The 111,658-nt window shown below is 35.6% G+C and overlaps 6 protein-coding genes, 1 long non-coding RNA gene and 2 pseudogenes across 7 annotated transcripts; 6 read left to right on the top strand and 3 right to left on the bottom strand.

Annotated features, from left to right (window-relative positions):
- The first annotated feature begins 27,775 nt into the window (after positions 1–27,775).
- LOC120123200 (eukaryotic translation initiation factor 3 subunit B-like) lies at positions 27,776–29,472 on the top strand. The gene is made up of 5 exons (XM_039142139.1): positions 27,776–27,959; positions 28,050–28,287; positions 28,371–28,517; positions 29,047–29,182; positions 29,387–29,472. Exons 1-5 carry the CDS (start codon positions 27,838–27,840, stop codon positions 29,395–29,397), a joined length of 654 nt encoding a protein of 217 aa, XP_038998070.1. The 5' UTR covers positions 27,776–27,837; the 3' UTR covers positions 29,398–29,472.
- An 829-nt stretch (positions 29,473–30,301) lies between these two features.
- On the top strand, positions 30,302–31,743 carry LOC120123136 (annotated as a pseudogene).
- A 6,486-nt stretch (positions 31,744–38,229) lies between these two features.
- Positions 38,230–42,594, top strand: LOC120123178 (protein kinase PINOID-like). The gene is made up of 4 exons (XM_039142127.1): positions 38,230–38,376; positions 38,436–38,578; positions 40,927–41,412; positions 41,633–42,594. Exons 1-4 carry the CDS (start codon positions 38,230–38,232, stop codon positions 42,414–42,416), a joined length of 1,560 nt encoding a protein of 519 aa, XP_038998058.1. The 3' UTR covers positions 42,417–42,594.
- A 21,917-nt stretch (positions 42,595–64,511) lies between these two features.
- On the top strand, positions 64,512–65,892 carry LOC120123142. The gene is made up of 3 exons (XR_005516167.1): positions 64,512–64,736; positions 64,825–65,152; positions 65,690–65,892. It is a non-coding gene; the product is annotated as an uncharacterized LOC120123142 (long non-coding RNA).
- Positions 65,893–66,367: 475 nt separating this feature from the next.
- LOC120123177 (probable arabinosyltransferase ARAD1) lies at positions 66,368–71,096 on the bottom strand. Its single transcript, XM_039142126.1, is given in 5 exon segments — positions 66,368–66,593; positions 67,233–67,598; positions 68,661–68,793; positions 68,795–69,152; positions 71,057–71,096. Coding segments are annotated over 5 exon segments (1,086 nt in total). The 3' UTR covers positions 66,368–66,404.
- A 2,545-nt stretch (positions 71,097–73,641) lies between these two features.
- On the top strand, positions 73,642–74,972 carry LOC120123135. The gene has a single exon (XM_039142100.1). The coding sequence runs from the start codon at positions 73,709–73,711 to the stop codon at positions 74,672–74,674; it is 966 nt and encodes a 321-aa protein (XP_038998031.1). The 5' UTR covers positions 73,642–73,708; the 3' UTR covers positions 74,675–74,972.
- Positions 74,973–84,298: 9,326 nt separating this feature from the next.
- Positions 84,299–85,122, bottom strand: LOC120123139. Its single transcript, XM_039142102.1, has 2 exons — positions 84,747–85,122; positions 84,299–84,389 (listed from the first exon to the last, which is right to left on the bottom strand). The coding sequence occupies exons 1-2, from the start codon at positions 85,082–85,084 to the stop codon at positions 84,359–84,361; spliced, it is 369 nt and encodes a 122-aa protein (XP_038998033.1). The 5' UTR covers positions 85,085–85,122; the 3' UTR covers positions 84,299–84,358.
- Positions 85,123–96,177: 11,055 nt separating this feature from the next.
- Positions 96,178–100,555, top strand: LOC120123141 (annotated as a pseudogene).
- Positions 100,556–102,227: 1,672 nt separating this feature from the next.
- On the bottom strand, positions 102,228–103,099 carry LOC120123137 (50S ribosomal protein L7/L12). Its single transcript, XM_039142101.1, has one exon. It carries the CDS (start codon positions 103,050–103,052, stop codon positions 102,402–102,404), a length of 651 nt encoding a protein of 216 aa, XP_038998032.1. The 5' UTR covers positions 103,053–103,099; the 3' UTR covers positions 102,228–102,401.
- Between the last annotated feature and the right edge of the window lie 8,559 nt (positions 103,100–111,658).

Genomic DNA, 111,658 nt, shown 5'->3' with positions numbered 1-111,658 from the left:
CGTTGAGATAGCCGCAGTTTCCTTGAGTCTCTGTCCCTGTAAATTTCCATTCCAAGAATTTTCTTTGCAGCACCTAAATCTTTCATATCAAATTCCTGACTCAATAAAGTTTTCAAACCGATAACATCATCCATGTTCTTCGCAATAATCAACATATCATCAACATACAGTAATAGAAAAATAAAAGAACCATCATCAAGGCTCTTAACATAGACACAACAATCATACTCACATCGGTTGTAGCCAATCTTGATCATATAGGAGTCAAACCGTTTATACCACTGTCTCGGAGACTGTTTCAACCCGTACAAAGATTTCTTCAATCTGCAAACTAAATGCTCGTTTCCAGGTTGAGTGAAACCTTCAGGTTGCCGCATGTAGATCTGCTCCTCTAAATCACCATGCAAAAAAGCAGTTTTAACATCCATCTGCTCTAAATGCAAATCCCAACTAGCCACCAATGCAAGCACTGCTCGGATTGAAGTGTGCCTGACCACAGGAGAAAAGATTTCATCATAATCAACTCCTTTCTGCTGTGAAAAACCCTTCGCTACCAAACGAGCCTTAAACTTCTCCCCCTCTTTTTCTGTTACTACTGGTTTCTTCTTATACACCCATTTTCAACCAATCGCCTTCTTACCCTCAGGAAGGGGAACTAACTCCCATGTGCGATTGTGATTCAAAGACTCCATCTCCTCAACCATGGCTGCCATCCACTTGTCGTTTTCCTGACTAGTAACGGCATCATGAAAAGTAACCGGATCATCACTGCTAACAATAAGTGCAAAAATACCAAGTCTTCAAAACCCAATCTGTTCGGAGGCTTTATATTCGTCCGTCTCACCCTGTCTCTGGCGAGACTATAATCCTGCAAATCATCCGTAGTGGAACCACCAGAAGTCGGTTGAGAAGTTTCTGGTTTCTCAACTGGAAACTGCTCGAAATCCACCACTGTCGTGTCTTGCTTCTGCTGCAACATGGATTGTTCATCAAAAACGACATCTCTACTAATCACAACTTTCTTCGCAACTGGATCCCAGAACTTGAATCCTTTGACACCTTTCTTGTAACCCAGAAAAATGCACTCCTTCGATTTTGCATCAAGTTTGGATCTCTCATCAGCAGGTACATGCACATAAGCAGGACAACCAAAAATCCGTAAGTTATCAAAACTAACATCATGACCAGTCCATACCTCTTCTGCAACTTTCCCAGCCAGCGATGCCCTTGGCGATCTGTTGATAAGGTAACACGCCATGTTAACAGCCTCAGCCCAGAAGTGTTTGGGAAGCCCCGCATTCAACCGCAAACATCTGGCTCTTTCATTCAACGACCTGTTCATTCGTTCCGCAACACCATTCTGTTGTGGTGTCTTGCGCACTGTAAAATGCCTCTGAATCCCATGCTCCTTACAGAATTGTAGGAACTGTGAATCTGTGTACTCCGTACCATTGTCAGACCGCAAACACTTGATTTTTCGTCCTGTTTGGTTTTCTACCTCAGCTTTCCACAGCTTGAACTTCTCAAAAACTTCAGATTTCTGTTTCAAAAAATACACCCAAACTTTCCGTGAAAAATCATCAATAAAAGTAACATAGTACCTAGATCCACCCAAAGACGATGTCGTGGAAGGCCCCCATACATCAGAATGCACATAATCAAGAATCCCTTGAGTTGTGTGCTTCGCAGTCTTGAAACGGAATTTAGTCTGTTTACCAAGAACACAATACTTGCAAAAGTCGAGCTTACAGCTTTTGACACCATGCAACAAGTTTCTCTTGTGTAATTCTGCCATACCACATTCACTAAGATGAGCAAGGCGCATATGCCACAATTTTGTCGTATCATCACAGGACTCAACAGAGTGAACTCCACCTGCAACGGTACTCCCTAACAATCTGTAGATATTCCCTGCAGTCATCTTGCCTTTCATCACAGTCAATGCTCCTTTAAATTTCCGAATGGTTTCCCTATCCTCGTCAGCCTTAGGGATAAAACCATTCTTGTGCAAAGTGCCCAAGGAAATCAAATTCTTCTTCAAGTCTGGGATATGTCGAACACCACTCAACGTCCGAACGGAGCCATCGTGCATCTTAATTCTGACATCACCAATACCAACAATATTGCAACATCGATCAACACCCAAATAAACCGAACCAGAATTAACCGGCCTGTATGTCGAAAACCATTCCCTATTTGGCGTGATGTGATAAGAACATCCAGAATCAAGAATCCAAGCATCCGTCAATTGTGTCGTTGAAATAGAAAGCATATCACCCTCACTGCAATCAGAATTATCATCCTCGACCACGTTCACAGACTTGGATGAGCCATCACGCTTCTCATCAGTCTGCTTTTTCAACTTCGGACAGTCTCGCTTCATATGTCCCGCCTCCTTGCACTTGTAACAGTGAATCGTCTTCTTATCCCTGGATTTGGATCTGGAATTCCGCTTCCCGGACCCTGCCTTCTCTGGCTTCCGTCCACGATCTCGATTACCCTTGACATATAAGTTATCGGCTTGAGAGCTTTCCCCTGCATTCTGCTTCCGCTGGTTGTGAGCCAACAAGGCTGCAGTAATCTCCTCAACATTGATAGTCTCTTTCTCATATGTAAGAGTAGTCACCATGTGTTCGTAAGAGGGAGGCAACGAACACAACAGAATCATCGCTCTGTCTTCATCCTCAATTTTCACATCAAGCCGAGCCAGATCAGAAACGATTTGATTAAAGACATTCACGTGTTGCGCCAAATCGTGATCATCCTGCATCTTCAGCCCATACAGCCGCTGCTTCAGATACAGTTTTGTCGTTAAGGATTTGGACATAAACTGACTTTCCAACTTTCTCCAAATTTCGTCTGGAGACGATAGATGCATGACGTGATACATGACCTCGTCCGCCAAGCATAATCGTATGGTTCCTGCCGCTCGCTGCTGCAATTCTTCCCAATCTTCCTCATCCATCGACGCCGGCTTTGTAGATCGCAAAGCCTTCAAGATCCCTTGATGCGCCAATAGATCCTTCACCCTCGTTTGCCATAATCCGAAGTTACCCTGACCATCGAATTTCGCGACTTCGAATTTTGCTCCTGACATCTGATACCAATTGTTGACGAAAACGGGTAAAGAAAACAAAAGAACACGAGAATTTTACGAGGTTCGGCAATGTGCTTACGTTCTCGGTGCCTAGGCGGCGCTAGATGTTTTTATTCAATGATATTTTAGGTCTAGGTTACATCTCTATTTATAATAGAAAACCCTGGTACATAATTACAAAATTAACCCTGTACCGTACCGCGGGGGCTGCGCCCCCGCACCCCCAACCCACATAATTCGTAACCCCACAACGAGACTTTCTTTGTAAGGACAGTTGATGTTCACTCACTCTGCTCCATCTCCTGTCCTCTTTACTGGTATATTTATGAGCCATACCTAACACATCCATATCAAAGGATCGTCCATGGAGTTAAGATAGATACGAGTAGGAATGTTAGCAAGGAGAATAACCTCTTATGTCCTTAGACAACTATGAAAAGCATACACCATCATTTCCTCTAAAGATGAGCACACCATACACACTCCATCAGATAAACCATCATGCACCAGTGACTTCCCCACATGTAAGGCTTTCCTAACTACTCACCGGGAAAACACACGGATCTTCAAAAGTAACATAATCTTGGCAATAATCGACCACACCTTAAACTTGCGCTCACTATCATGGGTTCTTCGTTGCAACCACCAATATCACGATCGCACAGAGTAAATGTCGAAGTTATGGTTGCACATCCTCAACACAAAGGCACAATGGGAATATTAAACACCTGCATAGCATCCTCAAAAGTGAATATCCTGCGAATCAAAGGTTTATTCCATAAATTAGTACCAGAAAGTATAAACTCATAACAATAAATAAGAATATCATGAACATATAACTCCTAATTAAAGAGACAACTTTGTTGCCACCCCATTTATCACAATGAACATGTGTATGACTACCAACTCAAATTCTCCAAGAGAGACTCCCGCGCAACTCTTGCAAAGTACGATGCAAACCTTTCCAAGAAAAATAATTTTTATCTTTCAAAATGGAATTTAAGATGTCCCCGTTTGGAAAATATCTGGCACGAAAAACACGTGTAATCAAACTCTCTAGCTCTGATAAACCACCACAACTGTTTACCCAATAGGCTCATGTTGAAACTATGCAAATCCCAAAAACCAAAACCCCATTCACATTTAAGTTTACATATTATCTTCCATGCAACCAAAGGTCAACCTCGTTTGCAACATCTTAGTACCACCAATAATGTCTCATGGTACTGACCATATCTTAAATTAGACACTCATGCAACAAGTAGCATGGTATCATATATTGTGGGAGAGCCTATGCCACAGCTTTAAGGAATATCTCCTGACCACCATAAGAGAGATTGTGCTTTGTCTAACCATCCATTCTAGCAAGCACCTTATCTTTGAGATAACAAAATGTGTTGGTTTTATTTTTCCCAATATGTGAAGGCATACCTAGGTAATGTCCCAAATCAATCACCTCCCCATTTCCCAAGATAAATGATATCCACTGGCGATAAGATATAATTGTATTAGAACTGAAATATAACACAAACTTCTCAAGTTTACCTTATGACCAGATTAGGACTCATAAACCCTCAAAATATCTCTGATATGAGAATCTTCATGAGTAGAATTTTTAAAGAAGATAATGTTGTCATTTGCAAAAAGCCAATTAGTAACCTTTGGACCATTTTGACAACACTAATATCATGAATCTTCCTCTGACCCTGCAAATGATAATGCATAGTAAAAAGACCCTGAATGTAGAAAAAATAAAGTGGATAAATTATTCCCTTGTCTTAACCTTCTACTTAGCTGAAACTAATGGGATAATTCACCATTCACACAATCTGAGAAAGAGACAGTTTCCACACATCACATGATGAGACTAACCCAATCAGAGCATAAACCTAACTGTTAGGATTCAATGAAGCTCAAATTGATCAACCGAATAATTTGCCAAGAGGGGGTGAATTGACTTTTTGAGTTTAGGGAGTAAGGAGTATAAAGATGAAATAATTTGCACAAAGATTTATAGTGGTTCAACTTCTCAACCAAGTCTACATCCACTACCTAAGCTCCTTACTTATGATTTTCTAACAAATCCACTAATTTGTTCTTTCTTTTTCTAGGACAAAGAGATAACCTTTACAAGTCCCTAGCTTTTCAAAGGCTAAGTTATAACCAATCCCCTTTACAAAGGTTAAAAGAAAGAAAACCTCACAAAGGAAGGTGTTTACAAAATTTAAGCTCACAAGAAAAATAATTAAAAGATTTGAAATAAGCTCAAACACATATGTACAAGATAAAAGGAAAAATAAAGAGTGAAGGAGTTTTTCTCTTGATCTCTATTGCTTGGATAGGTGTTATAACCTTCTTCAAGTGTCTTCAACTTGTTTTTATATATTGGAATGAGTTTATGGTTGTTTCTAGCCGTTGGGGATATTTTGGAGCCGTTGGGGATTAATTTTCTACAAAATAAAACTGCCTAGAACAGGGAGTATGTTTTGGAGCCGTTGAGGATTAATTTTCTAAAAAATAAAACTGCCTAGAACAGGGAGTATCGGTATTCTTTTAATGAGTATCAGTATTACCTTTGTAATATTTAAATAAACTACCCGTTGATGACCGTTGGGCTTGACTAGTATCAATAACATGATTCATGGTATCGATGCCACTATGTAAAGTCGTATCGGTACCCCTTGAGTATCGGTTCCTATTTTGCATTCTGGAATTTAAGCAATTTGAAAAACAACTGGTAGTATCGATACTACCTAGAGAGTATCGATACTTCTCTTACCTTTGGTATCGGTACCACATGAACAGTATCCAGAGTTTTAATGTTGGGAACTTTGTGCTTAATTTCAAAATTAGTTAAAAGTTCAGGGATTTAAGTAAAGAATTTTAATGTTGGATTGAATAGCAAAGATGGATGAATTAAAGGGGTAAAATGGTCTTTTTATAGGAAATATTTTATCTTCCCTTTTTGAGTAATATAAAAACGTGGAAAATGTGACAAAGTATCCAGAGTTTTCTTCTTCAGCTTTCTTCTTCCTCTCCACCGTGGGTTCATAGCAAAAGGTGAGTTTGTTTACTAGTTGATTATTTATTGAACTTAAGCTTAATTTATGTTCTTTGGGTAATAATTAAGCTTAAGGAAAGCTTAAGTCATCTTAAAATCAAGGAATGAAGAAGTTAGGAGAGATTAAAGTTAAGGAGATTTTAAGTGAAATCTTGAATATGAGTTGATAAGTTAATTTTGAAACTAAATTTGACTGGTCAATGGTTGAATTAAGAGATATGAAGTGATAGAATCGAATTTAGAATATGTTAAAATTTGAGTTTAATTCTTGAATTCCATGTGGTTGATAGGATTTTGAGGTTTAAGATGTGATAAATGAGTATTAATGGGTTTAAGCATGTGTATGTGAGTTAAGAATATGATAGGGAATGAAACATGAAGTGTTTAAGTGGATTTGGAGTGATTTTTGGGTCTTAAAGTGATTTTGGGCAATAGGGTATCGGTACCCATTCATCAGGTACCGATACCTCAAGAGTACAAATTCAAAAAGACATTCAAAGGGTACAGATACCTTAAATATGGTATTAATACCACCTTGAAATGAAATTTTTTTAAATGTAATTTGGGTATCGATACCTAGGCAGTGTACCAATACCTCTATGAAGGGCTGTACCGATACCATATAGAGGTACCGATACCCTTACAAGAGAAAATTGAGATTTACTCTTTCTTATAGCTTAAGAAATTAAGGATTGAATTATAGTATTTGGAATGTTGATATGTATACATGATTATGTAGATATCGATCAAGAGCAACGTCCAACAAGTCGACAAGTAATAGTCATCGAGAAGAGATAAGAGAACGATATTGAATAGTGAGTGCATATTAGTTAGTATATGATAATAGATGGAAATTAGACTTATGATAAGTCTATTTCCTATGTTAGAATGCATGAATTTTTTTATTATAAGTATGTGAATGATATGATTTGTGTGAGTGCATGATTATATATGTTGACATGTTATTGTATGTAGTGATATGATGATAAGATATAAGATATGTGTAATACATGAAAAGGTGATATAAGTTGTGTAATAAACCATGTGAATTGATATAAATAAATAGGTGAATAAATCAAAAAGTGAGATAAAATAAGTAGTATTTACTTATAAAGTAAAATGAGATTATGTGAACAGATAGTATTGATAGGGCACATAAGACTACATGTCTATGTTTTAATGTAATAAAGTGAAATAAGTCCAAGGAAATTGAAGTATGTGAATATAGCATATGTGATATACAATATGTGACAATAAGATATGAACTATATGAAAAGATTATATGAGTTATATGAAAATATGTTTCAAAGTTATGTGATTTCATGATCACAAAAGATAAGCTATGCGATGTGAAAGATATGATAAAAGCTATGAGCATATGAGATATAACTATGTGAATATGTGAAATGATATCAAAGAGAATGCTCATGTTAAGTGTCAGGAGAGTTAGAGGTATAGTTGGCATGCCAAGAGTCGAGGGTTACCTATGTCTTTCGAGACATATGGATAGTTTACTTATATCCTTCGGGACATATAGATAGGATTACGTATGTTCTTCGGAACATATGGATAGGTCCTTCGGGACATATTTCACATGCCACTCAGTGGACCCTTATACGAGCTGTGGTGACAACATATGTGCACAACCTCAATGTACTCGCATATCTTTAGTTCTCACATGTGTACATGGGCTAATAAAGAGATAATAACAAATATATGTTTGTGATATGAAAAATGTTATAGAAATGATATGATTTTGTGTGTATAGTGATTGATTAATAACGTTAAGTATAAAAGTATGTGATTAAAAGATAAATTGTTAATGATGATTTATGTGTATGTATGTATTTCTTGATATGTGATCTGATATGATTTTATATAGTATGATCGAATGAAGTGATTTGGTATAATATGATAGAATAAAATATGCATGCATTGTTAAACATTATAAAGTGCATTATAAGTTTTATATGCCTCACTAAGTCATCGACTTAGAGTGTGAATGTTTCACACGTAGGTTGGAAAGCGAGAAGAGAAGCTAAGAGGAGCAAGACAGGTCAACATTTTCCTTACGAAGTTCGGATCAGAAAAAGTAATAATTAATATGTATTTGGTTCTTTTGAATATAGTTGTCATGTACTATTAGATTTAAATTGAATATGCTCTGATATGTTTTGTAAACCTAATTGATTATAATTAAAGTAAAGTATTCATTTTCATAAATGATGAATTTAAGATTTTGCTAAATTGTAAAGAAAAGAGTTTTGAAAAGTCAATATGGCACCTCGTACTCGGATCCAGGTCGGATACAGGTTGGGGGTGTTACATTTAATGGTATTAGAGCTAAGGTTTAGCCAATTCTAGGCTTAAACCGAAGTCAACGAGGTTTTAAAATGTGTACATGCCAACTCAAAGTGAAAATTTCTGATCTGATAGTGTAAGAAATATGATGTCTTGATAATAGAATAAGATTTGTATGATATAGTAGAAATTGATTATAAGAATTGTCGAAGTAGGTTGATAGATGATAAACCTGATGGTGGTAGTAATTCACATGCCCTGGCTAGGCAGGATGAAGAGCAGACACCTCAGGAAATGCTTTGGAAAAGCAAAGGTTGTTTTCATGAAGTTGAAAACATGTTAGAATAATGTTATACGGTCTTCACTGTTTTGAAGTGGAGAAGTTAGATGAAATAGTTTAGTTACTATGCAGAGAAATTGAAGTATAGTGAACATATATTATCACGAGAATGATAGAAGATTCAGTAATGTGATTATTAGTTTAGAAAAGTTTGAGAATAATTATTCAGTGATAAGTTTATCAGATATATGAAGTCAGAGCTCATGAATTTGACACAAGGGAAATTGTAATATGTATATATAAGAGTGCAGTTTTATAAGTTGAATTAATTGTAGTTAAGCAAATTTGAATGAGAATGATGTAGGTATTCTTTGAAAGAATTTAAGAATGGGTACATCGGTGATTAGTTTACAAGACAAAGAAAGTTGAATGTTGAGATTGAGCAAAGGAAATTGCATGGTGTATGAGAAAGGATTGTGAATTTGTTAAGTTAAGTAAATTATTGATAGGTTAATTCCGACTGGAAATAATGTATATGAATGGTTCGATGAAGATTTACTGCTTTATATTGAAAGAACCGGTGTTGACTAACAGAGTTATGAGATAGTAATGTATTAAAGTTAAAGGATTAGAAGATAATGTCAGGGTGAGCTAACTAAGTATGATGTGGATCTGGATGTGGTTGTGTACTTTGATTATATAGATATGATGTACGCAAGAAAATAAGTATAAGCGATATGAAAGAGTATGAGAGTATGGATGAAAGATATGGCTTAGTTATGTTATAAGGAGATTTTGATTATGAAAGGATAAATAAAAAGATGGAGTTTAAAGGATTAAGTATGACAAAGGTTATATGAAAATGTAGATGATAAGTTTGATATAGAAGTAAGAAATGTGTGCAAGGTGATATGAAACGATTGTTTGATTTCGTAAAGTATATGTTTAATCACATTTGAAGAAGATTTAAGGTTGTGTTCTTGGTCACATGATGATGAAATAAGAGTTTGGTTATTGTTATAAGGTAATTAGAGATGGATTTATGATGTTGAGTGATGAGAATGGATGTTATTGTCTACATGATGAGTGACATTATATGGATTTTAAAAAGGTCAAAGGAAAATGTAGAATCGAAAGAGAGAAAAGACAAAAATGGATTGGGTTCTTTGGAAATTGAAGACAAATCATTGATTATAAATTGCGAAGGGATAAAGTAGATAAAGAAATATGAGAATATTAAAAGATATGTTCTTATCGGTATGTGCAATGAAAATTCGAGGTCAAATTTTATTAAAAGGATGGGAGATTTGTAACATCCCAAAATCAGAGCTAGTGGCAAAAAATGTAAATTTTGGGAATTTTGTGCTCAATTTCGAAATAAGTTAAAAGTTCAGAGACTTAAGTAAAGAATTTTAATGTTGGATTGAATAGCAAGGATAGATGAATTAAATGGGTAAAATGGTCTTTTCATAGGAAAGATTTTATCTTCCCTTTTTTAGTAATATAAAAATGTGAAAAATGTGAGAAAGTATCCAGAGTTTTCTTCTTCAGTTTTCTTCTTCCTATCCACCGTGGGTTCATAGCAAAAGGTGAGTTTGTTTACTAGTTGATTATTTCTTGAATTTAAGCTTAATTTATGTTCTTTGGGTAATAATTAAGCTTAAGAAAAGCTTAAGTCATCTTAAAATCAAGGAATGAAGAAGTTAGAAGAGATTTAAGTTAAGGAGTTTTTAAGTGAAATCTTGAAGATGAGTTGATGAGTTAAATTTGAAACTAAATTTGACTTGTCAATTGTTGAATTAAGAGATATGAAGTAATAGAATTGAATTTAGAACATGTTAAAAATTGAGTTTAATTCTTGATTTCCATGTAGTGGATAGGATTTTGAGGTTTAAGATGTGATAAATGGGTATTAATAGGTTTAAGCACGTGTATGTGAGTTAAGAATATGATAGGGAATGAAACATGAAGTGTTTAAGTGGATTTGGAGTGATTTTCAGGTTTTAAAGTGAATTCTGGGCAAGGGGGTATCGGTACCCATTCATCAGGTACCGATACCTCAAGAGTAAAAATTCAGAAAGACATTCAAAGGGTACATATACCTTAAATATGGTATCGATACCCCCTTGAAATGAAAAATTTTCGAATGTAATTTGGGCATCATACCTAGTCAGTGTACCGATACCCAATAGAGGTACCGATACCCTTGCAAGAGAAAATTGAGATTTACTCTTACTTATAGCTTAAGAAATTAAGGATTGAATTATAGTATTTGGAATGTTGATATATATACATGATTGTGTATATATCCATCAATAGCAACGTCCGGACAAGTCGACAAATAATAGTCATCGAGAAGATAGAAGGGAACAATATTGAATAGTGAGACCAGGTGAGTGCATATTAGTTAGTATATGATGATATGTGGAAATAAGACTTTCGATAAGTCTATTTCCTATGTTAGAATGCATGAATTTTTTTTATTATAAGTATGTGAATGATATGATTTGTGTGAATGCATGATTATATGTGTTGACATGTTCTTGTATGTAATGATATGATGATAAGATATAAGATATGTGACAAGATATGTGTAATACATGAAAAGGTGATATAAGTTGTGTAATAAACCATGTGAATTGATATAAATAAGTAGTTGAATAAATCGAAAAGTGAGATAAAATAAGTAGTATTTACTTATAAGGTAAAATGAGATTATATGAACAGATAGTATTGATAGGGCACATAAGACTACATGTCTATGTTTTAATGTAATAAAGTGAAATAAGTCCAAGAATAATGAAGTTTGTGAATATAGTATATGTGATATGCAATATGTGATAATAAGATATGAAATATATGAAAGGATTATATGAGTTATATGAAAATATGATTCAAAGTTATGTGATTTCATGATCACCAAAGATAAGCTATGTGATGTGAACGATATGATAAAAGCTATGAGCATATGAGATACGACTATGTGAATATGTGAAATGATATAAAAGAGAATACCCATGTTAAGTGTCAGGAGAGCTAGAGGTATAGTTGGCATGCCAAGAGTCGAGGGTTACCTATGTCTTTCGAGACATATGTATAGTTTACTTCGGAACATATGGACAGGATTACCTATGTTCTTCGGAACATATGGATAGGTCATTCGGGACATATTTCACATGCCACTCAGTGGACCCTTATACGAGATGTGGTGACAGCATATATGCACAACCTCATTGTACTCGCATATCTTTAGTTCTCACATGTGTACTGGGCTAATAAAGAGATAATAACAAATATATGTTTGTGATATGAAAAATGTTATAGAAATGATATGATTTTGTGTGTATAGTGCTTGATTAAGAATGTTAAGTATAAAAGTATGTAATTAAAAGATAAACTATTAACGATGATTTATGTGTATGTATGTATTTCTTGATATGTGATCCGATATGATTTTATATAGTATGATCAAATGAAGTGATTTGGTATAATATGATAGAATAAAACATGCATGCATTGTTAAACGTTATAAAGTGCATTATAAGTTTTATATGCATCACTAAGTTATCGATTTAGCGTGTGAATGCTTCACACGTAGGTTGGAAAGCGAGAAGAGAAGCTAAGAAGAGCAAGACAGGTCAGCATTTTCCTTACGAAGTTCAGATCAGAAAAATAATAATTAATATGTATTTTGTTCTTTTGAATATAGTTGGCATGTACTATTAGATTTAAATTCAATATGCTCTGATATATTTTATAAACCTAATTGATTATAATTAAAGTAAAGTATTCATTTTCATAAATGATGAATTTAAGATTTTGTTGAATTGTAAAGAAAAGTGTTTTGAAAAGATCAATGTGACACCTAGTACTCGGATACGGGTTAGGGGTGTTACAGTACCGATACCCTATAGAGGAGTACTGATACTTCCTATTCTGGACAGCCTTATTTTGCAGGAAATTAATCCCCAACGACTGTATACGACTTCAAACTCATTCCAACCTATAAAAACAAGTTGAGAACACTTGAAGAAGGAAGAGAACAACTATCCAAGCAATAAAACACAAGAGAAGATTTTTTCAATCTTATTCCATCTTTCTTAATTCTTGTAAACATCTACCTTAGAGAGGTTTTCTTGTTTACATTTCCTTTCATTGTAAAGGGGTTTTGGTTCTAGCTTAGCCCATCAAAAGTTAGGGAAATATTCTAGTTTAGCCCGTGAAAAATTAGTGAGTTTGTAAAGTTTATCTCTTTGTCCTGTAAAAAGAAAGAACAAATTAGTGAATATGTTGGAAAATCCTTGGTGAGGAGCTAAGTGTTAGGTATGGCTCATAAATATACCAGTAAAGAGGACAGGAGATGGAGCGGAGTGAGCGAAGCGAACATCAACTGTCCTTACAAAGAAAGTCTCGTTGTGGGGTTACGAATTATGTGGGTTGGGGGTGTGGGGGCGCAGCCCCCGCGGTACGGTACAGGGTTGATTTTGTAATTATGTACCAGGGTTTTCTATTATAAATAGAGATGTAACCTAGACCTAAAATATTATTGAATAAAAACTTCTAGCGCCGCCTAGGCACCGAGGACGTAAGCACATTGCCGAACCTCGTAAAATTCTCGTGTTCTTTTGTTTTCTTTACCCGTTTTCGTCAACAATTGGTATCAGATGTCAGGAGCAAAATTCGAAGTCGCGAAATTCGATGGTCAGGGTAACTTTGGATTATGGCAAACGAGGGTGAAGGATCTATTGGCGCAGCAAGGGATCTTGAAGGCTTTGCGATCTACAAAGCCGGCGTCGATGGATGAGGAAGATTGGGAAGAATTGCAGCAGCGAGCGGCAGGAACCATACGATTATGCTTGGCGGACGAGGTCATGTATCACGTCATGCATCTATCGTCTCCAGACGAAATTTGGAGGAAGTTGGAAAGTCAGTTTATGTCCAAATCCTTAACGACAAAACTGTATCTGAAGCAGCGGCTGTATGGGCTGAAGATGCAGGACGATCACGATTTGGCGCAACACGTGAATGTCTTCAATCAAATCGTTTCTGATCTGGCTCGGCTTGATGTGAAAATTGAGGATGAAGATAGAGCGATGATTCTATTGTGTTCGTTGCCTCCCTCTTACGAACACATGGTGACTACTCTTACATATGGGAAAGAGACTATCAATGTTGAGGAGATTACTGCAGCCTTGTTGGCTCACAACCAGCGGAAGCAGAATGCAGGGGAAAGCTCTCAAGCCGATAGCTTATATGTCAAGGGTAATCGAGATCGTGGACGGAAGCCAGAGAAGGCAGGGTCCGGGAAGCGGAATTCCAAATCCAAATCCAGGGATAAGAAGACGATTCACTGTTACAAGTGCAAGGAGGCGGGACATATGAAGCGAGACTGTCCGAAGTTGAAAAAGCAGACAGATGAGAAGCGTGATGGCTCATCCAAGTCTGTGAACGTGGTCGAGGATGATAATTCTGATTGCAGTGAGGGTGATATGCTTTCTATTTCAACGACACAATTGACGGATGCTTGGATTCTTGATTCTGGATGTTCTTATCACATCACGCCAAATAGAGAATGGTTTTCGACATACAAGCCGGTTAATTCTGGTTCGGTTTATTTGGGTGATGATCGATGTTGCAATATTTTTGGTATTGGTGATGTCAGAATTAAGATGCACGATGGCTTCGTTCGGACGTTGAGTGGTGTTCGACATATCCCAGACTTGAAGAAGAATTTGATTTCCTTGGGCACTTTGCACAAGAATGGTTTTATCCCTAAGGCTGACGAGGATAGGGAAACCATTCGGATTGTTAAAGGAGCATTGACTGTGATGAAAGGCAAGATGACTGCAGGGAATATCTACAGATTGTTAGGGAGTACCATTGCAGGTGGAGTTCACTCTGTTGAGTCCTGTGATGATACGACAAAATTGTGGCATATGCGCCTTGCTCATCTTAGTGAACGTGGTATGGCAGAATTACACAAGAGAAACTTGTTGCATGGTGTCAAAAGCTGTAAGCTCGACTTTTGCAAGTATTGTGTTCTTGGTAAACAGACTAAAGTCCGTTTCAAGACTGCGAAGAACACAACTCAAGGGATTCTTGATTATGTGCATTCTGATGTATGGGGGCCTTCCACGACATCGTCTTTGGGTGGATCTAGGTACTATGTTACTTTTATTGATGATTTTTCACGGAAAGTTTGGGTGTATTTTTTGAAACAGAAATCTGAAGTTTTTGAGAAGTTCAAGCTGTGGAAAGCTGAGGTAGAAAACCAAACAGGACGAAAAATCAAGTGTTTGCGGTCTGACAATGGTACGGAGTACACAGATTCACAGTTCCTACAATTCTGTAAGGAGCATGGGATTCAGAGGCATTTTACAGTGCGCAAGACACCACAATAGAATGGTGTTGCGGAACGAATGAACAAGTTGTTGAATGAAAGAGCCAGATGCTTGCGGTTGAATGCGGGGCTTCCCAAACACTTCTGGGCTGAGGCTGTTAACATGGCGTGTTACCTTATCAACAGATCGCCAAGGGCATCGCTGGCTGGGAAAGTTGCAGAAGAGGTATGGACTGGTCATGATGTTAGTTTTGATAACTTACGGATTTTTGGTTGTCCTGCTTATGTGCATGTACCTGCTGATGAGAGATCCAAACTTGATGCAAAATCGAAGGAGTGCATTTTTCTGGGTTACAAGAAAGGTGTCAAAGGATTCAAGTTCTGGGATCCAGTTGCGAAGAAAGTTGTGATTAGTAGAGATGTCGTTTTTGATGAACAATCCATGTTGCAGCAGAAGCAAGACACGACAGTGGTGGATTTCGAGCAGTTTCCAGTTGAGAAACCAGAAACTTCTCAACCGACTTCTGGTGGTTCCACTACGGATGATTTGCAGGATTATAGTCTCGCCAGAGACAGGGTGAGACGGACGAATATAAAGCCTCCGAACAGATTGGGTTTTGAAGACTTGGTATTTTTTGCACTTATTGTTAGCAGTGATGATCCGGTTACTTTTCATGATGCCGTTACTAGTCAGGAAAACGACAAGTGGATGGCAGCCATGGTTGAGGAGATGGAGTCTTTGAATCACAATCGCACATGGGAGTTAGTTCCCCTTCCTGAGGGTAAGAAGGCGATTGGTTGAAAATGGGTGTATAAGAAGAAACCAGTAGTAACAGAAAAAGAGGGGGAGAAGTTTAAGGCTCGTTTGGTAGCGAAGGGTTTTTCACAGCAGAAAGGAGTTGATTATGATGAAATCTTTTCTCCTGTGGTCAGGCACACTTCAATTCGAGCAGTACTTGCATTGGTGGCTAGTTGGGATTTGCATTTAGAGCAGATGGATGTTAAAACTGCTTTTTTGCATGGTGATTTAGAGGAGCAGGTCTACATGCGGCAACCTGAAGGTTTCACTCAACCTGGAAACGAGCATTTAGTTTGCAGATTGAAGAAATCTTTGTACGGGTTGAAACAGTCTCCGAGACAGTGGTATAAACGGTTTGACTCCTATATGATCAAGATTGGCTACAACCGATGTGAGTATGATTGTTGTGTCTATGTTAAGAGCCTTGATGATGGTTCTTTTATTTTTCTATTACTGTATGTTGATGATATGCTGATTGCTGCGAAGAACATGGATGATGTTATCGGTTTGAAAACTTTATTGAGTCAGGAATTTGATATGAAAGATTTAGGTGCTGCAAAGAAAATTCTTGGAATGGAAATTTGCAGGGATAGAGACTCAAGGAAACTGCGGCTATCTCAACGGGGTTATGTTGAGAAAATGCTAGAAAGGTTTGCGATGAGCAGCGCGAAACCAGTTAGCACTCCATTGGCGAATCACTTTAAGCTCTCATCAGAACAGTGCCCCAAGACAGATAAGGAAGCTGAAGATATGGCAAAGGTTCCGTATTCTAATGCTGTTGGCTGCTTGATGTATGCGATGGTATGTACTCGTCCTGATTTAGCTCATGCTGTTAGTCAAGTTTGTAAGTACATGTCTAAACCTGGTAAGCAACATTGGGAAGCAGTCAAGTGGATCTTTCGGTACTTAAAGGGTACTGTGGGACATGGAATTGTTTTTGGGAGTCAGCGGGATAATCCTTTGGTTGTAGGATATGTGGATTCAGACTATGCAGGTGACTTGGATAATAGAAGATCTACGACAGGGTATGTCTTTACTCTTGGTGGAGGGCCTATTTGTTGGAAGTCTACTGTTCAATCTATTGTGGCTCTATCTACAACTGAAGCTGAGTACATGGCAGCGGCTGAAGCTGCAAAAGAAGCTTTATGGCTTACTGGTTTAGTGAAGGAGTTGGGTGTTCAACAAGGTGGAGTTCAGTTGCTTTGTGATAATCAAAGTGCTATTCACTTGGCTAAGAATCAGGTGTATCGTGCTAGAACTAAACATATTGATGTAAGGTTCCACAAGATCAGAGAGTTGGTTGCATCTGGAGAGGTTTTGTTTCAGAAGGTACATACTGATGAAAATGCCGCTGATATATTCACTAAGCCAGTTACGACAGACAAGTTCAAGCATTGCTTGGACTTGTTGAATGTTTCGAGTTGTTAAAGAATCAAGGTAACCCAACCCACATTGAATTTTCAAAAGGCAGGATATTCGCCAAGGTGGAGATTTGTTAGGTATGGCTCATAAATATACCAGTAAAGAGGACAGGAGATGGAGCGGAGTGAGCGAAGCGAACATCAACTGTCCTTACAAAGAAAGTCTCGTTGTGGGGTTACGAATTATGTGGGTTGGGGGTGTGGGGGCGCAGCCCCCGCGGTACGGTACAGGGTTGATTTTGTAATTATGTACCATGGTTTTCTATTATAAATAGAGATGTAACCTAGACCTAAAATATTATTGAATAAAAACTTCTAGCGCCGCCTAGGCACCGAGGACGTAAGCACATTGCCGAACCTCGTAAAATTCTCGTGTTCTTTTGTTTTCTTTACCCGTTTTCGTCAACACTAAGGTAATGGATGCAAACTTGGTTGATAAGTTGAACCACTATAAATCGATGTGCAATTTTCTATCTTTAAATCTCCTTACTCCCTAAACACAAAACCATACCCGACTCCTCTTGGCGAACACTTTCGGTTGTTGATTCGAGCTTCCGCAAATCCCAACACTTTCCATCGAAGTCCACTCTACAACAAACCACGTGTACTCCAAATGTTTCGCCAAATATACAAAGGTTGACTACCCAGTCGAGCACTAAGAAAATTCCCATGGGATAGTACTTTGCTTTGAAAATTCGACTAATCAAAGAAGCCATATTAGTTAGGAGCTGCCACCCTTGTTTAGCTAGAAGGGCTACATTAAATTTTTTAAGAGCTCAAAATCCAAGCCCTTTAGATTCCTTCAAAGTGCATAAGAATTGCCACGTACACCAATGAATTCGCCACTTTTGTTCTGATTTATGCCACCATAATCTTACCTTTATTCCTTCGAGATCCGAGCATAAGCTTTTAGGTAATAAAAAGACACTCATTGCATACAATGGAATCGCTTGAAGATTCGATTTAATGAACACCTCTTTTCCACCTTGCGATAATGTACACACAAACCAGTTATGGATCCTTGCCAAAAATTTACTTCTTAGTTGGATAAAAGCACATTTCTTATTTCTTCCTACAATCGTTTGCAACCTTAGATATCTTTCTAGATTCGAAATACTTTCAAGTTCTAGTATACGTCGAACATCCACTCTATTTTCATCAAATACATTAGAGCTGAAAAAGAGATCAGACTAATCAAAATTTATCACCTGGATAAAATTAGCCCCATAGATTTGTAATAGATCCTTGAATCTGGTGGCCATTTTAGCCAAAGCTTTCAACTGAAAAACAAATATGCGCTTAATTGGTCACCCTGTCGAAGACCTCATTGAGGAAATAACTTTTGCCCTGTCGCATCATTTACAAAATATTGAATAAGAAACTGTGTGTACACATCTTTTAATCACCTCAATCCAACTGACTTAAAAATCCATTCGCATCATGACAGCCACAAAAAAGCTCCGGGAAGTATTATCTCGCCTCTCCCTTTATACCCATTTCATTATCTATGTGGATGCTATCACTTGTCTTAAAAAATTTGACATGATTTTTTCGCTTGCATTGGAAGAAAAACGATGGAAAAACGTTGTATTATTGTCCCTATTTTTCAACCAGTTTGCTCGGGCTCTTTGTTCCTAGTATAGTTTTGTCTTGTCATACTCTAATTACTTCAACTGAAGTCTAGTATTTACTATCTTACCGAGAGTATCATATGTAGGAGTACACTCCATCAAATAATCTAATCAATTCTGAAGGTCATGTCTTGTGATACGTTTTTTTGCGACAGACTTCTTTAAACCAGTTATCTAACCCATGACAAACCCAGCTGAGTTTTGTTGGCACTGAACCTTCCACTTCTTGCTACAATCGACATACCTTCTTCTTACAAGAATCTTCATGCAACCAGGATACTTCAAATTTAAAGTGTCATCTCCAGTTAACAGTGCCCATAGAATATGTTTCTACCAACAGAGAACAATGGTCTGAGAATGAATGTTGAAGATGCGATAGAATGAAATTAGGAAACATAGTGCCCAGGCCAAATTCATCAAACCTGTATCAAGTCTTTCACGAATATTTGTCTCCGCTCGCCTTGCACGCTCCCAAGTAAACCAAACACCTTCATAATCCGTATCAGACAAGCCCAAATTATCTATAACTCTTCGTAAAGCCTCCATCTGACATTCACTTCAAATTAGACCACCCTCATTTTTAAAAGCGTAAAGAATTTCATTGAAGTCTCCAAGTACTAACCATGGCATATCTGGTTCATAATTTAAACTTTTTAGAAGATTCCAAGATTTCTGCCGAGTGATTCTTTTGGAGCTCCGTAGAAACTTGTGCACTCCATCATATATCATTGTTATCACTTTCAATAAATACATCAATATGACATTGAGAAAAATAACGCAAAATAACTTTGCAAGTAGCTCTCCAGGCCATGCATAAACCACCTCTAGAACTAACTGCATCAACATCAATATCTGCCTAAAAACCCCAACTCTTACGAATACTCTTCATCCTTGAACTTGTAGTTTTGTCTCCATCATGAAACCTACAGTGGGGTTGATGTCTCTCAGTAATTACCGAGGATGATAAACTATTTGAGGTTGCCCCCAACCCCGAACATTCTAGCTCAAGAGTTTCATGGCGACTGACAAACCTGATCTTTTAGGTCAGCCGATACATTCAAATTAACAGTAGTAGATACATTCTCCTTATTATGAGCAAATGTTGATGGAATACTTCGTTATTGTTTCACTCCATCTTGCTTGAAAATTGGCTCATTTTCCTCCATACCCACCATAATCACATTACTAGAAGAATTTTCACCAACAACATCCATAATCATTGACCTTGCTCCAACAGCCAATATGGAACCCCAATGATCGTTTGCCCCTCCCCCTCCTATCAGATTATCATTCCAACCTCCTCTTCTCGTAACCAAGGGCTTAGGGTGAAGTTTCATCATCTCTGTAGAGCTCTTAGAGATGAATCCCACCAAAAATAAAGTTCTTGGTTCACTCATACGATACGCAATGGGTAAAAGCCCTTTCATGTCCCATCTTACCACACAAAAAACAGAAAATCTTCAGTTTCTCGTATTAAAATGTTGCATAAATTTCCCATCCTGAATCACCAACTTCTTCTTCCCCATCTTCAATGGTTTATTAACATCTAGATGAATCTGAAATTTAATATTACCTCTGTACCCAAGAGATAAAACAACAGAATCATATTCTAGGTAAGTCCTCACAAAATTCCCCAACTGTTTTACAACCTGCTCTGATACAAAACCAACCATTAAGTATTCGCTAAAACCCAGAAATCAACCGATTGCATTTTCACTCCCACTACAGTAAAATTGTTCTATAACGGCGTTTTTAGCGGCGTTTTGAGAGTAAACGCACTAACTTTAAACATATAGCGGCGTTTACATCACAAACGCCGCAAAATTGTAACTTTAGCGGCGTTTTTATACAAACGCCTCAGTAGGGTTCATCTATAGTGGCGTTGTTTTAACAAACGCCGCAACATAGTAGTACTTTAGCGGCGTTTTTACACAAACGACGCAATAGGGTTCATCTATAGTGGCGTTTTATCAACAAACGCCGCAACACAGTATTACTTTAATGGCGTTTTTATAAAAACGCCGCAATAGATTCCATCTTTAGTGGCATTTTTTAATAAACGTCGTAATAAAGTAGTACTTTAGCGGCGTTTTCAAAGATAAACGCCGTAACAGAGTTTTACTTTAGCGGCGTTTTTATAAAAATGATGTAATATATTCCATCTTTAGTGGTGTTTTTAATAAACGCCGCAATAGAGTAGTAGTTTAGCAGCGTTTTCAAAGACAAACATCGCAATAGGAAAATTTAAAAGTTTTATTCCGAAAAGGAGATTTAAGTAGGAGCCAACATTCCCTACTTTCCCATTTATTTTTATTTCCCTTGTCGCATACATGTTACCAGAGTGCTTCAGCCCCTTTTTTTTTGTTCTACGATGAGGTAGAAGAAAAGCAACCCCACGATCACCGTAAATCGACGCCGATGACGAGGTAACCTCCAAAACTCTCCCTTTTTAACGCAACATAACCCCTAAACCTAGAAGCTCATATACAACCTTTACATCTAAAGGGTTTTTTTTTTAAAGAAAATGCCTTCAAATCTCAAGGCTTTGGCTTCGGTCCAAGCGGAACGATGGTGGCTTCGACGAAAGGTAGGTTCTTTTTAGGTTTTCTCCCTGATTCGTTTCTAGAACTGAATGCTCCTTTTCGAACTGATCTCCCTGCTTAAATCTCTCTGCTTAAAATTTTAAAATTTTAAGATCACTGTCTTGGATGTTCACTTCTTTGTTTTGTTTCTCATTAAATTTAAAATTTTATGAGTTTGCTTAAAACTCTTCAAAGGTGATCTTGCTTCGATACCCGTTTCCCAACTGTAAGCTTATAACTTTTTCTTATTTTTTCCTTTTACTTTTATTTGAATTTGTTTCCCCCTTTTCAATCAGATGTTAGTTTAAATTGGGTGTTTGATTTTTGGTTGATTTGATGGAAAATGAAATCTGGGTTAATTATAGCTTTTGATTATGTGCTTTCTTTTGTTGCTGCGATTCCGATTTATAAAGTAGTTTTCCTGACATGGGTCATCATTAATTTTCCATGTATTAGTTGATTATGTGTTTAATGTTTAGGGTTTTTGGTTATTTAGTTTATGATTGCTTCAATTATATGGAATTTCGTGGACTGTGATGTTGGATTTGTGCTTATCAAAGTTCTTTTAGGGAGGAATGTCATGTTGGTTTGATTTGTTGAAACCGAGTACTATTGAAATGGAATCCATCCACGACAGTGATCAGCTTGATCAGATCCTGGCTGCTGCTCAACAGCTTTCCCAACCTGTTCTTATTGACTGGTTCATTCTATCTTCTTCTAACTCTTTCGTTGACTGGTTTTTTCCAAAGTGAAAATGATGGGTTTTGTTTAATTGTTGATAGGATAGCTGCTTGGTGCCGGAAATGCATCTATTTAAAGCCAAAGTTGGAGAAATTGGCAGCTGAATTCCATACCAAGTATATATATTTCCCCTCCTTTCTCTTCATCAATATGCTTAAATTCTAATACAATATTTCTTTTACTTTCTTTGGCTTTAATAAAAGGTTACCCATTAATAGATTTGGCATGAAAGTGGAAATAAAAAAATATAAAGAAGTAAATGCGAGAAGGGGAAAAGATAGTATAGATAGATGGATGGATGGATCATGCTACATTTTTAAATTTCCAATCGGCTCCCATATGTACAAAAAAGATTTATATTCACCACTCTAATCTTTGCTTGGGATATAAAAACAAAGGACATTAGATTCTAAGTTGCTTGATATTTGTTTTGTTTGGCTTTAATTTATTTTCCACTACTATTTGATCTTTTCTTCTTTTATGGTAATCGGATGTAATGAAGGTTTTTTCATTCAAAGGCATGTGCTAATTTGCTATATTATTGAAAGCCTTGCAAAATGCTTTTTTCTGAACATAGCTGCTTTCTGGTTTGCAGAATGTTATTGACTTTCAGTGAGCAAACAAAAGGTAAAGAATTCCCAAAGAATGCATCAGATCAGGAAATGCTTGAGATTGTTATGTCAAGGTGCAACTTTCTTTCTAATATTAATGTAATTCTAATCATGTTTGCACTTAATGACTTATGATGCACGGCTTATGGGTGAAATTTGAACCTGTTCTTGTGTTTGGTATTTTACATGTATAAAAGCTTTAAGTTCAAAAATTGCTCGACCTAAATGATAAGTAATACCAGTAAATGTTATAAATGCCAATACATCTGAAATAGTCTTGCATTCTCAATTTTCATGTTGTCCTGTTCATACTTTGACATGATTCCAGAATAAATATGTTCCTTTTTTCAAGTTCATACTTCAACATAATTCCCGAATAAATATGTTCCTTTGATTGCTAATATGATATATTGCTTTAACTGAACTCCCATGCAGTGGTTTTTATTTCTTAGTGTGGAAAATTTCTTCTTCGAGTGAAACTCTAATTCATTGGGATTAATAATATAGATATGAAAAGGAACTTATCAACCCTATCCAGAATCTTCTCCATGGAGAGCTCACTCGTGCTCTGCTCATCCAGGTAATGCACGTTATTTTTACCTTGCAATTACCACATTTTATTCTGGTAGCATAGTCTCATGCCTTTTCCTTTGCAGGTTCAAAAATTGAAACTGGATATTGAGAAGTGAGTTCAACACCAGCGTTTGCTCTGTCTCTTAGTCTGATTGTAGCCGTGCGTGCATGGTTTAGACAGGTCTGAACACTTTTAAAACTATACGACATGTTATTAATTTTTTTAAGTAAATTCCATTTGTTGATCACTATAAGAAGGGACAAGATACTAGGTTAGTGATGCCACTGTTTAGATGGTTATACAAATTTATGTTGCCACACTATCTATTCAACCTTGAACTTCCAGCTTACGTGTTCCTTTCTGTCTCTTGATCTTTTAGTGGTCATGCGCTATGGCTTAGGCAGGTCTGCACACTTTAAAGCTATACAATATATTATCTAATTAATTTTCTCAAGTAAATACCATTTAGGAGGGGACAAGATGCTAGGTTAGTGATGATACTGTTCAGATGGATATTCAAATTTATAGTGCCGCTCTATCTTTTCAACCTTAGCTCATGCTACATTTTTAAATTAACAAGCCTTGTGAAGAGCATAGTATCGTATTATGTGTCTTTGGATCTTGTTTTTTGTTACCCTTATTGTTGTGTATTTTCAATGTATTGTGCATTGTTCTAACAAAAACATCCAACTAAACTGCAGAAAGCATTGTGTACAGAGCTACAATGTATTTGAATATATGAGGGACATTGTTAGTCGGGTTCCTGATTATGGTCATGGCCATTCTGAGGCTGCTGCTACTGATGATATTTTCCCATATCATTCTGCCAGAAAAGCTGCCGGAGATGATGCCAATGCTAGTGATGAAGAATCTAAGAGAAGCATAATGGTAAGATGATTTCTTACTTCAGGCTGCTTAAAACTTTGGGGGCTCGAATGAGTGCAAAGATATTCTTTAAAGCTATGAAAGTTTAGTTTGGTAGAAGTTTCCTTTACTTGGTAGAACTATAAGTAGAATGTCTGCTCAATAAATTCCATTATTTATGTTTCTAGTATATGTAACATATATGTATACATTTGTATGTATTTTTGTTATATTAATGTTTTCCACCCTTTTAATTTCAAGTGACTTGTTTTTATTTAATATATGCAATATATGCTTTGATTTGTAGAATTGATTATTATTGTGGGTGTAAAGAATGTCTTTAATGGAATTTTATGCAACTCATGTAGCTACTCCTAATAGCGTCATTTGCGGCATTTTTAGATGAAAATGCCACTAATATTGGGCTTATTTGCGGCGTTTTTAATTACAAATGCACTAAATACACAGTTAATAGCGGTGTTTATTTATAAACGCCGCTAAATACACAGTCAATAGAGGCATTTTCAAAGACAAACGCCGCTAAATACACAGTCAATAACGGCGTTTATAAAGTCAAACGACGCTAAATACACAGTCAATAGCGGCATTTTCAAAGACAAACGCCGCTAAATACACAGTCAATAGCAGCGTTTGTCTTTACAAACGCCGCTATATGTCTCGACCTATTATGACATTTTTTTAAAAACGCCGCTAACAATTGTGGCGCTTGTTATAGCGGCACTTCTTGCGGCGTTTTTGCAAGCGCCGGGAAAGTTTTTAGCAGCACTTATAAACGCCGCTATAGGGTTAAAAAAACGCCGCCAAATGCCTTTTTTGCTGTGTGAATTGAAAAACTAGGGCCATCGGATCCTCCCCTTTTAACCGATGCAAGATTAACATGTGTGAATTGAAAAACTAGGGCCATCATTTTCAATTATGTTGACATCAATTTCATGATACACCGAAACAAATATCGACTTCCCCCAATTTCGTTATTGATATGCCCCTATTAGATGCCAAAATCATTTTCATTGCTTGGAAATCTATATTCCTCGTGGTCAGTAATCGACCCACCAAGCAATTATCAAATAATACAAGAGATTCAATGTTCGTCTAATCAAACGATAAAATTTTCTCCTCTTAATCCCCTAATTTTAAATCCTCCATCTTTCACCAACAAAGCACAAAATAAATAAACTATGTCACACCCCAAATTATGGCTTTTTTTTAATTTTAATTTCAATAACTAAATTGAAATTCGATTAAATTCAGGGATCAAAATGAATTTTATTTAAAATTCAGGTCCAATTTATGAAGCAACCAAAATTGGAGACCTATGACATGATTTTGCCATTTTTTTCATTTTTGAGAGTTTAAAAACACCCTAAAGCAGTAAGTTTTTATTTCTGTAAATTTTTTCTTTCTCTTCCACATTCATTTTTTAGTATTTTCTCTCTCTGAAAACTTCAAACATTGTTTCGTAACCAACTGTAGATCTGTTTGCTACACCGACTTCACCATTGGATTCTCTGCATCATCTCGGGTCCACCGATATTGACCTCGTCGTTAAAGTCGTCGGCGTGTGGAGGGGTGAGCGATAACAAGTTTTTGACATTTTCAAATCGAGCTCTTCGTCATTCACCGTTATGAATCGAACTAGGCAAGTGTCTCAAAATCCCTTAAAATAATGTTTAAAAATTTTCTGTAATTTTTTCGTCGCCAAACATCGTCGTACGCGCCCCCATGCACCGCTATTGCGTGTTTATTGTTGACCGACGTTGACGTTGACTTTGACTGTTGATTTTTTTTCAAAAAACCTCTATTTTGACATTTTTTGACGTCCTGAGTTTGATTTTGTGGTCTATTTCACCAAATTCTAACCCTAAATCCCCTTAAACCAAAAATGTTTTGTATTTTTTTAGCATTTTTACTTATTTATCTAGGATTTGATTATAGAATTGATCTGAATTTATATTTTCATGAAGGTACTCATGAGTCCCATGATCGAGGGTCGACTAGATCCAGTGTTTCCCGCTCAATTGATCACTCCAGTTCATATTCTTTGAGAGCTACTCGTAGGTTTCTATAAATAGTTGAATTAAAGCTTATTACTTATTTTATTAGGATTATGATTTCTGTTATTTCAACTCGTATGATCTAGCACTGTCGCTGACCGTGATAGGTAGACCCGAGAGTAGGCTACCGTCCCAGACTTCTCATATCACTACATGTGTGTTCCTATTGGTGTTACAATATTGTTTTGAAATATCTATCTGAACAGTTTTAAATTTCTGATTTTATTAAACACTGTGACTGCATGATATCAGATTATTGTATTCTTCTGACATGATCTTTGCTTATCGTATTTCTGCATCTAATTCTAAAATATGGCATGTTTTAATACTTTAATAAATTAAACTACTATTTTCACTCAAATACATGCACATTTACTATTATTGGGGGAGGTATGATTGGAGGAGGTATCTCATGCTTAGTCTGTGACTTGTAAGACCTTACTGCAGACTCCTCTATTTTATGCACATGGTAAGTCCTTACCGTAGGCCCTTATACTATTAGTAGAAGGTCCTTACGGGTGTACATGTAAGTGTATGGTTTAGGGGAACCTACACATTCTGGTGTTCGGATGAGGGTAGTGTTCATTCTTCAGTTCTTTTAACTTTTCAGATACTACTCGATAGTAGGCTAACAAATTTGGCATCATGAGGATCGCATATTTTTTGTTTTGTATCACTGTATATTTCTATACACCTTTTTTGTTATATGTTGGTGACACTTGTTTTACTATCGCTTACGTATCGATATTACTGATATTTTGTATCCCGACGTCATTATCTCTATATATTTACCGCATGAACTTTTATATATGATTATTATTTTCATTATTTTACCTTTACTTAGTTCTTATTCACTAAAATGAATTTGGATTGCATTTTAAATATGAAAAGAACTACAAAATACGACATGTGATCGTCTAAATTCGATCGTAACTCCCAGGCCGATCAAACTCCCAAGGAATTCAAACCCCCAAAAACCTAAAAGATGGGTAAAAGACCTAAAGATGGGTAGAGAGAAAACCCTAAAGATTACTTTATTCGTTGAAATATGTTAAGTTTGTTTTAGTGAAATAAATTTGTGTTTAATATAGATATTTTTTCATTTGAGTTTTGGGTCTTAAAAGTTTAATGAGTCTAGTGTGGTTAAAAATAATCAAGTCTTAATTCTTAGAGAGTCTAACTTAAAACATATGTAATATGTATTTAATATTTTTGGTTTTTAATTAAATTAATTAATTGATTTTAAATCGAATTAGCATAATCAAATTTTAAAAGATTGATTAATAATTAATCTATCCAACATCTAATTGTCTGATCGATTAATAAAATTAAATATTAATTTAATTGATTAATTTGATTAAAACCCAACAATAAACACACATGGTGATTTGTGTTTTAGGAACCCTAAAAAATCAGATAATCCAAAGAAATGCAGAGAAGCGATCAAACATCAGCTCACCATGGCTGCCGAGGTGATGCTAATGAACGAGATTGAGGCGACGGCTGCACAAATGGGCATCGATATGAACATAGATTTCAGCTCCATCCAACTTCCTCCTGGTGAAAACTTTGGCATCATCAGGTGCCGCACCTAATTTCTTTCTAAATGCTTTACACTGAATTTGTGTGTGTTTTTATTTTATCTTATTTTTCTAACGTTCGCTTTGGACAGTGACGACGATGATGTTTACCATGATGAGCAATTAGAGTTAGATTCCGGATTTGGAAACGTCATTGTTGTCGATAATCTTCCTGTTGTTCCTTGTGAAAAGTTTGAGAATCTCGAAGGTGTTCTTCGAAAAATCTATAGTCGGATCGGGGTGATTAAGGAAGATGGTCTCTGGATGCCCGTAGATCCTGAGACGAAGAAAACCCTAGGTTACTGCTTTATAGAGTATAATACTCCTCAGGTTCGTTGTTTATTGCTTTGACTATTTTATGGCTTTATCTTTTGAAATCTGAGTTGTTTATCCTTTGTTCGTTATGGATTTAGGAAGCTGAGCTTGCTAGGGAGAAGACTCATGGGTACAAGTTGGATAGAGCCCATATTTTTGTTGTGAACATGTTCGATGATTTTGACAAGTACATGAAGGTTCCTGATGAATGGGCTCCACCCGAGATTAAACCCTACACACCAGGGGTAATATTCATATATATTATTAAATATTGTTTCTCTCCATTGTTTTAGTTGTTAATGCATTTAATTTATGCGTTCTTCACAATTGCTATAAACCCCCGATGGGAGTACAATTGGTTATTTGTGTTGTTCTCATATATACACTATTTTTTGGCTCAAACATTGATGACAAGCTGCTTATAATGCATGGTTATGGAGTTCGTATAAAAGGTTTTATACTTTATTTAAGCTTTTTGAATATGTAAAAGGCATTTCTCCTTTGACTGAGACCAGGGTTAGTGCTTAGTATTTAAATTTTTTTGTATATCAATTTACTTGCATTAAGATTGTAGAGAAGTTGATCACAGGTTCTTCCTTGAGTAATATTATGTAGATTTTGTTGCTATTAGACTTGTTTCTAAGGAATATTTGAATTTCCTATCACAGAGAAAACCTCAAATCTCAACTCTTCTTATGACACAAACACCGCTTTTCTATCCGTTGCTTCCTAGTGCTTTGTCTTTATTACATAAATACTTTGTTGTCTTTGCAGGAAAATCTTCAAAAATGGCTTGCTGATGAGAAGGCACGAGATCAATTTGTGATTCGTTCTGGCACAGATACTGAGGTTTTATGGAATGATGCAAGGCAGTCTAAAACTGAGCTTGTATACAAACGAACTGTAAGAGGTTTGCACTTCGTAAAACACTTCCTTTATATCTATCTGTTTTTATGCATGTTGGCTAGTTATTCATGCTGGTGTCTTTGACTGAGTGATATTGATAGATTTAGTTTAAGCAATTGCTTTTGTTGTATACATATGCTGGTTGTTGTTGTCATTATTCTATTGTTAATGCACTATATATAACGTTCTTAACTGGTTTTGTTTACAGTATTGGACTGAGAGCTTTGTTCAGTGGTATCCCATGGGTACATACTTGGCAACAGTTCACAGGCAAGGAGCAGCAGTTTGGGGAGGTTCCAATACCTTCAACCGTCTAATGCGTTATGCCCATCTGCTTAACTTCAACTCTTTTCGTTTAAATTAAGGAAGCTAATTAGATCCTTTACCAGTTTTTTTTCTTATCTAATATAAACTTCGGTAATGAAACAAATGGGTAAATGGAAAACAACTACGTCCTAAAGACATGAGAAAAAAATCATAAACTGAATCTAACAGAAGTCTGAGAGGTTCGGAAACTTCATCGATGTAGTGGTGGGGATTAAAACAGAAAGAGTATATAGAAAACCATAAATAATATAAACAAAAGAAGCACCCGGTAAATTGTGTCACATAAGTAAAAATAGGCAGGACTGCTGGAGGTGTTTTGAGCGAGAAGACACTAAGAAAGTTGTTGTCTTCGTGAAGGCGTATAGAAGATATGGGGTCTTTCTCATGCTTCCATGATCGATGCACGTCTATATTTTCCCCAACCATGTAGAAGACACCCATGACTTCATGTGTCTTTCCCGGAACATGCAGAAGATGCTCACCATTTCATGCGTCTTCATCGTGCTATTGTTGAAGTCATCCTATTTGGGAGAATAACCTCATGGGTGTAATATATTGGAAAAAGAAATCCACTGCCCTACTTAGTTGATTTTGTTAATAAAATGCATCCCTGTTTTTTTTTTAATAAATTTTAATTAAAATGTGTTATTTCGACAAGTAAAGAAAAAATTGATATATTTAAGTAAAAAAAAATGGAAGAAGGAAAAACCTCCAATGCCTCAACTGAGGAGGGAAAAGAAACGGTTTACCATTTCCTCGAAAAGCTTCTTTGCAAGAAAATCTCCCAAAACCAGAGATGAGTACCGCAGCCGATACCTGCAATTGGCTGAAACTGCCGTTGAACGTAACGGCCTCGATTCTCTCTCGGATAGGTGCAGTTGAGATCCTTAACGCCGCCCAAAAAGTGTGCTTTCAGTGGCGAAACATCTGCAAAGACCCATCAATGTGGAGATCCATTGACATGCGCAACTCGGGTGATTTATGGGACATGGACGACGACCTCGAGAAGATGTGCCTCCACGCTGTCGATCGCAGCTGCGGCCACTTGCTTGATATCAATGTTGAATATTTTTGTACCGATGAGCTTCTATCTTGTATCTCTGAAAGGTAAAGTTTCAGCCATTTCCCCCTTCTATTTTATAACTTCTAATTGTTTTTCAGGTTATTACTGATTATCAATTATCGGTGTTCGTTCTTTAATCTTAATGGATTGTTTTATAATTGTATAGGTTTGGTTTATTAATAGTCAAATTCTGAGCATTTCTTAGTTCTTCGGTTTCTTACTTCAAGCTTTAGTTTCTTACTTTAATAGTCAATTTCAGGGTACCTAGTCCAACACTCCAACTTATGTACATTTTTCAATTAAAATGATCACTTAAAGCATGAACATTCAATAGAAAGATGGTTGTATGTTTGCATTAATAATTTCATTCACCACTTATTTTTATTATGTTACAGTACCGAAATGGTTACTCGTTTGTTCGCGACTGCTGTTGTCTTTCATTGCTCTTATCTTTTTTGAAGTGATGATGCTTTTCACAGGTCCGTTCATCTTGAGCGTCTCTGACTAGTGTCGTGCCATAACATTTCGGATGAAGGGTAAAGCAAAGCAGCTTTAAAGCTTCCATTTCTGGAAGAGCTTGAAATTTCATACTGCTGCATTTAGAAAGATGCTCTGAAAACTATTGGCCGCAGTTGCCCTCTCTTGAAAACATTCAAATTCAATCTTCTGGGATGCAGACGCTTCCACTCAGAGTCTGATGACAAGGCACTAGCTATCGCACAAACTATGCCTGAATTACGCCATCTCCAACTTTTGGGAACAAGTTAATGAATGCAGGCTTGCAGGCCATTCTCAATGGTTGTCTGCACCTTGAATATCTCGACTTGAGGCAATGTTTCAATGTTATTCTGGGAGGGAACTTGGAGAAAAGTTGTGTCGAACGCATAAAAAACTTGTGGTGCCATATGATTCAATTCATTTTTACGAGTTTGATGTAGAAATTTATGATACTGGGTTGTTAGATGACGATTATCCATCTGGAATTTCAGACATCGACTTCATGTCCGATGACTATGATAGCTATTTTGTGTTCTTAGTTGGTAGTGACTTCTCGGATTATGATGAATACTGATGCCATGCAGTAGGGGGCTACTTTCCAGTGTCCAGAGGAAATCAGGTTATAAAATTGGACTGCCTTATCCCCTATGTGTTTGCACATTTTCTTTGTCAGTGTTTATTACTCATTTTTGTAGTTTTATCCTTAAAATATTTTTTCGTTTTTTAAAAAGGTTCTAGGATTTTCGTAGCCGTATTCGTGATCGATATAGTTAAACTTCAGTCTGTGTTGGTGTAGTGATGATTAATTTTGGGTGTTGTCGGTAAATAGCGTGAAGATACAATTGAGCTGCTGCATATTCAACGAGTATTGTTGCGGTTCATCGGGTTTCTCCGAGGTCGTCAAACGATGTTCTTTTGTTGCATTGCAGGTCGAGTTGTATTCATGTTGTCGTCATCGACGGTGTTGGTGATTCCTGGAGAATACATATCTTTTGATGGATCTTGGCTGTACTCTTTGTTTTTGCAAATTCTTCTATGTGCAAATATTATTACGAATGATACGATATAGAAATACAAGTTTATCAAGTTTTGTATAGTTGCTTTACTGCCCACGAGAAATGACAGCCATTTTGGTTTGGATTTCATACTATAAGAGTGTCAACAATACCTCACTTGCTTCAAGGTTATTGCATTCCTCGTCATTCTAGACATTGAGCCCTGTAACTTTTAACCATGATCATCACTTAATTACTTCAATCCTAGGGTATTTCTTCTAACTTTTGTTGGAAAAATTTACTCTTGTAAAACAAGACGTTAGCACTAATCGAAAAATATTAAATAAAATATTTAAACAAAGAACCGATTAACCGTGTCGTAGTATTAACCATTATGATGTATTAACCATTGTTTTCTCTTGAAGTGCAAATGAAATGGAAAATTAAACCTCCATTTATAGGCTTAACATAGGGGGTAAAATGGTAAAAGATCCAATAACAGTTACAAAATAATTAATTGTCATAAACATTATTCTAATGGCCATAAACTATATTAAATATTTTGTAACGACTACAAATGGTAAATTTACTTCGATAAATAATATTTTACCGAGAGGATCTTATTTAAAAAGAAACACATATGAACTGAATCGAACAACGTCTAACAGTTTATATCCAATTTGAAATTCTTTGTATAACCAACATTCCCTCACTAATACAAAACAATTCTTTTGTCAAAACACAAGAAGAACAATATCGAGATTAGTTGCTTAAGCACTAGTGAACATATCTGAAACTATTACATAGAGATGATGAGTAATTCTTCTCTTAGATAAGTGAATGAATGTTGAACTTTCTAATATAAGGGTAAACTCATAACACACAACTAACCCCTTCATTCACCAAAGTCATCGATGTGTCTACAAAATATGTATACGAATGTATATATAGCCATCTCTCCTCAGGATTCTAGTAAGTATACTAGAAAAATGACCCAACTTTTTTCATAGAAGGTGGCTAATCCTTCTCACTTACATAGGTTATTTCATCAGGTCTATCTCAACATAAACCACTCGAAACCAGACTATGAAATAATTAAGAGCTTTTATAACAGCTCAACCTCACAATAGGAATGGTGAAATTTTTCCAAGTTCATTTATAAATGAACTACTCAAACTATGAGATAAGAAATCATTAAAAATAAATATTCAACTTCATTTCGATGAATTCAACATGTCCTTCACATTAGGAACTCTCAAACTTTCGAGTTTGAATTCATTAATAGTTTTAATAAAACTCATACTTTTTAGATGTAAGTTCATCTAGTCCTCCACGATTAGGACTACCCACTTAACATTGGGTAATGAAATTATTAAGAATATATATTCAACAAAAAAATGGATAAATTCATCAATTCTTTCTCACTATGACCCCCCAAAGTCTAGGCTATGAATTTGTTAAGAGAAATTAAGCTCATCCTTTGCAATATACATTATTCTTCGTAGAGATATGGAAATAAAAATTTACACTATGAGTCTTTCCATGACTTCGTTTGACTACATTGAACTTAGATAACTAAGTTGTGTATCTACTATGAATTTCTCAACCAATGAGATTTAGACCCATCCCCTCGACGAATCAAGAACCAACTTTCGACTTTAACCTTTGGTAAGCAAATCAACTAGGTTCCTCTCTAACTTTGATCATCATTTAAGACATCCCCGCATTTCTAACATTTTTATAATATAAATAAATTTGTAAGTGTCTTGGATAACATGTAAACAAATTCTCTTAAATATTTACTTATTCATACTTAAGTAAAGTTTGTTATTAGTTTTAACCATAAAATTATACTCTAACAAACTCAAATTTTGTTTACACATTATTATATTCTCAAACGATCATGAAGTTTCTTACCTCATCAATAGTCATTCATGACTTATTTTTTTCATTCAAAAGAATTATTTTATCCTAGTTATTCGTAAGAAGTATTTAGGAATGTTATACAAATATTTATGAGGAGTTTTCAACTTTTCCTAACAACAGGAAAATTTTCTCAAGTATTTCACAAAGATATTTCAACAACTTCTTAGGATAGACAACTCCTCTATTTAAGAGTATACTCAATGCCTACAAATCAGCCTCTTAGTAGCACCAATGTCTATAACTTTTTCATTCATAATATTCAATATATTAGCATTAAAGAAATCATTACATATTTTATTTACTATGGCTAAATTTGGTATTCTACTCTACTAATTTAATATCTACTCTTTTAATTTCTGCACTAAGTTTAAAGAGAGTTTAACTTGTCATAGTATTTTATAAAATTGCAATAGTGAACATGGTAATAAACAGTGCACCATGTAGGTTTCTATGAAAGAGAGGTGGCGCATTATGCACGCTTAAATACTAGATATTCATATAACCAATCCAAGAAATACAATTTCATACTATCACACTACTTTTCAATAAATTATTTATGATTTTTCTCTTTCTTAAGGCTTCTTAAAGAATTATGCTTTATACTTTTACTCACAATAGTATCTTATTAAGCACACACATTTTGGACTCACTACTACTTTAGCCTTAACCTTAGTCTTAGTCCTTATACTAGTGGTTTATCTCAGTCTATAATATATACACTAAGTTTTATAAAGACTAACTTAAAGCGTTCATTTATCCATGTATTTATAAAACATGAATTAATATGCAACAAGTTTAATTAATCTGACCTTGTAGGTAGAATTATAACGCCCAAACAGACTTGTTCATTCTCACCATGCTTGCAACTTCAATCTTTGCATCACATCTTTAATCAGCATGACCCCAAAATCTACTGTGACAGTCACTTCATCTAAACCAATATCTCTTTGAATTTTCTAAATTAAAATGAAGATTATACATGATTAGTCATGAACATAATTTACTAAAAGTGATAAAATTAAAATAATTTACTAATTGTAAAGATTCTTATCTTTAGTAGATTGTGGAAATCAAATATGAATTTAACAATTATTCGGTTTGGAGATTCTCATTTCAACTTCATCAATTTCATACTTCTCTAAAATTACACATGTCATGTGTCTTTACATATTTTTCAAAATAAATTATTAGTACAGTAAAAAAGAATCGACAACTATTTTCACCTTAATTTTCAAGAGCTTTATAATCTTACCCCACATAAAGTAAATGATTTCATATCTCCTCATGAACCAACTATCATACCCCGAGGCATTCGGTATTAACTCACCACATTGTACGATTAATATACCAATAAATATCACTTATTAAAATGGTATTATTAGCCAGTCTACAAAATCATGCCTCCTCTAAAATAAAAAAAAATTGTTTAATTACTTTAAAAAGCTATTAAAAGCTGTAAACCCATTAGACCTTAATAAAGAAGTCATTAAAAACAAAAGCCTTTTTTGCAAATATAATATCAACGTATACTCGTTTAAATGCAAAATAGCTAATCAATCATTATAGTTATACATACATATATATGTATTTGTTCAAAAACAATAAATGTTAATCAAACGTTTAACAGAACAACAACTCAACTATTAAACGCATGCTTCAAGATATAATAATCAGCAATATATATCGACAGCAATAAAACACATTTATTCGGTTTTACTCCTATGAACCCCTCCAATGACAGTGCTATTCTTGGGTGTTCAAATACAGCATTAAAGATGCATTATTATGCATTATAATAATAAACGTATCCATTAATCCGTGCATTAAAAGTCCGCTTTCAAACATTTTAGTGAAAATGTGTTTAACCACATTTCTTAATTTCATGCATTTCTTTATATATAATAACAGAGGAATTTCAATAAGTTTAAACCTATAGTTAGAGAAAGACTATATATATAGCAAACCAAATTTAATAGAATGTATAACTCTATACCTTCGTTTCACCCTTAATAATGAAACATTGGTTAGAAAAAACAAACCCGAACTGCTATACCAAGCGTTATTAATGTTGATCATGTTTGAACAACGGTACGTGAATTCGCTTCTAAATTATTGACAAATTTTGACTGTTGTAAAATGAGAAGTTAGTTCTGACTGAAAAATATTATATAAAATATTTAAACAAAGAACCGATTAACCGTGTCGTGGCATTAACCACTGACTTAAAAGCGAATTTGCCCTGAGATATGTAATCGCTACAATGGACGTATAATCCTCCGAGATTAGCACGACTCTCTAACACCTGAAAGATGTAATGGTCTCTGGTGGTACTGCTCTTCTTCACTCAAGGCAACATTCTATAAGAGTGTTTCCAAAGCAAACAATTGCTTTTGGATGTTTTCTCTTAAAGTTCATATGAAATAAAAATCAAACATCCATTTATAGGTTCAACATAAGGGGGTGTTTGGTTCAAGGATTGTGGGATTCCCATGTTTGGTTGGCCGGGAATCTCATTCCCGGTAATATTTTATTACCAATAGTAGATTTTTTGGGGTTTATTATCGGAAATGTCATTACCTCCATTCCCTTAGGTATTGTAATATTACCGGCATTTTGGACTAAAATGCCCTTAATTTTTTATTTTTTTTTTCAAAAATATCCTTCTTCTGTCATTGAATAATAAAAATTCTACGAAGGTTAAATTACAAATTTATCCTTAAATTATTTTAGATTTACAAAAAAAAGTCTATAATTAAAATTTTATATGAAGTTCAGGGACTAAAAATTTTTTACCCTTTCATTAAACATTTTTTATATTTTTAAATTTTGTAAAAAAAATTATATAAATATTATGAATTTAATTTTTTAAAGAAAATATATAAATATTTTACAATTTGTAATATTATACAAATATATAATAAGGACAATTTGGTCAAATATACATTCCAAAAATCTTTTATTTCTTTAACCAAACACGTTAATCTTACATTCCTGCTAAACCAACCAAACACAAAATACAACATTCCCAGTAATCCTATTCCCTGGTAATCTTTTAGTCCCACTGGTAATCTTACATTCCGTGAACCAAACGCACCCTAAGAGTAAAATGGTAAAAGATTCAATAACAGATATAAAATAATTAATTGTCATAAGCGTTATTCTAATGACCATAAACTATATTAAATATTTTATAATGACTATAAACAGTAAAATTTCTCGGATAAATAATATTTTATCGAAAAAATATGATTTAAAAAGAAACATATATGAAATCTAATAACGCCAAGCAATTTATATCCAATATAAAATCCTTTGTATTACCAATAACTTTTAGATAGGACTGCGTAAATATGAAATACGATGAGAAATGATGTTTGGGTTGGGAGGCGAGGCGAGGCGAGCTAGGAGTCCCATCGACCAAACCTCTGCCCTAACTGTTGAAACAATTGAACCACACAACCTCGGCTCACATCACATCACATGTCATGCATGCACTGTTCGATTTGGCCATGTTGGCTACGGGTGTGCAAACCCGAAAATCTGGGTCAGTGATTTTTCGGCTAGGGTTCTAACCCGGATGTCTCGGGTATCCAGTTTTCGAATATCCGGATTTTGCGAGTACCCAAATACTTGGATTTTGCGGGTACCCGTATGTCGGGTACCCGAATACCTGGATTGTTTTTCTTCAAATTATTAAATAAAAAAACATACAAATTTAAATGTTCGAAACTTCGAATTACACATTCCAACATCGAAACACGAAATTTAAAATTTCGAAATACAAACATTTAACCTAAACACATACACTGAGTACAAACGTGGTGCAAAATCCATGGTGACAGCACACACTTTCACATGATCATTCCTTCTGCCTTTTTCAAATCCTTTTCTTTGATCTTAGTTTCTATTCCCAGTTTAACTAAACCCAGTTTTACATTTGCTGCTTTTTCCAGTGATTGGTTAGAATTTTGTACAGAGAGGGATGATGATGATGATGCCTTGGAGAAGAAGCTCAATGACGAGTGATGACAATTACTAAGTAGCTACCCAGCTAGCTCTTAACTATAGGGAGATGTTGTTGGTAAGGATGTAATTGTAGAGTTTAACAGAAATTTATAGTCATAAACTCATTTTAGTTTACCATTTTTATCTTCACTTTTTTTGTGTTTGCTTCTTCATGCACCTTAGTTGATATCAATGGTGATTTTAACTTCCAATTTTCAAGTTGTTGCAGAGATAAAAATGACAAATGATCTGGGAATAGCCTTTTACATCACCATTTGCTGCACAGTCTTCATCATATCGAAGATCGTTCTTATGATCCTTCTTTACAAGCGATGGAAAAGAAAGGACGCCATTTATGAGCAAGGCTTCTCAAGTGGGAAGATGGTGATGTTCATTTCAGATCCCCATTGTTGCAGTCACTAACATCTGATGTGTTCTTAAAGAGCACATTGAAATTAACCAACAACGACATCATCGGCGCCGGTGGGTACGGAACCGTTTACAGGTTAATGATAAACGAAACCATGGCCTTCGCTGTCAAAAGGCTTAACAGAGGAACTGCAGATCGTTGTCAAAACATGCGTCTGTTTTGAAACTTAACCGGGTACTCGGGTACCCGGAAAATTCATTTTTTTGACCCGGGCCCGACCCGGAAAGTGTCGGGCCGGATACCCGACCCGGCCGAGTATTTTTTTAAATAAAATTACCCGGTTTTTTATAATCTTGGTCGACGAGTCGAGTCAACCGGATCGAATAATTTTGCACAACCCTAATGTTGGCTTTTCTAATATACATCACACCTCATGCTTCTTGTTACTTTCTTCTAATTAATTACAAAACTATATATTTTACAACCCATATGTTTATCAATAACACGTGGAATGGTGGATGGGTTGTCGACATGGGAAGGACAGAAAAAGCGACCAGATATCTTCAGCACGTAGGAGCAGTGTTATTTTCAAAATCAATAATCTCAAGATAATTAGACTTCTTTAATGCGAAGGAACAATGTTGATTCCGTAGGCAAAATTATCCAAATACGACTAGAGGTCCTCAATACGAAAGAACAATATCATCCAGAGACTAGACCTCCTCAACACGAATGAGCAATGTAATCATTAGATTTGACATCGAGCAAATCACCCAAGCGACCAGATCTCTTCATCACGTAGGAGCAGTGTCGTTTCCAAAATTAAATTATCTTCAGGTAATCAGACTTTCTCAACGTGAAGGAAGAATGTTGTCTTCAGATGTAGTTTTTCAATATGAGTTATCCTCGACGCGAATGAACAATATCGTCAACAAACCCAACATTCTCAAATAAAATGTCAAATCATCAAACAACTATTAGACTTCCTTAACGTGAATGAACAAATCGCTTGTATCTTTAGAGATTGCTTCTCTTCAAGCAAAATTTAATATTGCTTATCACAATTTCCCTTGAAACACTCCTTGAAACACAAATTTTACTTCACTCGTAATTTTCTCTCAAAAGTAAATTTTTTATCTCACATGAAATAATTTTTTTGAAAACTAATTTTGTCTCACTTGAGATAGTTTCATTTGTAACCCAAATCATCGACATTGTTTCTCTTGAAACAAATTATGTCTTGCTTAAAAAAATTTCTCTTGAAAATGCAACTTCTTACATTATAAATTTCAACCTTTTTTTGAAATTATTTCCCTTGAAACATAACTTTGAAAAATCTCTCTTAAGTAGTGTTTTGAAAATCGGACCGGATCGGTCGGTTCAATCGGAAGCCGTTACCGGTCGAAACCGCTAAACCATTCAAACCGAACCGGCTGAAAACCGAAAAAAGGGAAAAAACCGCCAATTTTGTTTTAAAAAAATTAAACCAAACGACGTCGTTTGTTAAACGAGCCAAGTCGAACTCGAGTATTGTTGAGCTCGACTCGAACTTGAAAACTTTAAAAGTAAGCTCAACTCTACTCAGACTCATAAGCTAAAAATTATTAAGTTAAACTCGAACTCGGAATATAATATTGAAACTTGAACTCGAAAAGGCTTGAACTCAAAAAAAATTTAGAAGCTCGATTGAAGCCTAAAATTCGAGCTTGATTGAAGTGAAAGAATAGTTCACTCAATGCTCACCAAAAAGCTCTATGATTTTGAATGCCAAATTACTTCTATTATTTATAAAAGTTAGTTGGGATGATCTTTTATGTTTCTTAGCCATGTGAGATTGTTTTAAAAAAAATTAAACCAAACAATATCATTTTGTTATGATTTTTTTAGTCCCAAATTTATTTTTTAATTATAGTTATATAATTATATTTATTATTTAATATGTTTTACCTTAAATATCATGTTATAGTTAATTTGAATCATTTTGTTTCACTTGATTTTTATGGTTTTTAACTTATATATGTTATGACTTGCTTTAAATATGAATTATGATATAAAAAATTATGACGTCGTCCGGTTCTTTCAACCGATCGAACCGGTTCGACCGGTTGAACCAATGAACCGATAGCATGACCGATTCCCTAACCGATCCGATTCTAAAAACCATGCTCTTAAGATAATAATCATTTTCAATTTCGCTTGAGACAACATTGAATTTCAAAGCAAAATATGCGACCGAACGAAAATTATTGCCTTGTTGTCTTTATCCTATTTGTGTCTTCACACCATCGGAAAAAAGAGAAACAACTGTAGCAACCAATTTTATTCCGATCTATATTTTTATTATTATTGTTATTATTATTATGACACACTCAGTTCCATTTGCCTTTGTTTCCTGTCTTCTTCCCAAAGTTAACCAAAGAAAGTCCTAAAGGCTTCATATTTTTTTAAAAATTCAATTTTCAAAGTTCATTGCTTTCACCCATCTTTGACCGGTTCGGATTCTCAAGTGAGGGTGAGAAAACATAAAATGTTGGAATACAAACGTAACTCGGAAAGTGAGCGAGTTCAATGAGTAGTGAAAGGTGTAGCAACTTTAGTCATCTCTCTTTTGAGCTTCTCCCAACATCCAAGTCCTATCTTTCTCTCAAACCCCACCGATCTTCCGACTTCGCTTACTGCACTATCCGATCCGTTGTCAACTCCGCCGGAAAAACCGGCCTCAGTTTCCGTGATTTCCGACTGCTACGCAACATAGGTTCCGGCGACATTGGGACTGTCTACCTCTGTCGGCTGGCTAACGTGGATGAAAACTGTTTTTATGCGATGAAGGTGGTGGATAAGGAAGCGTTGGCGATGAAGAAAAAAGTGCAACGTGCTGAGATGGAGAAGAAGATCTTGAAGATGCTGGATCATCCATTTTTGCCTACTTTGTACGCTGAATTTGAAGCTTCTAATTTCTCATGTATAGTTATGGAGTATTGTTCAGGAGGTGATTTGCATTCTCTTAGACACAAACAACCTCGAAAATGCTTCTCTTTGAACTCCGCAAGGTACACTTTTTTCTCATCTTCTTCCATAAACAGGTTTTTGAAGCTCTAACGAGTAACTACATTGACTTTACCCTGATATTAGTTTCATGCTTTAATCTGGGCAGCTTTTTTTCATTAATTTCCATGCAGGCAACATTAAAAGAGTTGGCTTTGTCATTGATTTCCTTTCCCCGTGCTTGGTAGTTGAGAAAATTTAAGTTAATAATAATGTTTTTGACAGGTTTTATGCAGCTGAGGTTCTGGTAGCTCTTGAGTACCTTCACATGCTGGGTATTATTTACAGAGACCTAAAACCGGAAAACGTTTTAGTACGATCAGACGGTCACATCATGCTCTCGGATTTCGACCTTTCACTTTGCTCCGACGCTATCCCAGCCGTTGAATCACCGTCGTCTTCTCCGGACCCAATGCCGCCACGGAATCAGTCCGGCAACTGTCCCCAGCTAACCCGACTCTCCTGTCTCTTCCGTAGGATCCTGCGGTCGAAGAAGATCGAAACGCTCGCACCACCAAGCAAGCTGTTCTTCGTGGCGGAGCCTGTCGCTGCCCGATCGGAATCCTTCGTTGGGACCCACGAGTATGTCTCACCGGAGGTCGCCTCCGGTGGGTCTCACGGCAATGCGGTTGACTGGTGGGCTTTCGGTGTCTTCGTATACGAGATGATCTACGGGCTTACGCCTTTTGCGGCTCCATCGAACGAGCTTACGCTGCGGAACATCGTCGAAAGGCCTCTCGCTTTTCCAACCCAATCGCCTTCCTCCCTCCTTGAACACCACGCGCGTGACCTCATTTCCGCCTTGTTGAACAAGGACTCCAACGCTCGCTTGGGATCCAAACGCGGTGCTGCCGATATCAAAACGCACCCTTTCTTTAAATCGCTGAATTTCCCACTCATTCGGTCGGTGGCGCCGCCGGAGATACCGAGGATAAGGCGGCAATCGACATCGACGTGTAACCAGACAAATAGCGAGGAACAATCGACCGCGTTTGATTACTTCTTCTGAGAAAGCTCATCTGCAACGGCGTTGTTTGCGCCACGTATTCTGTCTGCTGCTGTCATACGTAGTTGCGTAAATATAACCAGAAAAGCAATGAATTACAGTTATTAGGGGTTGAAGAGTCAACTTTTTCCCTTTTATTAATTCAAAGTCTGAGCAAATCCTATATTAATTACTTTGACTTCTTTACTTGGACGACAATAAGATGACCAACAAGTAGTCGTAAAATAAATATTTCTATTACGAACGCATTAGTTCAGTAATATAAACATGTTTTAGGTTCTAGGTTTAAGTTTTATGTACATAGAAATTTTTTGTTGAGGAAATTTGTTCACTAAAATTAAATGTGCGATTTGAGTTAGTTTACGAATTAAGGTAAAACCTTGATTAGTGGTAGAAGGCAAGAGGGGTTAGTGGGGTCATGACCCCCTCAAAATTTGAAAAATTATAATATAATCCTTTAAAATTTTAAAAAAATTTAATTTGGCCCTCTCAAATTTTTTAAAATTTCATATTGAACTTTAACATTTTTTTATTAAACTCCTTCCCATAACTTTTAAAAAATCTCATTAAACCTATCAAAATTTTAAAAATTTTAGTTAGACAATAATATTTTTGGAAAAATGTAAAATAAAATCATAAAAATTTTAATTTAAACCTCTGAATTTTTTAAAATTTTAAATTAACCTTCTCAAACTCTGTCACTAAGTTCTGCTACTAACCTTGATTGTGACACCCTTATACCGATATTGGTGACTCGATTCGATCTAAGGTGTTACATTAGGGCCACCTGAGCGACCCATAATAAAAATCTAGAAAAAATTATTTTTTTGATAAAACATGTAAAATCATAAGACAATTTATAAATAAAATAAAAATTCACGAAGTCATTCATATAATACAATTATAATTAAAATCATACAAGTTTCAGACTCAATATAAAAAGCAAATGTGATCTACATGCCCCTGACTACGCTTGTACCATACTCTGCAAGTCAAGCTAAATGAACTCCCATTACTGAAGTCCATAACTGCACTAGATCGATTCTTTTTACCTGAAATAGTAAGTAAAAGAATGAGCTTTGGGGAGCTCAGTAATACAGAACTACCAGGTGATGATGAAAGACATGCAGATAAATGACAAGCATAAAATTTCCTTATTGATTCACGCATCTACAAGTTTTCTTGATGAGTTGGGGTTCCACTTATATTTCTTCAGGTAACAGATAGGAGGCTTATAGTTCATAGGGAACGTTGAGAGGACTAGGCTCAAGAGATTGAAAATAGACGTCTAGTGTGTTCCCTCAAAACCATAATAAAATGAAATCATAGTTTAAAAATAGTAGTAATTTATTTTAGTAAAACAGATTTTTAAAATGAGAAAATAACCTCAGTGACCGAAAATTCCTTATAATATACGATTTTGACCAACTTTTTTTCGATTTGCCAAAATGACCAACAAAATCGCAATGCGATCTCTAAATCGCAACACGATCTCCAGTATCGCAAATCAGTTTCCAGATTCGCAACGCGATTTTGACTATCGCAATACGAATATGTAAATCGCAACGCGATTCTGACTATCGCAAAGCGATAATACATAATCGCAATGCGATTTTCAAAGCGCCATTAGTATCGCAACGCGTATTTTATTTTCAAATTTCAAGCACGAATATTAATATATCCCGTAATCGCAACTCTTAACCTAAAACCCTAAATCACAACTCAGTCACATCTCCATCTCTCACTCTCTACGACGACATCCGTCCACATCTCCGACGAAATCCGTCCCCATCTCCGGTGAAATCCGTCTATCTCCATCTCTCAGAGCCACCCTCACAATCATTCACGATCAGAAATGGAAAATCAACCAAATCAACCACCGAGGGTTAGTTTTTTTAATTATTTTTATTTTGAAATTTTTGCATTATTATTAGGTTTTTCATATTGAAATTGATGATAAGTTTACTGGTAATTTCAATAATAGATTAACTATTTCACTTAGATTGCTTATTAAATTCATTCGATTGCTGCCAATACTGCTAAATTGTTTAGTCTTTAACCCTGTAAAGTTAGTATTTGTCTGTTTTTTATCTTTTGGTTGAAGTAATGCAATTCATTCAAGTTTCAATTTTAGACAACGACTATTTGAAACCGAGGATCGCAACGCGAAATGAAAATCGCAACGCGATTTTAGTTTCGCATTGCGATTTTCTCATTGCGATTTTCATTTCGCGTTGCGATTATCACGTTGCGATAGTCAAATTCGCGTTGTGATAGTTATTTTCGTGTTGCGATTTTAAGTTTCAGAAACTATTATTCTTCTGCAAATTGAAACTTGAATGAATTGCATTACTTCAACCAAAAAACAAAGACAAATACGAAATTCACAGTGTTGCAAATTTAAGTTTGAAGAATAAACTACTACTACTCTTTATTTTTATTATTGTTTTTGGTATATCTTCACAGTGTAGTTTTTGGTATATCTAACTTGGTATGTTTATTGTTTTTGTAGAACTTTTTTTTCGGCTCAATTGACCTTAAGGAATAAAATAAGCCTAGTCACTACAATTGCGTCGAAGCTTTCACCTGTACAAAGAAAATTGTTAGAGGATACTTGCTTCGGGCCATGGCTGAAAGTACAACATCCGGGTGGAGATGCTATGTTGACCCATTTGTGGCTTCAGACTATGACTAGCGATCTACCCGAGAGTATAAAACGTAGTAATGAAGAGATATGGTTTCATTTTCCACCGGCGTATACGTGTTTTGGGTTGGAGGAGTTTTGCTTAATCACTGGTCTACGCTTCGGACACGATGATGTAGGTCGATACACTAGTCATATTACCCGTCCATCATGGTTATCCCGGGTTTTTCCTGAGCTGTCAATAGAGAAGCCGAATTTACATGTCGACGACTTGACAAGATTATTGAATAAGAAAGATGGTTTTACTCAGATGGATGACGTCGTTGTTGTCCGAGTATGCCTTTTAGTACTTTTGCATTCCGGCTTTTTAGGCAGAGAGGCCAGACAACCTATTCCTAAGGACCTAATATTATTGGTAGAGGACCTAAATGCATGAAACCTGTTTCCGTGGGGTTCGTATCTATGGAAAGCTACCTGGAATAAGTTGTCGTCTGCCTTAGATGACCGCAAAAGTTTGCGTGGTGATGGTTCCAAATACACTTTGTCAGGCTTTATTTGGGCCTTTAAGGTAAGAATTTCTATTTAATGTTTCCAAAATTATAATTAATTATTTAACAATTACTAATGTTTGTGTATTATATTGTTTGTAGATTTAGATAATTGAGGCTTTTCCCGACATGTAGACATATGCATTAAAAACTTCAAATGATATTCCTAGAGCTATTTCCTGGAAGAGGAAACGGCGGCTGTTGATTTGGGAAGAGTTACTACGGTATACGACAATAAATGATGTAAGTTAACACAAATACTACCATATATAAACAAGTTATTACTAGTACACGTTTAACTTTGTTTGAGCTTTTATATTGTTAGGAGGCCAACACTCCATTACAGAGGCTGACACCTACGGAGGCTGAGCTTGCCACTGATTGGTGGCAAGCTAGTAAGCATTTTTTTGATGGCACGGATGATGAGCAGCCTCCACTTTGAGAGCCATCACCTCACCAGAACCATCACCTGATCGACCACACTATAAACCTCTACAACGAGAGCCATCACCTATTCCGTCACATCATCCAGCCTCTTCTCCACCATCACCTCATGATAGGCGATCGACAAAGATGCCACGACATTTATCTCCACATTTATCTCCATGTTCTCCACCTCCACCTCTACGGGATGAGTTAGGGGAGTTACGTGATGAGGTCAATGCCTTGCGTGAGGAGGTCGGTACTTTACGCGATAACAATGGTGCATGGCGTGATGAGGTATCTACTTTACGTGGTGAGGTAGCGGCTCTACGTGAGATGGTAGCATCATTGCAGAATGAGGTTCATACTCTACGCAACGAGGTAAGTTTAAGATTTTTCATATTTAACTTGATTTACTCGTAATTTCACTTAGATTTCGTAGTAAATTCATTCGGTTGCTACCAATACTGCTAAACAATTCTAAAATAACCCTGTGAAGTTAGTATTTGTCTTTGTTTTGTCTTTTGGTTGAAGTAATGCAATTCATTCAAGTTTCAATTTGTAGAAGAAGAATAATCGCAACACGAAACTTAAAATCGCAACGCGAAAATGACTATCGCAACAGGATAATCGCATTGCGAATTAAAAATCGCAATGAGAAAATTACAACGCGAAACCAAAATCTTAACGCGAAACTAAATTCGCGTTGCGATTTTTATTTTGTATTGTGATTATCATGTTGCGATAGTCATTTCCGCGTTGCGATAGTCATTTTCGCGTTACGATTTTAAGTTTCATGTTGCGATTTTAAGTTTCAGAAACTATTCTTCTTCTGCAAATTGAAACTTGAATGGATTGCATTACTTCAACCAAAAGACAAAGACAAATACTAACTTTACAGTGTTGCAAATTTAAGTTTCAAGAATAAACTACTACTCTTTATGTTGTCCTTGAACATGCACTAAACCTATATGTTGTCCTTTTAAATGTTTATATAAATGCTTACTTCTGGAATGTTATCTGATGCATTTTATGAACTATGATAGAATAATAACTTGGGTGAATACCGTGCAAGTTTGAAACATATTTGTCTTTGTTTTCACTGTTTAATATCATGTCTTTTTATTTACTGATTTATGTATTAATTTATTTTTAGCGGCCCGATAAGGTGGATGCTTTACGTCGGGTTTTTCTTGCACGACGGGGTTCACGCATCAGACGGCGTGCACGTACCATTACGTCTCCGTTCACCCCAATAGTGTGAAGACTCCGTAAGAAGAAGCCCGACTCACCTGTCATCGTTTAAGAGGCCTCTCCTATCATTCAAGAGGCCCCTATCATCCCTCAAGAGTCCCCTCCCATCGTTCAAGAGGCCCCTGTCATCGTTGAAGAGGTCCCTCCCACCATTCAAGAGCTCGATTCACACGGCGTAATATGTCGAATTATTAAGAAACCCTCTCACATGCCGGACATGATGGATGACTGTTGGCTTTCGTATGAGTTACCAGCCAGTACCATTCGGGCAGATGAAGTGGAGAGGAGAAAACTACCGGAAATAATTCTGGATAATACCCTTTGGGCTAAGACCGCAGTTGATTTTTATCTACATGAGCGGAGCCAGGGGTGTTACGCTGACATATACAAACTCAACGATGATATACATTTGTTGATTGATCGGTCTTGGTGGGGTGTGTTATTAGGGGTTGAAGACAAAGGCTATTTCGATGGGGGGTAAGTCTTATATTTTTCTTATATTTCATTTTGATTAATTTTTTTAAATTTATGTAATTCACTAATATATGTCTTTTTTTGTAAAACAGCATATTGATGCATGGGTATCACGTCTTCTAATGATAAGGAAAATCAGGAAAAATAAAAAAATACGCGATATACAATTATGCCGACGTCTTTTCACGTAGTTGACTTGAAGAATCAACGACAGGAATCATATGTGTTGGCTAATGGACAAGCTAAACTTTATCCTGCATGGTGGGAGGTCGATAAGGTTAGTATTTATTTTTTAAATATTTTAAAGGTGTTCATAAATAAGTGCGCAATTGAATTATTACTTATGATTGCAGGTATTTATCCCTGTTTTGGAACGTACTCATTGGCTTCTCATCGAGCTTCAGCTCCCATCCCTGAAGACAATAGTATATGACAACATCATAAATTACATATCATTGTCTGATTTGAGAGATATTATTAAGGGATGAGCCCTCATTTGGCTAAATTCTTGGATGCGATTAATTATTGGACTTATTCTGGAAACAAGAAGCAAAAGAAGTTCAATGTTACATTTATCAGAGACGAGACCGCGCCACAACGAACGAAGGAAGCCAGAGGGGATTGTGGTCCTCTCGTATGTATGTGCTTGGAGTGTTTGACGACAGGAAGTACACAGTTTCTACCTCTCACCGATAGAGATAGAGGTACAATAGCTTGTGGTTTCGGTATTTTATGGCTAGAGCGATATATGCGAGACACTGCCTACCTGCATCCGCGTTATGAAAGTGTCCATAAACAATTTATAAGTCAAATGCAAGTGTTGTTAAGTACCTAGAATTCAATAATAATTTGTTGTTTGTTAGTTTTAGATGTGTAGAAAGTGTTGTTTGAGCAAATGTTTGGTTTCTGCAGGTTAATCCTGAAGTGAGCTGTGTGAAATTGATGTATGGGTGCATAAACAACTGTCTGGGGTACACTTTTTTTGATTGTTTAATTGATTTGTAAAAGTTGATTTGTTTAATTAATGTATAAATAATTCTTATTTGTGCTTGTTTAATTGATTGAAATGTAAAAGTTGATTTGTTGATTTCAATCTGCATCATATTGAAGGCAAAAGACCTGTTGAAGGTACAATTTCGCAACGCTAAACTCAAAATCGCAATGCGAAAGTCAAAATCGCAATGCGAAAGCCAAAATCGCAACGCGAAAGTCAATTCGCGTTGCGATAGTCTAATACGCTTTGCGATTTTCTCGTTGCAATAGTCAAATTCCCGTTGCGATAATCAAATTCACATTGCGATAGTCAAATTCGCGTTGCGATAGTCAAATTCACGTTGCGATAGTCAAATTCGCGTTGCGATTTTTGCGTTGTGATAGTCATATTCGCGTTGTGATAGTCAAATTCGTGTTGCGATAGTCAAATTCGTGTTGCTATAGTCAAATTCGCGTTGCGATTTTTGAGTTGCGATAGTCAAATTCGCGGTTCGATAGTCAAATTCGCGTTGCTATATTCAAATGAATGTGTAATAAGTGATAACAACTGAACAGATCATAGCAATGTTCAAACTCAAGTTACTAATACATGCCCAACTGAAAATGTTAAAAGTTTACACATAAAATACACATAATAATCAAATTCGCGTTGCGATATTCAAATGAATGTGTAATAAGTGATAAAAACTGAACAGATCATAGTAAAGTTCAAACTCAAGTTACTAATACATGTCTAACTGAAAATGTTAAAAGTTTACACATAAAATACACATAATAGTCAAATTCGCGTTGCGATATTCAAATGAATGTGTAATAAGTGATAACAACTGAACAAATCATAGTAATGTTCAAACTCAAGTTACTAATACATGCCTAACTGAAAATGTTAAAAGTTTACACATAAAATACACATAATAGTCAAATTCGCGTTGCGATATTCAAATGAATGTGTAATAAGTGATAACAACTGAACATATCATAGCAATGTTCAAACTCAAGTTACTAATACATGCCTAACTGAAAATGTTAAAAGTTTACACATAAAATACACATAATACAACGTTTGCATTTAAAAATCACCTAAGTTAATAGTCCCAAAAGGTGAAGCCGGTTGTGATTGGGATTTTGATTTTGATTGCGATTTTGATTGCCTTTTTCTTGACAGCATATGAGCTTTGGATTTTGATGAGGATCCATATTTTGGTAGAGAAAAAGATGATTGTGATGGCACTGGTGATCCACATGTCAACCTTGTATGACCACTTTCCTTTCACCGACTACATGTCGATCTCTTCTTCTCTTCACCCTTGGACGGTATACGATCGTGACTTTTTGGTCGGCCAAGTAGCATTATGTCCATGGCTGGTAGCAAAATTGTTTGTAACTCATCTGGTATGTCCCACTCAGAAGGATGTGGAATAGGGTAGATAATCGCAGCATAAGTCTGCCGATATACTTCTGTAGTGTAGCAATCCATAGCTTATGCGCTTGAATCATCTTGGTTTAGATAAAGAGCAACTTTTATAACATGGCCACACGGATAACCAGATGTTTGCCATTTCATACAACTACACGTCTTTGCATTTAGATCGACAAGCTCATTTAAGTTATTATCCAGTACTTCAAACAAAGTGTTTGAACATGGTTTAACTTTCCATGACATTGACTTCACAACACGTTTCGTTATCTTTTTTTCAGTCCATGGTGTAACACGATGTTCCAATGTTCCTGTAAATTTAAATAAATAATACTTAGTAAAATATATGATAAGTTACGAATTTAAAGAAATAATACATGCATGATTTCTTTTCTTGTAGTACCACTGTTGAATAGAGGCTCGAAAAAACTCCATTAACATAGTAATGGGTAATTTACGGGAATGACGACTTAGAGCGTTGATTGATTCTGCACTATTAGACATCATGAAACCATATCTTGCTCCAAGTTGATATACTCTTGACCATCTTTCAAACCCGACATCTTCTAGTGTTTGAGCACACTAAGGCAAAACACATCTTAAACAATTTATATGCTTATTAAAATCCACTTCCCGATAAGCTTTTACAACCTTCCAGTATGTCCATTTGTGATTTTTTATACCAGCAGACCTTGATTTTAGATTTCTATACAAATGAACACCACAAAGTCCATGAAAAGCATATTGAAAACACCTTCTAACAACATTGTCAATTGAGTTTGCCCTATCGGATATGATTTTCATATTGCTAATAGGACCTATACAATCCCTAAGATACCCCATAAACCATGTCTATGAATCAGAGGTTTCAGATTTGCCAACCCCGTAAGCTATTGGCAGTATCCCATTGTTAGCATCCATGGCTACTGCTAATAAGTTTACTCCAAGGTATCGACCTTTTAAATGTGCTCTGTCAACTATAATAAATGGGTGCATGCAAGTAATAAACGAACGAATCTACAAAATCATATACACAAGAAATATAATCATTTAAATGTGAAATGCATGTAACTAACAAAAATGAGTCAACAAAATTATATTGATGTACTAACCGCAGCACCAATGGCGATAAACAGCAACTCAAATCGTCCATCTCTATCTGTTTTGATATGAGTTACCGACCCAGGATTTTTCAGCTTTAAATTGTGACAATAAGCCGGCAGTTGGGCAAACGATGCTTCTGCCGACCCCCTTAACAATTCCAAGGCATAAAATTTGGCTCTCCAAGCTTGAGAATATGAGATACTAATCTTGAACCGAGCATTCATTTCAGTCATAATTTCATATCCCCGATATACCCTACCATTCAAAAACATTAACTCAGCCAGAAAACCACCCAACACCTTTTTGTTTGCCTGTCTATGGTGAGGAAAAACTTGGGTTCTTGAACATGTATGTTTATCAATAAAAGTCTTAACTTGAAACATTTCGCAATCTTTTATCCTCTTTGCAATCATACGCCACGTACAGTTTTTGTCAATCATACGCCACGTACAGTTTTTGTCAATCATACACCTTGTTTTGAAACGATCTTTGCTTGATTTGCTAACTTTTAGTTGATAGCCATCTTCCACACATTTCGTATACAAAGCTATCTTCAAGTCTTCCTTTGTATCAAAACAATCATCTTTCTTGATACGAATAATTTTTGTGTAACAATCAACTGCTATCTTTACCAACTCTTCTTCCGGTATCTGCAGTAATTATGGCATATTCCAGTTATACTCCCGTGGTATTTTCTTCGGGGACTTTTTTTCGGGGATTTATTCTTATTCTTTTTCTTCTTCAGGGTTATATGAATTACAGAATGGATGTTCAACATGTTCATTTAAAGTCGTAACTTCCTCCTCATTATCATCAACAACATCTTCCTCGGTAGCGGCTGTTTCATCATCAAAATTCGGGTATTGACCAATATCAAAATTATTACACGCAGGGTCTATTTGTTCTTCTGAAACATCATCAAAATCCAAGTATTGACCAAGATCAAAGTCCGGGTATTGACCAAGATCAAATTTCGAATACTGACTAGTACTCACAATTTTTTCTGTTGGCTCATCATCGTCTAACTGGTCAATATGAAAACCGGAATTTGGTGCTGAAAGTTGATTGAGATTTAGATTAGAGAAATGTTGTGGGTTTTGTGATTGTGTTTGATATTGAAAATGTGGTGAAACAAAATTTGCTCGGTGATGATATTGCGGTGGAACCATTAAATTTTGAGCACCATAAACTGGGGTTGAAAAACTTAGTTGATTACTATCCGCTACTGACCCAACTTCACTACTTCTAGGTCCAACAACATACAATGTAACATCATCTTACGAAACACTAATGTAAGCAATGAATCGTTCAACATCTTCATTGTCGGTTAACAAATAAACTTTACCTTTTCTCTGATAAGATAACCTAAATCCACTTAAGGGCTCTAAATTCAATTTATTTACAACACGCAACATTAGAGTTTCATAAGTTAACTTTTTTAATGACAGTTTTAGTTGAAGATTCATGGGTAAAGGCATATATTGTAAAACACCATGAACATTCTCCCATGACCCTCCAAAACACAAATCTATCCAAACATGATCAACATTAGATGATTTCATTATTGTAAATTAATTTACTAAACAAACGAGCTGCGAAACTAAAACCTGTTACCGGATGGGGAAGGATGTCATTGGATATAGGAACGGATGTCGCCGGAGAGAGTGATAGATGGAGATGGAATGAGTTGCAATTTAGGGATTTAGGTTATGAGTTACTGCTGCTGCGTAGTTATATACCCAAAACATTTGTGTTGTGAAACTAAAACCTGTTGCGAATTTGAAATTCAGCGTTGCGACAGTCAGAATCGCGTTGCGTTAGTCAGAATCGCGTTGCGATAGTCAGAATTGAGTTGCGATAGTCAGAATCGCGTTGCGATTATGTATTATCACGTTGCGATAGTCAGAATCGCGTTGCGAATCTGGAAACTGATTTGTGATACTGGAGATCGCGTTGCGATTTAGAGATTACATTGCGATTTTGTTGGTCATTTTGGCAAATTGAAAAAAAGTTGGTCAAAATCGTATATTATAAGGAATTTTCGGTCACTGAGGTTATTTTCTCTTAAAGACTCTTAGGATATAGGAGTCTAATATGAATGATTAGAACAAAAAGTATTTACCAGCTATCTGAACCTCAAAGACTCCATAATCTTACTCAATTAATACCCCAATAAAACAGTTTCAGATAGAACCAATAATATCATAAAATAGAAATCAGAACTTGGATTTTTATTTAAAATACAGAGTTTCCCTTCAACCTTACACCAAATGCAGTACCCTAGAACAGACATCCATAAGGACTTACCCTAGACCCATAGGATATAGGAGTCCAATATGAATGATCAGAATATAAAGGATTTACCGGCTAGTTGAACCTCAGAGTCTTCAGACACCTACCCATACAGTACCCCAATAAAACATATCAGGTAGTAGACAGTAATATAATAAATCAGGAGCTAATTGTAACTCGTTTCAGAAATCATAAACCAAATATTAGAAATCGTATTTTATATAAACTAGAGAAAACATTTTTGTCAATAGGGAACACACTAGAGATCCATATATTTTTTAAGGCTCTTGGAAATTATCAGGAATAACAAATATGAACTTACCTAAAATTGATTGGATTTCAAGATCGAGGTCCCTATTAAAAGGGTTTAATTGCTAATAGATCTAAAAAGACATTCAGAGTTTGATACTTCAAGACCATTTAGGATTTCAGGTGTATCAGAAAGGTATTCGTGAACCTTACATCATAATAATTTAATATTCAAATATAACCAGAGTGATTCTATTATTCAGGCAATCAGGGGAATTTCAGATATTTTGATTCTTGTAGAATTCTTTTTAAGTTAACCTAATAAGGGTTAGGCGATGATTTGTAGTATTTAAGATTATCTCAAATTATCAGACTTAAGTCAAGTTGAATTAGTTAGATTCCAACACTGCGATACTTGTCAATCATTTGGGTCGAGATACTTCACAGATATTCACTCCTTAGGACTGATTGCACTAGTTGAACAAACCTTCTTTATAATTGACATCGAACAAATCTTCACAAGACGAACATATATTTAAGTGGTGTTTAATTTATTTATGTATTGTACAATATCCAGAATGACCGACGTATATGGGTCGTGCTTCACCTTAAATGGCTATACAACACTTAGGTTTATTGGTGTTTTCGAAATCTACCAAAGATATCCATTTATTTTAAGTCGTTAAGATATTAGGCCACCTCAACACTCGATGTTACTTCGGTTATCATAGAGTTCAATGTATTCCGGTTCTTTTAAGGTTTATGGGTATTTTGGTCATTTGAATACTGAAGATTATTTTAGTTATTTTGCAGCTCGGGGGCATTTCGATAATTTTGTTCAATCCAAACACATTGACATTTTCTGGTAATTTGGTCAGGTATGTCATTTCAAAGTTATTTTTCACTTTCAAGGGCAATCTTGGTCTTTTCAGAGTACAAGGGCATTTCCACAATTTTACTCCATAGGACTATTTTTGTAATTTTTTATCCAAGCATTCCTAACATTTAACCTTTAAAGAATATAATCAAAATTTTATGGATCCTGAGATTAATTTATTTACTAATTAATTACTGAACTTAGAATGATTTTTTATCGGTCTTCTAATTTCTTATACGAGTCATCTGGGTCTTATACAATGTTATGCTTTTATATCAACTTCAGTTCGAGTCCAACAATAATTAAATACACCTAATTGACCAATCATTTTCATTCATTCATTCACTAATTATCAATGAGTTCTGAAAAGCATACAATAGGCAGTAGTGTATTACCTCAGTTTTTGAGCTACACCAATCGATCATTTAGTCTCCAATCGATCACCCTTAACCTTGAATTCAATGTCCCACAATACATCAGAGTCATAGCGAAAGAAATTATGTTAGAAACAAAACTTAATCAAAAAATCAGATTTAATATTAAGATGAAACACCAAAAAACAACTTACCAAGTTTGAATTTGATGAAACGAACTTCGGATTCGAACCCAGGACGTCGAAAAACATAAAATATAACTTTTTTTAAAAAAAAAGTTGACTTTTTAGTCAAAGTCAAAGGTTAACGGTAAACGGTCAATTGGTTGACTTGGTCAAAGTTAACTCGATCAACTCAGTTTGAGTTGACTCAGATTTTGGAAGAATCAGTTGGAGAACGAAGCCCAAGCGCGCCACTAGTGTGTGGAGGCGCGCGTTATGGAAAAATGTACGAGGCAAGGTGGTCAATCACTCTGGAGGTAAACAAACACCATAATCAATCGAAAACAACACAAAAAATAGCCAAAATACGATTAAATAAATGAAAAGGGAAATCAGAGGTTACTCACGATGAACGAAGTATGTGAGACGGTGAGGTAACAAACCCAACTAGGTTTTGGTCAGAACAGAGCGAGGAACTTAATGACAGTGGCAGTGAGGTAATGCTCCTCGGGATCGGTAGAAACTGTGCAAAAAATATAGTCGGGTTTTAAAACTTTCGACTAGTCTTTCAAACGTTTTCTACGATGAAAAATGGCGAGGCTCGAAAATCAATCACCGGGGTTTTGATCAGGAAAAGATGGCGCAGCGACTGGTGTCGACGGTGACATTTACCGATGAACGGTAGTCGAGATCGGAAAATGGGTTTCAAAAGTTTTTTTTTGGTTATTTTACGATAAGCAGTGATGGGTTTAAAGGATTGGTGGTCGGTTCGGGGTCACAAATGGTCGTCGGAGCAATGGGTAGTGGCGGTGCACACCACTATTGGTCGAAGGCAGTTGAACGGCGAATGGGGCAATGGTTTGGGTCCAACTCTCAAGAAACTTTTTATTCATGAGGGTGGGGGAAAAGGCTCATCAGATCTAATAAGTTAAAATAATATTTTTTTTACAACCAATGAAGGGGTAAATCTCAAGTTAGGTCCCTGAACTTTCAGGTTTTTCAAAAATAGGCCTTAAGTTTCTAAAACTTGTAAAATAGTCCTAAAATTAATTAAAATTAAATTCAAATCAACTCTAATGAAAATTGGGTTGTGACAACTCTCATCTTTTTAAAAGAATTTTTTCCTCGAGAAACGAAAACTAAACTTCATACAATCCTTATTGTCCCAATCTTATGTAAGATTATGATTCCCTCACAGAACTTTAACAATCGAAAGTCATTTACTTCACAAACCTTCTCATCTTATTCTATAATATGATACTTCTCTAACAGGGGTAGTCAAACCTATATCAGAGACAAAAGGCAGATTTATCGGGGTCGTAGAATCCTGAGGAGTATAAAGATTTGTTAAAGGTGGGAAATTTGTATACGTATCATCTAATGGGTCAGCATTCTCGAATAAATAACTTTCATGGCGCTATATAAAATCTGGGTGAATATTGATGATATTCTTTCATGCTCAGGTCAAGCCCTACCGGACATAATACTTATGTTAGCTTAATTCAGAGAGGGGATTCAACCTTAGAGTTCTAGCTTAGAGAAGTACAATTATAATCTAAGGGCATGTACTAACCAGACATCCTATGACTGTCGACCGGTCGATCTACCTAGAAGACTTGACTCAACCTAAACTCTCACACCACTAAATGTGACACCCTCATATCGATACAGGTGAACCGATCTGAACTAATGAGTCACATTAGGGCCACTAGAACAACCCACAGTAAAAATTCAGGAAAAAATAATTTTTCTGTTAAAACATGTAAAATCATAAGACAATTTATAAATAAAATACAAGATCATAAAACCATTCATATATTACAAACAGAATTAAAATCATACAAGTTGCAGGCTAAATATAAAAATCAAATGTGGCCTACATGCCCCTAATTATGCTTGTATTGTACTCTGCAATCCAAACTAAATGAACTCCCACTACTGAAGTTGATAGTTATATTAAATTGATTCTTTAACCTAATATGGTGAGTAAAAAAGTGAGCTTTGGGGAGCTCAGTAATACAGTACTACCAGGTGATGCTGAAGGACATGCAGATAAATGACAAGCATATAATTTCCTTATTGATTCACGCATCAAGAGTTTTCATGATGAGTTGGGGTTCTACTTACATTTCTTCAGGTAACAGGTATGAGGCTAATAGTTCAGAGGGAACGTTCAGATGACCAAGTTTACAAGATTGAAAATAGACGTGTAGTGTATTCCCTCAAAATCATAATAAATAGAAATCATAGTTTAAAAACAATATTAATTTATTTATTAGTAAAATAGGTTTTTAAAATCACTATAGTACCCTCCATCCAAATACTCCATGTGAAATTTCCCGGGACATCATCCATAAGGACTTACCTTAGACACATAGGATCTAGGAGTCCAATATGAATGATTAGAGGAGAAAGGATTTACCAGCTAGCTAAACCTCAGAGACACCATGATTCTACCCAATCAATACCCCAATAAATAGTTTCAGATAGAACTAGTAATATCAGAAAAAAGAAATCAAAAGTTGGGTTTTATTTAAAATACAGAGTTTTCCTCCAACTGTACGCCAAATGCATTACCCCAACACAGTAACCTATAAGGACTTACCCTAGACCCTAGGATCTAGGAGTCCATTATGAATGATCAGAACATAAATGATTTACCAGCTAACTGAACCTCAGAGTCTCCAAAGACCTACCCAGATAGTATCCCAATAAAACAAATCAGATAACAGACAATAATATCATAAATCAATAGCTAATTGTACCTCATGCCAGAAATCAGAAACTAGATATTAGAAATTGTACTTTATATAAATCAGAGAAAAAAAATTTGTCAATAGGGAACACACTAGAGAATCCAAATATTTTTCGAAGGCGCTTAGAAATGATCAAGAATAGAAACAATGAACTTACACAAAATTGATCGGATTTCAGGATTAAGGTCTCTATTAAAAAGGTTTAATTTTTAACGGACAGATAGTCAGAGTTTGATACTTCAGGATCATTTAGGATTTCAAGTGTATCAGAAATATATTCATGAACCTTATGTCAGAATAATTTAAGATTTTGATTCCATTATTCAGGCAATCAGGGGCATTTCAGACATTTTGATTCTTGGAGAATTCTTATTAAGTTAACCTAATAAGGGTTAGGTGATGATTTATTGTATTTAATATTATCTCAAATTATCATACTTGAGTCAAATCAAACTAGTTAGATTTCAATATTGTGACACTTGCCAATCATTTGGGTCGAGATACTTCACAGATATTCACTCCTTAGTACTGATTGCACTAGCTGAATGAACCTCTTTTATAATCAACATTGAATAGATTTTCACAAGACGAACAAATATTTCAGTGATGTTTAATTTTTTTATGTATTGCAATAATATCCAGAATAATCGACGTACTTGGGTTGTGCTTCACCTTAAATGGCTATACAACACTTAGGTTTATTGGTGTTTCCAAAATCTACCAAAGATATCCACTTATTTTAATTCGTTAGGATATTAGGCCACCTCATCACTCGAGGTTACTTCGACCATCTTAGAGTTTAATGTGTTCCATTCCCTTTAAGGTTTATGGGTATTTTGGTCATTTGAATACTGAAGGTTATTTTAGTTATTTCGCAGCTCGGGGAAATTTTGGTAATTCTGTTTAATCGAAACACGTGTACATTTTTTTGGTAATTTGGTCAAATATGTCCTTTCAGTGTTATTTTTCACTTTCATGGGCAATCTTGGTCTTTTTATAATACAAGGGTATTTTCATAATTTTACTCCATAAGACTATTTTTGTAATTTCTTATCCAAGCATTTCACACATTTAACCTTTAAAGAATTTAATCAAAATTTTATGGATCCTGAGGTCAATTTATTTACTAATTAATTACTACAATTAGAATGGTTTCTGATTGGTCTTCTAATTTCTTATACGAGCCATCTGGGTCTTATACATTGTTATGCTTTTATACTGAATTTAGTAAGAGTCCAACAATATTAAATACATCTAATCGGCCAATCATTTTCATTCATGCATTAACTAATTATCAATGAGTTTCGAAAGCATACAATAAGTAGTAGTGTATTACCTTAGTTTTGTAGCTACATCGATCGATAATTTAATCTCCATTCGATCTCCATTAACCTTGAATTTAACGTCCCACAATACCTCAGAGTTATAGCGAAAGAAATAACGTCAAAAATGAAACTTAATCAAAAAATTAAATTGAATCTAAAGATGAAACACCGAAAAACAACTTATCGGGTTTGAATTTGACGAAATAGACTTCAAATTCAGACTCAGGACATCGAAAAACATAAAATATGACTTTTTTGAAAAAAATTAACTTTTTGGTCAAAGTTAACACAATCAAAGTCAAATGTCAACGGTCAACGGTCCAAGTCAATGGTCAATGAGTTGACTTGGTCTAAGTCAACTCAGTCAACTCAGTTTGAGTTGACTCAATCAATTCGATCTCAGTTGACTCATCTTCTGCAAGAATGAGCTGGAAAAAGAAGCCTAAGCGCGTCATAGGCGCGTGGAGGCGCGTGTGACGCAGAAATGGACGAGGCAAGGCGTCCGATCACTCAGGAGGTAAACAAACACCATAATCAACCCAAAACAACACAAAAATATTAGCCAAAATATGATTAAATACGGTGAAGTGACAAACCCGACTGGGTTTTGGTCAAACAGAGCAAGGAATCAGATGACGGTGGTTGTGAGGCGAACGATCGTCAGGATAGGCAGAAATCATTCAAAAATAGAGTCAGGTTTTAAAACTTCCGATAAAGCTTTCAAACGTTTCTAAGGTAGACAGCGGCGAGGCTCAAAAATCAATCATCGGGGTTTTGATATGGAAGAGATGGCGCATCGACTGGTGCCGACGGTGACACTTACTGACGAACAATAGCCGAGATCGAAAAATGGGTTTCAAAAGTTCTTTTGTTATTTCACGATAAATTGCGATGAGTTTAGGAGATTGGCGGTCGGTTCGAGGTCATAAAGGGTCACCGGAGTAGTGGGTGGTGGCGGTGCACACCACTGTTGGTCGGAGGCGGCTGAACGGTGAAGGGGGCGGTGGCTTGGTTCCAGCTCTCAGGAAATTTATTATTCATGGGGTGGGGAAAAAGGCTCATTAGATCTAATAAGTTAAAATAAGTTTTTTTTACAACCAAGGAAGGGGTAAGTCCCACATTGGGTTCCTAAACTTTTAGGTTTTTCGAAAATGGACCTTAATTTTCTAAAAAAAATTCAAGATAGTCCCAAAATTAATTAAAATTAAATTCAAATCAACTCCAATGAAAATCGGGTTGTGACATTGATAACCGAGAGGTCAACTAAAAGAAAATAATAATTCTATCTTGTGGTGAATGATTATCAAAATTATTATATTTTTAGAGAAGATAACGAGTTGGATTATTTTAATTTTTTGCCTATTTGATTTAAGAGTTCTAAATTGAATTTATTTAAGTTTAGAGGAGTTTCATTTAAAATAAATTAACTCAAATTATTTTTCATACGAAATAACTCAATCTTGACTAAATATATATTTTTATTCGATAAAATAAGAACCTAATTGAAAAATATAGAAAAAAAATAGAATTATATCAATTATCTTTAAATATAAAAATATATTTTAATCTCGAGTAAAATAATCACCGTAAACTCAAACTCGTCTCTATCTAATTTAATCTTATTTTTTAAAAAAAAAAATTTGACTTAATCTAATTTTTCTTAGAACAATATTTTTATTAGATATCATATTAAAACTTATCAAATTCAAGTTAAATGGGCATGCCTACATGTAATTCACATTTGACGTAATGATTATGATAACTACAAAAGGTAGAAAAAGACCAAGTATATATTGATTAAGATAATTTCCATTCTTTCTCGAAACAAGACTTCCATGAAACGTGGGAATAATTTGGCATGATAAGGACTGTTTAAGTTATTAATTAGAGGTTTAATTGGATGATTGTTTGCAAATTACAAGGTGGTTTGAGGATATTCAACGACGAATCTTTTACCACTAGGCCGGTGGAGTAGGGTCATAAAGTGAGTGGGTAATAATCTTCCAATAATTCACCACGACTTGACAAAACAAGTAACGGAGAGTTTTAAATACCAGTCGCTGTCTTGGGACGTCGACAAGTTCAGCGTTTTAATTTCGTATTTGTGTTAATATGTATGGAAGACATGTATAGTGCATAATAAATTAATCTATTTGAGTATTTAAATGTATGTGTGATGAATTCGAAAGAGCTTCTTAGAATTTTGTATCTTTCTTTAGGATACCTTATGTTTATACAAAATAGACTATTTTCTTAGTCTATTGACAATATATATATATATTATGATGATATGATTATTTGAACTTAAAATTTCTAAGAAAAATATTTTTTTTTATCATTGAGATATCATGTAGCACATAAAGATTTTCTCTATGACCCGACCCAACTATGATGAATGAATAAAATAAGCCTAACAAGCACAATCCTTTTTCTTTTTTAAAATCAGTTGTGATTTAAATTTTCTTTTATGTTTTCATTAAATATAGAAAAAATCATGGGATAATAATAGCATAGTTGAAACTTGAGACCCATAGCCAAAAAGTGTGTTTTGGGAGAATGGAGTTATTTATTTTTGCAAAAGCCGATGTTGTAGAAAATGGATTCTCAAACATTCTGTTCCCACGCGCCTCTCGTCTTCTGCATTTTCTTTCATGTTTATCTGTTTGTTTTGTGTGAGAGATCGCTATCATTCTCGAACGCATTTTAAGTTACCCGAGTATTGATGTTGAGAGGTGATATATAATATCATTTAATAAGATAGGAGTGCATCTCTCGTGACATTTTAACTTAATTGATTAACATAGATTACTGCATGTGATGATGGTGAGAAATTATAGTTTAGATATTATAAAGTACTAAATTAATATAGTATAAAGTTTAAAGATTAAATTAGAATTTTTTTTAATAACGTACCATAATATTATCAATGTAACTAAAGTTTATGTTTTAGTAATGGATTTAATAGTAATCGATAATGTAATTGATAAAGATGACAATTAAAAGTTTAGTTAAATTAGTGTGAAGTAACAATAGTCGGGAGGAGGCTTTTACCAGCACTGCAACACATGGGGTGTGTCCATGCCCACGAGGCAGGCAGCTCACCGGCTGGCTGAAAAGCCTTGTCTCCGCCTTTGTCTGTGAACATCATGCCCCACGTGGCATCTTCCTCGTCAGACACTGTGTAGCACCTGTTATTGTAATACTCTGCTTGCTGATTGGTTTAGCATCAGACACTGTGTAGCCCCCCCTCTCTCATTACTCGTCCCCTGACCCATCGGTTTTAAAAAAGGACTTTGAAAAGCATTGAAAATGAAATAATGTAACGAAAACGAGGACGACACTACATGAGAAAAATCATAAAATATGGGGAGAGGGATGTTGTGGCTACATTAATATTTCTGTTACGTGGCACCATGGGAATGGTATCGAGAGTGTCATAGTGAATAAATTAAAGCACAAACACGAACATGAGCCGGCATACACACAAGACGGCTTCCTCGCGACATTGAAAAAAAAAATTCAAATAGGGTTCTAACTAAATTATTTCTTGAACGGGGTGTTTGCTACAGTTACCTTATTAGTCGTCAAGTTTTCTATAGGCTCATTGCGACAAAGCCTTTTCTGTTACAGCAACTATTCTCTCTTCCCTCGCTGTTGCAACTCCATAGGTCGACGTGTGCTCCTGGAGATCTATAGAGGTCGCTGTATGCTCCTGGAGACCTATGGAGGTCGGCGTATGCTCCTGGAGACCTATGGAGGTCGTCGTGTGTTCCTGGAGACTTATGGAGGTCGTCGTGTGCTACTTAGCAATCACCCTACTTAAGCAAATAATTGTTCGATTGCATTATGTGACGATTGCATTATTCAACCACTTTTGTCCACATAAGACACATCCTACGATAAATACTTTTTATGTAATAATTTATGTCACGGAGAAAATATCAATCTAAAAAATAATTTAAGATAAGTATTTTATCGTATTTAATTTTTTTGGTGTATTAAAGTTTAAGTCAGGATCATGGTATACCTAAAATGTAATTAATATTTGTACAGAAATTTATAGATTACTCACCAAGAGTGACGATGGTAGGATTCGAACTTGACCTTATAAACTCAAAATTTTAAATCTCAATAACTTATAACAACGTTTTTTGACTTCGTTTTAAATCTTTTAATGATATTCGAGTGAAAAGAACCACCATTTCTTGTAAAACCTTTTCCCTTTTATTAATGGGTCAGTTGCAACCACCAGTCTTCTAGGGTTACCTAACTTGGTTAATTAAATAGAACAGTTTTCCGAAAGAAAGCTTTATAAAATCACTAAAACCCGATTTAATCCCGCAGGGTTTCACCTACTGAATCCATAGCTCATAAGCTTAGAACAGAGACCAACGGGTGGATCTTGGAAGAAGAGAGGGTGTCGTAGCATTTACCATTTGGTATAGCCTGATATGTGTACAATTACTAACAACACCTTAACTTAAGGCTAATGAATGACAAGAATATATATAATTTTTCATAATATTTTAGGTTTAATATTTTAGGTTACACCCCAAACCGAAAATATTGTGTTTTTTTCTAACATTTTTGGTTACTTTTTTTCAGTCTTAAATTATTATTTTAAATTAGTTTTTTTAATATTTTAATATTATTATTAAGCTACGTCTCTCATTCAAAATCAATCTTTATACTTTTAAATATTTTAATTTCATGTTCAAACTATGACATTCATCTCAAACTTTTGAATATTTCAATTTCATCCTAAATGATGGGTATATGCTAATCAAATCCCTGTAAATAAAATTATTAGACCAAATTATATTATTATATGTTTGTAAAAAATAAATTTTAGGTTAAAATATGACTAAAACTAATTACATATTGGATGGATTTAAAGATGAAAATGGAAGATTAAAATAAGTTTAGAGATTAAAATAAGTTTAAAGACTAAATTAAAATGAGAGTAATTGTTTAAGGATAAAACTAAAATATTTAAAATTTTAAGGATCAAAATAAAATAATATTTTTAATCTAAATATATATCATACAATTAATTTTTTCTAGTATAATTGGATTACTTTTAATCTATAATTTAAATTTTTTTAAATAAGATGATAGTGTTAGCAAATGTATCGTTTATAAATGGGTTTGGACAACAGTTGTGACCCATCTCCATGGACTCATATGAAGCCTTGTAGGTGATAGAGTCGCAGCCCCATCGGCTTCTAGGTTTAGCTACGCAGGACGAAAACTCCTACTCTCTTGTCAGTTTGAGAGAATCGACGACAAAGAGGAAAAGAAAATGGGAGGGAAATTGTTTGCTCTTCGCCAGGCCTTCAGTTTCCGATCGATTTACTCTTCTTCCTCAATTCTCAGCACGCGACCCACAATCTTCTCCCAAATTTCAAGAACCTTATGTTCCTCATCATCAGGTATTATTAATTCTCATGGATTCCACCAGCGTTTTCTGTTAGTTCTTATTTTTTATGTCATTAAGAAAATGGAGAAATTTGATTTCAGCTTCATCGTATACGAGACTGCCATCTGTTGCGAGGCTTCCGTTTGTGGATGCATTCCTGGGAAAGATGAAAAATAATAGAACTATTTTAGCCAACAGGAAAATTTATTCACGTAGATCTACCATTTTGCCTGAGTTCGTGGATCAAACCGTCCGGATTTACAATGGAAAAAATTTTGTTCGATGCAAGATCACTGAAGGCAAAGTTGGTCATAAGTTTGGTGAGTTTGCTTTGACTCGGAAAAGAAAATTTTTGAGGAACAAGGCTGAACCTGCAAAAAAGAAGGGCAAGAAATAAGCATTTTCCACCCAAAAGCCCATCTCAGTTTGGTAAGAATCTACCTCGTTTTCTATTTTTTAACTCTCTGCTCAGTAGGCATATTGAATGAAGGTTGTTGCGTTTGGCTATGGAATTAGGATGATAACAAGAGTGCAAATTGGCATATTTTGTTTAGAAATGGGAGACATTACATCTACCAAGTTTCTCCTTTATGACATTAGACTGTCATGGTGGGAGCTTGGGTGTTGAAAGTTAGTGCTAATTATCTCTAAATCGTTCGTTCAATTTCCTTTATCAATTGAACATAAATTTTTTTTCTTACTTGTTTATTTAACTTAAGAAACGAATGATATACGACAGTTCATCAAACCTTTATGTTCTTTACACTCCAATGATTCATGAAATTGCCTATGTGATCAACAAAGGTATCCATATCTATACTTGCCAAACTCCGTCTTTTAAGGTATTAGATTGATAACATGTTGATCACATAGATAAGCAGCTTAATTTAAGCAAGTTATTTCCTTGTCTTTAACAGCTAACCAATATGATGATTTTAATTACTCGGTATCTTTTTTTCCACAAAGAGGAGTGATTCCGGAGAAATATGGGAAAGAAGGAAAGCAATCAAAGGAGGAGGAAAATGGATTTAAGGTTTATTTTCTCGTGTTAATTGACTGTAAGATTCTCTTTGGCCAATTGTTGAGCTGCACTGTTATGGAAAACTATGTTTTTAATTATTTCTTGCATACGGTATACTGATCAGAACTCGGAAGTATAATTTGAAAATCAACGGTTGGTTGGGGTTGATTTTGCAATAAAACTGTTAAATTGAGAATAATGTATGACATTATTAGTATAATGATCAGATCCTAAACATGAAAATTGGACCAAAATATATATCAAAATAGGAATTTGTTAAGTTACATTCACGAGGTGCCAAAGAATGGTGGCTTCAATCTTCTAATTGAAGCACAACATAAGATTAGGAACAACTTCAACATATATATTTATATATGTGTGTGTGTGTGTGTGTGTGTAATTTCTAAAATGTACAAATAAAATTACAAATAAAACTATACCCCAAAACCTCAAATCTACTCCACAACAATGTATGCAAGAAAGCCTTTCCACAAAGGCAAATTTCAGTACCTCTGGCAGTGGAAGGCATCCTCATTCTACCATATAACTTATTCCTCAAATCTACCTGCAAGGCTCCGCAGCGAATCTTCTGAGTCGGATTTTGCTAGGACACATTTGACAGGTGAAATGAACTTTAAGGATCAGCAAAACATGATGTTATCACAAGGAGCTTATAATTCCGGTCCAGTTCGAACAAAGACAAGAGCAATCAGGTTCACTCAACTCCCTCTTAATGACCCGTTTGTCACGATTAATCATAAGTTTGATCAGGGACAGCTTTTGTGAGACTTGTCGCCATATGTCATTAACCGTTCCATTTGGATGAGTATAATCGTAGTACTGCCTCACCTGAATCAACAAAATTTAATTCAGAATGGAGCTCAGTCGACAGATGTTTAGAGTGAATAGTTTATGGCTACTTGCAACAAATTAATAATGATGAATGAGAACAAATGGTAAAAGAACCAATCAAGAATTGTACTACAACACACCACCAGTGTCTTATCTTCTCGCCTTAAACCGGCGTGTATAAACATAACCCCTTTCCTCTAGAACTGCTCCCAGAGCTTTACAACTAGAACACATCTCACGGTTTTGTGGTTGATCATGGAGGGGGAAAAAAAGCTACATCGCAATACTCCTAAGTTTTACCGAAATTCTGATACCCAAAAAGCACAGGAACAGAAACAAAAGTGATAATTCTTAACAAGGAAAATTGCTTAAAAAACCAAAAATCATTGGCAAATCAGAACAGAGTCATATAATTTACATATGCAACCAAGTGAAAGAAACACAAGATCAAAGTTTTAAAAGCAAAACCATATCATTACCAAGAAATTTAACCGGAGATATTTTTCTAAAAAAATGCAAGATATTAATGAATTCATAATTTACATGGAACAGATGTGATTGGATCAATTTATTACTTCTCAGTAATGGAGTAAATAACGAATAAGAAAAAAAATGGAAAGTGAACATAGTGCAAACCTCTTTCATTGCTTTCTGATATTCAATTATAAGCTCTTCAGGTACTTTTCTCAGCAGTGAAACAAGATACCCTGCTTTTAGGGCAGTTGTAGTTTCAACAAATACAGAAAACTTTCTGTAGTCTATAATATCTTCAAAGGGCAACTCGATGCTATCACTGATTATCACAGGGACACACAAGCTAACTATGGAATCGAAGAGTCTGCAAGCTGATGGAGTATCTCCGGCAGGATTCAAACAGAACTTTGATGTGTGCATCCCACGTGATGCTGCTCTTCTATTCTCTCTGGATTGAGTTCCATGTTTAATTACAACATCTTCCTCGTTTTCGAGTATTTGGAAAAACAAATCACGAATTTTTCCTCCCTGCAAAATAATAGGCATTATAATTGTATCCTTATATATCATGGTATCCAAGCCATTTAAGCTTTAGTACAATTGTTAAAATTCATGCTATGCTAAAAAAGATCTTATCTCTCCATGATCTACAATGTCAACAAAAAAATAGGCATTATAATAGGACCAACAAACAAAAAATCAAACGAGGAACATTAAGTCCACCTAAAATGATTATGTTTGCTAATCATTCATGTGAGATCTTCCTTAATATGGGATGTGATTTCAAACTACCATCTGCATCTACAGGAGCTTTACTACCATTCTTAATAAGGAGGTCAAGGGCAGGCATTTAATCTAAGAGAACAGGCAAAGTTTTGCAATTATCAGTGCAGCTTAATATGGGATACAAAAAAAATCAGGGGAAAAGCAGAAACTGTTGAGTAAGGCGACCAAGGAAATCATGGCAGATGAAATAGCACGATGAGCTTGAAGTTATCATGTATTTGCAAGGTCAATGTAGAGTCCAGATGTTGACTTTTATGTTATGCTTAAGCTATGATTTGCGGATGGTGGAGAAAACAGTCATCGATGATGAGCGTTGATAAAATTTTAGGGCAATGCCTTAATTTACAATATCCTGCATAAACTATACCAGAGCATAATCAAAGCACATGTTAGTAATTACTTCAAAAACCAGTGTTTGACTCTTTTCCTAGATTTCTTAATCTAAATCCTGAATTGAGCCGAGCTCACATCTTAACCCTATAATATCCATGACATAGTACTAAATTGCGATCACAACCCATTATAACCGCTGCATGGTAACGGTTTTCAAGGTCAACTCAACACCACAACCGCAATTTAAAAACGTAGTTATTTTTAATAAACAAATCACACCGTAATGCCACAAAATCTGCAACGGCGACCCGGCCGTGTGAACCACAATTTAGTACTATGATCCATGCTCTGTAGACTAAAGAAGATAAAAACTTTCAATTCCATTACAATCTAGATAACAGTGAAATTCAACAAAGCACCATAATATGCTAAACACAAAAAAACATAACTTAGTATTGAACAATTGATTACCTCTTTTCTGTACCGATTTCCCATGAAAAATAGCAAGGTCTTCCTGTCTTTCACTCCCAAATCTCCTGTATAAGCACTGATCCGATGCGAATAAGGAATTATGACATCCTTCGCCAATGACCCTTGATCTGGCCCCAAAATCCGAAACCAACAACACAGCGTTCTTGACATGATCCACGCCCCGATAAAGCGCATTGGGATCCCCGGCAATAATTACGTGATCCCACCCGTTATTCCTCTTCCAATACTCCTGCCCCTTGAGCCAATCCACCAGCTGGTTCTGCATTTCCTCGTCGCTGTAATCCGACCCAGAACCGGGAGGGCGACCCGCGTTAACAATCAAGCTCAAGGAAGAAAATACGGGAACGTACAAAAGGTCGGCTTCCTCCGGGTCCGTGACTTTAATAACGGGGGATCCGAGGTGGTCGGATCCGGGTTTGGAGAGGTCGGAGAAGAGGAACCACTCGTGCATGTGCTGGTGACTGGGGTATTCTATAAAAATTTAATATTCTAAAGGACTAAACGTATAATTATAAATTAATTAAAAATTAAAAGTAAATTAGATAAAATAAAATATTTATTATATTAATTTTCATAATCTTTTTGGGTAAAATATATCAGTGATCACTTAATTATTCTCACTTTTTATTTTGACCATTATTTTTTAAATTTTATCAATTTAAGTCATTAATGCGTTCAATCAAACCACTTTCCGTTAATAATTAACGGAATTGCTGACGTGACAGTTAATAAAATTTTTATAATTACACGTTTAATCCTTATTACTTACGCTACCTATCAAATTGATCATAATTTTAAATTAATTCAGTATATTTTATCCTCAAATCATATAATTTCAAAATCTTTTATATTATAATATTAACAAATGATACACAAAGAATAATAATTTGATGAATTTATCATGTCAATTGTCTAATGACTAATTAGATTTTAAAAAATATATTTTGTATTCGAATAATATCAATTAACTGTTAGAAGTCCATCAATGATAAAAACAATGATATTTTACTTATTTTTTAATGAAAATTTTAAAATATATCTTAATAAACATCAAAATTGTAACTCAATCTATACGAGATGTATAGATATAGATATAAAACAATATTAAATAAAAATATCAAATTAATAGAAAATATTATAAGTATTGTTACTAAAAACAAATACCACGTGAAACTTGGTCTATTGTATACATATCGATATCAACAACTACAAAATCATCTAAAACATGTTCCGTTGTCGATCCATCGATTTTTTTTATTTTCCTTATTTATTTTAAATCATCAAATTATAATTCAAAATGTGAAGTTTTATGATTAGAGGATAATTTTATGTGTATCGTTTGTTAATATTTCAATATAAAAGATTTGAAGCTATATGATTGGATGATAAAATATATTGAATTAATTTCAAAATATGACCAATTTGATAGATTGTGTAAGTAATAATGACTAAATGTGTAATCATACAAATTTTATTAGCTACCACGCCAACACTTCTGTTAATTGTTAACGACAAGTGGCTTGATTGAATGCATTTAAATAGTTTGACTAGACTGACAAAATTTCAAAAATGATGGTCAAAATGAAAAGAAAAAAATAATAGTTAGGTGATCACCGTTATAGATTATGCAAAAAAGATAATGAAAAATAATATAATAAATATTCTATTTTAACTAATTTACCTTTAAATTTTTAACTAATTTATAATTATACGTTGAGTCCTTAGAATTTTAAATTTTTATAAATTAAATTTTGGTGGGCCTTTTTACTTAAATAAGTACAATTTAATTTTTTGTTGGGCCTTTTAATTTTGATGCACGCCTAAATTTATATGGATTTTGGATCTTAATTTACGGCCCGTGAAAAATGTATATATATAGTTTTTCTTGAAGAATAATAGTAAATTTCAGTGAAGGCAATTTGCATTAGAAATGGGTAGCATCGTTTTGCCTGAGAGACATCAGACCGTACTGATGCTAGAAGGAGGGCCTAAACCTCGGATCTTGGGGTTAACAATCAACACGACCTTTATAATCGCTACAAAAATGCAGTCCGATCACTTTTTACGGTTGTTGTCTATCTCACCAATCAATATGCTTTCCGTAAACAATTCCATCCGAACCGCAAACCCCATGTGACATCGTATTCGATCTTCTTCTATGGTTCGATTAAATCGGCTCATAATGTGCGACATCATCACTGCACAGGCACCATTCTTTAGCAAGGCTTGTGAACGGAGTGTGCAAAGAAATAGGAAGGGATGATGGTCTCTATGACTATGCATGGTTTAGAGCAGGGTTGGTGCACCATTAGTTCAGCAATTGGACGGTTGGTGTGTCCCCATTATACTCCAAAGTATCTCATACTAATCCAGACCGGCTTTGGATATGTCGGCCAACCCAATTACCTTCGTCATTACTTCATTTATTGTTTGATTCTCTATTTTCCTTCAAAATCTAAAATGAATAATTATGATAATAGGCTTTAATTCTTTTCAATTGGATCTGTTTTTATTGTATTTTCGGTCTGTTTTTCTACATTCATACACGTTTTAGGACTGTCAACATTTCTCCAGTTGGATAATTTTAAAAACTAAATTCATAATTCATTTAAAATTAATAATTTTTTTAGTAGTATATGATGATCATAATTCACAATCTATTAAATGTTTAGAAACTTTCTAGTTATTAAGAAAATAAGAATGCACATATATCTTAGAGACGTAACTGCTCAAAACTTCTAAAAAAAATAACAATCTCTTTTACCGTGAAAACTACCGTGTAGATTCAAAAAAATTAAATAAATTCAATTAAATTAATAGAATATTGATGTTCAAAAGTAAAATTAGAAAAATTAAGATAATGAAAACTAATTTAAAATAAATAAATAAAATAACATCATCCTGATAAACAAAATCACTGACACTGACAGTTGTCTTCGTAGTTTAATATTTTTATTATTTTATTATCTTCGCATAAAAATGAAGCAGAAAATGTGATTGTATTATATCCCATGTGTGTGTATCAAAAAACACAATATATCCCATGTGTAAAACCTTAAATGTTTTATGTTTATGAAATTCTTATGCTGCTCTAGATTAACGATTATATTATTGGGCTTTTTAAGTTCGACGTTCGAATGTTTTCGTTCGTAGATTAGTAGCTGATCCTTTCGAGGAATACCATTGCAGTAGGATTTCCAACATATTTCCCAGAATACTATATTGTAGTTTTAGTAGACATGTGTATTCATAAGATCTTACTTATGTTTTTGGATTATCAATCTCGATTTGTATTATTTGATTTAAATTGTATGATGGAGCTTCAATTTATAAAAGTATTTTATAAACGTCATGTAGGTTTATTGATACAATGTAGTATGTTTTTGATTAAACACATTTTAAAAGAATTTTTTTGGGTTAACTAATTTGGTGATATCATGTAGTGCTTTAGTCCATCAATCTTTAGGCCAGATCGGATTAGAGTATTACACCATGTACCATGATTTTTTAATAATTATAACTAAAATTATAGGAATGAAATTTTATACATTGGTTTTTTTTCTTTTCATCATTCTAATATCATGTTAAATTGTTACTGAGTCAAAATTAGCATGCATGACAAAAAAATATTTACTTTATTTAAATTTTATAAAGAATAATATGTAATAAAATAATAATTATATATTATTAAAGAATGGAATATGTTCATTTTCCATTAAAAATATTTGATTATATACAAATGTTTTGAAAGTTAATAAATCAAATGATGAGTTAAAAATAATGGTAAATTACAAATTTTCATCACTCAAGTTTGTTTTCACGTCTACTATGGTCATCAAAGTTAAAATTTTTCACTTTATTAATTAAATTTGTGATTTGTTTCTATTATGGTCATCAAAGTTAATTTTTTTTGATCAAATGAAAATTTTGTTAATATCTTGAGTTGTGGAAGAAGATGTCAAAGAATGATAATTATAATGTTGACGTGACACAATGATGAAACTACAAAATTTTCATCTTTTAAGGAAAAATATAAAAGCAAAATGTAAATTGCATTAGTGACCTACAGATTCCATGTCAACATAAAAACAAATAATAATCCACACCAACACATATGACTATCATATCATCATTCAATTTATGATTTAACACCCGACTAACAAAAATAGGATTTAATTGATTTTTTTTTAAATTTAGTAACCAAAATATGAGTAAGAACAAAGTTAAGTTTACCCTAGAAATAATTTCATTTTACGGTAAATTATAAATTCGGTAACTGAACTTTGCTTTCTATCCTATTCCACTCACCATACTTTAAATCTTTTCAATTTCTTCACTAAACTTAATACATTGATTTTTTGGTCACTCAGTCGTTTCCTCACTAACGACGTTATGACATGGCTTCTTTGTTGTTAAGAAAGGAGTGAAAAAAATCTAATGCATAAAATTCAGTAATTAGATTAAAATAATTAGAAATATAGTGAGTGAAATAAGAAAGGAAATAAAGTTCACTGATTAAATTTTAATTTACTCATTAAAAAATAAAATAAAAAAACTATGTCATGACTTTAGTGAGGAAACAACTAAATGTCAAATAAAAAAATTGAAAAAATTAATATATAATGAGCAGAATAAAAGAGAAAAGAGAAAGGTCAGTTATAAAATTTGTACTTTACCCTTAATTCATACAAGATTAGCCTTTATTAAAGCATGTTTAATTTGGTATAGTTAACTTAATAATTAGAGAAGAAGCGGGGCGTTGTAATTTAAAGGTCAAAGTAAGTACATTTTCGTCATCAGATGTAAAATATTAAATACCAAAAGGCACGTGTACGTGATAGAATCACGTGAATTAGTAAGACAAAAATATAAAAAGTGCAGGAAATCCCCGTAGTAACCTCGTATTAATTAATACGGGGTCTTTCTTCTCTACAAAGGCTGTACACATTTTCTTCAAAAACCAAATCTGCAACACTTTCATCTTCCAGATCCCTGAATTATTGCAATCCCTTTTGCAAATAAACAACATGGATCTAGCGCCGGAGGAGCTTCAGTTCCTGTCCATATCAGATATATTTCGAGAGTCCGTTTCGATTCCCAAAAGATCCCCAAAAACCTTCTATCTCATAACCTTAGCTCTCATTTTCCCTCTCTCCTTCGCCATTCTGGCTCACTCGCTTTTCACTCACCCAATCTTGAATCAACTCGAATCCCATCCTTCAGCTGATCCGACTCAGACCCGTCACGAGTGGACTATCCTCTTAACCTTCCAGTTCTGTTACCTGATTTTCCTCTTTGCCTTCTCTCTTTTGTCCACGGCTGCAGTTGTCTTCACTGTTGCGTCTCTCTACACGTCGAAGCCGGTCTATTTCTCTTCCACGATCGCTGCCATACCCAAGGTTTTTAAGCGCCTCTTTATTACCTTCACATGGGTTTCTCTCTTGATGTTTGCTTACAACGCCCTATTGATTGGTTTCTTGGTCTTGTTTGTCATTGCCGTTGATTCCCGGAATACTTTTTTGTCATTCCTGTCGTTTTTGGTGGTGTTGGTGCTCTTCTTGGGCGTTCACGTTTACATCACGGCGCTTTGGCATTTGGCCAGTGTGGTGTCGGTGCTTGAGCCTATTTACGGCCTTGCAGCTATGAAGAAGAGTTACGAGCTGTTGAAAGGGAGGGCGAGGATGGCTTTCATTTTGGTTTTTGGATATTTAGCGATCTGTGGTGTCATCGGAGGTATTTTCGGAAGCGTGGTGGTGCACGGAGGAGAAAAGTATGGGGTTCTTTGGAGAATTATTGTGGGGGGATTCTTGGTTGGAGTTTTGGTGATTGTGAATCTGGTGGGCTTGTTGGTTCAGAGTGTATTCTACTATGTTTGCAAGAGTTATCATCATCAGGGAATCGACAAGATTGCGTTGCATGATCATCTTGGTGGGTATCTTGGGGAGTATGTGCCTCTCAAAAGCAGCGTTCAGATGGAGAGCTTGGATGCTTGATTCCACCCATCAAAAAAAAATTGTATCTTGTGAAATGTTGTAGGCACCAAGTGTATTCAAATGGGCATGTGAGATACTAAACTACTCTGTTATATTTATTTCTCCCAAACCTTTATTTGTTGCAATAAGAGTTTAAGTATGTAACTGTTCATTTGATTCTGTGATATGTTCTTTTAACTGTTTCGCATGAGTAATTGAATGATGAGCTTGTATATTGTACTGCAAAACCTATGTTGGTCCCTGTTGTTTCTTTTGCTTGGTTGTGTTATTGGGAAATGAGGTTTACAGTTCATGCTTAGTGTTGGATTGGCTATCTTCTTAAAATTGTTTGTCTGTTCTAGGGGATTCTTGGATCACGATGGCCAGTCCTCAGGGTCATGTAATGAACAGTTCCTTGCTAATTTCCGCTCTGTAGTTTGTTTATGCAAATAGGGAACAATTGATGTTAGGAAACAGGTTATGCACTGTGAACCATATACGTCTTTCGTGATTAGCTTTTGTTGATGTGATCAAATGTGTTGTGACGGCGGTAGACGGTTCATTTTCTCTGATTTGGGCGGAAAACCACAACTGGTGATGGATCAGCTGTTGGGCAGTGTCAAAATGCTCTGTGTCGATAAGGAGGTAGAATAGAGTCAAATAAGGGTGAGATGGTTTAATCATTTCTCGCTCGCAATCTTGGTCGAGAGTTTTTATAGTGACCCTTAATGCGAGTGTCAGTTGTAGGGTCATCATTACTACTCGTAGGCTACCATATTAGATGGATATGATCAAGTAACAATAGATTTGGTTCTGGTAAGTTTTGTGGGTCTATCAGAGGTTATATCAATAGGTCACAATTGACATAGGTCAATTTTTCGAGGGAATTTAGCTATTTAAGGTCCTTTTTTGGGAGAAGTTCTCATTATGTTTCCGGAATTTCTTAAGTGTCTAATATTTGGAGATGCTTCAAGGTGAGACTATAAGACACAAGAAGTGTGAGGAAAACCTATGGCGGGGATACAACAGCTTCCAATGGCAGAAAGGCATTAGGAATTTCCATAGTCACGGGTCTTCTTGTAGCCATTTCAGCTGAAGTTTTTTAGTTTGATTGAAATGTGTCCATTTAGCCCAGAACAGCAAACTATTGAAATGACCCACAAGTTTTTCATTTAGTAGTTGGTGGCGCCCTGATTAGATGTAGTGATTGAGGCATCTTTTTAAGAGGAATAGTTGGAGTATCATCCAATGGGAGGACGAGAATGGATTTGATGAATGTTGTATGGTCTGGGTACGGCTATGTTGTACATCCTAGATCTGCCAAAAGGATGAGACTAACCAAATAGCTGAATCATTCTGTTGAATTGCCCTTGTTAAAATTGCTGGCTATCTTGTTCATACTGTCAAAAGCATTTGGTGGTATCGCAGACAAATACCAATCTTCACTCGTATCTGTATTTATACGACCAATCTCCTTTGTTATGTGGGAAAATGAAAGTCGAGACAACAACCAAGCAAAACTAGAGACACCAGCTTGTCACCCAGTTTGTAATATTGTTTGAACTTTGCTGGTGGTGGGTCGCGAATCAAGGTTTGTTGGAATCCATGCAAACATAGACATCTGAATCTGAACCATGCAAACATAGACATCTGAATCCGAACCATGCAAACATAGGCATCCGAACAAGTCTTGAGCAATGCGTCGAAACTAAAAAGCTCTTGAGCAATGTATCATTACCAAATAGCCCTCCAAAATCTAATTGTTCTTGTTACCCTCCAAAAGATCCACATTATTTAATCGGACTAGTGTTCAAGAATAAACTATAGACTTTGAGTTTATTAAATGTTGGAAATGAATACTGCAAAATCACACTGTTAGCACTGATAGGACAAATTTAAAATATAATTTGCAAAAGATTATCCGAAACTTTGTCGTCGTGAAAATCATCGCATTAGAAACAAATTCACCCGACGAGTATAATCAATACGATAGGCGGATCGTCTCCCAAGGTTAACACGGTCGCTCCGAGAATTTGTATACCCAAAATTGGAGTGGAATGATGGTAGTACTGCTCTTGCAACACCATAATCCGATACGACACACAGTCGACCGATTAGAACGTCACACGGGACCATTAGAGCGACAACCAAAAAATTTTCTTTTAAAACACCAATAATATAATGATTAACAACCATTTAGAAACCATGAAACCATACGGAATAATATAAGTTTACAGTACTAGGGAGCTCCCAAAAAATATATTAAAAGTAAAATCGAGTATTTAAAATTAGTTACGCTTAAGTACAAGAAGGTTTATAAATTATACATGCGCTTTAATAAAAATATACGCAAGACGTATTGTAACTTCTCGTTTGTCTGGAATATCTACAAAGCGACCGGCTCCTCGAGTGCTCCACCTAAAGACCTACGAACGAAAACACAATTTTGAACGCTAAGCTAACTAGCCAGTGCCATACTAACAATAATGTCATACTAAAAGTGTTCACAAATGCTCATGCTAACATACATATAACTAAAGTATGTAGCATACTCACACTACTCTAGGGTAGACATCATGGTACAATTGAGGGATTACTGCATCTCGGAGCTCATGTATCCCTTTAGTATACTAGGGGTGCAAATCCGAAATTACTACTTCAGATTCGACACCCAACTAACCCACCCCTCACGACTGTTGAGGCCTTGTGCCATGGTTAGTCTTAAGTGTCTTGCGCACTACCTAAGGATATCCTGACAATTTATACTTCGTAGCTATCGTCAATCGCTAAAGTAACTCAAGTGTCCTGGTCGTTTTCCCGAGTGTCAAACAAGGCTAATATTATGTCATCATATTTGGATTTGTTTCTAGTTGTACTTGAATCATAATTAGTGGTTCTCACTTGGAGTTTTATTCGAGTATATCATAGCGTTCTTGGGTCCCTCAACTTGGCTCATAATTCATTTAGGCTTCTTGCTCGAAAATGTACTCGGGTATTGGTACTCACACTTAAGTATTGATACTTCTAGGTTAAAATAGGTAGAATTTCAAGGCAAGTATCGACACTGTTGGACCATTATCGATACCGGGATCGATACTTCACCGAGTATCAGTGCTAAAATTGGCTATTGGAATTTGCTAAGTTTGCATGGCATCGATACCATCCTGCGAGTATCGATACCAGATCATAAGTATCGATACCATATAAATGGGTATCGATACTTTCCTTCCCAAAAACCACTTTGTTCTTGTATCTAAAGAACAATATTGGTATTATTCCTCTAGTACCGATACTCAGTCTTAGAAATGTTTATTTAGGCACAAAAATGGCCCTTTAAACTACTCTAACAACCCTATTGAGGTTCTCAAGTGTTATTAAAATCCAAAGTGAGTTCTAAGGGTCATAAGGAAGGCTTAAAACATGCTAAAAACATCAAACATGGAATCTACCATGAATGTTTATATAAGCTTTAATACTTAACTCCACAACAGAAATGCATTCCTAATGACTCACAAATGGTATGAAAGAGTTGTAAAAGTGTTGCCTTAGCTTCCTAACAGTTGGAGACTCCTTCAAATCACCCAAGGTGCAACTTTTCCTTCCATTTGACCTTAGAGCATTCTCCCACCTCTTGCACTAAACAAATAAAAGGTAAATGAGTTACTAACTCATTTAAAATCTTACAAAGAATTCAAAATGTTTCTTATAATTGAAATCTCTCCAAAAACCAGGCTAAAATTCCCCAAAACCTTAAATACCCACTAAACCCACTTTTGGTTATAAAAGCCCAAACCTTGTGTTTGGGGGCTTAATTTGAAGCTCTTGAAATGGTGGTTTAAATTTTACCTTAGAACTCTTGGACCATGCTTGAAGAACTAAAAGCTTCCACCTTTGTTCAAGTCTTGGAGAGGAAAGGAAATTGAGATAAGGAATGAAAAGACAAGGGAATATGGTGAAAATGAGGAAGGGAAATCTAACGTGAATCATCAAACTATTAAGGGAATTCAACTTTTATTTCAAACTTGGGTCTAATTACTCTTTTAGTGATACCATTTCTCTGTTAAGATTAAAAACACCCTTGTTATCTCATATTGGACTTAAACCAAGCCCAAAACCACTTAAATTTGGGCTAAGGTCTCCTATAAGATAAATTATTTATTCTAAGTCCCTAATGGTTAAGCCCAAAATTCCTAACCTGGGATTTGAGGCGTTACCGCTCTTTTGATACTATAAGAAAAAACATGGTAAAAAACCTTTGAATGTCTAGAGAGGATTTTAAGTGTTGAGTGAGTTGAGAAACTAACATTGCTTCTCTATTTATAGTCTGAGTTTAGGGACAAAATATCCAAGAAAAAAATAAGATATAAATATGATTTAATTTTTGAATTTAATCTATATGGAAACTACTAACATAAACCAATGAGTTTGGAACCAAAGCAATCCAAGTTCGTGATATAATTTCAAACTGTTTTGTAATTACTCTTGTAACCCTATTGTAATTACTATTATAACTCTTGTAACTAACACAATAAACAATTGAATAAGTTGAAATATTGTCTAGATACATCTAACGTTTCCCTTTTGATGCTAATTGATTGGTTCTACGTCTAAGTCAACCTTAGACCAAGCCTTGTGAGCAAGCAAACTCAACAAAGGTCAGAACCAAGCCCTCAAGGCTTCGATGGATGCGAAAGCTTTAGAACAATGAGGCCACTCAAGCCACCAAAGTTGAACACTCGTATGGAAGTGTAAACACCACGGGGGCTACTTTTAGCCACCTAGAGAAAAAGCAAACACAAAGAGAACTTAAGAACTTAAAACAACTGAAAGGAACAAGAGAACTTAGAGTAAATGCCTCAGAGCTTTATTACTCTCTCCAAAGAGAATGAATGTAATGAGATGATATAAATGAGGATGAGAGACTCTCTGTTTATAATTGAGCTCCCTCACAATTAATGGCCTATATCTATTTACATCAATAGCTATGATGGACCCAATTTATTCCAAATCCCCCAATATAAGGAAAGTCAATCCCACCACTATATCAATTAGTCTCATTCTTTTCTTAGATAGGTGTTCACACTTGATACGATAAGAATACTCCATAATCTTCTATGATTTGTTATCTTTTTCCATATCTATCAAGCTCTTGTGATCATCATTCGATATGATGCCACTTTCCATATTTGCACTTGTAGTGTGAACAAGCTCTCTAGTATTCTCCAAGTGATGGGCCAAGTCTGGTGGTCTTGTCAAGCCCAATACTCCAAATTGAACCTCTTTGACTCTTGCACCAATGTCCCGAGCTCAATCTCACGGTACATGACACCCTCTACTATCGAACTTAGCGACGCCCTCGTCGCTGCACTCGAATGATCCTGGGCTCCTCCACCTTGGTTGCTTTCCGTTGCCTTAACTCGATGCAGTTCCCCCATAAGAACCACTTGTCTTGGTTCATGCCATAATATAACTCCACAACCCTCTTTTCATTCCCCATTTTAAATAAAATACGTTTAGATACATTTTTCTTGTAGGAGTATTCTTCTATCAACTTCGACTCGCCGTGGCTCAGAGCCTCTCGATCCTTCTACAAAGACTTGGATATCTTGTCCAATCCTTTGGCATCTCTACCCAGATGGTTAGGTCTTTCTCCATTTATACTCATCAATGACGGCAAATCAACTTTACAAACACTAGAATTGTGTTTGAGATGTACCTTCTTCTTGGTTGCTCTAACATTTGCTCTAAAATATGTCAACCCTTCTTTCTCTATGAAGTCTAGCACCTTATACATCAAACTTTCTTCATTGAAGTTCTTTGCTCCATTTTGTATCGACATTTCTCCCTTGAAGTCGGGTACCTCTCACTGCATCCACCCTTATAACTCAAAGTTTGGTGCTCTTTTATTGTATTGGTTCTTCCTATTTGAAGTCTATTACTTTCTCTTGCATCGACACTCCCTCCTCAAAGTTATTCGCTTCATTCCCACCTCTCTCATTGGTGGTTCCACGGCTGCCTTGTCCCTCCTTGGCTTAGCTCTCTTCGACCCTTCTATAATTGTGGTCTTTGAAGCCATGTTCTCTACTTGAACATGCTCGGTAAACTCCCTAGCCACCCCGGACATGGCTTTCACTTTCTACGCTTTGCTTATATCTTCCTTGATAGAACTCATCACCATCGCACCAAGTCTCACGTGCTCATTATTCTCGGCCTTGTCCTTCCTCTTGGACTGCTTGGTTCAATTTGGACACCATCGCAACTTGTGAGGCCCCTTATAATGGTAGCACCTAAGTTGCTCCATGTTTACCCTCAATTTGAAGGCTTTCTCATCCTTTCTCTCATCGTTCCTTTTCTCATCCTTAGATGCTTTGACCCTTGTAATTGTGCCAAGTCTTACTACTTCCCCTTCTGACTCGTCTATCTCCTTGACGATGATAAAAAAGTGTCTCTTCTTGGGACATCCCTTTATCATATGAGGACCATCACAGAAGTAACACTTGATCTCCTTTTTTTCTCCTCATTCTTCCCAACAAACTCAGCCTTGGCATTCTTCTTTGATGGTTTCACTTGGCTACAATTAGTCGGTGGCCCTCCCTGACCACTCGAAGAGTTTTCTTCACCATCTTCCCACTTCACCTTTATTTAGGCTCTCTCACCATTGTCTCATTCCCTCGGCTTGGGTTCGAACATCTTCATGCTAGTTGGATTGGCCCTTCTAAGCTCGGTTAGCTTTTCACCATGGCTTCGTAAAGTCTATAAGCGTCTTGCTCCTCTGCGAGCTTCACCCCTGGTCTATATCCTTCCAAGAAGGTCTTAAGTACACCCAATTCCCTCATTGCATTCTTACATATGAGCAACTCCTTGAGCTCATCCATCTCAATCCATTGAAGCCTTGAGAGCATGGTTCCGACCTTTGTTGAGTTTGCTTGCTCATAAGGCTTGGTTTAAGGCTGACTTAGGCACATAACTGATCAAGTAGCATCAAAAGGTGTCTAAGGAAATCTCCAAAGAAATTGACTGTTATGATTCTAATTTAACAGAAATCAAACAACATCTAATTAATCAACTGTGATGATTCAAATTTTCTAAAAACGATAGTATTTGTGCGGACGTGTCGAATATATGTATTGCCACGAGTCATGAGCCACAAGCCGAGCCAGTGGCATGCGAGATAGTCCCTTGTTCTTTATCACTCAACAGAGGAATGAATAATAAACACTATAAATACCCAATCCAAAGCTATTTCCCACTCAGTGTGGGATATTGTTTTAAGCATTACCAACATTCCCCTACTAATACGGAAGAATTCTTCTGAAACTCGAAACATATTTTTTTCAGAAGAGCAATAGCGGAATTAGTTGCTTAAGTACTAGTGAACGTATCTTGAACTAGTACATATTGATGATGAGCAATCATTCTCTTAGATAAGTGAAACTAGTCTTGAAGTTTTTAAGATAGGGGTAAACTCATAACACACAACTAACCCCTTCATCCACCAAAGTCCTCGATGTGTAAGATATACATACACAAGTGCATATTTAGTCATCTTACCTCAGGATTTTAGTAAGTGTACTAATCACCTCACTTACATAAGTTATTTCATCATGTTTATCTCAACATAAACCATTTTAAAACCAGGCTATGAAATAATTAAGAGCCTTTTACAACAGCTCAACCTCTCAAAGGTTATGGTGATTTTCTTCAAGTTTATTATAAATGAACTACCCAAGCACTGAGATATGAAATTATGAAAATAAATATTCAACCTTATTAATCGATGAATTCAGTATGTCCTTCTCAGTATGACCATCCAAATTTTTAGATTTGAATTCATTAAGAGTTTTCATAAAACTCAACATTTCTAGCGATAAGTTCACTTTGTTCTTTTCAATTAGAACTACCAACTCAACTTTGGGTTATGAACTTATTTAGAATAAATATTCAGCCAAAGTCGGTAAATTCATCAAGTCTTTCTCACCAAGACCACCTATAGATAACTAAGTTGGGTATCCACCATGAATTCCTCAACCGTCTCAGCGGCACGAGATGATCCCTTATTCTCTATCACTCAACAATGAAAGGAAGAATGAACACCATAAATACCCAATCCAGTGGTACACGTATTGTCACGACCACGACCATGTCCACGTCCACGAGCAGAAACGGACGACGACACGCGAGATGGTTCATTGTTCTCTATCACTCAACAAGGGAAGGGAGAATGAACACTATAAATACCCAATATGGTGGTATTTCCCACTCAATGTGGATAGTGTTTTAAGCATTACCAACATTAAACAAAAATTTACTTTGAAGACAATGACAATTGGATTTCATTAATAAAAATAATGCAAGAAATCAAATTATAACACTTTCTAAAAGAAAATTGAACACAATAGTCACTAAGAAACTCATACATAAAAAATATTAAATCCAAAGATAAAAAAATTGAAACTTTTGATTGAGAATGACGTCCAACATCAATAGAACACAGTAACATTCATAAAACTCATTGTCTCTGTCGAACGAATGATTTACGAAGTGATAAAAAAGTGATGAGCAAATCAAACAATTTAACAAACAACGTCGTTACATAATTTTGATTATATTGGTAAACAACCTTTTACTAAAGAAGGGATGTGACAATACATGACTACCGACAACCCAATAAAAAAATAAATGACGTAAGGATCTTTGTACAAGCTCCAACACGATTGTAGTAATATGCGAAAACTTATCAAAATCCATAAGGAACGTCCCACAAGAACAGAGAAAAACGTGTCACAAAGACGGAAATTCTTATTTAAAATTAAAAAAACTCAATAAAAAAAGAAAAACAAATGACATAGTATTAAAAAGAACAAAAACAATAATAATCACTAACAGTAAACAACCAATATTAAGATTAGTATTGGCGTCTAAACAAAAAACAAAGAAAAAGAGGAAGACGACACAAAAATATTGAGAGAAAATTTAGGTTTTATAGATATACTTTTTAATCATAGTGGATGGAGTAAATGATGTTTATGTTTGATTCGAATACCATCGATTGAAAAACTTAGTATAAATAGAAATTCTTCCTATTTTAATTGTCATGTTTTATTTAAAGAGTAAATAAGATAAATATGTATATTCGATTCAAGCCTATCTTGTTTTATTTTTATCTTAAGCTTTCTCTTATTCATTCAAATTGAATAAACACACAATTATGTTTTTAATTTCAGTTCTAGCCTCGTAACATTAGTAGGTGGTTATATGTATTGGAAAAGTAAATGCAAAAATAAAAGAGGTTAATAAGTTCCAAATGAAAGGGAAAAACAGTTTAGATAAATAGAGATGATGTTCTTTTATCACATTAAAAACAATTTTAAATATCATGACATATGTTCATGAACATGTTGATTTAATTTAATTATATATTTGATTTTAGACGAATATAAATCGAAAATGAATGAAGTAAAAATAACAAAATAAATGGAATAGGAGTAAACTAAAAACAAGAAATTAACATGAAGAAATGGGTATTTGCTGAAGTTGGAGTTTAAAGTTGCATTGAGAAGAGAAAAAACAAAAAACAAACACAAGATACCAAGTATTAGCAAACGCAGTGCTAAAGTATATTTAGTACTTGATAGACTTGGATGGAATTGGAATTGGAATTGGAAGCGGCGGAGCATAGTTAGTTTATCCTCGCCATGCCAACCGTCACCTTTCCTCCTCTCTTCCTACAATTTCTCTGTATGAATGTAAAATCAAGTTAGAAATATCACAATGCTCTTCATTAAAATGTACTTTCTGCAGGGATAGATCCGGCGAGACGGCGGCTCCTAAAATTTTAAATTCTTTTTTTTTTAATATTTTCTATCTTTTCTCAAATTTTATAAATTTATCTGTTGGCATAAAATCATGGTTTATCCCTGCTTCAATGAATGTTATGGTAATATTATGAGTTGATTAAGAGTATGGATTTAGTGGGCACCGATGATGGTATCAAAATGCGGAGGATGGTGAAATTGAACGATCAGCTAACAATACATGAGATTTTAGGGTTCATGATATGAGAAAATGTTGAACTAGTAATTACGAAACTGACCGGAGCATTTGAGTGAGTTTGGTAGCGGAATCTTGGTCGCCATTTTCCCTTGCTTTCAAAATGCGGAACATGAGAGCAATTTTAACCTGGGTTCTGGCACTCTGCTGGATTATGAATCTAGTTTCTCTCTTCAATTCCTCGCACTCCGACTCAATTCCTTGGATTTTTTCTTTCACTTGGTTTTGAACTTGCCTGATATCCTTGTGTTCCTCGCTTCTTGCCTCCATCTCCGTCTTCAACCTCTTCACCCTTTTCTGCATTCGTTTCTCCCTTGATTTCAAACCTTTCCTGCTAAGCGCAGCAACACGAGGACGACCGAGCCACGAGAATGGGGCCATCGTTTCAGAGATCAAGTAGTTTCTTTTCTCTTCGTTCTAATGTCGTTTATATAGGGAAATAAATCATACTGCAATTAGGTATCAATTCAAGCGGCGGAAGTTGCAAAACTGACTACTTTATCTCTCTCGATATTGGTCGATAAAGTAGAGCAGCCGCGCAAGCCCAATGGACAAAACGCGCGTTATTATTATTTTTTGAAAAAAATAGGTCAATTACTTCACGAATGATCCGTTGGCGCACCATTCGAGACCTGGCGACATCGCGCGATCCAAACAAGAAGTCGGTCTACAAGCCAACGTTGCCTACTTTAATTGTGCCGTTATCCACGCGATAAAGTTTACAAATCATCCAACTACTGAAAATTGTAAAACAATGTTTAATTATAGAATATTATTTTATCAATTCTCTTAAATGAAAAAAATATCATTCGATTATGAATATATTTTAAACTCATTATTTTTTATTAAAAATTTAACTACCGCCTAAACTGGATATTAATATGTTAACTTGAGTATAATAAAATTATATTTTAATGATGTCTACTAATATCATCATTGCTTGCAAGTACTGACTAAATGACATAATGTTTTAAACACTAGCTCAAATATATAATATAAACAGAAAGTTAATCCACAAAATACAACTCAAATGATTCAACGATAAGGTTTTATTATATCACAATCAAAATATTTACGTCTAACTCAAACAACATATAAGTTTTTTACGGAAATGACGGGTAAAACATATGAATAGTCAAATATTAACCATGTGTTGTGTAACTGCCAGCCGAATGAGGAACGCGTTCGTCGCCACCTCGCTATCAGTGAGGATATTAACTATGTGTTGCGTAACTGCCCAGCCGCGCTTCAAGTTTCCAACTAAACTTGATTCTTTCTTGGCATTAGATATCCAGGAGTGGATTGCAGCAAACTTGCAGGGGACTCGCATGTTTGCCAAAAATGCTGCTAACTGGGATCTTATGTTTGCAACAAGCCTCTGGAACATTTGGCTTAACCGTAATGCCATGATTTTCGACAACCCCATGCCAGGTAATGGATCTGTTATTGAGCGTAGTAGGCATATAGCGAGTATAACCCTCCAAAGCATCATGTGTCATGTAGCTACAGTGTGATGGCCTGTGGCCCCCCTCGCTAGATTAAACCGCCCCTACATTGGATAAAAATCAATACGGATGCCTCATGGAGAAAGGAAGATGGCTGTGCTCGGTGTGGTGTAGTAGCTCGGGATAGTTGCGGTATGTGGAAATTTGGTTTCTCATAGGAATTTGTCCGATTATCGATGCAGAGATTTGGGATGCGTATATTGGTCTGCATGGTATGGGAAGCGAGTTATCTTCAAGTGGTCCTTGAATTTGACAGTTTGGAGGATTTGAAGATTCTTAGAGTTGATTATAGTGGGACTCACCTGCTATGTAACCCATTTACGTGCACAGTCCAAAACAGAATTTATGTCCCATGTTCTAAAATATTTAAATATATTAAATACTATCTAATAAAATATTAATAAAATATAAAATAAAAAATCCAAAAAAAGTCATATTGTAAAATTAATGAAATCTGAATAAAGTCGACCTCCAAGTACCGATTCTCTTAACTCGAGTATCTGAAAGAGTGAAACTAATGGGTGTAAGCTATTAAGCTTAATATGTCTCTAAAGTGCAACAAACACAAGTCAGAGCATAATCTGAAATAAATAGTAATATTTATACGCCAAATTATCAACGATAATCACAATGTAAATGATATGCAAATGCTCATACACCAGCCTGTGCTCCTGTCACACCCAGAATAGTGGGTTCCCCAAAACCACACTATTTCCAACTCACACACTATATGAGAGGGTCTGCCACAAAGATAGATGCCACTGAATCAAAAAAAGTGACATTTATTCCATCAAGTGAATGTATTGAGCTTCCCCTATCAATAATTGTCCCAATATGATATGCAAATGACACACATATATGATATCCGACCTGATCCGAATAACATATATCCGAATAAAATATACTCAAATATCATATATCTTAATTCTGATCCGATCCGAATATAATAATTATATATACAAATAATCCGAATGCAACTCATAAATTTTCAGTCCAATATATATCAACATATTTCACTTGGTATACATTTATGAATTATATCAAATACAACAATATCATGCTCGAAACTAACTTCCAAACATGTTTAACCAAATTATTTTTAAAGCAACAATACATGTAATAGTGATGCTCACAATCAATTTTAAACAATCAATCAACACGAAATAAATATAATGTCATATAGAGACACACCTTACATATAGCTAACGACAATAATAGTATTTCTCACGATTGGCCTGAATCGTGGATCGATTCGAATTACTTCGTTCAACACAAGCAATACGATTTGGTTCGAAGTTCGCGGGAAACGGCAAAGGAGGCGATAATTTCGATTCCGAGTAAAAGTTCCGTGCAAAAATCACGATGTCTGATTTAATATCTCATTTCAATGATTTTCAGATTAATGAAGCAATTTAACGACAATTAAAAATAATTCTCGATTAGAATTAGGAACCGGGCAGTAGGGTTTTCAGTTCGAATATGGGGCTGTCAGTTCGAACGAAAGGCTCACCAGTGACGAAACTATACTGATAACAGACCATAAGACCAGCGATAGTGACCACTAAGGCAGCGGTGAGGGAACGGCAGCAGTGACTTTCCACGGCCATTCGAGGCTGTTCACACACGAAACCAGGTTGGTTCGACTAACACCCACACAACCCCGACCTTACTATGGCCACGAACGGCCGGATTAAACCACGGCGACGCCAAAAATAAAACAACGCTCACGGTTCAATCTAACGAGGAGAAGAACCGACGATGCCCAAACGCCACGACGAGAAGGAGAACGATGGGTTGCGGTCGGATAACTCACCGGCGACCTGAGTTCGACAGGAACGGTGGCACAGCGATGAAAAATGAGTGACGACATTGAGATGGGAGAAGCGTGCTTAACAGAAGAAAAAGAGTGGTGTGGCTGCGATGGATCTGTGAAGTGAAACAGTGTTAAAATTGTGATTCAAAGAAAAGAGGGTAAATCACAAATTTGATCCTCCAACTCCTTAGGATTTCTGAATATGGAATCAACTCTTTATTTATTTACGATTTTGGTCACTAAATAAAATTAGGAATTTAAGGAAAATTTTCTAAATTTGAGGGTTTTTATATTTGGGGGAAATTTTAGAGTGTTACAAGCTAAGATGGCACTTAAATGATTTAAGAGGGAAAAATTGATACGTTAGAGTTTAACATGTAATGCGAAGCGGAAATAAAATTGTTGAAGCCCTGGCAAAGAATGTGTCGTTAAATACCTTGGAGACTACTGTCCTTCATTCCCCACCCGAATTGATCAGTACTCTCTTGCAGGTTGACTGTCTGATTGAGTTGGCTGATGGTTAAACCAATGGGTTGGCTTGGATTTGTTGGTTGGATATTTGTTCAGGTATTAACATACGTACTCTTTTCCTCCGTTTAAGTTTAGGAATGTTTTTAATGAGACATATGTTAATATTCTCTGTATGATTTTAACGTTAATGAAATCATACCATTCAGGGAAAAAAAGTTTTGTACCTTTAATATATTCGTCCGTGAATTACGTTAAAGATTTTCCTTGAAATAACATATATTTGTTTTTGAATTAATTTTTGAAATTTATAATTAAATTATTAGGTCAAACTGTATAGTAGGTGAGTTAAAGGATGTGATTTTATTTTTAGTTAAATGGAGTTTGTAATGAGGAGAAAAAGCATCAAAACTGAGATCTAACAGAAACTGTGCATCAAACTTTCATGTAGAAAAAAATTGCATTCATCATCAGATTTTGGATAGAGGGTGACTTTCACTACTGATACCCTAACCCATTTAGTCCCTGCATTTTAGGGTATTTTTTAAGATTAGTCATTAAGCTTCAACTATAAATACCCTTACACATTTAGCTTCAAAATCATCTCAAATCATTTCTTTCTCCCAATACTAGAGAGCTTTCTTGTGAGTTGTGAGTATTTTGTAAACACCTGTAAATTTTCTCTCTTTAGTAAAAGATCTGCAGCAGTCCGGAGACGTAGGCATAATTGGCTGAACTATGTTATCAATTTCGAGTATTATTTTTTCGCTTTTATTTCACATTCTCACTGATCTGGATATAGAGAAATTACTCGTTTATTTCCCAACAAATGGTATCAAGAGCTTTTGGTGGTGAATTTTTTCAATTTTTATGCGAGGTTACTATTCATGTGAACAATGAATTTCGTGAATAGTAAAATTTGGTCAAACGATACGAATTTGTCGACGAATGTGTTCTAATACACAGTGGTTCGTAAGAATTGTCAGAAGCGATCCAAAAGAAGCTAGATTTGAGTGGGAGCGATGACTGCAGACGAAGGGAATGTGAAAATTGAGAAGTTCGATGATGCGAAATTTGGCTTTTGGAAGATGCAAATTGAAGATTTTGTGTATCAGAAAAATCTGTATCAACCTCTCTCAGGAAAGCAACCAGAGGGTATGAAGAATGAAGACTGGGTTCTTCTCGACAAACAAGCCCTCGAAGTTATCCGACTGACGTTATCCCACAATGTTGCTTTCTACATAGCAAAGGAAAAGACCACGGTGGGTCTTATGGCGGCTCTCTCCAATATATATGAGAAGCCATCGGCCTCAAACAAAGTTCACTTGATTAGGTGATTATTCAATTTGCGGATGGTGGAAGGGGCATCAGTGGCTCAACACCTAAATGAACTCAACATAATCACAAGCCAGTTGAGTTCCGTGAAAATTGAATTCGATGATGAAGTTCAAGCTTTAATTCTCTTATCATCTCTACCAGATAGTTAGAATTCTACAGTTACAACAGTCAACAGCTGGTCGGGAAACAGTAAATTAAAATTTGATGATGTTCGGGATATGGTATTGAGTGAATAAAATTCGACGGAGAGAATCGGGTAAAGCATCAACCTCCTCAGCCTTGCACACGGAGTCTAGAGGGAGAACTTCAGAAAGAAATTCAAATCGTGGCAGATTAAAATTCAGAACGGGAAAGAAAGATTTTAACTGTTATAATTTTGACAAGAATGATCACTTTAAAAGATATTGCCAAGCACCGAAGAAAGATATCGGCACACAAGAATCTGCTAATATGATAGAGGAGACAGTTGATGCCATGATTCTAAGCATTAACAGTCCGATTGAATCATGGATCTTGGATTCAGGGGCATCTTTCCACTCCACCCCATGCCAAGAAATCATAGAGAACTATGTCAGTGGTGATTTTGGGAAGGTTCATCTAGCTGATGATGAAACCTTGAAGATTGTCAGAAAAGGAGACATCCGATTAAAGTTATCAAACCAGACCAACTGGAAGCTGAAAGGAGTAAGACATATTCCTGGCCTCAAAAGAAATTTGATTTTTGTAGGATAGCTTGATGGAGAAGGATATAGTATAACCTTTTCAGGCTGTGAATGGAAAATTACTCATGGTAAGAAGACTGATACTCTCTATGTAACCTTAAATTTGGAGAATATCATTGCAGTAGCATATGCTAATGGGAAATCACACTTATGACACCAAAGTCTTGGCCATATGAGCGAGAAAGGGATGAAGACACTTTTGTCGAAAGGGAATCTATCAGATCTAAAGAATATAGATGTCAGACTATGTGAGGATTGCATCTTTGGAAAACAAAAGAAAGTCAGTTTTGTAAAGATTGGCAAGACACACAAGGCTGAAAAGTTAGAGTTGGTTCATACTGATGTATGGGGACCATCTCCAGTTTCATCTCTTGCAAGCTCACTATATTATGTCACCTTCATCGATGATTCTACAAAGAAGGTGTGAATTTATTTTCTGAAGAAGAAATCAGAAGTCTTTGATACATTCAGAAAATGGAAGGCCATGGTGGAAAATGAGACTGGTTTGAAAGTCAAGTGGTTGAGGTGTGATAATGGAGGAGAATACAAAAATAGTAGATTTAGAGAATTTTACGCAAACAATGGGATCACGATGGAGATAACAGTCCCATGACACCAAAACAGAATGGTGTAGCAGAGCGCATGAACAAAACTCTGAATGAACGTGCCAGAAGCATGCTGATACATGCTGAATTGCCCAAATTACTATGGGCTGAAGTTATCAACACTGCATCTTACCTGATCACCATGGGCCCTCAGTTCCATTTGATGGTGGAATACCAGAGGAAGTTTGGAGCATGAAAGAAATAAACCTTTCACACTTAAGATTGTTTGGTTGTATTTCTTATATACACATAAATTGTGCTGAAAGAAGTAAACTTGATGCCAAGTCCAACAAATGTGTCTTTGTTGGTTATGGTGGTGATGAGTTCGGTTACCGGTTTTGAGACTACGAAAATCGAAAGATCATCAGAAGAAGAGATGTCATTTTCAATGAGAATGTGATGTACAAAGCCTGGTCGACCATAGAATCAAGAAGCTCCAAAACCGAAGCTGAAACAAAGGAATTTGTTGAGTTTGAGGAGATTTCTGGAAATGATGTTCAGATCAGTCCTGAAGCAGTTCAAGAAGAACCAGGCACACCAAAAGTGAGACGCTCCTCTAGAATTCCTAAACCAACCCAGCGTTATTCTCCTTCTTTGCACTTCTTGTTACTGACTGACAATGGTGAACCATAGTGCTATGATGAAGAAATGCAGGTGGAGGATTCAGTCAAGTGGAAGTCTTCCATGAAAAATGAGATGGACTCAATTATTTCAAATCAGACGTGGGAATTAGCTGAATTACCACCAGGCAAGAAAGCGCTCCATAACAAGTGGGTTTACAGGATCAAAGAAGAGCACGATGGGAGAAAACGCTACAATGAAAGATTGGTTGTCAAAGGTTTTCAGCAAAAAGAAGGTATTGACTACAATGAAATTTTCTCTCCAGTCGTGAAGCTGTCTACAATCAGATTGGTGTTGAAAAGTGTAGCTGCAGAGAATCTACATCTTGAGCAGTTAGATGTGAAGACAACTTTCCTTCATGGTGATTTGGAGGAAGAAATCTATATGAGGTAGCCAGAAGGCTTCTTAAATGAAGACAAGAAAAATCTGGTATGCAAGTTGAAGAAGAGCTTGTATGGTTTAAAACAAGCTCCTAGACAGTGGTACAAGAACTTCGATAATTTCATGAGTAGTAGTAGTTTTACCATATGCCAAGCAGATCATTGTAATCAAGAAGTTCAACAACAGCTTCCTTATTTTATTGTTGAACGTTGATGATATGCTCGTTACATGCTCAGACATGCAAGAGATTATAAACTTGAAACAAAAATTGTCAAAGCAATTTGCAATGAAAGATCTAGGCACTGCAAAATAGATTCTTAGGATGAGGATTAAGAGAGACACAAAGTCGATGACTTTGATGTTATCATATGCTGAGTACATCAACAAAGTACTCTCCATTTTCAACATGCAAGATGCTAAACCAGTAAGTACACCTTTAGGTGTTCAGTTTAGACTCTCCAAAGAACAGTCACCAAAGACGGAAGAATAACGTGCACACATGGTGAAGGTGTCGTATGCCTCAACAATTGGAAGTCTGATGTATGCCATGGTTTGTACTAGACTAGATATTGCTCATGCAATGGGAGCTGTTAGCAGGTACATGAATAATCCGGGAAAGGTACACTGGGAAGCAGTCAAATGGATCCTCAGATATCTGTGGGGTACTATAAACAAAACACTTTATTTCAAAGGTAGAGATACGATACTGACAGACTATGTAGATACTGACTTAGCCGGAAATGTTGACATCAAAAGAAGCATTACAGGGTATGTCTATACTCTATGAGGTACCGCAGTGAGTTGGGTTTCTCAACTACAGAAGATAATTGCTCTCTCCACAACTGAAGCAGAACATGTCGTTATTACGGAAGCCAACAAAGAGATGGTTTGACTCCAAAGTTTTTTTTGAAAGAGTTAGGCAAGAAACAAGAAAACAACGTCTTGTATTACGACAGTCAAAGTACTATCCATCTAGAAAAGAATTCATTTTTTTATTCCAGGACGAAGCACATACAATTGCGATGTCATTTTATCTTGTCTCTTCTGGAAGATGAAATTTGAAATTTGAAAAGATTAGTGGAGCTTAAAATCCGAAAGACATGTTAACAAAGACGGTGATTACGGAAAAACTGAAGTTGTGTTCAACTTCAGTTGTCATGCTAGAATAACAAAACCAGAAATGCTGATGCATTGATCAAAGTGTGAAGACATATTAAAATCAGTCTTCAAGTGAGAGATTGTTGTAAAGTCAAAGAAAAGGGCTAGCAGCCGGCGGTTAAAGGTGTCTAAGGTGGCTACCTAATTTTTTAAAAAAATAGCTTGGGAATATTGCACTTTAGTCCCTACACTTTAGGGTATTTTTAAAGATTAGTCCTTAAGCTTCAACTATGAATATATCCATTTAGCTTCAAAATCATCCCAAATCATTTCTTTCTCCCAATACTAGAGCTTTCTTGTGAGTTGTGAGTGTTTTGGAGCTTGTATGGTTTAAAACAAGCTCCTATACAGTGGTACAAGAAATTCGATAGTTTCATGAGTAGTAGTGGTTTTACCAGATGTCAAGCAGATCATTGTTGCTACATCAAGAAGTTTGACAACAACTTCATTATTTTACTGTTGTACATTGATGAAATACTCGTTGTAGGCTCAGACATGCAAGATATTATAAACGTGAAGCAAAAATTGTCGAAGCAGTTTGTAATGAAAGATTTGGGCGCTGCAAAACAGATTCTTGGGATGAGGATTAAGAGAGACACAAAGTCGGGGACTTTGATTTTATCACAGGCTGAGTACATCAACAAAGTACTCTCCAGGTTCAACATGCAAGATGTTAAACCAGTAAGTACACCTTTTGGTGTTCATTTTAGACTCTCCAAAGAACAGTCTCTAAAGACGGAGGAAGAACGTGCACACATGGTGAAGGTGTTGTATGCCTCAGTAATTGGAAGTCTGATATATGTCGTAGTTTGTACTAGACCATATATTGCTCATGCAGAGGGTGTTGTTAGCATATATATGAATAATTTGGGCAAAGTACACTGGGAAGTAGTCAAATGGATCCCAGATATCTGTGGGGTACTATAAACAAAGCAATTTGTTTCAAAAGTGGAGATACAATACTGACAGGCTATGTAGATACTGACTTAGCAGGAAATGTTGACATTAGAAGAAGCATGACATGGTATGTCTATACTCTAGGAGGTACCGCAGTGAGTTGGGTTTCTCAACTACAAAAGATAGTTGCTCTCTCCACAACTGAAGCAGAATATGTCGTTGTTATGGAAGCCAACAAGGAGATGGTTTGACTCCAAAGTTTTTTGAAAGAGTTAGGCAAGAAACAAGAAAACAACGTCTTGTATTACGAAAGTCAAAGTACTATCCATCTAGCAAAATATTCGTTTTTTCATTCCAGGACAAAGCACATACAATTGCAATATCATTTTATCCAATCTCTTCTGGAAGATGGAATTTTGAAACTTGAAAAGATTAGTGGAGCTCAAAATCCGACAGACATGTTAACAAAGACGGTGATTACGGAAAAACTGAAGTTGTGTTCAGCTTCAGTTGACATGCTAGAATAACAAGACCAGAAATGCTACTGCATTGATCAAAGTGTGAAGACATATTAAAATCAGTCTTCAAGTGGAGATTGTTGTAAAGTCAAAGAAAAGGGCTAGCAACCGGCGGCTAAAGGTGTCTAAGGTGGCTGCTTAATTTTTTTTAAAATAGCTTGGGAATATTGCACTTTAGTCCCTATACTTTAGGGTATTTTCAAAGATTAGTCCTTAAGCTTCAACTATAAATATCCTTACTCATTTACCTTCAAAATCATCTTAAATCATTTCTTTCTCTCAATACTGGAGAGCTTTCTTGTGAGTTGTGAGTGTTTTGTAAATACCTGTAAATTTTCTCTCTTTAGTAAAAGATCTGCAGCAGTTCGGAGACGTATGCATAATTGGCTAAACTCCGTTATCAATTTCGGGTATTATTTTTCCGCTTTTATTTCGCATTTTTACTAATCTAATTATAGGGAAATTACTCGTTTATTTCCCAACAAAAAAAATTGCATTCATCATCAGATTTTGGATAGAGGGTGACTTTCACTACTGATACAAACACAATTTACTACAAGTAATAGGGATGGCAAAAAAACCCGAACCCGACGGGGAAAATCGAAAACCGAATTAAACGGGTCGGGTTCGGGGATGATAAACGGGGACGGGGACGGGGAAAATCTATTTATTTTAAACGAGGACGGGGACGGGGACAGGTTTGGTAATCCCCGCCCCGATTACCCGATTACCCGCCCCGATTACCCGACCCGATACCTGACCCGATAAATATTAAAAATAATTATTTATATATATATATATAATATTAATAAATTTAATTTAAATAAAAAATATATATTTATATATTTAATTTAAATATATATATATACCCGGCCCGATTCCTGGCCCAATACCCGACCCAATACCCGACCCAATACCCGTTTAAATAATCGTTTATGCTAAACAGGGATACCCGTTTCCCCGCGGTTTTCCCCGATTACCCGACGTGGATCCCCGTTTAAATCCCCGCGGTTTTTTAAACGGGGATGGGTACATGTTTTTTAAACGGGGACGGGGACGGGGGGACCAATACCCGGCCCGAACCCGGCCCGTTGCCATCCCTAACAAGTAAGCCTCTTGTTTTGAGATTTTTTCATCCATTTTTATTTATTTTTTCTATATTTTTTGTCTTAAACATGTGATTGTAAAGGGGGGAAATGCCAATTATTCATTCTTCTTTGTCAGGAATTCAAGAATGTATGTGTTCTGTTCAAGGGAATATCTTTGGAACCGTTCGTACAAGGGATGTAATTACTACCTTAATAACAACATGTTCTTGCAATGATTCTATGGTGTCCAAATACAACCTTGGTAAACCTTTTGTGTTAACTACACGCAACATGCATGAGAGCTGTGCTTTCGGGTTTATTCTTGGTTAGGGACAAACGAATGATTTTATGTTAGTGATAGCAACTCTAGGGATGGATTCGATCGATGAAGAAGACGATAACAACAAGGGAAGGATGTGGGACCTGGATCAGAAGTTTGATAAGCCAATGGATGAGAAGGCTGGGAAGCTTAGAAACATGGATATGGAGAAGGTAACTGCAACCTTCCATTTTAAGTTGTTCCCTGTTAATGTCTTTCTTTACTAGTTACAACATTTACTTCTTTTGACATTCGGATCGGTTGTAGTTTTCGACGGGGAAGAACTCAATATTTTATGCTAGGGGAAGAAGTTATAAAATTCTAGTTCTTGACATGAATTCGTTTCCTGTAGAACACCTCTGCATTATTGCTTCTGCGGCTTGCATTCCAGAGTTTTGGAGTGGTATATGGTGACTTGGGCACCTCTCCCTTGTATGTTTTCTACAATACATTTCCTGATAAAATCGAGGATCCAGAGGATGTTGTTGGAGCTCTGTCATTGATCATATACTCGCTAACGCTTATCGCACTCAACAAGTACGTCTTTGTCGTGTGTAACGGGAACGACAACGGTCAAGGTGAGTTGACATCGGCAAACGAGGATACATTGATTTGTTAAACGGAATGTGTTTTAATGCAAAATCATATAGCTTGAGCTCTTTTGATTTACCGTGCAGGCGGAACGTAAAGGTAATACCTAATCAACACAGGACTGATGAGGAGTTGACAACTTATAGTCGTTCTACATTTCATGAGAAATCATTTGCTGTCAAACAAAGAGATGGTTGGAGAAAGATGTGTACAAGAAGCATGTTCTTCGAGTTCTTGTACTGATCGGTACGTGCAATGTCATTGGTGACGGAATACTCACTCCTGCATTATCAGGTATTTTGCTGATATGTTCCGGCTTTCATTAGGTCGGATCAAAATGATGTCTGCTATCTTTGGCAGTTCTTTCAGCATCTGGGGGAATCAATGTAGAGCATCCAAGCATAAGCAATGGTACCTCCCTGCCCTTCCTTACAAGTTTGGTCATCTCTTTACAAAGTCTGTTATTAGTTTTCTTTTCTGTTTGCAGCTGTTGTTTCAGGTGTCGCCGTGGTGATATTAGTCGGTTTATTCAGCATGCAACACTATGGTACTGATAGAGTTAGCTGGCTCTTTGCCCCGATTGTGCTCCTCTGGTTTCTAGTCATTGGAGGCATTGGCACATATAATATTTGCACATATGACAGCAGTGTTTTGAAAGCGTTTTCGCCTATATACATATGCCAATATTTCAAGAGGAGACGGAAAGATGGATGGATCTCCCTCGGCGAAATTATGCTTAGTATAACAGGTAATTTTACTAATATAATTGCAGTGACACTGGCGACATGATGTTGATGATCCACGAATTGTTAAAGGTTATGTTGCATTGATACGGATACGGGGACAGGAAACGGTAATTTTTAAAATTACAGGTACGGGAACGGCAAGGGTACGGCATATAAAATAATTTTAAAATTATAAATATATATAAAAAATCATAAATAAAGTGAAATATTAAGACTCAAAAAACAATATTAAGTTTAGAACAATAAAATCTATAAACAAGCCACAATATTAAAATGTCAAATTTCAAGATTCAAACCATAATATTAAATCTAGAAAAATATTAATCCCAAATCAAGTATTGTTAACATCTTCCGAGATTAACTGATTCTCTCGTATCAATGAATTATCCAGTGCTCATACGCAACGAAAGAACACAAGTTGAAATCAAATCAGCAAGCCGTAAAATCGGACATAAGTGCAGGATTCCATTAAGAGCGGCAAAGTGCAGTCTAAATCTCCTACATAAGTCTGCCATATCCTTTGGCTATTATACAATCATATAATTCAAACCACCACTATGTACATACAACATACGTATATGCATGAGACCAACAAAGGTAAAGAAGTGAAAACAGAACATGAAGAAGTATTGACCAGGTCGCAAGAAAAATGAAATCACATTTAAAAGAATTATAAATCGGATGACAAAAAAAAATCTGAAATTTGGCATTCACTAGAAATCAAATACAAAACATCTGGAACGTATAGTTTAATGAATGTAAGACATCGAGAAAGAAAAAATAACCCAGAAAGGAAAAACAAGTCAGAATAAAATAATCATCCAAATACAACAGAAAAAGAAGAAAACCCATATCAGCAATTATCAAGGAAAGAAAAGTACATGAAAAATAACATAAAAGAAAAGAGAAACTAACACGTATGGAGACACAGGGAAATAGTTGTAGCTTCCTTTAAAAGCTTACAGTCCTGCTCGATGAAAGGATTATGCTCAAGACAGTTTTATGGTTTGATTCATTAAGAGCAAGCAGAATTCCATTCGTGAAACACTTGAGCATGTTTTTTATCATCAATTTCAGATAGAAACAAGATGAGAGAAGCACAAAGAGAGAAAAAAAATTGGATAACTTACCTAGCCAACTGAAACTTTGAAACCTGGAAGTTTCACTTCAGCAGCACAAATTGAGTGTTGAGAGTTGAGAGACGATGAGAATCAAAGAAAGAGGGAATTAAATAGCTGTGAAATTAGGTTATGCGATTGGAATTTTTTTTAAATGTAAAATGACAAAAAGAACCTGGGGACGCATGTGAAAGTCTCCAGCCGTCCCCGAAACGTCCCCAGCTCTCGGTAAAACGTCTCCGACGCCGTTCAACCGTACCCTGCCACCGTGGCACGTCCCCGGTACGTACCCCAGCCGTCCTCGTGTCGTCCCCGTGCCGGGGATGTATCGGGTACTTGAAACGGCACACCAATGACGTCCCCGTGCTTCCTAGGTTAAAGGTACCGAAACACTTTTTGAAGATCTAGTCTATTTTCCGGTTGCAGCTGTGCAGCTTGCTTTTACTGGAGTTGTATTTCCTTGCCTGCTCCTAGCTAATTCTGGACAAGCTGCCTACCTCAGTCAGAACAGGGACGATGTCGGTCAAGCATTTTATCGCTCTATACCTGGTTAGTGGTTATATCTATGCAAGTGCAAGCGTCTCCTTGACCTCTTCTCTGTCTTTTCGATCGAATGCACTTGGTACTTAGTTGTTTCGTTCGATGTTGTTATCATGCAGATAGCATATATTGGCCTGTTTTCGGTATTGCTATTGCTGCTGCTATAGTTGCAAGTCAGGCTACCATATCAGCAACTTTTTCAATCATCAAGCAAGCCCTTGCACATGGTTGTTTTCCGCGAGTGAAGGTGGTACATACATCGAAGAAGTTCCACGGCCAGATATATATTCCAGGGTATTAATTGGCTCCTCATGGTCCTTTGCATTGCTGTTATTGCTGGATTCAGGAACCAATGCCAAATCGCCAATGCTTATGTATGAATTTCGAAGTGCATTTTGAATATATGTATGAATTTCATGTTGCTGCAGGCACAGCTGTGGTGTTCGTGATGTTTGTAACGACACTGCTTATGACTTTAATCATGATATTGGTGTGGCGCAGTCATTGGATATTCGTCGTCCTCTTCACTAGCTTGTCCCTGGTTGTAGAGTGCACATTCATCTCGGCTGTGCTGTTCAAGATTGATCTAGGTGGGTGGATTCCCCTTGTTATTGCAGGAGCCTTTCTGGTAATCATGAATGTTTGGCATTATGGAAGGATGAAGCGATACGAGTTCGAGATGCATGATGAGGTGTCTATGGCATGGCTTCTGGGGCTCGGACCTAGTTTGGGACTAGTACGGGTTCCCGGAATGGTACTGGTGTACACCGAGCTATCAAGTGGCGTACCCCATATATTTTCCCACTTCATTACTAACCTACCCGCCATCCATTCCGTTGTTGTTTTCGTGTGTGTCAAGTATCGTCCTGTCTACACAGTTCCAGAAGAAGAGAGGTTCCTTGTGAAGCGGATTGGACCGAACAAATTTCCACCTGTTCCGTTGTGTTGCTAGGTATGGCTACAAAGACCTTCATAGGAAAGACGACGATTTCGAGAAAAAGGTGTTCGATAGCCTCTTCTCATTTGTGCGGCTCGAGTCGATGATGGAAGGGTGTTCGGAATCAGATGAATGTAGTTGGCATGAGCAGCAAACAGAGGTGACAGAAGATGGTGTGTTCAATAGCGAGGACAACAACTTGGTGACCTCAAATACAGATACGGTGGTGTCGTCGTTTGTGCATCCGGGAGTGACTTCGATGGAAGACATGGATGAATTAGAATTCCTGAACAAGTGTAGGGAGGCAGAGGTGGTGCACATTCTAAGAAATACGGAGGTGAGGGCAAGAAGGGTTGCCGGATTTTACAAGGAAAAAACGATCGATTATATATATGCATTTCTTAGGAAGATATGTAGGGAGAACAGTGTGATTTTTAATGTTCCTCGTGAGAGTCTATTGAGCGTAGGTCAGATTGTTTATGTATAACTTTCTTTATTTATTTATTTCTTGTGTCTGGGTGGGTGGGGGGGGGGGGTTTATCTTGACTTAATCATGTTACGATATAGAACATAAATAAACAGATCCAGTTATGCAAGAGGGAACCAACCATCCTCTCTATCTCTCTTGTCAATGATTACAAAATATGCATGCATTGCTTCTCAGATAACTGCAACCCTGCTGCCAAATGAATGTCACTCGATCCATTGTAATCAGTTTATTCGTTTAAACTAAAGATTATTAATTCACACTCCATTGAAAGATAATATATTATCCCCCAACCCAAAAAAAAAAACATAGAGAAAAACTTCCTTCCACCAACAATCAATTGATCTAGTTGGACGAGACACTAGATTCTTTAAGTAAGATTCGAGATTCAAATTTTAATGATAGTGAATGAAACAAATTGGGTTGAAAATGTCGTCACATAATAAGCCTTTGCAAAATCTGATATGAATCTATAAATTAAACATAGATGGTTAATTCAAGAAAAAAAACTGTTGGCTTCCATCATACTAATACACACACGTTTTGTAGTTTTTGAAGGATGTCTCACTCCATTGCTGTCTTATTTTAATGCGGCTAAAACTTCAGGTTTAAATGGTGCTTAAATGACGTTGATATTTTCTTTTAAATTTTAGTGACGCCCCTATACAAATTGAGAGAGGGTGATAGGAGCGGTCATCCTCTAAAAAATTTAAATTCTCACATAATTTAGATTTATTCTTTATATTTTCGTTAATAATCTATTTTCAACTCCTAAAATTTTATAAATTTGTCCTCTAAAATGGTACGAGAGTCATTGCCGAGCATCAGAAATGATGATGCTGTCGGCTTTTGTAACAAATATTGAGTTCCATTGTTTTAAACAAATGTGAGACACTTTAGGCATTGATACTTGAGCTCCAAAGTCCAAGGAAGATGTACATTTTTTGTGTTCCTGTACCTTGGAGCTAAGAAGTCCACCAAGTTTGAAGCTGATTTGCAGTTTTGTACCGGATAATTATTGCTGTTCTTTGACTACATAATGGCGCGCTGGCATAGTTATCGGAATTGGATCCTATAGTTCCATTCATCAAATCAAAATATTCTAACAATCAAAAGAATTTACTATATGGTTCATAATCTTGGAGAGCCATTAGTGCCATGCATGAACATTTCAAACAAATATACACGACAATGTAAGAAAAACATACAACCATGGGAAGAGGGTGCAAACATATAACCATGGGAAGAAAGTACATATATTGATTTATGTTCAGTATCGGAAATGAGGTCGTTAACTTAACTGCCTATTTATCCTTATCTCAACGGGAGAAACAAAGCAGGGACAACTCAAATCACATAGGGAAAACAGCATTCAATTACAAGGTGATACCTAGCTTCTAATCTTCCTCCCTGGCCCTCAACAGAGCTCTTAAACCAAATCAAAGCTTCACAATTTCAAAGCTATAAGCGTTTCCTTTCTAGCCAATCATTAACAATAGAAGTGAAATTTACCAGATAGAAGAACAGATCCATTAGTAAAAAGGTGAGAGAAACTTGGACTACAATAGAAGAATGGTGGAATGGATAACATCTAGTCTCATTAGAGCGTGAATCAGAGCAATTCAATTGAATTATTGTAATAAAAATAGTGTAAACAACATTATCAAAAGGATGAAGTGAATTCCGATTCCCACTTGATATGATCAAAACATCAACAGAGTTAAGATTCAAGCAATCCCAAGTTCAAACTTAAGCCGGTAAGAATCTGCAAGCATGCAAAGTAGTAGTAGTCTCCATTTCGAATCAACAAGTAGATATCCATGAAAACCAAAAGTACCTCTACTGCTCATTCCATTACAACTTTGGCACCAAGAGCCTTCATCTTCTCAATTATCTGTTCACCTTCTTCCTTGGAGACACCCTTCTTCAAGACGGAGGGAGTCTTCTCAATCAAGTCTTTAGCTTCCTTGAGACCCAAATCAGTAAAACTCCTAACCTCCTTTATTACTTTAATCTTTGAAGCAGCATCATACGACTCCAATTTCAATTCAAAAACAGTCTTATCTGGCTTTTTCTCCTCCTTAGAAGCCGCCGCGCCGCCACCACCAGCCGCCTTCATTGTCAACCCAGCAGCGGCAGCAGCCTTCATGACCCCCACAGTGGGCGGCTCAGTTATTCCGCGTTTCTTCATTATAATAGAGCCTAACTCGGCGATTTCAGACAGAGTGAGGGCGGAGATTTCATCAACGAGTCTCCAAACACGCTCAGTTGGAGGACTACGATGCTCGGTAGGATCGAAATTAGAAGGATCATAGTCAGCCGGAAGTCTTCTTTGATCAATCTCAACCTCTTCTTCCTCGTCATCTTGTTCTAGCTTTGCAGGCTGGCTAAATTTTCGGGATAATCTGATTGAACCGGAGGTATCGAGAGTGACAATCCGAGGCCTACATTGAAACCCATTAGGCAAACGATGCCTTAATCTTAAGAACAAGCTCATTTCTTTCGGCAGCTGAAGGAATAAAACCCTAGACAGAGATAGAGAGAGGGGTTTTGCGCTTCTTTTAATTCCAGGCTTATAAAACGATTGCAGTAGTTATAGAAAATAGGGTAAATTACATGTTTAGTAACCCAACAATTTCTTTTGTTCCGTTTTAATTATTTAGTTATTATTATTTTCAAAATCATACCTATCGTGACATTTTTGGTTTCATTTTAGTTATTATTCTTTTCATTTTTAAAAGAAAATTCAATGATTATGTGACGTTATTTTATGATAACACATTAATATCATCGTTAATTTTCTAATTATAAATGACCAAAAAGAAACTAAAACATAGCGTTATATGATTATTAAACAAAAAGTAGCTAGGTAAATAAATCGAAAACAATTGATAGTTGTGATATTACATTGCATGTGTAATTTATCCTTAAAATAGCAAGTATTTGTGCACTCTCATTCGATTAGAAAAAATTCTAAACATATACTACCTTATAATCACATTAAACTAATTAAAAGAATTTCTATCATTTTCATAGTCGAGACAATTGTCACCAGCGACACCTAAGAGCCCAAAATCAGTACACACATAGACGTCTAAAGAGTTTCTGACAATGCAATTTATCTACAATCCAATATTTTCCATTTAATATATAATGCTACATTCTTCTTGTTTTACTAACCTCAATTATTTTCCATCAATTCATCCTCTAACAATAATCGATCCATCATATTACATCTTTTTCCTATAAATTAAATTATAATCTCTAAATTTAAATTTATTAATAGAAAAAATTGCAAACTAGAGTTTCACGAACATATCTCTATGTTTTTCAAATTGCGATTTCAATTCTATTATTCAGTATTGATGTCTATTGCTCAGATGGAAAACAGATCCTAAAGATGAAAATCCCTTCTTCTCTTTTTTTATTATAGCCTTTACCTTCCTAAACCGGCCATGTTATCTATAAATACTCAATATTTTCCCTATGTATCGAAATATGTGGAAATGTTTGAAACTTTTAAAGTCTTCTCATTTTCCTTCTTTTTTAAAAAAATACAAAAATATTGATAATTAGGGAAAAATATCAATATAATCGGTTTACAACACAAAATGTTCTATGTAGAAACCAGAAAAGTTATCTATTTATATGATAATATTGGTTAAAATTTAAAATGTTACCCTTCTAACAGTCACAAAATAATTTATAAACCATCAATGTTATTAATATAATTAATATTTTAGGTTTTGCCTTAAAATATTATCAGATTTTAAGCTGACGTAACCTTATTCATACACACGACAACAAAATAAATTAGTTGTATCTAAAGAGTAGGTTGCGACATGAAATGTTATAAATTTCAAAAATATCGATATTCTTTAAAAAGTATTGATACTTACAGGCAACATAAGTTACTCGGTTAAGCTATTTTAAATTATTTTAAAATACTTATAACTTAATATTTTCAATAGCGCTAAACCTATTTTATTAAATTTATTTTCAAAATTTTAATTACGTTGTTTTTTAATCTTATATTAGTCTATCATTACTTAGAGTTTTCTATGCAATAAATACAAGAGTTAGCTCATATTTATTGTCTGCAAGACGGTCTAATTTAAGAAATTCAAATCATTAAGTAAATAGTAATTTAATAGGATTAAAAGATAAAACTCATTAAGTACATGAAAACTTAATCATGCTATAACTTATCAATAAGAGATAAATTTTGTATTATTAGAGGCTTAGTAATAAACCAACGAATTCCATGTAAACTCGTAACCCATGAAGGTCCCCAAATATCGCTATAAATTAAGAAAAAAAGGTTTAGGTTAGCGAGACGGAGAAGGATGATAAGAACTCCGAATGTGTTTTGCAAGAGAGCAAATGTCACAAGAAAATTATGCTGGATTTTTATTAATAAATAATTTGGGAAACAATTTTGCAATATAAGAAAAACTTGGGTGACCTAACCTAAAATGCTATAACACAATGTCGGCAGTCACATCTGTGGGAGAAAATGAAACAAAAGAAGAGATAAATAGTGCAGGTGAGTGGTTAGGAACAAGAGTATAAGGAGGAGCGTCAAGGATGTAGAGTCCACCACAACGCCTAACATTGCCAATCATCATCCTTGAGGTCAAATCTTGAAATTTACAATAATCACGAGTAAAATGAGAAGTACAACCCAAATCGGTAGATAATTTGCTAATCGAAAGAAGATTACAAGTCAAACTTGGAACAAATAGAACATTAGATAGAGTGATATGGCTATTAATGCGAACTGAGTCACTGCCCTTAACCGGTGATAGGGAGCCATCAGCAGTACAAACACTGTATGAGATACCATTTTTGTGAAATGTGGAAAATAAACTGAAGTTGCCTGTCATATGATCACTTACTCTAGAATCAACAATCTAAAAGACATACCCTGGTGAAGGGGATAAGAAGGTAAAAGGAGAACTACATTCACTAACAATGCAGGCATACTTAGAGTCAATAGCAGGAGGAATCTGTAAATGACCAAACATCTATCGTAGATCGTCCAACTATTGACAAGAAAAGGAACCACCCTCCAATGTCGTTACAACAGAGTTATTATGAGATGGACACGATGAGGATTTGGATGGAGTCCAATTGGCTGGACGGACATGGAGCTTCCAATATTTATCACGAACATGACCAGGTTTTCCACAGTGATCGCACCAGGGACGACCTTTCTTGACATGGGTGTCACCGGATGAATGAGTATTTCAGGCAGAATTTTCAACGGGTGGAGCAAGCATCAGAGAGCAGCGACTTTCTTCGTGACAAACTTCAGAGAACACCTCGGGAAGAGACAGAAGAAGTATGATGCCTAGAATTCAGCCACATGCATTATCAAGAGAGATGAACAGTCCCGATATGAATTAAAAAATACATCGTTTTTCAAGAGAGCTTGTGATATGTCGCGAACTAGCAGGGAGCACTGTTATAAGTGACAATTGGAAATCTGAGGATATCGACTCTAGGATGAGCATCGAATGGGTTGTGCGACGAGGAGACAGTGATGGCTTGACAGATACCAATAGTGACAGAACAGGTACCAAACAGTGAAATAGGAAGGCTACCGTTGTGATGAGGGTAGCGCTGGACCAACGGTGAGACAAGAGATATACGGCAAGGAGAGCAGCGCTACGACAGAAGTGACACTGATATGGTTGTGCAACAAGGAAGACGGCGCTACGAATGGGCGGTGCTACGAAGAATTTCATAGTTGAATGACTGCAGTGCATAGAAGGTACACTGCTGGTCGGAAGGATAACAAATGACGATGTCAGTAAGGTTGGAATCGACGCCGACAAATGATACCATGTAGAAACAGAGTTTTCTAACTCAAGTAAACAGAGTTTTCTGATTTTGGAAAATAAAATTTTCTACTTCTGGTAAACAAGGTTTTTGATTATGAAATTTTTTTTATTCAAAGAACAATTGCATATTACACAATAGGATATATGAGATTTTTATATACATGAATTAGAGACCTAGATAAGATAGGAGACATCTTTTCTACAAATTAGGAGATAATTTTTTTAGATAAGTTAGGATTTAGAGTTTAACTTAAACACTACTTACACATAGTTCGAACCATTCACATTTTTCATTGGTGCAAACTCTTCCTTACGTAATACCTACATATTTAGAAACATAAAGAGTTAGATGAAGGGAAAAAATATCACTAAAGAATCACCCATCCAAAAAAAAAGTATTAATTGGTGCAAGAAAATGGTGATATCATTACCTCAAACAAAGCCGTTGAAGGAGCATAGGAAAATGCATTAAATATGAACTTATTTAGTTTCAAACCCATTTTATAACCATGAACAGATTGAAGGAGGCAACAAGAAATATAAGAATCCTATGAGCTCAGCATCTTTTCTTCTCAATGATGTTGGGGAATCCCATCATTTCAATAAAAAATTAGGTATATAATAATAGCTTTCATGTTGAAAGGATAGTTAGCAGTAAACAGAAGGCACTTCACTATCGAGTTTGTTTTCAGTTCAATGAAAGGGGAAAAGAGAAGAATGCATCGATCATACATCACGCAGATCAACATTTTTAACAAGTTCTTATTAATTTGTCAGAGATTAGCTTCCTAAATTAGGAAGATTATGTAGGATCTCTGTAAATATATTCTACTAGTTAGGATCCCTAACTTTAAAGGACGAGAATTACTCCTAGAATCAATTACTTATCTAGCTTAGCAGTTTCCAAGTTAATGCAACAGTGTGTATATTTAAATAGTGTATTTTTCTACATAAAGTGATATAATCGAAAGAGAGATAAACCAGTTTTGACATGGTGTCAGAGCCTCTCCAGCTCTTCTTTTCGAGTCCAATCATCCTCACTTAAACAAACTACTTAGCCTTTAAACTCCCTTCAAAGAACCAAGTATATGCCCAACAAAAATATTGGTGATGAGGCTAATTCCTATAGAGCTGAAACCATTCAAGGAGGCACAATGAGTGAAGGAAGTCACCCCAATCCTATTAGTGACTTACAAAATATACAAGCAACCTATAGATTGAATGGTAAGAACTATATTAAGTGGTCCTTAATGGTTCGAACGTTCCTAAAAGGAAGAGGTAAACTCAATCATCTCCTAGGAACTGACCCTAAAGAATGAAACCCTAGGTTTAAAGAGATGAGCAAGACTCATTAGTTATGTCTTGGCTGTAGAATTCAATGGTGCCTAAGATTAGTAACACCTGTATGTTTCTTAGGACAACCAAGAAGATATGGAAGACTGTGAAACAAACTTATTCAAAGGTTCGAGATGCTGCCCAGATATATGAAATCAAGATCAAGGTTTCATATACTAAACAGAGAAGCAAGTTAATTACAGAATATTCTAACTTGCTGCAAAATCTTTGGTAGGAAATCGATCATTATCAATGCATTCAAATAAAATGCATTAAAGATGCTGCAATCTTAAAAAGGTTTGTTGAGAAAGAAAGGATTTATGATTTTCTTGTTGGATTAAACATTGAGTTTGATGTAATGAGAGTTTAGATCCTAGGAAAAAAGATTTGCCTTCATTGAATGAGACCATTGTTATCATTCGAGCTGAAGAATGAAGAAGGGGGTGATGATAGTTGAAAATAGCCAAATAGAGAGTTCAACCTTGGTCACTATGGCTGTAACTGAGGAACCAACATGCCTGAAACAGAAAATTTGTAAAGGTAGACTAGAAGAAACAAGGACGGTTAACAAAGACTCCTTATAGTGTACTTACTGAAGAAGCCACACCACACTAAAGATAAATGTTTGAGGTTACATGGAAAACCTCAACCAACAAGAATTTTACTGAAAGAAGGGGTTCATCAAGAGGACAAAGCATAGCTTATACAACTAAACAAGTTATTAAGGAGGCTAAAGAACAATCTGTTGAGTTCAACAAGGAAGAAGTTGAAAAATTAAAGAGTCTAATGCAATCCTCGGAGAAACCTTCCTCTATAGGTACATGCAATTTGTTCTTCTCAGGTATATCCTCTTCCCTTTCTCATGATTATAATGTCTTGAAACTATCCACCCACATACCTACCCAAAATTCCTAGATAATTGACTCAGGAGCCACATACTATATGACTAATTCCTCCATCAAATTCCTTACCTACACACCCTGTCATAATAGTAAGAAAATAACAATTGCAGATGGCATTATCATAACAATTGCTAGTCAAGAAAATATTACCATAAGTGAAACCCTTATTCTTAAAAATGTCCTACATATACCAAAACTATTTATCAGTCTCATATCTATCTAGAAACTTATCAAAGATAGTAATTGCAATGTTTTGTTTTATTCTACACAATGTATTTTTTAGGAGCAAGAAACGAAGAAGATGATTGGGCGTGCTAAGGAAGTAAACGGTCTATACTACTTTGAATAACCCAGTGGACCAGTTGGAGTCTTGGATACCCAACCTCTATCACTCTTATCAAAATCTATAACCAATAAAGACCAAATGTGGTTAAACCTTTTTCTCTTTGGTCATCCACCTTTTAGAGTTTTAAAAACTATGTTTCCTTCTTTGTTTAATTCCTTAAGTACTGAAGAATTTCATTGTGAAGTGTGTGAACTTGCAAAACATAAACGTACCTCTTTGTTGAATTATGTTTTATAATATTTTGATATAACAAATTAAGCAAAAATATTTTTGGACTTGATTAAATTTGTTCAAAGTTTTCAAAAATAATTCAAAGTTCACTAAACTAGAATTTGAGCAAAAAATAATTTTTTGGGTACGTAGTACCGATACTGTTCTTACAGTATCGATACTACATGAACAGTACTGATATTGTACATGTGGTATTGATACCAAAGGTAAAAGAAGTATCTAGGTAGTATCGATACTACCTGTTGTTTTCTAAATTGCTCAAATTTCATAATGCAAAATAGGTATTGATATTCAAGGGGTACCGATACTACTTTGCACAGTAGTATCGATACCATGAAACATAGTATCGATAGTGGTCAAGCCCAACGATCTTCAACGTGTGGTTTATTTAAATATTACAAAGGTGTACCGATACTCATTAAAAAAGTATTGATACTCCATGTCCTATGCAATTTTATTTTGCAGAAAATTAATCTCCAACGGCTAGAAACGACCACAAACTCATTCCATCATATAAAAACAGGTTGAGGAAACTTGAAGGAGGTTACAATAACTATCCAAGAAAAAACGATCAAGAGAAAAGCTCTTTCATTCTTTATCTTTCCTTCTCTTATACAAAAGTGTGTTTGAGGATATTGTAAATCTTTTAATTGTTTTCTTGTGAGCTTAATTTTTAGTGAACATCTTCCTTTGAGATGTTTTCTTGTTTACATCTTTTATTCCTTTTGTAAATGTGATTGGTTCTAGTTTAACCTTTGAAAAGCTAAGGAGTTGTAAAGGTAATCTCTTTGTCCGAGAAAAATAAAGAACAAATTAGTGGGTTTATTAGAAAATCCTAAGTGAGGAGCTTAGGTAGTGGATGTAGACTTGGTTGAGAAGTCCAACCACTATAAATATTTATGCAAATTATTTTATCTTTACTCCTTACTCCCTGAACTCAAAAAGACAATTCACCATCTCTTGGCAAATTATTTGGTTGATCAATTTGAGTTTCATCGAATCCCAACAATTGGTATCAGAACTTGACTCATTATAAGGTTTAACAACCTTGAGACTGTCCTTGAAGAAGCTCTATCCATTTCTGACACAACCGAGAAGATTGCTTCCACCTACGACTCGTTCTACATGGAAGGTCCCAACCGATCGACAAGCCTTCATACTTTAATGGAATCAACTACCATCATTGGAAGAAATTAATGAAGTTATTCATCCAATCTAATGATCTTGATGCATTGGATATGATCGAGAACAGCTACTATTCTCCAAAAAAAGAATACGAATAAGTGTAGTGCCCAAGAACGGAAGAAAACTCAACAAAATGCTAAGGCCATGGACATGTTGTTTTGTGCATTTGGTCCCGATGTCTATGAAGAAGTTTCTTCTTGTTCAAATGCCAATGAGCTTTGGAATAAGCTCGAAGAGATCCATGGAAACAAGAAATAATAACCAACAAAGGTGGTGTGCTTAATGGCTCTTGAAGAGTCCAAGATATCTTCTAACTCTAATGAATCCGATTCATATTTTTTGATGAGTTACACAATGTATATGATGAATTATTTTTGGAGTTTGAGACCATGAACTCTAAATACAAGAAAATGATTTCAAAACTTAAAGTTGAAAACGATTTTCTTGTGAAAGCAAAAATTGATTTTGAAAAACAAAATGAAATTTTGAAAAATGATTTAGAGCTTTCAAAAATGAAAATTGAAAATTTTGAAAAAGAAAGTTTTGATTTAAAGGTTAACCTTGAATGCTTAACAAAAGAAAATGAAATCATTTTGAATAATTTATCTAATTTCATAATGACAATGCTCACATTGTAATTATCATGATCACAATGAACATACTTGTCCATTAAAGAAAGTAAAACATTTTAAAATTAAATAAATATAGATTCCTAAGGGAACAAGGGAATTGAAACTAACGTTCATGGATCCAAAGCAATTTGGATACCAAAATTCACATAAATGTCTCTTGTAGGTGTGTGGGAGCAATAGTGATGAAAGTAAAGATATTCAAATGCTCTAGCCACACTTGATATGGAATGAGTAACCTCTAAGCTTATTTTAATTATATGGCATAATTGGTTGCTCATTTAGTTTAAACATGCATGAGTTTTGATTTTAAATAATTTTATGATTTCTATCTCATGTATGTTAAAAAGTGTTTGATGAACATTTTCTAAAGTTTTAATGATTTTTCATAAATGTTTTATTCATTATAATGAATTTTGGTCAAAATTGATTTTAATACTTTGTTTTTACAAATTTTAATTTTTGACCTTAATTTAAATGTTTATGCATGTGATTTGTTGCAACTGATATCTCTCAAACAATTGATATCAGCATAACATTTTTAATAGCTTTATGTACATGCACTTTAACACAAAAATTGGTATTGCATAAAGTATATTAGACTTTGATAGATTGAATTTAATGTGCTA

This window comes from Hibiscus syriacus, unplaced genomic scaffold (genome assembly GCF_006381635.1).
Source record: "Hibiscus syriacus cultivar Baekdansim isolate YM2019G1 unplaced genomic scaffold, ASM638163v2 tig00110391_pilon, whole genome shotgun sequence".
NCBI classification, from domain to species: domain Eukaryota; kingdom Viridiplantae; phylum Streptophyta; class Magnoliopsida; order Malvales; family Malvaceae; genus Hibiscus; species Hibiscus syriacus.
This window is presented reverse-complemented; position numbering and strand designations above follow the sequence as displayed.

Coding starts and splice junctions, on each gene's coding strand:
- LOC120123178 (XM_039142127.1), top strand. CDS start 38,230: ATGACAAATGATCTGGGAATAGCCTTTTACATCACCATTTGCTGCACA. Junction 38,377..38,435: donor GCTTCTCAAGTGGGAAGATG/GTGATGTTCATT, acceptor GTGTTCTTAAAG/AGCACATTGAAATTAACCAA. Junction 41,413..41,632: donor TTCTCTTTGAACTCCGCAAG/GTACACTTTTTT, acceptor TGTTTTTGACAG/GTTTTATGCAGCTGAGGTTC.
- LOC120123137 (XM_039142101.1), bottom strand. CDS start 103,052: ATGAGCTTGTTCTTAAGATTAAGGCATCGTTTGCCTAATGGGTTTCAA.
- LOC120123200 (XM_039142139.1), top strand. CDS start 27,838: ATGGCTGCCGAGGTGATGCTAATGAACGAGATTGAGGCGACGGCTGCA. Junction 27,960..28,049: donor GAAAACTTTGGCATCATCAG/GTGCCGCACCTA, acceptor CGCTTTGGACAG/TGACGACGATGATGTTTACC. Junction 28,518..29,046: donor TTAAACCCTACACACCAGGG/GTAATATTCATA, acceptor TTGTCTTTGCAG/GAAAATCTTCAAAAATGGCT.
- LOC120123139 (XM_039142102.1), bottom strand. CDS start 85,084: ATGGCCCCATTCTCGTGGCTCGGTCGTCCTCGTGTTGCTGCGCTTAGC. Junction 84,390..84,746: donor AAACTCACTCAAATGCTCCG/GTCAGTTTCGTA, acceptor ACATTCATACAG/AGAAATTGTAGGAAGAGAGG.
- LOC120123135 (XM_039142100.1), top strand. CDS start 73,709: ATGGATCTAGCGCCGGAGGAGCTTCAGTTCCTGTCCATATCAGATATA.